Genomic DNA, 144,179 nt, shown 5'->3' with positions numbered 1-144,179 from the left:
ATTCTAAAACACTCACATTTACAGCCACTACATGGATTACATTATTATTTTACGTTACTAATTTTGTAACCATTTCAGGTCTGTAATCAGTAATTTTACAAATTATTTTTGGTCATGAAATGAAGCATATTTTACTGTGTCTCAGTGGCTGTTTGAACCTGATCCAATACCAGCTATTCTAGGAGCAACCTTGCATTTAAGTCTTGCAAGTAAGGATTAAAGCTACTTTATTTCAAATGGTGATTCTATATAGTCTAATCTTTCAAGTTAGAAGATGGAAACTGCTCCTTATGTGATCGATGATATGATGATTCAAGCTGAGAAAAGTACTAATGAATTGCTGCTTGAGAGATGGACATTTTACATTGAAGGTACTGTATGCTTCTCTGGACCTATGTGCCCAAGGAAAAGCACCTCACTGTGCAAACTCCTTTTATTTAAAATAAAATGTAATAACTAGGAAGCTAAAAATCTTTTAAATATGTCTATATGTAGCCCGTTTTGTGGGGATGTTATACATTTCAACATTACAATATTTCTCAGAATGCAAATGTTGAGAAAAGTTAAAGCAAAAAGACAATCTTTAACAAAACTTCAGACATTTATCTGAAAAAAAATCCAAGTTTTTTAATATATTGTTATGTTGTCATTGAAAAATAAATATTTTTATTGAAACCGAACAATCCGTGAAAATGGGGAAAAAAAATCTGTTTTATTACATTGTTTCCAATCACATATTTTATTCCTTAAAAAAAATGAAATTTAAATTTAGATTGTGACTATTCTTCAGTTTTGTAATGAGATGTTAACCCTTTAAGTGTAGCGTGTGCTCGCATGACGCACGTGAGTCGTAACGTGACGTTGACAGGAAGTCAATACTGCTTCCTGTTAGCTTGACAGCTAGCGGTACCCTTGGCCGACCCATGTGAATCAGCTCAACCGCGCTCCCTCATACCAGACGGGTAGTGAAGCACACAAAGTAGGAACACAGTCATTCTGTCGTTCCGACAGAAGGACTGTTGTACATAAAATCTAGCGTCCAGCTAAAATGTTCCGTCACCAGTGTCAGTTGTTGCTGCGGCGTTGTGTCGCAGTCACTACACGATCCAGGCCGAGAGACCGCGTGTGGTCGTGCCGGGGTCGGCTCCCTGAACAGCGGGCATGGGCATCAACGAGCCGGACAGTTTATCTGCAGAGGCCTCGTCAGCTTCAGTCAGCACCGAAAGCAAGCCAATACAGCTTCTGTACCAAGGTAGGTCAGGTGTGAGAAGAATTAGCTATTGATAACCGTGATGGATCTTTTACAAGATTTATCTGTGTAAGAGTTCAGCAAATACATTTGACGTAAGCTAGACAATGTCAAAGGTGTTTTGTGTGTGAAGAATCCCCTAAGATCCCTATGATCCAAAACTTTGTCCATACTAAAAACTAAAAAGGCCTTCGGTTTTTTTAAAATAAATATTTTAATGTGTTTGGCATTAAAAAGATGTCAGATAATTGTAATGGATAAACCATTAGCTGCTTGTAGTGGAGCGTGAGTATGAAGTAGTATGAATATAAAAGACTCAAAGACCTTTTTGCATTTATTTTGTTGAAGTATTCCTAATTGATGCAGTTATTATTCCACCAATGGAAATGTGAATGGATTACTACAAAGATTATCTTCAGTGCATGTTGTTTTCCAGGCAGGAGAAACAGATGTGATTGAAGATCCACCAGTGGTCAGTAATCCATCTGATTTGGAAGCAGATCATTCCAATCAGATCAGACCAGAACAGTGGGATCAGGAACTAGAGCAGTATGATCTGGAACCATATCATTACAATCACATCAGTCCAGATCTGGAACCAGAGCAGAAGGAGGTGCACATTGTGCAAGTGAAAGGTTTACCATGGTCATGTTCGGCGGAGGACCTCCTGCAATTTTTCTCAAGTGAGTTTTAAAATTTGGCAAAATTAATAATAATAAAAAACTGAATTATAAAAATGATGTTATTGTCATGTATTTGATAATCACAGATAATTGTAAAATTATTTGTTGTGGCTTAAGTTAATGTTTTTAAAGGAACAGTTTTAAAGTTTACTATTGCTATGTGGCTTTCTGTTAATGGTATATTTGATACTGAAGATCATTAACTGCTAAACATCCTGTCAACTTTATCTGTCAGTAACGTTTGCTGTCCCAATTGTACAGCAACAAAAAGATTTATTTTCTACTGTATTTTTCTTTCCTGTCAGGATGTAAGATCCGTGGCGGGATAAATGGAATCCATTTCATTCTTAACAATCAGGGAAGTCGCTCTGGACGGGCCTTTATCGAGATGAAGCGAAAGGACGACGTCATGAAGGCTCTGGAGATGGACAGACAGTACATTGGTACACGCTATGTCGAAGGTTTGTTTCTTTGTTTATCAGCTGTGGAAGGCTGAACTTCAGAAGCAAATCGATCTCTTTCCAAAAGACATTGTGGCATGTCAGAGCAGGAAAACCAATGGTGTGCATGAGAAAACCAGAGGCATCTGCATTTTATTTGGTTACTTCAGTTCAATGTTCTGCTTCTACATAATATAACACCATCGTAGCATACTGGACGGAGCCATTGTCAAAAATAGCGTCCAGAACTTGCATGCTGACAGTGAGTTCTGTCATCAGAAATAACCAGCATCATGGATTAATAAAATAAGAGGAAACACAACAGCAACTATACTCTGTCACCCTCCAGAGCAAAATGTCATTCATACATTCGCTACTAAATGCAGTCTAAATAAGGTGTTATCTCGCAAAGTTATGGTTTTGGTGTCAGTGTGTTTAAATGAATCCGTTTATACATGCTTGCAGTTTCCCAGGACAGATTTGTTCACATTAGTGCTACACACATTAACCTGTAATTATGCGTAACTTTCAAAATAACCTAATAAGATTTGAGTAAAATAAAATCTGAATTAAAGTGTAAGTCTTTCAAAGTGAAAGTGACAAAATAGAATATTGCATATATTTATTAATTTGGTAAGCAAAAAAATTCAGTTTACCACACATTTTGAGCAGATGTTTGACAGGGGAGCAACAGTGATGTGGACTGAATAGTTGGAGTGCTTTTTTCCAGGACTGGTTGACAATTCTAAATGTAAATCCTGGTTCTGTAAGGATTTCAAATGGGTAGAGAAGCCAAATGCAAATCCTTTGGGGAAAAAGTTTAACATCTCCACCAGCATGAAGCTGGATTAGGGGTACCCTACAGTACCTATGTTTACGATTCTGGTAAAATAATAGCATTTATTAGGATGTAATGATCATATTTATTAGTTGGATTTTAAAACATTTGATTTATTTAATACACATCAGATATTTGTACTTAGAAATACGGCCTTGAAAATCTACAGAGAAATCTTGATGTTTGAGTCAGAAAAGCAAAAATGTGTGTGTTTTTAATGTGTAGGAGCCTATGTGCTCAAGTTCGGTCTTGTGTTTGCAGTGTTTGAGGTGACAGAATGTGATGCTGAAGCCATCCTGAAGAACGTCCCCCAGACTGATTCTCATGACGGGGTCGTTCGCCTCAGAGGGCTCTCCTACAACAACACCGAGGACGACATCATCCACTTTTTTTCAGGTTAACTGCATTTTTTATCTTATTTGAGTATTAGTACTGTAGTTAGTAATGTTATTAAAATACCAATCTGTAAAAAAATTCTGAATGAAAAAATATTCCATAAATGTGGCAAATTAATGCCAATGTTGGGTTTGAAACCTATCTATGTTTAAGGTTGAGATAATTTCTACCCTTTATATGCTGGGGCTGTGAAATTTACGACATTGAATCGTATTCTGGAAGATCATGTAATTCCCTGTCAAGTAAGAAGCAGATCTGGTATATGTAGAAGTCTACTTTTCCTAAATTGAGATAAACCAACCTGAACAAGCTTTATTATATATATTTTTTTGAGTACCAAAGTGAAAACTCAGTGTGTGTGTGTGTTTCAGGTTTGAATATAGCAGAGAACGGGATCACCATCATCACAGATCACTTGGGAAGAAACTCTGGAGTGGGCTTTGTACAATTTTCCAGTCAAGAAGAAGCTGATGAAGCTCTGAAGAGACACAGAGGAGTCATCGGAAGCAGGTGGGAAGTCTGAAAACTAATCCTGAATCAAACATTTCTCTCTCTTCAGAGGAAATGGATAATGCACGCACACACACACACACACGCACACACACACACACACACACACACACACACCCGCACACGCGCACACATTTAAACACCAACAAACTCTTCCTTCAGTTGCTTACAATATGTTATTTCATTGCTCGTCACCTGTTGTGGATGTTTGCAGATACATTGAGGTTTTTCCAAGCAGAAAGGATGAGATTCTTTCTTGGAGGAGGGCGAAACATCCAGCACCTCATGTCAACAGGGCTCCACCTATCAACAGTTTCAGCCACTCACATACTGAACCCATAACTGGTAAGGGCATTTTTGGAACTTTAACTTCTTTTTTTTGGAGCCTCCCACAAAAAGAGCTACTTCTTTTTATATTGTTTTTAAACATGAATAAACAAAGAAAACAATAATTGATATGTCCAACAGCTGTAACGAAATGTAAACATGAATGAAAAAAATGAAAAATCATACATTGACTACACTGATGACGGTATAGAAGTAAATTATTTACTTCTCTGAAAACAAGTGTTCATTCCCGTGTCTGATCTCTGCTCCATCAGGATCCTTTCACAACGTAGCCCTGTCCCCTCATTGGATCCATATGAAAGGACTTCCATTCACGGTGTCGGGAGTCGACATTGTCTCGGTATAAAATAAAAATAAAAATACAGATGCTGCTGGTTACTTTGTGGATTTTTATAATGTGTTTCTTCTCTTGCAGTTTTTCTCTCCTCTAGTTTTGTCTAATATCATGTTTGAATGCAAGCGTAACGGCAAGTTGAACGGGCAGGGAAAGGTTTTCTTCAATAGCCACGAGGATGCCAAAGCTGCAATGTCCAGAGACAGACAGCTTATAGGTGAGGAGGTTTGAGAGCCTTTCAATATTTAATACAGCCCTAGATTTCTTACCGTTCACCTCACCTTGGCCCTTCTGATGTGGATGAGGGTGTGAGTTTTCTAGTTTCATGTCTTCTGTCCAACACTAATAGATCAATAATTGCTATCACAACTATCGGGGGATCCAGTGTTAAGCACTCATTTAATATAAGATGAGTGACAATTAGATACTGTGGAAACATGACAAAGTAAACTATTACAGTACATTTTTATAATAAATCCAGTTCTCCCAGTTTGGGATCATTAAAAGTATATCTAATATATAATCATAAAGCACTTTAAATGCCTGAGACCTAATGTTACAGATCCTTTCACACTTCTGTTATTGTGATGTTTCACAACAAAAAAATTTCAATTGTTGTTGCTTATTTTCCACTGTAAGAGTTTCACTTAATGTATGAACTTTCTTGTAATTTGCAGGAGGGAGGTATATTGAGTTATTCCTGAATTCTGTATCACCATCTGATGGAAGGTGAGAAATTCTAAATTAGATGGTGTTTGTCTTAGCATGGCAAGTATTTTTTACTTGAGGTTGTTTATTTGTAATAAATCTGCAAGATAGATGTGTACATTTCTTAAAATCAGTATAAGCAATTTGTACAAGTAATCCTACAAGCTCAGAATTCCCAGATTGGAATTAATGGTTTCTTCCCTGCTTTTCTTTTGGACTTATTTGGTTTCTGGCTTTCATTTGTAACACGTTACTGAGGTTTAATCTCCTTCTAATTTGTTGTGTGTTCCCCTGCAGGTGAAGACACATCCATTGCCAGACTTGTAGACAGGACCATTTATTTCCAGAATGACTCGTCTGTCAAACAGTAAATACTGTATTAATGTTATTGAAAAATGTCTTCATTGTCTTCTTTAAAAAAAAGAGTGTACTGTATTTCAGTTCAAGATTAGCATTGGCGACTTTTAACATTTAATTATTAATTTTAGTCCATCATTTATCAGAAAAGATAATGTCGTCTCACAATATGATCACAATTACTGTAGTCAAAGATGAGCATTTAAAAAGAATCAACATTTTAATGAAGCAGAAATAACAAAATGTATGTAACTGAATGTGTTGACATTATTCCTGAATCAGAAGCTTTAACTTGACATTTTTTTACATTACTGTATTGTGAAATAAACTTATCAGAATATAAGAAACCTTTGTTATAAAACAGATGGGATGGACACAGGTTTGTGAAGTCAGACACTGAAGTTGGATGAGAAGCCCCGATTCATCCCAAAGGTGTTCTATAGACTGGAGGTCAGGACTAGTGCAGTCATGTTGGAACGGGGAGGGGTAAACTCCAACCTACTGTACTCATCTTCACAAAATTGACAGCAAGAAATTGTCTAAAACTCACACTTACTATCCCATTCGGTGTGTTCCCAATTGCTTCCACTTTGTTGAAGTACTACCAACAGTTGACTGGGGAATATTTAGTAGTATTTTTATTTTTTATATAATAATCTCAGAGGTTGTTTCGAAGGTGTGATTTTTTTTTTTTGTGTGGTTGATTAGTGTTAAAATACCTGTCTGAGAAGACTGTCTTGACACTGAAATGTGGTTTACAGTGACAAATTCTTATATACAGTATACAAAGTATGCTTCAGTGCCGACACAAAATAATTCAGAGGAGTAAATTACATACTTTATTCTTCAGATGGATTTAAAGATTGTCTGAAGTTAAAGACCTGTGGCCGACAGAATGTTGGTGAAATAAAATCAAGGTTTAATAATCCAGTCACACACCAGTAACATTTAATAAAATGTTTATTGATCCAAGAAGCATTTTCATCCGTGTTGATTAGCTTCAATGCTACTAAATGTTTAGCTGTGTTTATAGTACTGTACTCCTAATTATTCTTCATGTAAATCATGAAACCATAAAACGTGTTGTATAGATGCGAAGGTATACCCACTTCAAACCAGCCAAGTATTTAAAAACACCAGACATTACAATACAGAAAAGTATCTGAGATATCCAGAGTTGGAACAAGGATCTGAGTGTTTGTAGAGTTTATAATTTAACTGCCGCCTTGATATATCAGCGTCTGGTGTGAAAACATAGTAAATGCCAACAAGAGAGAAGTAAATACACCCAGCATATTCAGCTAATCAAACTTAGAGAAATCCTCTTCCAGCTGGATTGTGAACATGGAGCTTTGACCAGTTACATCAGTATAATAGTCATTTGGTTTTTTGAGATGGTAACAACTCATTAAAGACGAGCCATACATTCTGCAGTTCCTCAAGTACACCTAACTAAGCATTACTGGTGCATATAAAGTATATTGAAGACATTTCAACAAGTTTTAGTGTGTAAGACTAGAAAGTATTTCCCAATCTACCATAAAATGTTTACCGTATTATACCGTATGGTATTTGGTCAAAAATGTGATGTTTGTCAGAAATGCCATGAATTGGATGTCACCGACAACCAAAATCTGAAATTTTATGCTTTGAGAGCCATTACAAAAACTTTCATTCTTCAAACGTTTAGATTAAAATTACAGAATCATAACAAAAAAATACATCCAGTTTTTGCATTTCCATCTTAAAAAACTGAGATCACAATATAGTCAGTTGAATTTTCAATAATCCACTCAGCGGACATCGTGGAAGCCGAATGTTTAACTTCTCGAGCTGATTCTAGTGTCATTTCCAGTTTTTTGTGTGTTTTTTTTACTAAAATGAACTTAGAAGCATAACACATAATTAAAGCCAGAAAAGAAGTTTTGGCAACACTGAAAGTCTGAATCCAATCAGTTCTCAATGGCACATTGTTTGTTTGGATCTTACTACTTAAAGCAAGTCAATTATTGCAACTTTAGAATTCACAAAGACTTAAAACGGCTCAAGCCATGAAGTCAAAAAGTGCCTTTTTGCAGTGCTGGTTGTACGAGCCGGTGTCCCTGGTTTTCTGACGTCTGATCAGTGTATTCCACTAAAACGTTAATTTGCTTCATGGGGGTGTTGAAGCGTATTGCTGCAGTAACAGAGAGAAGCAGGGAGTACACACAGTCTCTGGGAGGATGGACGAAGGTAAAGGCAACTCGTTGCGCACACAACTGTCACAGAAAACCCCAAGACAGTTCTTGCATTGTTTCTGCAGAAAAAACAAGCACAGAAAATCATCCTTAAATATTTCACACCAAGAGGCTGGCTTATCTGCTTACAAGATTAGAAAATGTTTTGTTCATTAAGTCTTAAGAAAAATAACTCAAATCAGGATTGTGGCCATTTTTTGCTGAACCCATGCTACAATAAAAAAATTTTTAATATAAGATTTAACTTTCTACTGGATAACTTTTTTTTAAAACAAATTTAAAGTAGTCATTAAACTAGTCAGCGTCTTCATTAACAAAAACCAAGATTATAATTCATCTGGAGCAGACAATGACTAATTCAAGCTTTCATTAACTTTTTGGTTAATTTACAGTGTGACATTTTACTTTGGACCAAAATATTTGCTGCCATGATGGATGATGAAGGGCTTAAATCCTGGGAGGAGAGGTGGTGTCTAATCTTCATTTGATAATGGAACACCATTTGTGTTTTTTGTAAAAACATCTCAAAGTAGAGACTGGAACACTCCCAACACCCTCTTCTAATTTTTAGTGGAATTATATTTTCTAAATGAGTCACAAGGAGCCGACTCAGCTCAGTTCAGAATAATATCCCATCCTCATACCTTCGTCTTCAGGAGAGAGTCGTTGTCCTCACACATTGAACAGATGGAAGGCTGACTGATCTCCACGTATGACTCAGACTGCAAAGACATTTTTTCACCATTAATTTTATGAATTATGTGATTTTTGACAATGGTTAATAAGTGTGTCTGCAATTACTTAATTTAACCCACCCAACCCTTAACCCTCATTTAATTTATAGAAATACTCAGATGGTTTTTTCCTAATGTGTTGGGCTTCATTTCTTAACCAAATCAAATAATAAAGTGACCTATGCTAACATGCAGCACGGTGGCGCAGTGGGTACCGCTGTCGCTGCACAACAAGGAGGTTCAGGTGTTGATGATGAATGAATGAGTGAATCTATTATAACATTATTAAACATTTTATGTTTGATCTTAGACCTCACCTGTTCGTCCTCACACTGCGACAGAGACCTTAGTGGGGGGAGACAAATAGACACACATTAAAGAACAACAATCCTGAAATGATTTCATCTGGACAAAAAGTTTGTGAAACTACTTACAGGCTGGAGCTCAGGCTGGTTTTGTCCTCCGCTCCTAGGGGTGAATGGTCATCTTCCCTTTTGTTTGATGGCGATGCTGAAAGACTCTGTTGATGAAATGTGTGCAGGTTATGTGAGGTCATAGGAGACGGCTGTGTTAAAAAAATAAATCTTTCATTGAACATGTTTGACGGCAGATTTACATTTGGCTTATTCTCTTGGTGTCGACCCGCCCTCTGAGGATCGCCCTGCTGTCTGTACGTTACGCTGAAATGATGCTCACTCCTCCTTGCTCGCTCCTTACGCAGCTCCAGCTCCAGATGAGACCTAAACGCAAGTTTAAAACATAATAACATAATAATAAACCTTCATGTGAATAAATATAATTTAAAGGCAAAGACATGCAAAATAAAAATCAACTTTTCCATCTTTAGAATATTCAAAACACACAAAAAAACAAGACAGTTTTTTTTTTTAAATTAATCAAACTGTTTCAAATAACAAAGACTTAGAATTATAATACCAGTGCATTTGATGATGCACTTTACATGTATATCTCTGGCTGAAATGTTTTGAAATACACTGGATCACTTCATCAAACAAAAACAGATGGAGGGTTGTTCCTTCAGTCGGGTTAAAGTAAATATAAAATAGAGTCTCTGTTTTCAGAATTATTATCAGTATTAGTGTAACTACAGCATTATGTTTCTGGGGACAAATGTCTCCAGTGGCTAAAGTTATAGCGTAATGAAGGTTCTTTTAATACTCTTGCAAAAAAGCCCCCAATCCGCTGCTTTCAGTATCACAGGAAAAAGGCAGAACGGAAGTGTTGCTCACTGATGCTTTCGTTTTAGAAGAAAAAAAAAAAAGATACATCCAGCGATATTTAGTACACCAAACAAAGTTTTTTTCTCATGAGATTCACATGATAATAATAAAGCTTTGAACACCACCCCCCCCCCAGAATATGTTTAAAGTATAAACTGTCTGAAGCATTGTGAACTAAAAAACAAAATCCAGGTTTCTACATCCCGACCTAAATGAAGGTGTTGTCGGTTTACCAGCCTTAACCATTCATTCACTCTTACCTGTGTTTCCTCAGCTGGGTCACCTCGTCCTGCAGACTCTCAATTTTGTCTCCAAAGTCCTGTTTGAAGAGCCGGTTGGCCTCCAAAGCCAGATCGCGCTCTCTCTCAGCTTGTTTGCATCTGGTTTGGGGAGGGTGTGTGTGTAAACTTACGGTACACAATGAAAACGTAATGAAAAACAGAAACAAGTTGGGAAAGGGATGCAAATGAGACTGAATAAAAAAACCCAAAACTGAATAAAAAACAAAACCCAAAAATAAGAGAAGGATCAGGTGTCTGAGGACAGGAGCTTGAGGAGGACAACAGGGAAACTTAAGCCAAAGACGATGAAGCAGGCTGTGTTTGTTTAATGTTTTATTAACCTAATGGTTACTACAGTTTACACCAATGTTATGTTCACATACAATTCAAAACTAAGAAGTTGGTTTTGCTCTTTCCTTGTTACTTTACCTTGCTCTCATTTAGCCTACACTAGATCTTAAATCACCAGATGACATCAGTCCCTCGCATTAATTCATATCCTATGTATTTTATTCTATCAGTCTCTGTTTGTGGAAAATGTTGAAGCGCCCATTCTGGTAGGAGTCAAATTCTTTGGAACAATATTTCAGCAAGTCCACGCCCTCCCAAACAACCTGGATGCTTTCATTAACCCTTCAGTCTATCAAACGTTAAGACTGTCCACAGAGACGCTTCTGATGTCTACTCATGTTAATTGCACCAGAAAGCATTAGTTGGCCATCAGTTAGAAATGTCCACCAAACAAAAGTAGAAATCTGATGTGGCAAATGTATCTGCCAGGAAACACAAGTATTATGGGCTGCTAAAACGACTGATTGAATCCACGCTACCCAAAGCCGATGCTGGAGAATCACCGCATGTGGTTGTGGGAAATTGGTTTTATTTTCAACAACAAAGGAGCATCGTACAGAAAAGATAACGTCCTAGTTTGATTATTTCTAGATTAGGCAGGGTTGAATGTGGTATTCAGGTTTATCAAAGATAGAAGCTACTCCTGCAGCTGCAGCAGCTTCCCTGCTGCTGAGTTCAGGTTTCTGGCTTGCTTCACCAAATGTTTCTCACTAATTAAATTATTAGAAAAATAAATGAAATGAAAAGAATACAGACAATGACGGTGGAGAGGGGAAAACAAGACAATGAAAGTTTTTTTATAGGTATATGATGTAGCAATAACTCCCGACTCCTGTGGTGACTGTGGAGAAGTGTCCTCACCTGGTCTCCATCTGTTTGACAGTTCCTGTCATCTGGTTTATCTTGTCCTCCAGGCGAGCGATGGCGTCACCCTTCTGTTTAGAGCTGGCATCAGCACTCTGAGGAGGAGCGGGAACTATTTTAGTCAACTGAAAGCAAAACTAACAGTTGTCTGTAAAAAAGTTAACCGGAGATTTGTCAACTTTTTCAGTTGTAAAATGAGTGCTGCTGGTGTTTCTTATTTTTCCCCATGGACTTAGATACCTGTAAGCTAGAGTCTGTATTTGATTTGAAAAAATAAGTCATAGTTGAAACAATTTGTTAATATAAATTACATTTTAGTAAATCTTTCACGTATAATTCACATCAGGTCCATGTCTGATATAGATCAGATTAACTGAAGGATGAACTTCGGCCACAGTTGTGATTAGGATAAAAATGACCAAAACACAGGCTAGAATGAACTTGAAATAAGAGGATTGCATTTTGAAGGTCTGTGTTGTAAAGCAGACACACCAGCCAGTGATAAGGTGGTCATCATGTTGCAGACATGAGGACTTGTCGGTGGGAGAAGAGACGCCTCCTTACCTGTGACTTGTGGCTGAGCTGTTGGTTGATGACACGAAGGTCTTCCAGCTGCTGTCGAAGTTCAACCAGGGCGTCCTGCTTCTCACAGATGTCTTTTTCCAGCATCTTCATGGACAGCTCCATCTCTTGCTTCATCCCGATCTGCACCTCCAGCTCCTTCTCCACATCCTGCTCATAGAAAAACTTTATCATGGGATGCAAACTTCAGAGGAGCGCTGACATTATATTAATGGACACGCACACCTATCAATATGGTATTTTTAAGCACTTATAAATAACGTCTATAAATAACTCCTAGAATTACGGTATTATTTAAAAGTAGAAGGAAAAAAAGAACATAAAACACACCAATCGAAGCAAAGTCTCCTCTTTGAGCTGCTTGCGAGTTTCACCCAGTGCCTGTCCGTCTAGTGCTGAGTCACTTCTTATTGCCTGGAGGAAAGAAAGAAGAAGAAAATGAAAGAAATTTTTATCTCCCATCCAAATGTATATTGTACATATTTTTCTGACTATATTCAGGTTCTACTGTTGAGAAATCTGCTAAAATGTATAAAATGTGGGCTTTATACAGGTATGTGTAGCTGCCTCTTTGGCCTCTGGTCTGTGAAAAAAGGGATTCTTATTTACAATGAGACTTCCTGCTAAAACGAAATTAAATAATTTAAAGATTAAGATCCCGGAAAATGTTTTGTCAGACTGTGGAAAAATACACACAAAACAAACAACAGAGTAACAGACTAAATAAGAGATGAACATACATATATGTACAGAGTGGGCTATACTGTAAAAGCTAAACCTTTTTCTATTAAACTCCCTGCACAGAGATTTTGGATTTACAGTCTTGGACAACATTTTGGAAGAAAAAGATATAGTTTATTTCTGTGTCAAAGAGAAAAAAACAACAACTGAGAATGCGTTCACCTTCCTGGATTCCAGCTGGTATGAGCTCTCCTCCTTCACTCTCTCAACATCTTCTTGTAAAGTGATGATCCTGTTGTTTGCCACAGCAAGCTGTGGAGGGCAAGAGTGGAAAAAGGGAGGCCAAGGACATATTAGATTTAAGTGAGGCTCCATCTATGTAGCTGAGCTCTGAATGACCCTCACCTCTTCTGTTAGCTTTGTGTTGGACTTTTCCAGAGCATCTACTTTGGCCTGCAGGTTGTTTACTGATGCACTACCCACACAAACATGGCATTAGTTAGTTAACTCAACAAGGCGAGAAGACTGAACACAGTCACTCCAACGAACCTTAAATGTCTGTTGAGCTCCTCCACGTAATTCTTTTGATCGAGAATAGCTGTGATCTGACCGTCTCTGAAGGACCAGAGAAAAGGACACTCAAATTATTTTTGAAAGCCATGCTATAGTTCCATAAACTGACGCCATTGCAGTGACAAAATTCCTACTTGCTATAAAAATAAATGGCTATAAAATTGTCAGAAAGACTTTCATGCTATTTTCTAGTGTTGTAATTTTTATGGCATCCATGACAAATTTGAAGTCAAAATGATTTTTATCAGGTTTAACAGCAATTAAAAACATGATTATGCTAAATTTGAAGTAAAAACAAAACACAGTAATTTTGAGGAACTTAAGATTTAATATCTTTGGATTTTCTGATAAAATAATACACTGAATGAAAACACTTTATGAAACACTTTTGAAAATTAGCTTCTGGTGGTTTTTAAACCAAATTAATTAACTACCAAATTTATGAAAGAAAGGAAAAAGAATACATATTCCCACCTGCCGAAGAGCAACGCCACTGACTTTACTGAAGCTCCTGGATATAAACAAGGATCACTGAGGGTAAGGACAGGAAGAGATACTCACCCCTCTACACTCTTACTACTGTGTCCACCATCTTTGAGGTACATTGAAAAATCAATCACTCCAACCTGCAGAAGTAATCGAACAAGAAGCTAATCAAGTCAAGCCATTCTACAAACTCAATGTCAGACCAAGGAAAGTTGCAACAATAACACGACTACATGTTGCTTCTGGAAAATCCCCATTAAATGTGTACACTTCAATATTAATACAAGTTTATCAGTCTTGTACTACCACTACTGCAGACTTTCAACCTCTTGTTTTTGCTTGAATATTAGGTTTACTGATTTGATTTAAACTCAAACACTAGGCGATGACTCCACAATAGTTTCCTATTATAAAAAAGAAAAGCTCAAAATCCATTAAAACCCTTACTTGAATAATGCTGAATAAACTTGGGCATACCGCCTCCCTTACTTACAAAAACATCACAACTGTTTAAGAACATAAAAGTAAGAATTTTCCACATGTGAAGTAAAAGCAGAAGTACCTGTGAGTCGAGATCCTCTCCTTTCATGCACAGATTGGCATCAATCACGTTTAGCCCAACAAGCAGCCCAGCAATGACGGCGCCCTCTTCCTCCATCATCAACGCATTTGGCTCATAGAATTCACTGCAGAGGCCAGCCTGAGTTAGAGAAACTGACTTTCAATGTCACCGAGTCCCGACACTGTATGGCAGAAACTCACCTGAGCAGGTCCTTTCTGTTGATGATGGTCTTCATGTAGTCCGACAGTTTCTTCTGCATCAACGCCAGTCGTAACCAGGCACGACCTCTTCCTAGAGGAGTTCTGGAATTAAACAAGAGATGAGGTAAAAAAACCCACAAGTACAGTAACTTCAGGCGAAAGGAATCGCTCTTGCAATCCGATCAATTCATGGAAAGGCTTTGTGTACGGCTATGTAAAGCACACTGACGTAAAAAATTTCTGTTATTAGATTACATTTGATTAGATTTTACTGTCATTGCACATGTCACAGGTACAAAACAACAAAATCTGCATATTGCATCTAACCAGAAGTGATTAAATAAGTATAAATAGTATACACATTCTAATATACACAATGATGGGCTAAATTTGGTCTTTTTCAGGGATCAACAGATCAGACTCACTTTAGGCCCGGCAGGTCTTTTACACTGGCAGTGATCTCCCCTGCCTCAGGTGTCAGCTTCTCAACAAGCTCCAGCGCCCCCCAGAACGACTTGTTCTGCCCCAGGAAGGTCTTCTTGGCTGATTGAGAGAAGAAATATATTCATTTAAAGGAATATCGTTACTAAATGAGAGCCAACAGCAATACTTGTTAAATAAGTTGTTATTTTCTATTTTCATCCCTTTTTATTGATCTGTTAAATTACAAAAAATCCTCAAAATGAAAAATCTATTACTTAGATCTTATTATTCAGTGTCAGAAATGTACTAAAACTTTTATACAGCATAACATTTCCATTTTCAACCTGTACAGATTAACAATATCCTTCAAGATCCTGCAGTTTTGAATACACAACAGTGTGACGTAATCTTGGCATACTTTTCAGTCCATGTTTCAGACAGTGCTCCATCACAACAAAGAACTGCTGGAGAGGTGCATAATCAGAGTCAAGCGTGCGCCCGAGGTTGAGAGCAGACTCGATCAGTCCCTTGATGCTCAGTTTGGCCATGTTCATCAGGTTCAGCCTTTCAATCGCGATGGGATCTTTGGGATCTAAAACAGACAAACAAAAACACAGAAAAGAGTCCTCAGAGTCCTTGTAATGACACACGAACATTATGGTTTAACAGCAGGAATAATTCAAGCACTAAATTTACCTCAAAAGGAGGTTTGTTTTAACTTGAAAAAAATGAGACAAAAAAAACCTAAAATGAATTAAAATGATTTATTCTGCTAGAGAAACCTAAAACAGACCAAATGAAACACATTTTAACTATGAACTTATAACAAAGGAAAGCTTGGAAACTGAAAAGGTTACAATTAGGAATACATAGCTTTGTCTAATAAATTAAGCAATTAATAGTTGAAATGATGAATCAATACTTCTATGCCTGCTCCATCTTTTATGTTAGTAGTTAAGAGAGGCTGAGAGGGTTTTAGCAGATGGGTTTGAGAGGGTCATGCTCCTTGTTTACATTATTAATGCATCCTTGCATTTGTTTGTACTTCAGGTGAGTGAGAAAATAAAACAAGTGAAAACTAAAGAAAATTAACAAACAGGCTGTTTGCTCAACTGGTTAGAGCACGGTGCTAATAACACCAAGGTTGTAGGCTCAATCCTTGTATGGACCGGACTGACTTCTTAGGGCGGCTGTTGTTTATGTAGTAACCATGTCGTCCACTTATCACAGGGTAAGCAGTCTGTATTTTGAATCTCAAGACATTTAATCCAAACTTGCTCCCCACTGCGTCTCAGGAACAGGTCAGACACAGAGAAAAATATCCCCTCTATGAGATCAAATAACAAAAACAAAAAAAAAGATGGGGGATATAAGAGATGTACAGATTTAGAAGACACAGGGTGGATTGCACAAACATGACAGCTTCACATCTGAAGTATACGAGCACTGGTTAAAACAACATAGTACAGTATAAAGTACTGGCAATATCAGACCTAACACAATGGTATAGCCAGTAAAAAGATAGACGGGATCAGATGCATTATTTAAGTTAAATGTGATATAAAACCAGTATGATTTTTTTTTAAAAATTCTAATGTGGTTTCATTTAATTTCTGATTGTTTTGAATTTATTAAAACTTTCCATGATGACTAAAAGGTAAAGAAAACACATTAAGACAGTCAGATTCTAGCAAGGCAGCAACCAAGAACCCCCCATACTACACAAAAACTAAATGATAAAAACCAATGTGTGTATGTGTGTGTGCTAGAGAGAGAAAATGAAATTGCAAAATATGCTAGATTTGCGCAAAAACAAAGATCTTGCAAATAACTGAAAATAGCAGTATAAATGTATTCAAATAATAAATGCTGCACAAAGTATGAAATATTGGATGTTACAAATGATTCTCCCATTGGCTGCGTCCCATTCCCTGGAAAAGCACAACCTGCCAATCCATGTGCTTTTTACTAGGAGAAAGTGTTTCATCAGATGAGGAAGACTTAAATTTTACAGGACAGCAAATATTTACTTTGAAAATCAAAACCGTAAAACTGAAGCACGCAGGGAAACACAAATCTCTTCTAAATAAATCACCAACTCATTTCCAGATATAAATATTCTGATTTCAGACACTTCCTGTTTCCCTGCAGCTCCATGAGAGTAACAAAATGTAAATCAACAGCAGAACTGTTTCCTCTGTGCCACAGTTATTTTTCCTTAAGATTATAAAAAAAGAAAACACATTATCTTGATAATTCTTGATAATCTGAATTTACTGGAAGCCATGCGATGCTCGAAAACAAAACAACTTCCTGATTGTTTTGTTGCCTGGGCCTGTCTTATTTCCAAGTTAAGCCACCCTTCTACGTGACTCTCACACGTCTCCTCTGATCATGACACGACTGAAATGAGACACACTACCACAATCCACTACATGTAATGCACAGTGTCTGTGGACTCTGTGCCTCACCACGCCCTAACAGAGATCAATTTGTGCCTACAAACCTGGATGCTGAGCTAATCTCTCACATTACCTTCATGTGCCGGCTCTGGGTCTGGGGTGAGGGAGATGTCGTTGAGTTCGCGAAGGCAAAGCCACTCGCCATCGACAGAAACACGAAAGTTGCAAAGATAAATGGTCTCCCGAGCTGCCTGGGTGATCTTGTCAGTGGTGGGTGTCGGTGTTTCGCTCTGAGGCGTCAGATCAGACATGATGACTCAGCTGATGTGAGGCCAAACCAACACCACCGATGGAAAGAGTACAGTAGCTTTTGTACCAGTAAAAGGTCCCCAAAAATTCACAGTTGGACAGAACAGGAAATCAGAGGACGACAAGAGCATCAGAACCAGAACCAGAAGGGCCCACAGCAGATTTCAGCAGGTGTTTGAAAGGGAGATGCTTTTCCTCCTCTCTATGTCTGCATCCTCCTCTCCTCCTTGTTACAATGCTATTCTGGAGAACGGCTACCCTGGCCCCTCCACCTACTCCTACTCAACCTTTATATCCTTCCTTTGTGCAGACCGGGGATTTAAAATTCAAGAGAGGACCCTCCTGAAAAAACACACAGATCGGCTTCGCCCCAGTTCCCTGATTGGACTGCCTGTGCACTGCAGTGAATGCACTGGGTGGGTGTTGACCAAGATGGCTGACAGCAGTGCCGAGTAAGGCAACACAGAGTCACGTGAGCAGATGGTGCATGCGTAAAAAAAGTGTGTGTGTGTGTGTGTGTGTGTGTGTGTGTGTGTGTGTGTGTTGGGGGAGTGAAGACTCAGGCAATGCTAATGATGAAGTAAAGGACTCATTAGTCTCTCAATCTCAAAACATCAGCAGCAGTGAGCAACAAAATATCCAGGATCTAGATTTTGATCATATAGTTTTATTTAGGTTCCAGCAGAATAATTAAGAAAATCAAGCAACCTTTGGAGCCATCAGTATAAGATTGTCTATAGTCTACCCGCTAGAAAAACCTCTTTGATAACTGACTAACAAAACCCTTTCCACATAACATGAAAATGACATGCAAATGGAAAACGTGTCTTTGAGATAATTGTTCCCTTTTCACGTTTTTTTTTAATAAGTCAACAGACAATACCAGACATTTCCCATTATCAGTCTGATAATTCAGACTGATAATGGGAAAACAATTGTGAAAACACATTCACTTCCCAAAGTCAAAGATAACACTGAAAATAGTTTGATCTGAACAATACCTCACACATAAATAGATTCGGTCAACGTGTGTGTCAGTGTGTGTGTGTGTGTGTGTGTGTGTGTGTGTGTGTGTGTGTGTGTGTGTGTGTGTGTGTGTGTGTGTGTGTGTGTGACATGAGTGATCGTAGGTTTATAGCCAGCAGCATTGTTGATCTCCTCATACCTCATCCTGTTCTCATGCTTTTCTTCTACTTATGTGATGAAACAATAAAATCACAGAGGAAACTTTCTACTTTCAGCGTAATTAGGCTAATTTTAATTTGCGTGTGAAACCATGGCAACAAAAGTTCAAGTTATGACGTTTAGAAGGGTTTGGTCTGTTTAGCAGCAATGTTAGCTCAGTGTTAGCTATTGTTAAACATCACGTGACCGGAAACACAACACTAACGAAGGGAGGTGCGCAACTAGTTGATATTAGTTATCTGTTCCATAATAAGCACATAAACTTGTAAGTTTCATGCTAAAGTGTTTTCGGCATTCTTACAAATAAAGTAGAAGTTGAACATTAACCTACGATCAAGGTCATGTTACATTTAATCATTTTGAGTCACTAACAAGCTAACAACAACTCACACTACAGGTAATTTATGAGTTGTTCAAGAAGCTGACTAGTTAACTTAGTGACCAGGAGTTCGTTAACACTTACTGCGGCGCTTTGACTCAATTCTTTCAATCCTGAAGTCATACTGTCGAAGAGAGGGAGTCGGCGACACAGGCTTCCCATATCTCAAGTTTGATGAGTTCAACGCCTCCTTAAAGTAAATCACCGAAGTGGGAGAAAGAGTCTCATCCGGACTGTCAACGTGTCCGTTTTCATCTGAAGAATTTTGTCTCTGGGAGCCTGAAAACCCAGCAGATGATGGTAGAGCTGTGGGTCCAGGAGGACTCGCCCGCTCCGCCATCCTCCAGATTAAACGGTGTTTTTTTCCATGTGACAAGCGGGAGGCTGTCAGTCAGCAGACAGCTAGCGACATGCGTCCAGCTACAGCAGCAGTGGAAACCCGAATCAAACCAAACGACAGACCAGCTAGTTTACTCCTAAATGTTTCCACTAATCACTTCGCTACTCGTCGTGCTCGCCACCGCCAAACGTTGTCCCGGAAATAGCTATACGTTAGCATTTTGGGTCATATTTTTAGCCAATTCCGCGAGAGTTTTTACGCCGTCAGCGGTTTCCCAGTCGGTACCCATGATAACCGGACTGTTCACGTGAACGGAGATGAGCGGTGGACCGAGGTAATTCCCATCATTCATTGCGGCAGCACTCCCGACTGGGAGGAACACGTCATCGCGTGACGCTTTCTTGCGATCCTGCAGGTAAACCGGAAGAATAAAGTTTGGGCTAAAAGATTCGGCTACGTGTGGAGGTTAGTGCAGTCAGAGGGTAGTTATCAAATCTAGGGATTTTGCAATTACACTACAAGAGCTGTGTGATGGACACTGCAAAACAAATGCATAAACACATAGATATAATAGAGATAGATACTGTAGTTTAACCTCCTCAGGTAATGAGTTCCACTCACTGGCGCTCCTCACTGACCAGGCCGACTACCTGAACGGGCTCCTGCGCAGAGGAGTGAAACAGCGACCTCTGACAGTGACACGCTCAGAGCTGTTTGTTTGGCTGATGAACTCTGCCAGAGGGTCTGGAGCCAAATCATGCAGTACTTTATAAGTCAGATTTAAATCTGCAAATATGTGAAGACTGTCCCAGTCTAAAAGGCTGTATTTTATTTATTTTTTAGAATTGCACAGTGATGACAGTGCCTAGGTTTTTTATCCATAACTTTAATTGCTTGTTTGTACGAAACTTTTAATGTTGTTTTTTTTTTTTTGCACTCTGACCAGCCTGGGACCAACTGCTTAGGTAATAGTTGAAGTGACTGAAATCATTGAATGCAAGTACTGTACACTTTTGCGGATACAGTTGACATTTCATTTTGAATTTCACAAAAATTTGTGAGATTTAATCTGATTTTTTACTCAATCTGTCAATAAGGGCTTTAAAGGAAAGCTGTGAATCTATTACTGTATTAACCCAAGATATTTATATTGGCTGATGTAGAGGTTGACGGTTAGAATGAAGAGACTTTAGACATGGATTCTATTTCAATCGACAATTCTTTGTTTTTGTGTATCAGCATCACTTCACATCATCGCATGCCGTACCTGTCACTTCCTCTCTCCCCACTTCTTCACTTCATCCCTTAGAACCCCTACAGGCAGGCTTCCCACAGTGACACCATGTGGTGCAAAAGAGTAGTGCATGCATTCAAATAATGTGCAGCCTAAACAGTATAAGAGGACATAACAGCTGACAATTTGTATTTTTTCTCCATTAACTTACATGTCAGGTTCAGGTGATTCTCTATTTTGGTGAAATACACGCCTACCGTTTTAGAAACGTTTAGCTGTAGACAGCACTCCTGCAACCAAGTTGTAACACAGGACATTGTTTTAATGAGTTTAGCAGCAACAGTGTCTTTGTAAGGACCATGAACAAAGAAAACCGTGTCGTCTGCATACATTAAGCATTCAGCGTTAGGACAAACAGTAGGCAAATGGGGCGGCAGTGGCTAAGCGGTAGAGCAGATGTCTCGTAGACGGATCGCCTCAGCCATCGGCGGATTGAGTCCCGCTCCTGCCATAATGTCACCAGGAGTGTGAGCTGACAGCCTCCCAGCTACTGCCGAGGCGCCTTTGAGCAAGGCGCCGTCCCCCCTACAAGCTGCTCAAACTGGGGCGCGTTCCGAAGCCGCTGCCCGTCACTCTGCCTCCCTGATGTGTGTAGTTTGATGTGATTGTACTAACTGCATGCTTACAGGCCCCCTTGTGTGCTGTGTTCAGGGGCCCTGTATACTTGTCAACTAACCAAGTGACTTTGTAACTTCCCCTTGCGGGGATCAATAAAATATACTTCTTCTTCTTCTTCTTCAAATCATTTATATAAAGACTAAGTAAAAGGGAGCCTAATATTAATCCCTGAGGGACTCCGGAGGTAAGCCCAAGAGAATCAGTTGTTAACTGATACAGATTGTGTTTGATCATGCAGATATGATTCAATCCAGCTCACAGCGTTGTGAGAGAAGTTGAATTTTAAGATCTTGGTAAGAAGGACAGATTTACTGCATCAAATACTTTCCTAAGGTCCAAAAATACTGCGCCTACAACTCCACCCTTGTTCAGAAAAGATTTTATTTGCTCAGTGAAGAGGCATGTAGCCATTTCAGTGGAAGGCTTGGATCTTAAACCAAACTGCATGGCATGGAGAGAAGGGGAGCAGATCTTTTAAGTGATAGAAATTCTGCCTTGCCACCCGTTTTTCTGCAATTTTGGAAATGGCCGGAAGAGTGCTTATTCGTCGTTAGTTATGCAGAGAAGTTGAGTCAACAGATATAAAGGTGAGGGTAACAACAGCAGTTTTCCAAACCTTTGGAAAGTGACCAGATAAAATTGAACAATTAACAAGAACCAATGCAGTCAGAGACAGCAACATCCCGCATACCCCTGAATTCAAAATTTTATTCTGACCTACTTGCATAGGTCAAAAATCAAAGCTAGTGTTCTGACCTACTTTCACAGATCAAAGCACGAGCTTTGATCTATGGTCTTAGTCACACTGGCCTTCTCCCCCGTCTTTCTATCTTATCCGGTTCCTGAGTGTCAAAAGTTAAAATTTAATCTTGACCTAGTTTTCTCAAGGTCAAGATCATCATCTCATTTTCATCCCCTTTGCTGCCTGAGTAATGTGCTTTTTGTTTCATCTGTCTATCTGCAACTGTCTGAAAGCCTCCGCATCCCTAATTGAACCCTGTCCATATTCTATCTATCTATCTATCTATCTATCTATCTATCTATCTATCTATCTATCTATCTATCTATCTATCTATCTATCTATCTATCTATCTATCTATCTATCTATCTATCTATCTATCTATCCATCCATCCATCCATCCATCCATCCATCCATCCATCCATCCATCCATCCATCCATCCATCCATCCATCCATCCATCCATCCATCCATCCATCCATCCATCCATCCATCCATCCATCCATCCATCCATCCATCCATCCATCCATCCATCCATCCATCCATCCATCCATCCATCCATCTATCTATCTATCTATCTATCTATCTGATGGACTAACGGATGCATGGACGAAAAGACTAACAGATGAACACATAAACGCTGATAATTATAACACATCACTTTTTTGAAGCGGGATGTAAATGATTGAAGCAGTAGGGCTGGCCAGAGCTGAGCCTAGATCTTTGAGCATGTTTGTGTCCATTCCAAAAACATCCTTTGCTTTTGATGGTTTGAGTGATTGAATTAAATTGATAACTTTGGTCTCAGTGATATTTGTAAGGGTAAAGGACTGCATTGCAGACAATTTAGGGTATTCCGTCCTTTGTTTTACAGTAAATTTATCAGAGATTTCTGACACAGATTCAGTGAAGTAGTTGTTAAAAGCATCAGCTATCATTTGAGGTTCAGGATGTCAGGATGTTTCAATTTAATTGAATTTGCATTAGATTTTTTTTGTTTGTTTGTGTGGGAATCATGCTGTAGTCTTTTAATATAATTCCAGGGTATTTTAGAATTTCCCTTTGCAATATTCAAAGCAATAATGAAAAAGTCAGCTTTAGATTTTCTTATTTCTTTCACTACCCTATTTCTCAGTGAAATGAATTGGTGTCTGTTATGTCTTCATTTAACTGACAACTTCAAAGAGTGATCTCATTCTTTCATCAATTCCAGAATAAAGGCCAAGGAACGCCATTCTTTCTAGCGTTTAGTTTAAATTTTGGGCACAGTGGTTAAATGTATTTTATGTTTAAGATATAAATGTAGTCACAAGAGGACACAAGCCAGTGTCTTATTGTGCCGGTCCAAAGCCCAGATAAATACAGAGGGTTGCGTCAGGAAGGGCAACTGGCATGAAACCTTTGCTAAATCAAACATGTGAATCGAACCTATGACTTTCATACCGGATCGGTTGAGGCCCAGGTTAACAACGACCGCCATCAGCGCTGTACAGGGTGCCGGTGGAAATTGGACTACCATTCGTCGAAGAAAGAGAGGAGGAAAGTGTGATCGTAGGAAGAGAGAGAAGAGGAACGCCAAGAGTATAGGATTGAGAGTAGGGTCGTTGAATGTTGGAACTATGAAAGGAAAAGGTAGAGAGTTGGTTGATATGATGCAGAGGAGGAAAGTAGACATACTGTGTGTCCAGGAGACCAGGTGGAAAGGTAGCAAGACTAGAAGTTTAGGAGCAGGGTTCAAGTTGTTCTATCATGGTGTAGATAGGAAGAGAAATGGAGTAGGAGTTATCTTGAAGGAGGAGTTTGTTAGGAATGTCCTGGAGGTAAAAAGAGTGTCAGATAGAGTGATGAGTCTGAAGCTAGAAATAGAAGGTGTGATGCTCAACGTTGTTAGTGGGTAGGCTCCACAGGTAGGATGTGAGCTGGAGGAGAAGGAAAAATTCTGGTTGGACTTTGATTAACTAATGCAGAGCATACCGAGAAGTGAGAGAGTTGTCATTGGAGCAGACTTCAATGGACATGTTGATGCAGGAAACAGGGGTGATGAGGAGGTGGATGTGCAGGTTTGGTAACCAGGAGAGGTACGCAGAAGGACAGATGGTGGTTGACTTTGCAAAAAGGATGGAGACGGCTATAGTGAATACTGTCTTCCAGAAGAGGCAGGAACATATAGTGACCTATAAGAGTGGTGGTAGGAGCCCACAGGTAGACTACATCTTGTGTAGACCGTGTAATCTGAAGGAGATCAGTGACTGCAAAGTAGTGGTAGGCGAGAGTGTAGCCAAACAGCATAGGATGGTGGTGTGTAGGATGACTCTGGTGGTGAGGAAGATGAAGAGGGCAAAGGCAGAGCAGAAGACGAAATGGTGGAAGCTGAAAAAGGAAGAGTGTTGCATGACTTTTAGGAAGGTGTTAAGACAAGCCTTGGGTGTCAGGAGGTGCTTCCAGATGATTGGACAACTACAGCTAATGTGATCAGGGAGACAAGTAGGAGAGTACTTGGTGTGTCATCTGGAAGGAAAGGATAATGAGACTTGGTGGTGGAATGAGGAGGTACAGGAGTGTATACAGAGAAAGAGGTTAGCTAAGAAGAAGTGGGACACTGAGAGGACTGAGGAGAGTAGACAGGAGTACAGGGAGATGCAGCGTAAGGTGAAGGTAGAGGTAGCAAAGGCCAAACTAGGGGCTTATGATGACTTGTATGCTAGGCTGGACAGTAAGGAGGGAGAGCCTCATCTATACAGGTTGGCAAGACGGACAGACAGAGATGGGAAGGATGTGCAGCAGGTTAGGGTGATTAAGGATAGGGATGGAAGTCTTTTGACAGGTGCCAGTAGTGTGATGGGAAGATGGAAAGAGTACTTTGAAGAGTTCATGAATGTGGAAAATGAGAGAGAACAAAGACAAGAAGAGGTGACTGCGGTGGACCAGGAAGTAGCAAAGATTAGTCAGGATGAAGTGAGGAGGGCATTGAAGAGGATGAAGAGTGGAAAGGCAGTCAGTCCTGATGATATACCTGTAGAAGTTTTGAAGTGTCTAGGAGAGGTGGCAGTAGAGTTTCTGGCTGGGTTAGGGTTACAGGATAGGATCTTAAATAGTGATAAAATGCCTGAGGAATGGACAAGTGTGCTGGTGTCCATTTTTAAGAATAAGGGAGATGTGCAGAGTTGTGGGAACTTCAGATGAATAAATCTGATGAGCCATACAATGAAGTTATGGGAAAGAGTAGTGGAAGCTAGATTAAGGGCAGATGTGAGCATTTGTGAGCAGCAGTATGGTTTCATGCCAAAAAAGAGTACTACAGATGCAGTATTTGCTTTGAGGATGTTGATAGAGAAGTACAGACAAGGCTAAACGGAGCTGCATTGTGTTTTCGTAGATCTGGAGAAAGCTTATGACAGGGTGCCCAGAGAGGAACTGTGGTATTGTATGAGGAAGTCTGGAGTGGCAGAAAAGTATGTTAAAATGGTGCAGGACATGTATGAGGACTGTAAGACAGTGGTGAGGTGTTCTGTAGGTGTGACAGAGGAGTTCAAGGTGGAGGTGGGACTGCATCAGGGATCAGCTCTGAGCCCCTTCTTGTTCGCTATGGTGATGGACAGGCTGACAGACGAGGTTAGACAGGAATCTCCATGGACTATGATGTTTGCAGATGACATTGTGATCTGCAGTGAGAGCAGGGAACAGGTGGAGTAGAAGCTAGAGAGGTGGAGGTTTGTCCTGGAAAGGAGAGGAATGAAGGTTAGCCGCAGTAAGACAGAGTACATGTGTGTGAATGAGAGGGACCCAAGTGGAAGAGTGAGGTTACAGGGAGAAGAGATCAAGAAGGTGGAGGATTTTAAGTACTTAGGCTCAACAGTCCAGAGCAATGGAGAGTGTGGAAAAGAGGTGAAGAAATGTGTACAGGCAGGATGGAACAGGTGGAGGAAAGTGTCAGGTGTGATGTGTGATAGAAGAGTTTCAGCTAAAATGAGAGGAAAGTTGTACAAAACTGTGGTGAGACCAGCGATGTTGTTTGGTCTAGAGACAGTGTCACTGAGGAAAAGACAGGAGACAGAGCTGGAGGTAGCAGAGATGAAGATGCTGAGGTTCTCTCTGGGAGTGACCAGGAAGGATAGGATCAGGAATGAGTACATCAGAGGGACAGCACAAGTTAGAGGTTTTGGAGATCAAGTCAGAAAGGCAAGACTGAGATGGTTTGGACATATCCGAAGGAGAGATAGTGAACATATTGATAGAAGGATGCCGAGTTTTGAACTGCCAGGCAGGAGGCCTAGGGGAAGGCCAAAGAGGAGGTTTATGGATGTAGTGAAAGAGGACACGAAGGTAGTTGGTGTGAGAGAAGAGGATGCAGAAGACAGGGTTAGATGGAGACAATTGATTCGCTGTGGCGACCCCTGAAGGGAAAAGCCGAAAGGAAAAGAAGATATAACACTTGTTAAATTACACATTTTTAAAGCATTTAATTGGTACCAATTTTGTTATTGAGGTATGAATGAGTTTTAAATATTGGCCCATAAAACAGGGTTAATATTGTATCTCATATGTTCTCCAAGAGTGAGAGTACTACTGCACATGTAATACCCCAAATGGACAGAGGGAGGAGATGGAGGTACAGAATTTTAGAATAACAGAGCAGGCGTTATTCTAAAGTTACTCTGACTAATAGATATTTTTCTGACCTTTTTCTTGAGAAGCTGCCCCTGTCAAGTCTGACATTTATAAATCCAGTCTGAACTTAGATACATTTTTAAATCTAAACTTTTAATATGCATTTCCAAGTTTTTGAATGTCATAGTTAATTTAGACTCACAAAAGGACCCTGTCACACGGTCGAAAACTTAGTAAAGTAAGAGAACCTGCCCTTTTATAAAATCAGACTGACATTAGACAAAACTTTTCATTTAGGCCCAGTGAATGAGAGCCACAGAATACCATTATTGAGAAATTTCTACAAATTTCTAGGGGAGGGATGCCCCTGATCAGACAGGAACAAGCTCTTCTGATCTTTGTCCTGTGTTCTTTAGTCATAGATTAATAATGACATGCAGTCCGCAACACTGAAGTTATTCGGTTCATAGATCACAAGGAATGCCACCAGCTAGAGATACATGATGCCTCCTCCACAAGACACCCCATCACCATGACACAACCAGCTCTCAAGTTTAACTGCATATTTAAGACTACAAATTAAGTCTTAAATATACAGTTATACTTGAAATTATTCATGCCCCTTCAGTTATTCACTTAAATTAAACCAGAAAGTTTTTCTTGATAGTTCCAAAGTATCTTAATTATCCTGATTCATTGGCAACAACACTTTGAATCATCTCAACAGAGGAAAGACAAAAGCTCTCTGCAGCTGGTTTGTGAACATTCATGGCTAAGACAAAGAAGCTCACTGAGGACCTACGTTGGCACACTGTCACTCACAAATGATGAAGTGCAGTAAGGGTATATGTTTTCAAGTTTCAAGTAGAAATGTGAAAAATCTCAAAGGATGTGGTCCGAAGTCAAAAGTTATGCCTATGATGGCCAAGAGGGTACCGGTTTTCTGTTTTCTGGTCAAACAAAAATGTAATTGGAAAATGGAATCTTAACTACTCTGGTAAACCTGAATTTTCTACTAGCTGCACAATGAAGAAGGTCAGATTTTGAAAGAAATCTCCCAATTTTATGTCCTCAGAATTAATTGTCATAAACCATTTTTGTCAAGCACAGAGATCATTCATTCATTCATCTTCATGTACCGCCGCTGTATCCGCCGTGGCGGGTCATGGGGAGCTGGAGCCTATCCCAGCTGGCATAGGGTGTGAGGCGGGGGACACTCCCGGCACGACACCAGTGCACTGCGGAGCCACATACAAAGACATACAAACACGCAAACACACTCACTCCTACAGGCAATTTGGGACTGGCCAATCAACCTGAAGTGCATGCTTTTGGAGGTGGGAGGAAGCCGGAGAGAACCCACGAGGACATGTGGAGAGGGCTCGGACTCTGCACAGAGCAGGACTCGAACCCGGACCCGCCTTGTTGTGAGGCAACAGCGCTAACCACTGCGCCACCGTGCCGCCCGCACAGAGATCAATTAAAAAAAAATATCTGTGGTCTATAAAATATTTTCAGACTGCGGATTAATATCTAATACCTGCAACAGTGTATTCCTATTGACCTGAGTTGTACTTTAAGTTCAGTGCCAGGAAACAAATGTAGCATACTAACATGCCAGACTAAGTGGGTAACATGGCAAATACCACACCTCCTCAGCTGTAGTGTGTTATTGTGAGCATGTTAACATCTTGACACAAGTATTTAAGTAAGTGCTTCCTCACAAAATAAACACTTTTGTCTGCAGTCATTGGTTGTCACAGCAAGAAGTCCTGAAGAGGCTTGTTTGTTTCTCCTCTCTGGCCTCTGCCACATAACTTGAGAAATTCATATCTATAGAACATCCAATAACTTTAAAGTATGCCATTCTTTCCTCTCTTTCCTCTCACTACTTGTAAACAAGTCACATTCATAACCGGTAGCCCCCCCCCCCACCTATTTTTCTTGCACAGCTAGGTCAAGACCCTGCACTTTTTGATATTCATAGAATACTTCACTTGTATATTCTCAGGTGACTTTTGTCCTATTCTGCTTTGTTTTACATGGAGTATTGCATTTTGGATTAATTTTAAGTCCCATTGATGCTCATTTTCCCACAAATTTCTGGACTGTTTTTACAAAAGTTGCTGTTCGTGATCACTAATGTAATGATATTTACTACAGGTATTTGTTTCCGAACCAATCATAAAGTTATATATTAGAAGACATCATAGACAAAGTGCAGCACAGTAAAGGTCTAAAGAAACCTTCTAAATAATATATGATGTGATATGATATACGATGATGTAGATTTTTTTAAAAATTTGCTATTAATATGGATGATAGTGATTAGACCTTATCAAACTTAAGCTTTATGCTTGTTTATCTTAACAAAGACTAAAGACATCATTGAGATGCACACACACATACACATACAGTACATGTACAGTCCATATGCATACACATATACTGTACATAGACATTTATATGTGGTATTTATATATGTATGTTTGTATGTGTATATGTATATGTATATGTACATGGTTGAAGCAGAGGAGAAAAGTGTGTTCGTAGGAAGAGAAGAGGAACGCCAAGAGTATAGGACTGAGAGTAGGGACGTTGAATGTTGGCATTATGACAGGAAAAGGTAGAGACTTGGTTGACATGATGCAGAGGCAGAAAATAAACATACTGTGTGTCCAAGAGACCAGGTGGGAAGGTAGCAAGGTTAGAAGTTTAGGAGCAGGGTTCAAGTTGCTCTATCATTGTGTGGATAGGAAGAGAAATGGAGTAGGAGTTATCTTGAAGGAGGAGTTTGTTAGGAATGTCCTGGAGGTAAAAAGAGTGTCAGATAGAGTGATGAGTCTGAAGCTAGAAATCAAATGTTGTTAGCGGGTATGCTCCACAGGTAGGATGTGAGCTAGAGGAGAAGGACAAATTCTGAATGGACTTTGATGAAGTGATGCAGAGCATACCTAGAAGGGAGAGAGTTATCATTGGAGCAGACTTCAATGGGCATGTTGATGCAGGAAACAGGTGATGAGAAGGTTATGGGCAGGTTTGGTATCCAGGAGAGGAATGCAGAAGGACAGATGGTGGCTGACTTTGGAAAAAATAATGGAAACAGTTATAGTGAATACTTTCTTCCAGAAGAAGCAGGAACATAGGGTGACCTATAAGAGTTTAGGTAGGAGCCCACAGGTAGACTGCATCTTGTGTAGATGGTGTAATCTTGAAGATCAGTGGCTTCAAAGTAGTGGTAGGCGAGAGTGTAGCCAAACAGCATAGGATGGTGGTGTGTAGGATGACTCTGGTGGTGAGGAAGATGAAGAAGGCAAAGGCAGAGCAGTGGGAGAAATGGTGGAAGCTGAAAAAGGAAGAGTGTTGCATGACTTTTAGGAAGGTGTTAAGACAGGCTCTGGGTGGTCAGTAGGTGCTTCCAGATGTCTGGACAACTACAGCTAATGTGATCAGGGAGGAGAGAAGAAAAGGAGAGTACTTGGTGTGTCATCTTGAGGGAAAGAAGATAAGGAGACTTGGTGGTGGAATGAGGAGGTACGGGAGTGTATACAGAGAAAGAGGTTAGCTAAGAAGAAGTGGGACACTGACAGGACTGAGGAGAGTGGACAGGAGTACAGGGAGATGCAGCGTAAGGTGAAAATAGAGGGAGCAAAGGCCAAACAAGGGGCTTATGATAACTTATACGCTAGATTGGACAGTAAGGAGGGAGATCCTCATCTATACAGGTTGACAAGACAGAGAGACAGAGATGGGAAGGACGTACAGCAGATGAGGGTGATTAAGGATAGGGATGGAAGTCTTTTGACAGGTGCCAGTAGTGTGATGGGAAGATGGAAAGAGTACTTTGAAGAGTTGATGAATGTGGAAAATGAGAGAGAACAAAGACAAGAAGAGGTGACTGCGGTGGACCAGGAAGTAGCAAAGATTAGTCAGGATGAAGTGAGGAGGGCATTGAAGAGGATGAAGAGTGGAAAGGCAGTCAGTTCTGATGATATAACTGTAGAAGTTTTGAAGTGTCTAGGAGAGGTGGCAATATAGTTTCTGGCTGGGTTGTTCAACAGGATCTTAAATAGTGAGAAAATGCCTGAGGAATGGAGGAGAGGTGTGCTGGTGTCCATTTTTAAGAATAAGGGAGATGTGCAGAGTTGTGGCAACTACAGAGGAATAAAGCTGATGAGCCATACAATGAAGTAATGGGAGAGAGTAGTGGAAGCTAGACTAAGGGCAGAAGTGAGCATTTGTGAGCAGCAGTATGGTTTCATGCCAAAAAAGAGTACTACAGATGCAGTATTTGCTTTGAGGATGTTAATAGAGGAGTACAGAGAAGGCCAAACGGAGCTGCATTGTGTTTTTGCAGATCTGGAGAAAGCTCATGACAGGGTGCCCACAGAGGAACTGTGGTATTGCATGAGGAAGTGGCAGAGAAGTATGTTAGAGCGGTGCAGGACATGTATGAGGACTGTAAGACAGTTGTGAGGTGTGCTGTAGGTGTGACAGAGGAGTTCAAGGTAGAGGTGGGACTGCATCAGGCATCAGCTCTGAGCCCCTTCTTGTTCGCTATGGTGATGGACAGGCTGACAGACGAGGTTAGACAGGAATCTCCATGGACTATGATGTTTGCAGATGACATTGTGATCTGCAGTGAGAGCAGGGAACAGGTGGAGTAGAAGCTAGAGAGGTGGAGGTTTGTCTTGGAAAGGAGAAGAATGAAGGTTAGCTGCAGTAAGACCGAGTACATGTGTGTGAATGAGAGGGACCCAAGTGGATGATTGAGGTTACAGGGAGAAGAGATCAAGAAGGTGGAGGATTTTAAGTACTTAGGGTCAACAGTCCAGAGCAATGGAGAGTGTGGAAAAGAGGTGAAGAAGCGTGTGCAGGCAGGATGGAACGGGTGGAGAAAAGTGTCAGGTGTGATGTGTGATAGAAGAGTTTCAGCTAAAATGAGAGGAAAGGTGTACAAAACTGTGGTGAGACCAGCGATGTTGTTTGGTCTAGAGACAGTGTCACTGAGGAAAAGACAGGAGACAGAGCTGGAGGTAGCAGAGATGAAGATGCTGAGGTTCTCTTTGGGAGTGACCAGGAAGGATAGGATGAGGAATGAGTACATCAGAGGGACAGCACATGTTTTGGAGATAAAGTCAGAGAAGCCAGACTGAGATGGTTTGGACATGTCCAGAGGAGAGATAGTGAATATATTGGTAGAAGAATGCTGAATTTTGAACTTCAAGGCAGGAGGCCTAGAGGAAGACCAAAGAGGAGGTTTATGGATGTAGTGAAAGAGGACATGAAGGTAGTTGGTGTGAGAGAAGAGTGTGCAGAAGACAGGGTTAGATGGAGGCAATTGAGTCGCTGTGGCGACCCCTGAAGGGAAAAGCCGAAAGGAAAAGAAGATATGTATATGTATGTACTGTATATGTATATGCATATGTATGTGCATATGTACAGTAAATGCTGTACCATGACAGCATATGTAATGTGCCACACCGTGACAGTAGTCATGGTGTGGCACCATGACTACTGTCTGTGCTGTACGTGGGTCCTACCTCCGACCCGTTACACATACATATACGAATACATATACATACAGTCACAATACATAAACATACACATATACATACTGTACATGTATATATATCTTTTTCACCTTGTTTTGTTGATTGATTGTTTCAATTTCTTTATTTCTTTACATTGTTAGGGAAAGTCTTCTGTGTAAGCTTAAGGCTTATTATTACTACTTATTATTATTATTATTATTATTATTATTATTTGTGTTTTTTTTGTTTCTATGTATGTTCAAAGGAATACCTATACATAAATAAAAACAAGAAATAAAATAACCAAAATATATCAGATGACTATTGCCTCATGGAAAATACCAAGCAGATATCAAATACCATTCGCAAAAAACCTTTTAAATGAAATCTAAAAAAAAAAGTGTAAATTTATATGCAAGTATAAGTCTAAATTTGTTTGAATACTTATATAGAAAATGCAATATTAAAATGAATGTTAACAAAGAAGTATTGTGAAGGGTACATAACATTTTTATAGTTTGCACATGAGTCAGTAGTCATGGTGTGAAGAATTTCACCGGAAAGACGAGGTCGAGCTACATTTCCCAGAACAATTTCACTTCAAAGGTGTAAGCTGGCACAAAATAAAATCCACTGGTAAGACTACGAGGGGTCAAAAGTGCATCAAATCCAAATGGTCCCATCCAACAGGGAGTATAAAGGGGTGATATAAATACCTTTCAAATCAATTCCTATTAAAAAAAAACCGCTTTAGGTACTTCTCAGCCTTCGAAAATAAATTTGAAGCAAAACCAAAGGACTGCAAACTAAATGAGTATTCCCCCCATGAAAATAAAAAAAAAACATGAAAGAAAATAAAAACTGCTGACATGCTTTTATGGTCAAATTGGAACATCAGCAGATGTTTGGCTTTATACACCAATGTATGAGGGACAATCCCTTTCATGCTAACTTGCCTCAGATATGTCCTATGATGTTAACCTTAAAAATATTTTGTGTTATGGATGAAAACACTGTTTTGAGAAAATGTCAACTTGTGGAAAATTGAAAGACAAAAACAGAAGACAGCAATCTTTTTCTTTTGGCAGTAGCATACCAAAGTTAAAGCATATTGAACATGACATTTTTCCATAGTAAGCCATTTTTTCATTTTGTGTTTGCTTTTTTGTTACTAACCTAAATAATTTTCTCCTATGAAGTTTAATTTGTCCAGCAGATTTTTGTTCATGAAGGGTACATATCTAGTAACAGTGTAATTATGCTACAGAAAACTGCACAGCATAAACGGCTTATATGCCACAAAAAAACAACAACAAAAAACCCCAAACAGACCCAGCTGCAACACTGAAAGAAGGCAAAATAATAATGAGAAATAAACATATATTTTGCACCACATCATAAAATGAAGCTTTGTAATCTTTTGCATATTCAGTAGAAAAATCCAAATAATTAATGTATTTATTAATTTTCTTCCATTTATTTGGAAGCTGGACCCTTCACAAAACCACAAAACCAGACTTCCTCCGCCTCCTTGCTGTGCCTACAAATTGATAATGGTAACGGAACAGGAATCTTGGTCTCAACAGGATCAAGTCTGACTTATTGCTGACAATGCAAGTCAAGGTCTTGCTCTAGTCATATATGAGGTGGAAGGCCAATAACAATGAGCTAAATACCCCATATTTGCTGAGCAGTCCTCACAGAGCATTACAAGGAACACATTTTCATGTCTTTTCCAAGTTCACAAAGGACATGCAGACTGGTTGAGTCCCCCTCAGGAAAACCACAACCCCAGCATACCCTGAGCCACTGCCCTCCTGCCCCGCAATGTTGTGAAGGCATGTCAACCAGGACAGCCAGCATCCAGAGCCGTAAGGTACTTAAGGCAACTCTCGTGAACCCCTAAGGCCTGGACAGAGAGGAACTTCTCATCTACTTCAGTGACCTCAGCCCCTGAGATGGACAAGTCCCTCTCCAAGTCCCCCATCGCTGTATGCTTCCACTTCCAATCTAGGTGAGGTAAACTTTTGTAAACTGTTGTCCTCTTCGTTGTTTCTCATAAAGTATCATGAACCGCTGTCAGTCTGCCCTGTTACCTACCAGAAATTAGCATTGGGAAACCCTACCCATGACAAAATGCCCCAACAACGTAGTGCCTATAGGATCATCATGGAACAAAAGCCTTTCCACCATGACAAGGTGGTGATGCATTGAGGCGTTCGCCATGAGGTTCTTCATTCCCACACTTAACTTCATCATTTTTTCTTTGACAAAGACAATTAATATACTGTAGTCAATATTTATTTATTTATCTATAAATAAGGATCATTATGAATAAGCACACATTTCTTAAAATATTAAAATTCATTGTACTTAGATTGTTTTTTGAAACATCAATGTCATAAAGTAATAAATGAAGGCTTCTTCTTAGTTGTTCTGCTGGATCTCTGTGAAATGCCCTCTGCAGTGATTCCCCACCAGTTAAATGTATAAATATATTTTAAATAACTCTTTTGCTATGCAGGGGTTCTGATATTTATTTTTAAAAACAAGTCATCATTTTAGATGATGCTGACAATTACTCTTAAGCTGCAAAGTCAGCAGAAGTCATGTCCTGGCCCTATTTTGGCAATAACCCATAAATTTTTATTATTGTTATAGTTATAGCAATAGTAATAGATCTATCTGTCTGCAAATGTTACTTGATGCATTTAACATTGAAGTCAAGTAATGCTGAAACTCAATTTTTATAAGTTGAATATTATATTCCAGTTACCGTCTGTTATTCATTGTAAGTTTGAGCAACATGACACAAGACCTGTGTTTGACCTGAATGTAATAGAGCAAATAAGTTTCATGTCTAGACACTGAAAAATGCGATGTTGATTTTGACTGTGCCAAAGATAACGTTTCCTTCTTTTGAAGATTTGAACAACAGGGTCATCAGTTCTTCTGAACTCAGGTAAAACATGTAAATGGGTGATATGAATGAAACTCTATAATTATATACAGTGCTACAACAACCTGTACATTATTATGAGCAAATGCACACAAAAATGTTAGCCAATACAATATATTAGAAATACATTATTTAAGATGTAAAAGCATTATTTGTGTATGGCATCACTGAGCAGTATGACACCAAAAAAAAAATCAAATATCATTAGAGTTAAACCCCCTTATAAACTCTTTAGTTCTTTTTAACTACACAATGTTCTAATTGTGCAATGTAAATGTGGCTATTCACTGTCAGAAAAGCAAAAGGTGTTTTGGCCCCCATATTCTGGATTTTTTCATCCTTGGTGTTATGATTTTACAGCTCAGCATTGAGTTCAACAAACAAATAAACCATTCTATTCCAAATGTTTGTTTGTCCTCAGAATTGACATTTTTATGACATTTTCCTTGAGGTACTTGAGGTACTCAAGGCATATATATATATATATATATATATTTATATTGCATGTGTGTGTGTCTGTGTCTGTGTCTGTGTCTGTGTCTGTGTGCGTGTGGGTACAGGCCCATAACATACACACATGGGGCCTGTAGGTATGCAAGCGATGGCACATACCCCAGCCATCCACAAAGCTTTGTGGATGGCTGGGGTATGTGCAAGGCTATACAGATGTGTGTGATTGTTGAGACGATTGTTCTGCCTTCTCCTGAGGTAAAACTGCCACAGCTTCTTATGTCTTATGTCTCTAGTACTTAAAATATGCCTAAACCCTCAAACCCCTTTATCTTTTCAGGTATCTTTGTCAGAAGTGACCTTTAAGGCTTTCTAATGCAGGAGGTACGCTGTATGTTTAAGGAGCTTAGAGAGTTAGCATGGTTATGTAGCATGCAACACTTGCCAGGATGTGGTGGTGTGATGGATGTGAAACATTGTTCAAGTAATTTCTGTAGGTAAAGGATAATTAAAAAGCCTGCCAATGTAATAAGTGATATACAGTAGACAGGATTTCCTTGTGTTACTGTGACTATACATTAGTATTGAATGACAAGGTAATGAACCTGAAACCTGCATGGAATCAACTTTATAAAACAAGTTACAATGTGAACATAACTGAAGGACAGATTATATTAATTTGTTTATGTATATAGAAATTCCAAATTTCTGTAGCTATGCCATGTTGTGTCTGTGTTTCTAAGGTGTTTTAAAAAAAAAAAAAAAATCTTACTATATTTGTGTTAAAATATCTGTCAAAGCTTTAGATAAATTGTGCGACCCTTGAAGGGAAAAGCCGAAAGGAGAAGAAGTTTGATACCTTTTTAAAAATGCTGTAGAGAATGCTGTTGTCTTCTCTTCCTTTAACTTACAGTCATTATTTTACTACCATTAATGAAGAGTTACTAGTAAATCTATTTCATATATTCTTTTTTGGGATGTTGATTTAAAAAAATAATACTAAATATATAAATAAAAAAGTTTTTTCTTAAATACAAAGGCCAAACCAGTTCTTCTTTAAATTAAATGGTTTGTGATATTGGAGCTCTAAGGTCACAAAGCTCAAGACACGTCTTCCTAAGGAGTCCCTGTGAAGGTTTTGTCTATGTGAAGGAGACAGATGTTGTGTACGGTGTAGTAGTTGGCAGCAGCTGCAGTGTGATTATGATAACAATAATTCCTTGGGGAAGGAATTTTTTTATTAGCAGGATTTGTCTGTTTATTGTCTGATTTTTCCAAATGCTTTTGATTTTTGTCGAGGTGGGGTGTGGCCCAAAAAGCAACCTGAAGGTGGAGATCTTGATCATCTCAGGTAGACACAAAATTACTTCAAAGGATATCTTGCCATTTTATGATAGGGGCATTTACAATATTGTGGTACTTCATTTCATGCATAAAGCTTATTCTTGCTTGGACAAAATGTTATTTAAGCTTTCATAATTGTGCACTTATGCTAACAAGGCAGTGCGTGCACTTGACATAATCCAGGTTTTCTCTGCAATATATTTCCTCTCTCTTACCACATATGTTACCAATTTATTGGTTTTATAAAAACCAAGAAAAAACGGTAACGTGGAAAACAACAATTCACCAAGTCACATGTCTCTGACAAGATGGAAACCCTGACCTGAGTGATTTAGTGTATCTCTACATTTTCCCTAACCCTGCTTATGGTCTCATGTCACAAACATTTTATGAGGAATGCCTGGAATATGAATACATTACAAGTTTTCATTTTGAAGCTTTTGAAGAAACGCAACCCATGGGGTCATGCCTGACCCCACATGTGTATCTATGTTATGGCATTGGCGACATAGTTGCAGTGAATATATCTGCAATTTGTATTAATGGACAATCAATTAACTGAAGTATTAATAACATAAATTGTGTAATCATAATTTTCCAAATAACAAAGTTCATAAATGATAAACTAAAGCGGAGCATGTTTAATGGTTCTAACCTTTAACCAAAACTATTGCTCTGAAATGGCTTGTCTCAAGCAAAACATTCATTCACTTAAACTGTCAAAGGTGAGATGAGATTATAGTTGTAAGGTTTATTTGTTTCATGTTCCACGGAAGTAGACAGTTAACCTTTCCTAGCAATGCCTGTCCACTTGTGTCTTGTGTTTATTTGTGTGCAGAAAAGATTAGCCCAACCTTTTCGTTTTCTTTTTCTGAATATCAGGTCCTCACATGTAAAAAAAAACATGGTAATTGTCATTATTGTTTAACTTAACAAGTTAATGATTGAAGCCAAGTTTTAAACTGCTATGCATGGATAATCTGAAAACTGTGACCTGGAGCTGAGGAACTGTAGTTTTCTAGCCTTTGCAGGAAAAATTAGGGTTTCATTTCGACTATTGGAAGCTTGAATCCTTCATTTGGAAAATATCTACTCAGCATGTGACGATTGCTGCCCCTGTCAAAAAAAAAAGAAAAAAAAGGCTACTGAGAAATGTGTAATTTATGTCAGCAGCTGTTGTGTCCTCCAGTAGATGACGCTGTAGATTCAAAATTCATAATTCACAACTCCAGAAAAGTACAAACCCAAGTAACTCGTATGCAAAGAAATTGTATATCATCACACTGCATTAATCACATTTGCTTATTCAGGTAAATTGCAGGAATAATTTATGGTTAAAGTTTGACGTGGAATGCACATGAAAATTTCACAAATAACTTTTTTTGTCAAATGAATCAAGAACGAGCAGGAGAAACTAAACAAGCGTCAGTATATTTTCAGGAATGTAAAGTATCTGTAATTTCTTTTTCTTTTGACCACTGACGATAGGCGTAGACTTACTGTATGAATTCACCTATATTTCTGTTGTATGTGTGGATACCATGCGTGAGTTTTTGACTAATCTAAAGCACCAAAACGTTTATTGTGGAAGTTTGTGGCTTCATGATTCTCTGGGTGTTGGAGCATCGACTTTACCAAGCATTGCTCTATGATGACTTTGTGCCAGCGGGGGTGAAATGATGAAGAGGAGCGATGGTGATGCGGCAGTGGAGGAGTTTGACCTCCCACCGGAGGAGTGGCGTTGACAGAAGGATGGCCCTCATGATAGAGGCGGCAGCATGTGGAGTGAAACCGACGCGCAATGTCATGTACAAACTGACCCGAGCAGTGGAAGTAGACTTCGTTTCATTCATGTCACTGCTGGAGTGACAACAACAGCCCAACACGCAGATCCGAGTATCAAGACCACAGCGGTAGGCTCTTTACTTTTGTTTCCACACTGAAGTTATTGACGGCTGAGAGTCGTTCTTCTACACTTGAACATAAATCGCCTTCATGCCGCATCTCCTACAGCCGCTAACCTGTGCCTTCAAGAGTTTGGTGACTTTATATCATTTAAATGTATTTTGAGCAATGCTAGATTCGCATTCTATGGTTTAATTGCATTTAAAAAAAAATCCCACCGTTAAAGTTCGACTTGTGCGTAAATACGCACCAGGAGTGTGGGTTGAGGTCAGTAAGTTTCTTGGACATTTGTAATGGGTTTTCAAACTGCTTTATTTAGTCTTTTGCAGCCAAGCACCAGCGATATTGTGTGCTGAATGTCCTAGTTACAATGATTAAAATCACACTTAAATCACTGAGGTGAATAAGTTTAAATCTTCCACAGGTAGCTCATAATACGTCTGAAAACTGTGCTTTATAATATTCTACAGTTTTGTTATTATATTGATCTAGCTTGAGACACCTCCAGGCTTTTATTTTAGTGTTGAAAGGAAGTGATTGTTTACAGAGAGGAGAGAGATGACCTCCCCAATGTGTTTCTTTGTCAGGTCAAACATCGGCAGCCACTCCGGTGATCCGCTCTGCTCAAAGCATTCAGTAAGGAGATTTATCACACGCAAGCTGACGAGATGAGCGCCAACAAGAAGTAAGTGACTTCAACAGTGCGTTACAGAGGTTTTCACCCCTTGCAGAGCTACTTAACCTTAGATAAATGGAATGAAACATCTATTTGTGGAGGAGCCCATGAACAACCACCAGTGGTCATAAGAAGGTGAAAAATGATTGTAGAGCAGGTGCATTTCAGGACAAAATGGTTTGTGTGCATTCAGTCTGGGAAATATTACATTTATGAGACCTTCAAAACACTAGATACTGCATGGGTTTCAGCAGACAGTGGTGTTATCTAGCCAAAATTTTTAAGTTTATCTGACTTGATTGGGAGTTGCTTGAGCTCTGTTCGGGAAGACTATTGTTAACAAACCCCATTATATTACAGTAATGTTTAATTATAAAGACATTAACAGTCATGTAATTGCTGTGAAGTGAGCCAACTCCTGATGGAAACAAATTCACCTCGGGGGCAATTTTGTGATGGGAACCACAACACTTTTTTCCTGCTCTAACGAGATCACAAACTGTTTATAAAAATGACCTTAACTATATAAATTTTAGTGGAAAACAGGCTACTTATGATTGAATATAAATCATTTGTTTAAAAACAGTAACGCTAATCAAAATGTTGCATCTGTTGATGGTTACTTAAACTTTTAACAGAAGTTTGTTTTTAATTAGTAATCTGGATGCTGTGTACGAGAGGAATGATATTTCACAAAGCAGGTGCTTGGTATAAATGTTTGAACCTGGAGTAGCACTATTAATGCTGCCAGAGCGGCACCGAGCTTCAAAAACAAGAGTTATTAAGTATGACTCCATCATCACTGCTGAGTAGCAAATTCCAGGACATTACAATCCGAGCTGAATTCAGTTTTTTGTTTCATTGTGTGACCCCATTCATTTCCATCATTCATGGAAACTTATTTGTGGTTTTTGTGACATTTGCAGTGTTTCAAAGATTTGAATTTCAACATCATGTACAGTGAAGTCTACTATCATATGAAAGCAGAGTGGCTGTCATTTCACAAGAACTACATCCTTTTTATTGCATGCAGACACTCTTTGGAGCTTCAGGAAAATTGAAACGGACAATGTTTTGCCTTCATTGCATGAGGGATTTGACTTTGCTTAACTAGAGGACAGGATAGTAAATACAGTACAGTATATGGATTGAGATCTCATGCAGTGACTGCAGCAGATTCCTCATGCCATAACACAGTCTGAATGCCTTCTGGCTGTCTGAAGTCTCCTTGATATGGACATGCACTAGACAGTTGCATCAGCTCAGGTGGAGAACACACTCTCTCTGAACAGATAGTGTGTAGGTTATGCAGATTACTGTAGGGCCTACAAGGACAGAGAGACTGATAGGTTATCTGTGAGGTGACAGATAACAGCTAATATACAATGATGAGTGCAAAGTAACAGCTTCTCTGGTTTCTATTGCCTGAAGAGCTTATAATAAGGTTATTTGAATGAGTAGATATTGTTCATTAAGATGTGGATATTTTAAAATAATGAACATAAAATTTCACAAATATTCATATTCTATATAACTTTGCATTCCTCTGTCCATTTTTTAGTAAATGGTCAAGAGTAATAACATTAAATTATTTATTACAGTGCTATATTTATTATATTATTTAATAAAAATATTTGCTTTCGCAATCAAACTTAATTTTAGTCATGCACAGGTCATAAGCGCATATCACTTTAGTTAGTGTCACTTGATCTTAGTGGAGGGAAGCAGAGGTGCATTTGGAACATAAAAGTAAAAGTAACTCTCCATGGACACTTCAGTTTTAATTGAATAATTCAGTCAGTCATTTTCTTAACCCGCTTAATCCGCTTACGCAGCTATATTTATATTTTCTTTTATAATTTGTGGTACATTAAATTCCTGAATGATTCATTTAGTAAAATATGACCCATTGCTAGAACCTGCATCAATGCAGGATATCATTTTGCATAAGTTTGTTGCTCCTTTTGCTTAACATACTTTGACTGTGTTAAAGATAATACATGTGTTGCTTTTAAGATGTGGCAAAAACAATCAATTCAATCAAATATTTCATTTTGAAGTTTCAAATTCAAATTCAACACTGTGAGTAGATATATGCATTTAGTGTCACATCCATCTGGTGGTCAGCTCGGGCTGCTGGGAGTTTTGGCTGTCATGCCCATGATTGTTCTATAGGTGGCAATGTAGGAAGTAGGAAGGCTGGCATCAGCAGGAACACTGGTTGAAGTCCAGAGATTAAACCAGCCTCTAACTGTGGCTGAATTGTGAGCTGAACAGAGCAGACAGAGATACTCATCAAAGATAAAGCTTGATGATTGAATTTCTTGCTTGAATGATTTAAGTAATCAATTAGTCCGTTGTACACATCATATCTCACTCTTACAAAATAAATACTCCAGAATCCGATAAAAGTAGCATGTTGTTTTTTTGACCTTCAAGAAAGAACATGCTCAAGTCCAGCTTTGGAGAAAACATTATACAGAGTCACAGCAGTAAAGGATTAGAACACACTAGTAGGTCAATGGTTGGGTTTGTCGGTCTTGCACTGAACTGGTGACCTGTCCAAGAGAGACCCTGCCTCTCAACCCAGTCAGGTGAAGTAGGCTTGAACCCTCCCCCTTGACCTAAAGGGATAAGCCTTTATAGAAGTTGGTACGGGAACCATTAGTATGTCTTTTAATTTGGAAAACATTTTTTTTAGTATACGTCCACATTAGGTTATGCGTGTACTAACCCTTCTCTGAAAAATAACACATGCATGTTGTATGAAGGTTATGCAACATCATGCAGTAGGCAGGGAATGTCTTCTGTTGCTGGACTGGAGGCTGAATCCTGCTCGGCTGGAGAGCAATTGTTCTGGTCCTGACCTTTGACCTCATAGACTGCTGCGTCCAGGCTATCTGGACACCATGTTGTCCACTCCACTTTGACCTACAAAGGAATTATTGGAAAGCTCTGCTGACAGTATTATATCATTAGAATATTAAATGTATATCTAATCTACATTGGTCACAGTAACAAGATTAAATAATAACCCAAACAAAAGCACACTGTTATTATAGTTTGAGTTCATAAACAATATTTCAATCAGTTATGTAAAACTAAGCACTTCTAACTCTCTCCCTTCCTTCCTCTATTACCTTACCTTACCTTCCTTTCTGATATTAAAATAATGCTAATTATCCTAAAGGGATCTATTAAATAATATTGTGATTGTTTCACATTAACCAAAGTGATATATTCTTTAAATGAATCTATCAATGCATCTGTGAATGAAAATCAAGTTTTGTGTGTGGACATGGAGGGGTTCTATATTTACTGTGTAGTCATTAGATTAAAACTCTTTCACTGCTAATCCTGAAGTTTCCGACAAATAAAGATTCAATTTGAAATTTTAAAACTTGTGTGAAGAACTGTTGTGATTTATTATTTGCTGCCACCTAACACACAAGTAGCTGAATGGAGCACATACTGTACTGTCCTCATCACAAGTGCGTACAAGAGAAGTATTCTGCCAGTGATCCAGTCGGAACACTATGATTTTTTACATTATCTGGACAGCAGAATAAGGTGAGGTTGAACGTCTGTGGATTCGTCTTGGAGAGAGGGGAGGCTCAGGCGTGGCAGCCTGTCATGGGCTTGTGAATGTCTTGTCACTTAAGTAAAGCCAACGTAATCCTGTAAGGGCGGATGAGTAGACAGACATGTGATGCCCCACTTGTTTCTTACTGACCAGATGGACAGGCTTTGTAGTGGCTATGGCACTGATGAAACATGGACTGATACGTCTTTCAAACATTATTTACCCCATAATAAAACTCAATGTCATGATCTCATGTCCAACAAGTGAGGCAAAAGTAGAGTTCAATTCAAATTTAGATGGGTTCAAATCTCATTTGTTTTCCACGCATGAGCAGCGCCACTGTGACCATCAGACTCAATTAGCAGAGACTTCCTGTCCTCTCCCTTACCCTCCTCTGCCAGATTAAATCCATTACATCTCACCTATCGACGGCACGCTTTGCTCGCCTCAAGGACGGTACACTTTCTCACAGCTGAGGTGGTTTACATACTGAGAACTTATCTTTTAAGGTGTTATCTGAAAACTCCAGGGTGACAGTTTGTCTGTCAATGAGTATTTGATGGGTGGAGATGAGCGCCACAAGCAGTAATAGACTGAGCCCCAGTCCAAACCTACTGCAGGTGAACGAGCCAAGGCGATATGGCTCCACGTTATCACTGGAAGAAAAGTGTGAGCAGTCTTTCTTCCTTTTTTACTACTACAGGATGGAGGACGAGGCGGTGCTTGACCGGGGGGCGTCCTTACTTAAACACATGTGTGACGAGGAGGAGGTGGAGGGTAAGTGTGTCAGTTTCTGTACACTTATGTTTGTCTTTTTAAAAACAAAAAAGATGCCTTGTTTCAAGAGGTTTTATTTTATTTTTGAATACTTTCTGAATTTGTCAGCATTTTGAGACTCAATTTTCTAGAAACTTCCTTAAGTATCTTAAAACAATCAAAAATCAATTTTTTAGGACTTTTTTTTATTACAAATTTGAGATATTTCCTAAAGAGCTCAAAGTTTCTGAATAAGTCCCATCATAAGCAAGGCCACTCCTTTAGAGAAAGAGGAAAGGCATGATTAAGCTTTCTACAGACCACCAGTTTTCACAGTACACTATGAAGTGAGCTGGCATCAGAAAGATGTAGAACTTAAACCATGTGAAACTGTTTCTCACTAATCCTTCAACGACCTCCACAAAAATAAACAGACTGCAAAGAATACTTTTTAGCCTGTCAATGCTAAAATACATAAAACTGATAATACCTTACATCTTATTTTTATTGGCATGTTTTATCAGGGAATATCAAGTAATTGCACTGAAAACATTTGGTCAGCAGAGTGAATTTAAATGAGATTTGTTTGACATATGGTATTATATAGCACCCATCATCACGGGTTTCTTGGCACTGTTCCTCCAGATTAAATAGCCTGGCATGAAGCTAATACTATCCAAGAAGCTCATGTTTTGTTTTGGCTGTTTGGGTGGAAGTGCTCAAAATGGTTTAAGCACCCATCTTTGTGTGATTATGATTTCAAGTCTTTTTTGTTGGTTGGAAAACCAAGGGGGACTGCTACACAAATGATTGTGTAGTTCCATAATTGTTGCTTAAAAAAAGGAAAAAGGCCTTACTAGTTTTAGCAAATTTTAGCTTCTTCACTAAAGCTAATGCATTTATCACATGCAAAAGATTTTTGATTAATTTTTGAGTTCATTTATTTTTATAGGTATTGAACCATGACAGATAACCACTGGTTTCCGTTAATTTCTGTAGTAAATACACATTACATAAGTTACACAAGTTTTTTTTAAACTTGCATGATCTGTACGTGAAAATGCTGAGCAGACTTACAATTTTAATCTACAATTTTAAACTTAGTTGCAGACATAAGTGAAAGAAGAGCAAACAGGAATTTACACAGCAGTGTCCCTCCATGATGTTAACATTTTGTCAGGTGCCCCTCAGCTTGAACCCAGAGGGGCATATTTCTAACTTCCTGTGTTTTAGCGGCATCTCAGCTGTATCTGCATGTGTTCTCTATGCCTGCTGACTTTTTGGCGTATGCTCCGAGCTCTGTCTTCTCTCTTCTGCTGACCCAGAGAAATAAAGTTTTATTCAAAGACCAACTAATAAAAGAACACACAGAAGAGGTAGCTGTCACTTTGTAACATTAGAGGTCTGCAAAGGGAGCTTTGATCTAATGGGCCATTCATCTTGATCTGACACTAATGAATCTGTGGTGCCACTCAAGAACTTCATCTTGAATCAGTGTCAGGGATTTAATGCTCAAGATAGATGATTGATTTATTCAAAGAAAAACTCACATCAGATGTGTTTAAGTGACTTGATTTGTCTTCACATTTCACTGTAAAATTCAAAGTTTCACGATGTTGCCCGTTACATCTTAGTATAGATTTGTATTTTTTTTTAACAAATCAAAACTATTTTCTAAGTCTTGCGAACATGAATCCAACAGTATATAATGAAAACATTTTTGAAGTAGAATGTTGTCACTGTTGCTGTGGTAAAACCAGCATGCCCTTACCACTGAAATGGGTTAATTATTTTTAGTCTGGTACATTGTAATTTATTTTTGCTCCACATGGTCAGCACCTACCCAAACATTTGTTTGCTACACATGGCCCAACCTGAATCAGCTGTGAATCACAATTGTTTTCAGGTTACAATTTTTATATAAGCTTAGTTATATGTACAGTTCACTCAGTTTATAAAAGACACACAAAGCATCTGATTAAAACCTTTATTTAAAGTCAAATCAAGCAAATGCTGTGATACTTACCTTCTGTCCTGGCATAAATTGTCTAAAACATCCACACCTGGTTTTCATGGTCATTTTATAGGGAGGTGAAAACGACCAGAGCATACCACTGTGAAAGGGGTGTTTGAGTTTGGTTAAAAAGTATAAATCGATGTTACCAACACTGTGGTTGCTGCATCTCAGTAGACGGTTCACCATGAGTACGTGAGTTATGTCATGTGTTTTGAAATGTATTTTTTATGTTCATCATTGTCACCATAATTATGGTTGGGTTTGTGTTTGGTTCCCTGGAGAGGACAGTTGGTCCTGACCAGCAGTATAAAGACTCTGACCAAAAGCATGGTGGGGGAAATTTTGTCTAAACTAGCTCAAGGTGGAGGATGTGCTGCTGACAGTACATGGTCTTTTTGTTGTTGCAAGTAGAAAAATAAAAGAAAGGAGTTTTACTTTTACCTTCAATTTTTTGATTGGCTCATTTCTGTACACCTGGCCCCCATCAAACGAACTCAATTACAGTTGCATGGCATGTTGCCATCCTCCTTACTGCTCTGGTCAAGTGCCACTGGCATGGTTGCTGGGGAAACTGGCCATGGTGTTACTTCTCCCCAGAAATCTAGAGAACTACACAAACCTTCCAGCAGAAGCAAAGTTTTTATTACATTCAGTGTGTGGCTACAGGCAGCTCCAAAAGAAGTGCTTCTTCCACACAAAAAAGAGGAAGTTGTCACATAGAACTGCTCCGGCTGTGTACAAATCTTCTATTCCAGCTCCCTTGACTATTTTTTTCCCCTCTCTTCCATCACTCTAGTCTCATTCTCTCGCTTCCTCTCTAATTGTTGTTCTGCCTGTGCAAATGTCTTCATTTTCTGCTTTATTGCTCATCAATTAGCCTTAAATAGTGGTTTTTTTTTGTCCATCTGTCCTTGCCATTATTACTGACCTTGAAGGTAAAATTAATACCAATAAATAATTTTTGAAGCACCAGTCCAACACTTGGTCATAGCTTCTGCTTAAATTGGAAATGCAGAAAAATTATAATGCATGTAACATCATCCCACTTCTTCTTTTCCTTTCGGCTTTTCCCTTCAGGGGTCGCCACAGCGAATCAATTTCCTCCATCTAGCCCTGTCCTTTGAATCCTCTTCTCTCACACCAACTACCTTCATGTCTTCCCTCATTACATCCATAAACCTCCTCTTTGGTCTTCCTCTAGGCCTCCTGCCTGGCAGTTCAAAACTCAGCATCCTTCTACCAATATATTCACTATCTCTCCTCTGGACATGTTCAAACCATCTCAGTCTGGCCTCTCTGACTTTATCTCCAAAACCTCTAACATGTGCTGTCCCTCTGATGTACTCATTCCTGATCCTATCTTTCCTGGTCACTCCCAGAGAGAACCTCAGCATCTTCATCTCTGCTACCTCCAGCTCTGCCTCCTGTCTTTTCTTCAGTGACACTGTCTCTAGACCAAACAACATCGCTGGTCTCACCACAGTTTTGTACACCTTTCCTTTCATTTTAGCTGAAACTCTTCTATCACACATCACACCTGACACTTTTCTCCACCCGTTCCATTCTCCCTGAACACGCTTCTTCACCCCTTTTCCACACTCTCCATTGCTCTGGACTGTTGACCCTAAGTACTTAAAATCCTCCACCTTCTTGATCTCTTCTCCCTGTAACCTCACTCTTCCACTTGGGTCCCTCTCATTCACACACATGTACTCTGTCTTACTGCGGCTAATCTTCATTCCTCTCCTTTCCAGGACAAACCTCCACCTCTCTAGCTTCTCCTCCACCTGTTCCCTGCTCTCACTACAGATCACAATGTCATCTGCAAACATCATAGTCCATGGAGATTCCTGTCTAACCTCGTCTGTCAGCCTGTCCATCACCATAGGGAACAAGAAGTGGCTCAGAGCTGATCCCTGATGCAGTCCCACCTCCACCTTGAACTCCTCTGTCACACCTACAGCACACCTCACCACTGTCTTACAGTCCTCATAAGCTTTCTCCATATCTACAAAAACACAATGCAGCTCCCTCTGGCCTTCTCTATCAACATCCTCAAAGCAAATACTGCATCTGTAGTACTCTTTTTTGGCATGAAACCATACTGCTGCTCACAAATGCTCACTTCTGACCTAAGTCTAGCTTCCACTACTCTCTCCCTTAACTTCATTATATGGCTCATCAGCTTTATTCCTCTGTAGTTGCCACAAATCTGCACATCTCCCTTGTTCTTAAAAATGGGCACCAGCACACTTCTCCTCCATTCCTCAGGCATCTTCTCACTATCTAAGATCCTGTTGAACAACCCAGTCAGAAACTCTACTGCCACCTCTCCTAGACACTTCCATACCTCTACAGGTATATCATCAGGGCCGACTGCCTTTCCACTCTTCATCCTCTTCAATGCCCTCCTCACTTCATCCTGACTAATCTTTGCTACATCCTGGTCCACAACAGTCACCTCTTCTAGTCTTTGTTCTCTCTCATTTTCCACGTTCATCAACTCTTCAAAGTACTCTTTCCATCTTCCCATCACACTACTGGCACCTGTCAATGGACTTCCATCCCTATCCTTAATCACCCTAACCTGCTGCACGTCCTTCCCATCTCTGTCTCTCTGTCTTGCCAACCGGTATAGATCAGTCTCTCCCTCCTTACTGTCCAACCTAGCATACAAGTCATCATAAGCTTCTTGTTTGGCCTTTGCTACCTCTACCTTCACCTTACGTTGCATCTCCCTGTACTCCTATTTACTCTCCTCAGTTCTCTCAGTGTCCAACTTCTTCTTAGCTAACCTCTTTCTCTGTATACACTCCTGTACCTCCTCATTCCACCACCAAGTCTCCTTATCTACTTTCCTTCCAGATGACACACCAAGTACTCTCTTACCTGTCTCCCTGATCACATTAGCCGTAGTTGTCCAGTCATCTGGAAGGACCTCCTGACCACCCAGAGCCTGTCTTAACTCCCTCCTGAAAGTCATGCAACACTCTTCCTTTTTCAGCTTCCACCATTTCGTCTTCTGCTCTGCCTTTGCCCTCTTGATCTTCCTCACCACCAGAGTCATCCTACACACCACCATCCTATGCTGTTTGGCTACACTCTCACCTACCACTACTTTGCAGTCACTGATCTCTTTCAGGTTACACCGTCTACACAAGATGTAGTCTACCTGTGTGCTCCTACCGCCACTCTTATAGGTCACTCTATGTTCCTGCCTCTTCTGGAAGAAAGTATTCACTACAGCCATTTCGATCCTTTTTGCAAAGTCAACTACCATCTGTCCTTCTGCGTTCCTCTCCTGGATACCAAACCTGCCCATCACATCCTCATCACCTCTGTTTCCTGCACCAACATGTCCATTGAAGTCTGCTCCAATGACAACTCTCTCACTTCTAGGCATGCTCTGCATCACTTCATCAAAGTCCGACCAGAATTTCTCCTTCTCCTCCAGCTCACATCCTACCTGTGGAGCATACCCGCTAACAACATTGAATATTACACCTTCTATTTCTAGCTTCAGACTCATCACTCTATCCGACACTCTTTTTACCTCCAGGACATTCCTAACAAACTCCTCCTTCAAGATAACTCCTACTCCATTTCTCTTCCCATCTATACCATGGTAGAACAACTTGAACCCTGCTCCTAAACTTCTAGACTTGCTACCTTTCCACCTGGTCTCCTGGACACACAGTATGTCTGCCTTCCTCCTCTGCATCATATCAACCAACTCTCTACCTTTTCCTGTCATAGTTCCAACATTCAACGTCCCTACTCTTAGTCCTATACTCTTGGTGTTCCTCTTCTCTTTCTTCGAGTGAACACACTTTCCTTCTCTCCTTCTTCGACCAACAGTAATCCAATTTCCACCGGCGCCCTGTAGGTCAACAGCGCCGATGGCGGTCGTTGTTAACCCGGGCCTCGACCGATCCGGTATGGAAGTCATAGGTTTGATTCGCATCTTTGATTTGGCAAACGTTTTACGCCGGATGCCCTTCCTGACGCAACCCTCTGTATTTATCCGGGCTTGGGACCGGCACAATAAGACACTGGCTTGTGTCCTCTTGCGGCTACATTTATGTAACATCATCCCACTATACAGGATAATTTATTTTAGATATCTCTACTAAATTAAAGGGACAGTAAAGTTCATTTTAAGTGACATATATGTTATTCATCATTATGAAAACTAGAAGAAAAAATAAATTTTATATGTGTAGCATCATCCGATTGGTCAAAAAAGCTTAAAATCTGCGCCGCAGCAGCTTCCGCATTCAGTGGTCACGTGGGGGTCATACGTCACTAGGTCCAAACACAGCTTAGCAGCCAAAATATCATGGTTACCTGCGCGGTGAACGGTTGCGTCAACAGAACAGCAAATAGACGCAACTTTCAAATAAATTCACTGTGGAATTAATTCCACACAGTCCAATATTAATAAATGGCGGTTAGCTCAATGCTAACATAATATAGACAATTCATTAACGGGCTAGTGCGTTAGCATTTTTAGCGTGATACCTCCCCAGAAGGTATTCTAGAGAACGACAAGTTCTTGTCTTAGCGTCTTTTTGCTGTACTGTTGACACAACCGTTCACCGCGCAGGTAACCATGATACTTTTGGAGTTAATCGCGTCTAGAGCTGCATTGTTTCTTATGGCTGCTAAACTGTGTTTGGCCCTAGTGACGTATGACCCCCACGTGACCACCGAATGCGGAAGCTGCTGCGGCGCAGATTTTAAGCTTTTTTGACCAAACGGATGCTGCTACACATATAAAATGTATTTTTTCTTCTATTTTTCATAATTATGAATAACGTATATGTCACTTAAAATTAACTTTACTGTCCCTTTAAGTTTTCACTGCAGACTTACTAAAATTGTACAAATTTTTCCCCACCTTGGTTCATTCAGACCAATTGTGTGTTTGTTGGGGTAAACATTACCTTGACTGACACCTCTCTCCCTTCAGCTCTATAGTTAGCGTGCACAACTTTGCTTTTATCTAACTTCCATGGAGATTTTTTTTTTAAATTGAAATTTGCCATTCAATGCATGTCTCTGCAGTCATTATGTTACTGCTCTAAATGTGTGTGCAACTTTGCAATTAGAATAATTTGCATTAATTAGACATGAATGCTTATAGTTTCCGGATTCACTATGAGCATTAACACAGACAGCCCCAATATTTACTTTAAACCACAGCCCCAGTGCTGGGGACAAAGGAGGAACCCAAAATAACTGTAAACCACTGAAAACATCAACACCATGCCTACACCATTGTGCTATAATTCACTTCAATGAAAAGCCATTTAAAATTGTCCTTTTGTAAGGAACTCCTGACAACCATTAACTTCAGAAGCAGGCACATAATATGAATGAATGAACACAAATAAATATTGAACCACATGTACACACACAAACCTAGCAACCTGCATCAATATGACCCTCTACGTCAGTCCTTGAGACTAAGAGTGTTAGAGGCCTCTTTTTTCTGCAGTACTGAATCTCCTATAAGCAGAGGGTTCATGGGTGGTTGCACTGTTGGCACAGAGAGGAGTGACGTTGATGTACCAGTTGGAAAAATGGAATCCTATTGTTGAATGGCAATTTTGTTAGTAATCTCAAAATTGCTCTAAAGCAGATTAGGTCATCTTTCACTGTAACACCACTAAACTCAGGAATGAGTACATCAGAGGGACAGCACATGTTAGAGGTTTTGGAGATAAAGTCAGAGAGGCCAGACTGAGATGGTTTGGACATGTCCAGAGGAGAGATAGTGAATATATTGGTAGAAGGATGCTGAGTTTTGGATTGCCAGGCTGGAGGCCTAGAGGAAGACCAAAGAGGAGGTTTATGGATGTAGTGAAAGAGGACATGAAGGTAGTTGGTGTGAGAGAAGAGGATGCAGAAGACAGGGTTAGATGGAGACAACTGATTCATTGTGGCGACCCCTGAAGGGAAAAGCCGAAAGGAAAAAAGAAGAATTTCACAATAACACCACAAAACTCAAGCTCTAGCCAAATGATGCGCTGTGATAGGACAGCCAGTGTTGCTTTTTTCTGCTATAATCTCCTTAACTCATATCAACTGGAGTTTCTTCTGTCACAAGTATTTTACAAAGACAAAAATTCAATGACAAAAGTTGACAAAGAATTAGAATTCAAATCTTTCCTCGAATTACTTCTTTGAGACACTCAGTGTGAGTTTGGTTTGCTGAACTAGCAGTGTTATTGAATTTAGATGAACCTAAAAAGAGAAGGCATTGTGGTATGAAGGAATAATCAGTGCTCTTGTGCCTCAAGAGATATCATTGTTGCTTGTGTTGAATCACAACCATTTCTCGGTTGGGTCACGAGCAGTGCTTGGCGCAACGTTACCCCATTTGTTCAAAAATGTGATGCTTGACACGAGGACCTTTGATGGTTACTCTGAGAGCTTCCTATAGTTTTTATTTCTTTAAGAGAAAATAATAAAAGTTTGGTCCCAAAAAATGTGGCTGAACTTTGGAATTTCAATTGAACATCTTGGAGATTTGCCACTTAAAAATGTATTGATCATACTGACCAGAGGGGCCATTTCAAACTATTGTTGTTGGGAAGAAAAACTCTACATTGGCATATAAAATTTTAAATATACAGAATTATAGAAATAACATGAATGTTTGGCCAAAAAAATACTTTTAAATAAAGAACATTTACTTACAGACTGTACAGAGGTACCACGTGATTACTTACACAGCAGGAACACCGGTGTGATCCTGTAGGTCATTCCTCGTGGACCATTTATAGAATTGAGAAACCTTGCCTGTGTTTCAACAGGAGAGACCAAGGTCTCAATCTACTATCACAGAAAGAGTTTCTGATGAGAAAGAAATGAAAACAAAAGTATTCACATGCAGAATATTCAAGAATATCACACAATCTTCCAGAACTGGTGCCAACAGTTACCCCCTGACAAGGACAAGACGAGTTATAGATGTTTTTTAAGTAAAGCCAGACTTCACACTTACTCTGCATCTTGTGAAATATCCATGCCATATGGTTGGGTTTTCACATCAGTGCTCAGATTTAACTTATAAGGCATTAACAGAACTAACATTCATTTATATCTTTCTTCTTATTCTCCTTTCTGCTTTTCCCTTCAGGGGTCGTTACAGCGAATCATTTGCCTCCATCTAACCCTGTCTTCTGCATCCTCTTCTCTCACACCAACTACCTTCATGTCCTCTTTCACTACATCCATAAACCTCCTCTTTGGTCTTCCTCTAGGCCTCCTGCCTGACAGTTCAAAACTCAGCATCCTTCTACCAATATATTCACTATCTCTCCTCTGGACATGTCCAAACCATCTCAGTCTGGCCTCTCTGACTTTATCTCCAAAACCTCTAACATGTGCTGTCCCTCTGATGTACTCATTCCTGATCCTATCCTTCCTGGTCACTCCCAGAGAGAACCTCAGCATCTTCATCTCTGCAACCTCCAGCTCTGTCTCCTGTCTTTTCCTCAGTGACACTGTCTCTAGACCAAACAACATCGCTGGTCTCACCAGAGTTTTGTACACCTTTCCTTTCGTTTTAGCTGAAACTCTTCTATCACACATCACACCTGTCACTTTTCTCCACCCGTTCCATTCTCCCTGAACACGCTTCTTCACCCCTTTTCCACACTCTCCATTGCTCTGGACTGTTGACCCTAAGTACTTAAAATCCTGAACCTTCTTGATCTCTTCTCCCTGTAACCTCACTCTTCCACTTGGGTCCCTCTCATTCACACACATGTACTCTGTCTTACTGCGGCTAACCTTCATTCCTCTCCTTTCCAGGACAAAGCTCCACCTCTCTAGCTTCTCCTCCACCTGTTTCCTGCTCTCACTACAGATCACAATGTCATCTACAAACATCATAGTCCATGGAGATTCCTGTCTAACCTCGTCTATCAGTCTGTCCATCACCATTGCGAACAAGAAGGGGCTCAGAGCCAATCCCTGATGCTGCATTTTAATCTGCAACAGTTTAGCACGGCTTCAAATTTACACTTGCACTGTTGGCACAACATCTCTGTCCAAAAGAATGGCATGTTATCACCAAACAGTCCAGTCCACTTGCCCTCATTGTCCTCAGACAACCCACCTACGTGTAAAAGTGTACGTCTTTTGGTATTGTGCCATCTTGCTGAGCAAGATCACTCAAGCGTTTTTACTCTTGTGTCCTACTTTTTTATGTTAAAATATTTATTCTGACAGAGCACTGCAACCCCTAGCTAAGCCCTACTAAGCTATGGTATCTTGAGGATCTGAAAATATTTGTTTTTTGACTCAAAGAACAGACGGAATATTTCATACTGATTTTGCCATTGTTCAGCAATGTCATAATTACACATTTTGATGCCAGCTGCAAATTTCAGGTGTATAAAATATATTCGTATCATTCTGAAACTGGAGGATGCTTTTGTAGCTGCATGCCTAATCAGCTTTTGTCCTTTTGTACAGGTCACCATACCATTTACATTGGTGTGCATGTGCCCAAGAGCTATCGGCGCAGGAGGCGTCACCGTCGGAGAACCGGCCACAAGGACAGAAAGGAAAGATTGACAGAGAACGCTTTTGACAAGCCCGACACAGAAAGCAACGATGAGGCCAGCAACAGCATCCTGAAACCTCTAAGTAAGTTCTGATTGAGTCCATGTCAAGGCATGTTAGTGCCCATGTCTGTCTATGCTGGAGGCTGCTCTTTTTTTCAGAAAAAAGAGCTTGTAACTCCTGATGACCCCACAGAAGTTGCTGAGTCCAGTCAGTGGCCAGAAATAGCCATGCATGTCCCGTTGCGTGACAGGTCACTCCTGACATAGCAGAGTGAATTTTCCTTTGAATTAATGGCTACTCAGATATAATCGTACCAGTCCTGACATGTCTGTTGAGTGCAGCGATGAAGTGCATGCCATCCGGAGCTTTTGTCCCCGCTTGCAGACATAAGTATGCATATCGTTCTTTGTGTGTGTGCAGTTGTGTGAACATCTTCAACATCTTCATGTGTTAGGGCTGGCAGCTTTTTGTTGGCTGGAGTGTAAAACATCAGTCAAAATCAACATCAGTGGAAAGTCCTATTTACGTAAATAAAGCCTCTATTGATGATAATCATAAATAATGTTTCAAATTATGGGGGATTTTAAAAATGATGATTCACATCTTCATTAGAATTTATTAACATCTAATTCTAGCTGCAGATGAGACAGCATGAGAAGAGACAATCACATATGGTTGAACTGTTAATATTTCATATTTAAGAACAGAGAATGGTTACCAGACAAAAAAAGGTGAAGAACCACATATGTAATTTCTCTTGACAACAGGGATAGGGGGTTATTATCTGCTTACATGAGCTCCTGGTGTAACATGGTTGCATCTGAATTGGGGTTAAAATGTCCTTGTTAACTGTCAGATGTCCTAATGAGACAGGCCACTCTCATTTTTTGTGGGTGATGTCATTTTGCACATGCCTGCTTTCACACAAAGGGACGGGAGGACCACTGTACACCAGAACTGGATTTATACCGATTACTTGAAAAGGTGGATGACAATAAGCCCATATGGTTGTTGCCCTTCATGATGATACTACACATTTATGACCCAGTGATCATTATGAGGTGTGAGCATTGCATCCAGAGTGATGTTGGTGTGTCACGTTGTTTCGGTTTAAAGGGTTTTAGAGGCTTGAAGGCACAGTAATTTTTTTTGCAGTTGTTTTCTGTCTTATTGTATTCCTCTGTTCTGTCCTGCAACCCTGAGGTAGGCATCAGCTCTCGGATTTCTATAAGCTTTACTGCTGCAAAACAAAAAAAAATATTGAAGTAAATAAGGCAAATTTAGGTGTTTTCAGCACAACCTTTTTGATCATAGAAATGTTGTGTTTTACTCGGAAAATCGATTCTGTCTTTGTTATCGGTCTTGAAAGCTGCATTCTAAACCAACGTCTTCAGTTATTTGGAGGGGATGCGGTTTACTCAGGGAGGTAATGATTCATGATCGTGGGGCCATGAGAACTGCATTTTGGTGGGGATACATTTTCCTCACCTGCTGTGATTAAATAAGACTGCAGTTACTCTTCAGCCTTGTTGGTTCATTTGTTCACTCTTGATTGAACTGCTGCCTGTATTTGGAGCTGATAGGCTCAGAGCTTCGGCAAGGCCTGTTTCAATTTTTACAGTGTACCTGATGGCACTTATTTTATTTAATAAAAATTATTTTGCACAGTAGTTCAGATTTCTTACATTTATTCAAAATCAGTGATGTGACACAGGAACGTTACATGACCATTAGTATTTCTGATGGTAATGTAACAAACAAACAAAAAACCACCACTCATGCTTGAGTGAATAATCAAATTATTTTGAATTTTGAATCTTTTAATTTTTTTTTAATGAGCATATGTATTAATGTGAACATCACAGATAGTTTAGAGATTAAGCCTAGTAATGCAGTACATTTGCGTCAAAGGGGAAAATAACTTGGTGGAGACAGGTTAGCATGAAGAAATGTGAAACCCTCGACTCCGTGTTTGTTTATAGCAACATTGGCAATTTTCCTTTCATGGAAAATGTGACTAAATTGGCAAGAGATTGTGAGCATTGACGTGTTGTTAACAGTCAACACTGCGTAATTCTGCTGGTTCATGTGGGTGAAATAGCATATATCTGTTGATGTTTGGTAAAGGTCCGTCATGGAATTAATGAAGCACACATTGAAATGGTATGGCACAAATAAAAAGCAGACAGTAAAGTGGATTTTGTTATGGAATGGGTGAATAACTTTCTTTATTGTGTGTAAACACAATTATGTACAGTATATATCCTGTTTAATGTCAATAGCTATGCACACACATGTATGTTATGTTGATAATTGTCTCTTTCAAAAAACACGCTTAAAGTTAACAAAGCTTACCTTTCAGCATGCAGAGTGCAGAGAATAAAAGACACAACATATGTCATTCTAAGAATCACATCATTAGCAACAGAGAATCTTTTTGCATTTCATGAAAAGTATGAGCAAATTCCCCAGAAGAAAAAAATCAGTCACTCAGGAAGGCGAGCCCTCCTGCAGAGCGCTGCAACAGATGGTGTCTTTAGATGAGACACATTCTCCAAAGCAAGAAGCTAAATTAAACCACATATAAATGGCAAGTATTTCAATACAAAACACTTTTGTTAATCAAACTGTATTGATTTTGGACTGAAAGTTGAATATAGTAGACTAGAGTTCAAGAGAATAGAGTTGATGTCATGTTCACTGATGCACTGCAGTGACAATTCTTTTACATGATGTTACGGCAGTGGTGAAGACAGCATTCCAACATCTCACATAGATGTTAATTTAGGTTGGCATCTAGAAACTGTGAAGGCCAGAACATGTATGACTATATCTGTATGACATGTATTTCCATGTCTGGTTAAACTTACTGACCTCAATGGGTTAAACTACTGCCTGTAGCTATAAGGGAAAGTTGATGGCTGAGCGTACTGACCTTCCCCTATTATGAATGTCATAGTGGCAAATACACTGCCATTACATACATTTTGATTTTTAATTTACAGTTTTATTACACTGTTTTGCATCTGTTTTAAAAAAAAAAAACTCAGTTATTTGTGTAATCTAGAGAATCTCTGTCTTAGAGCAATAACTTGATAGTTCGATCTCAGCTTTTCAGTCACGCAAAAACTGACAAGCATGCAGTATGCCTAATATCCTCCTGTTATTCACTGATATTTGCCCTCTGGGAAACATGGCCACCACCAAGGGAAGGTCCTTGTTGTCTGGTTTGAAATCCTCTTGTTTGGTCAGATGGACGCTGCAGGGATTGAAAATACATCCTCGTGGCTAAATGCGTGTCCACTGCAAAGCTATTTGACCCCTGATCATTTTGATGAGAATGTTTTTCTCATCGTTCTCATCATTTGGTCCAGGTATTTTATAAAAATGGATTATAAAGATTACTTCAAAACTGTGTTCTTATAAAAATGGGTTTAACTTTCTAAAGCAATAACAGGGTCAGACTGCGGTGATGTATTCTTTTTTTTTTTTTAAATGTGTCCAACTGAACGTTTTTGCGTCATTGGAAGGATTTCTGCATATCTCAGAATGAAAAGTAAATTCCCTAGATTTAATTAGGCTTTCAAACATGATTAGTGAAATATAAAAGCCAATGTAGAAATCTGGTCATCTTTCTTTATGGTGCCTGAAAGGTTGACATTCAGGAGACGCGACACGGGTGTGGTGTGGACCCAAAAGCAGTACAGCAGAGGAAAAGTCCGAATTCAAATTTTTACACCAAAGCAGAATCCTACACCAGATATTCAGGAGATCAGACAGACAAATCAGACAAGGAACGAGCAGGCAGAATGCAGAAAACAAACAAACAAAAATACTACACCGTAATTCAAGAACACGAATGCCAAAGAGCAGTAAGAGTCACTAACAATACATAGGTAGATAGATAGGGAAATTTAAATGTTACAGTAGCATTTAATTATAAGAACAGACAGAAACAGGGAAAATATACATTGAAGAAAATGAAGACAATAAGGAAAGGGAATCTGGCATCGGAGGGTTTAGCAGAGCATATGTAGGATGGAGACTAATTGAGTGATGGGCTGCAGGCGGCTGCAGCGACACAGGTGACGGGAATGAACTGAGTACGTGGGAGAGAAATTGGAAAACTGAGGACAGGAAGGAAAGCTGGAAGTGGAGCTGTGACAAGATACTTATATCACTTGGCAGTAGTGATAAGTTGCACCATATCCAACTCTTAGATTGATAATACACTACATTACTCATGAACATAGTCCTTGATGTTCTCCTCTTGATGGCAGACATTTTCCTTGACAGTAACAAGAGATGAAGTATTAAAGAAATGTCTTTGCTTTCCGACTTGGGCTCATTTGCCTCGCCAGAAGAATCTGGTTGATGTAAGAAATCCATACATTCTTCAACGTCTCTGTCACGTAACACAAGTGATGTAAGACTTTGTAAAACCCCTTGCGTTGATAGCTCAGTGCAGAAACTTTGTAAGAAACATGGGTTGTGATATACTGTAGGTCTGTCATCAGTGCATTAGACTCTTGCAGGTTTTCTTCAGTGTCGTGGAAAAAACTACAATCGAAAGGGACCATGGAAATTCATAAAAATTATTCACATGATTAGTGAATTGACACTTCCAAGGTCAACATTTACCTTTCAAACCCTTGTTTTTGCGTGAATGTTCATACATCTTCTAGCTTTGTTTAAATCTTAAACTAAGAAAGTAAGTATATTTTTGAAGATATTTATGATTGTCTGTCTTTGTGTGTGGCTCCACGGTGCACTGGCGTCGTGCCCCGAGTGTCCCCCACCTCACACCCTATGCCAGCTGGGATAGGCTTCAGCTCCCCATGACCCGCTACAGCAGATACAGGGGCAGAAAATGGATGGATGGATTTATATGATTTTTATAGTAGGAATCATAATTTTCTGCTTCTTGTGCTTTTGGTCTTGTAAGTTACATTTGTGTGATTAAGACCTATGAACCAATATTTTACAACTTTTGGCTCTTTAACTGTGTTTGCACATCTCTGTTAAAGCATCTTACCATTCTTTTGATACCCAATACTCTCTTTAATTAACATAATCATACATAATAATAGGTTATCTGCTCAAATAACCACCAGTCGATAAAAACAACTTTGCAGGTCTCATGAGTGAAAACAAGTCCTTCCCGAGAGCAACTGGTTCTAAAGACAAATAACAAATGTTGATTTAAATCAGTCTCCAGACAGAAAAAGCAGAAATTCCCTAATTATAATCTACGAGCCCATTTTAATTGAATTTGGATCTCAAATACAAATGCCTTTCTCTGGTTCCCACTTTAGTCCCTGCACCCCTGTAATTCACAAATTTTTTCCTAAGAAGAATCAGAATCAAATTAAGCATCAGAAAGCTGTGCTATTGATCGTATTGATTGTGAAGTTTATTACAGTGGAGTTGTTTCCTCATTATTGTTTTGTTTAGGCTTGTTCCTACAGCAGTCCTCCTATCTGATATGATCCATGGTTAACCTTGGCTTATGATATCTAAGCATTGTTTAGTATATTGTTTATATTATATTAGTTCGTATTACATAACTGACATGTCTGCCATTGGAGAACCCCTATCTACACGTACAACTACTTGTGTTATGTTTTACCTTGTCAAAGGTAAGCAACGCATAGGTAACAGGAGAACACACGGTACATTGCTAAAATGTGTTTTTATAAAAATTGAAGCTAATGACTCGTGACTTTTTGGAAATGTGGGACGTGGCAGACAATATATGGTTGTGTTTGTCAGTATGTATGCAGTCGTCGTTTCATGTGAGGCTTTGTCCTCCCAGCTGGTATTTGTTAAATTCTCACTAGAACCTGTCCACTTAAGCCACCACAACAGTACAGCAGGACTGGATGTGCTTGGTATAAATACTTAGCTTTCAATGAATCAACCTCTGGGCGTTACTCTTCTTTCAGTCCAATCCCTGTTCTGCTGCCTGTGCGCTCGCTGCCCTGCATACTGAATGTCAGGCATAAAAAAGCATTTCCTGTACTCCTAATGATACTCCCCTTGCTCTGAATGAGGCGACAGAGAGATGCATTATCGATGCATGTACAGTCACAAACAATGAACATGCTATTAGATCCCATGTAGCCATTTACCATGCTGGGTTTTTCAGAAAGGTCAGAGGAGAGAGAAGGTATTTGAGTAGGATGCATGTCAAGAGCGGGACTAAACAGGCCTTTTAGTGGCAGCCACACTAAGCTCTCTGCTGGGCAGTAGGCATTCTTCCTCAGCCGCTATCCCATGAGCCTCTGCTGTTTGGACAAAGTCTTCTTTGTATGCCCATGGCTCTTGGCTACAGCACACAGAGCTTTGAAATTGCGTTTGAACGATGGGATTTTCATTTCTATCCTTCCTTTTCATGCTCTCTCTCACCCCTCTTTGCTTTCAGGTTGAACTGAGCCTCACCCCCTAACCTCTCTCACTCACCCTCCCACCTTTCTCTTCTCTTAGCAACTTCTCAAGTAGGACAGTTTACATTAACTTCTTACCAGCCTGGGTACCTTAATAACACAGATCAACATCATCAATTTGTCATAAACAAATGGAAAAAAATTCTATTACAATCTTAATTGAAAAGTCTGGAAGGAGAATCAGAATTGATTTTTCACTTCAATGTAAAGATGTATTTTTACTTTAAATTGTACACGAAATGCATTTCTTTACAGGAGTTTTTTGAAAGAAAATCTTTTACTGGTGTCTTTCCCTTCTCAATCAGTTCTTTACCATAAAATATTGCAAATAACAAATGTAAATTATTAATTTGTAATAGTATATAATTTAAATGTCTGTAGTAAAGTACAAACAAATAAAATAGGGTTGCTCAGGATGTGTCTACCTTGATTTCATAGGGATGAAATAGTAGTTTAGTATTTCTGATTTGTTGTATTCCAGTTGTATTATTACAGCAGTACAGAGTTGCCAGGTCTAATTTTTCAAACTTGAGGATTTGACATGGCCTTCCATTGCACGATATTGTTTGCACGTACCATATAGGTATTTATAGCTTATTTTAAATGTTTACTATAATTACAGTAAATGACTGTGTATAAGGCGTCAGCTAAATATGTGAAACGCATGTGGAAATTATTCTAAGGTGTTATTAAACAGGTTGTGGTCACCAAACCTTGTTACACCTTCAGGAAGTGAGTGTGTGTGTGCGGGTGCCAGCAGTTTATCCTCCACCCACTTATCTTAAGGTCTCTTGTCTGGCTCATACCTACTATTTTAGTTATTGTGCTGCTGACAACACGGTTGTGAGACACAGTCCTTCACCACTATGCATATTTTCCACCTGCTATAGACCAAATCAATCAATCAATCAATCAATCATGTCAGTCAATCAGTCCGTCAATAGGCTGTAAATGGAACAATGGTAACTTGTAAAAATAGACACGCTGATCCTTTTAAATTCTTATTAGATCTCTGAAGCGATGTGTTGCATGTTGCACCAGAATAACTATGAAAAATAAGTGTGATCTTCTCAATGACCTTCCCTATAAATTCTGATTATAATAATAATAATAATAATTAATTTGAATTATTTAAATAAAAGATAAATTAGTTTTGTACATATGGAAATGGTAACATTTAAGCTGCAAAGGAAAGAAAGCTCAGTCCAATAGTCTCGTCCAGGATTATCGTCCTTTGTCTGTGACTCAGAGCTTTAATGAATTTGTCACCTAAGAACAGGAGAGAACGTCCAACACAGTATAATCTTCCCTCTCACAGACAGTCACAGAAAAGTGTCGTCAATGATCAGAGGGCTGACCTTCAGTATCAACCCTTTGTGTACAAGAGTCTGTATTGTTTTACTGAACATACCTCAAAAGTTAATAATTCCATAGCAATAGTTTCTTTTTGCGGATCAAATTTTTGACTTAGATAACTTCTCTGTGCTTTACCATAAAACAGTTAAACATCAAAACTTGAACAAGACAAATTATTGTGACAGTCAGAACTAAGGAAACAGTATTTAACATTTCCTGCAGTATTTTGTTCACTAAATGTCTCAATACTGAACTGTTCTTTTTTTGTCATGTTGCATCTATTGTGATTGCAATCGTCTCGTCTTCAAAAAGACGGATGGTTGGATGGATGGATGGAATTTTGCTGACTCCACTGTGTTTTTGCCCAATTTAAATTAGACCTAAGACTAGTTCTAATTCTAGTGTTTATTGAGTAGAGTTCAAGGCATGTTAATAATAAATTGGGCAATATCAGTTGTTGTTGTTTTTTTTTTACATCGAATTAGTTGCTAAACACTTGCTAAACCGACACATGTAGCTTCCATGTTACTCAACCAGGGGATGTAAGCCATGCTAACTTGGTAATGTGTGACTTGGTTCTATACTGTCATTATTAAAGCTTAATCAAACAAGGCTTAAATTTTTCATGTTGGAACCTGATTTATTAAATAATGAATCTAAAACAAGCTTGCAGCTGGTTATGATTTAAACATTTATATTAAACTTAGATTTTTGAATAACTGTTGCAACCTCATCCAGGGTCTTCAGATGGACATGAGCCTTTGTGACTGTAATGTGAATGTATACTGAGCATTACATGCATTCATGCTTTTCCAGGAACAGGCTGGCACGCTAATGATGATCCACATCCTGCTGTTGTGTACTGATGACAACAATCTTTGGATACTGTTTTCAGGGCGTATGAACATGCTTGCGTGAGAGGGTGATGATTGTGTGTGTGTTGTCGTTAGCATTTAAATATTGTTTTCACTTGTTAGAGCAAGCTTTTCCATGTTTGAAAAGCATGAAAAAGTATTGGTTCTTTTTAAATTCTGTTTGTGTTACTCTCTAAATATTCAAATGAGAGGACTGGAGAAGGAAAGCTGAGCCTCTCCTAAAGAATAAGCAAGTTTGTGGACCATTTCCTAATTGTTAGTGAGGGGCTCCAGGGCAGCTTGCCAAGGCTGGAGGGCCAATGGTGAAGTTCTGTTTGAACAGAGGGGGCAGAGACAGAGAAGGGGCTAGCTGTGGGGAGACTGTCAGTGAGGGGACCCCCAAACCCCATCATCCCCCCCACCCCCAACCTGCTTTACAAACTGGAGGAGCAGGCTGCTCAGAGTGACTGTCACTTCCACCAGAGATTTTAATGAGGATCTAGCTGTGGTTTTTAGGGTCTGAGGGGCGAACCCGGGTCCAGTTCAAGTGGACATCACCGAGTTTTTAAATATGTCCAACAACAACAATAATCAAGAAGAGAAAGAGGAGAAGGAGGATGACACAGAGAGGAAAGAAGGGGAGGTGATGGTGAAAATTCCACCACCTCCACCTCCTCCTGAGACCAGCTGGAAGAGTCCAGCTGAGGAGCCCGAGTTGGTGTCCAAATGTTTGCCCAACGGGCATCACTGTCAGCCTATGAACCGGAGCATCTTTCCTTTCTCCACAGTTTCACCAGCAGCCGAGAGGATCCGCTTCATCCTCGGGGAAGAGGATGATGGCCCAGCACCTCCGCAACTTTTCACAGAGTTGGATGAGCTTCTGTCGGTGGATGGACAGGAGATGGAGTGGAACGAGACGGCCAGGTAAGGACCATTGCTACGAAAAGTCTCTTTGTTTTGACAGGGCAAACGTTTTTTAGTTGAAATATTTTAAGTAGTTTACGTTTTAGATTTCTACCAGCAAATAATATATACTGTATATACTATAGATTTTTTAAAATTCCCATTGTAATCTAAAATCCAGTTAAAGTTATTCCAACATTAAGATTTTGGAACAGCCTAAGTAGTGAGCTCCAAGGATTTTAAGTGTTTCACCTCTGTGACCCTGTGAGGGATGGGATGGCGTTTAGATGGGATGGTTGTTTATGTATCATTAGCACTAGATGAGTCAAACTCTCTCAAAGGGAGGCTGGATTCTTTGGCTGGTGTTTAAGCCTCCAAATGACTTCGCTGCCATCTTAAACTCACAAGTGGTACTGAAGATTGAAGTTAAATCTTTACTCACTTTTGGTTGAAGGAAGGCCAGGAGAACTCTGCAGGAGAACTGAGTTGTCGTAGTGGTTCAGTATTCTTTACAAGTACTTTTTCTTTAACCCAAGAAGGCTTTTAAAGTCTAAGATCTGTTTTTAAGTGAATTCCAGAGAAACTCAGTCCTCTGCAGCATTGATGCAAATAATTTTTTCCAGCTTCTGCAGAGGACAGTGAGGATTGCCTGTCCTGAGTCATTATGTAATAATGACACGGTAGCTTGTCTGTCATTAGGAAGTACTGCAGACTCATTAGGGGGCATAAGTATCCCTGAGTTACATTTTAGACTAAATTATCAGAATAATTAGCATTGACACTGTGGGAGGTCATTCCAACCATTACAGTAAAACCACTTCATGAATTAATTATTTTATGTACATGGGATTTTTTGTGAGGTCCAAAGAGGTGCAAGATTGAAAATATTTTCTTGATATACAATATTGAAATCTAATCACTTCTTTTGCTGCTTCAGTGACATAAATTAACATGATGTGATGGTGAATGGTGTCTGTGAAAAATTTGTGTTTTTTTTCACATATTACCAGATCATTACAATTAAAGTAGCACAAAAAATTAATTAAGAAGTTAATTTAAAGAATAGAGGGATCAAGAAGGTAAAGAGAGAACTGAATTTCAAATACTTAAAAATTTTACTTACAAATTCACATCCTTCTTAAACACTCGATGTGTTGTTCTGCAAAATAATGCAGGGATTAAGACATTAGGACTCCAGTGCCTTGCCGAGTGCTTTCAGGGAACTGTGAACCAATAAAAGTTCTGGTGAGTTCTGGGCAGTGCTGGCAGTCTGCCACCTGCAGCTTTGACATCCAACCTGTCCAAATCCGTACCAGTTTAGTCCCCATCTCCATGACACTGACGAGTGGGAGGAATGGTGATTTGAAGAAATCATGAAAAAAAAATCATTGAACTAAATTGCTAATACTGCTTCTACTTCTCCATTTTTGTTTTCATGTCTCAGCTTGATAGAATTTCTATTTGCACAAATTTCTACTTGAATTCAAGGATGACCTTATTAGATTTTTGTGCTCAAAGCTCCAAGTCAGTTTTGCCTCACAAAAGTCAAATCCTATACAGAATTCCCAGTTTGTTCCACTCCTTTTTTTTCTGTGATCTTCTCTACAGGTGGATCAAGTTTGAGGAGAAAGTAGAGAAAGGAGGTGAACGGTGGAGTAAACCCCATGTAGCCACGCTATCATTGCACAGCCTTTTTGAGCTGCGGACATGCATAGAGAAAGGCACCATCATGCTGGATATGGAAGCCTCGACTCTGCCTCAGGTTGCTGGTAGGTTGGCTGCAGGTCACCAGTCAACCATGTGAACAACACAAATTTGATCCCCTTTGTGTTCATGCTGTGTTTCTAAGATCCTAGATGTAGTTTCTCTTTCTTACATGCTATGAAAGTGCATCTCATCTCTTGTGTAAGGTTAATATTTTTCAATTTTAATTTTTATTACTAAATAAGACCACATTTGAAAGACCATAGACATATTTAGAAATCCTCTTTTATGAGTTTTTAGCTCTTTGAAGAGACGAAGTAGACCGAAGTCTAAATATGCAAGATCAGCCCTGCTTCATGCAACATCTGACTTTATATAACATAGCATTGATATCTGGTTGACAGTTAAATTCATTTAATATGGAGATGTTTTATTAGGGCAGTCTGCTTGGCAGTGTGTTTTAGCAGTGAAACAGTCAGTCAGAAACATGTTTGTAGGTTAGGGTGTGATGAAGTTCATCACCATCTGCTATCTATGGAGGATCTGCTTTGTTATGTAAATGATATTCAGAGCTGGTCTGTAGGTTTGTGTACAGGTTAAATATTGATGCACACAGGACTCTTCATTACCCGATTTTGTCTCAAGAGCAGCAAAACGCTGCTGCTCCCAAAAGTCCAGCCTTTTTTCTTTTCTTTAATTTATATTAGAACACTGAGGGATTGGATAGTTTTGGAACAGTCTCACAATACTTCCTAATTTGATGATATTCAGTTCTCATCTTTTGTCCCTGCTTGAAGTAACAGGACAAAGACTGAAGACTTAGGGTGATTAATGTGAAGTAATTGACTGCGCTGCATTGAGTTTACAGACCGAGCAGAGCTGGGGCTCTTGCTTTGAGGTCAACTGACTTGACTGATGGACCATTAACAGCACCATCCCAAGAGAAACTCCCTGAGGCTGCCAACATGCTGATCTTCTTGTTAAAAATAGGCCAGACTTTTTGATTAAGCTGTTTCATGATCCCACTAAGAAATTCATACTGAAGCTTTTTAGTCTGGGAGGCATTGATTGAGTTCTTTCAACTATGAAGAGATTTGGTGCTTTACTGTTTATCTGTAGTGAAGTTATTAGCCAGTTGGCTAAAAAGCTATATCAAAGAAAAATATCCACCCAAATGAAAATATGATTTGAAGAATGGCAAAATCACTAATAATTCGTTTTGCAACAAGCTAAAGTTTAATGAAATTGCCTTTTTGTTTTCGTGTTTTTTATTAAGTCTTTTTTTGCTTGAGATTATGATTCATGTAACAAGAAAAAATCTACAAAAAAAAAATTAGGATGTTGTTCATTTTGAATATAAAGTATAAATATCTTCTCTGGGTAAACAGAAAAATAGTGACATCATTTTTGACCCTATTCGATCCCTAACCCTTTCTCCGCATCCACAGACCTGATCACTGACAACCAGATAGAGATTGGCCAGCTTAAAGCAGACTTGAAGGACAAAGTGATACACACACTCCTCCGGAAACATCGTCACCAGACCAAGAAGTCCAACCTGCGCTCTCTGGCCGACATTGGGAAGACGGTCTCCAGTGCAAGTAGGCTGTTTTCCAACCAGGAAACCGGTAATACTGATGACAGTTTGGTGCAGTCTTCATTTTTTTAAATGATGAAGTTAGAATGATGCACAAAAAACTAAATTAGTTCTTACAGACTGACATATATGCAGCATTATTTTAGATATGTATCATCTTAAATTAGGACCTTTAGGTAGACAGTGACTTTTTTTAGTTTTAATAAAGGTGCTCCCTTCACTTCCAAATTTCGCACCACCTTCTGTAACATTTTTTCATTGGAAGCATTAGTAAACAGTGGCCCTAATATTAAAATATTTTTGTGTCCCTCCATTACTGCATGCTCAATGTACTTACACAAAACTACTTTACTAACTCACAAATGCATGAGTCTTAATAGATCTTGAGCGCACTGTGTCTGATCTTTAGCAGTTATGTTTTACACTGACAAATTCAATCGGTGCATGAATTTATGACAGTGGTGAGAAAAGTCCAGGGCCACAAGAAATTATAAAACTTTATCCACACCTTTGATGTGATACGACTAATGGTGAACTAGAGAGGTTACCATTTAAAGCTGCTAAAATTAAAAGAATTTGCTGATATATGAATCAACCTTTACATGATTGTGACACATTTAATTTTAATATTGTATTTACATCATAACAGCTCTTCACACATAACGGGCTGTCACTCTAGTTTCCTAAATTTTTATGCAAAAAATAGACTAATGGCGTCGAATACCTAAATTTGATGCCTAAATGTCTAAATGTTCTGAAATTATTAATGTAGATTTATAATTTCATTAAGACATACAATACAAGCCTATATTGCCCGTATGTCTTAATGGAAAGCCGCAAACAAAATCCTTTTTCTAATGAATTTTACAACAGAATTTCCTCAGGCAGCTGCATAGCGCTGCAAGTAAAATAGGATAATTATTCTATCTCTTTCAAACATTAGCAGCGTGACAGCCCTAATTACACATTGTTGTCTTATTGACCTTACAAATGTGTATCGTTGCTTTGATTGTAACACAACTAGATACCTCAGTGTTAACAATGTAATTAACCGTTCAGAGCCATGGGTCGTTGGAAAGTGAAGGCATTCATTATCTGCTGTTAGATTTATGAAAGGGGTTTATGACTCCATGAAAAGAAAAGCTCCCTTTATTTATGATCTATTTTGCTGCGTATGAAAAGCAACTCATCACTTATCGTGATCACAGCACTGTGATAAAGAGCTTCACTAATAATCATTAATTCATTATAGGTTTGCAAGGATAAAGTGCACAACAAAACACAATTTGACACCTTGTGTTCCTGTCCAGTGACCCATGATGCACTGATTTAGTGATACCACTCATCTTGCTTGATTGTTTGCATGGCTTTTAAACAAAGTTATAAAAATGATTGCAGATGTTTTTTTAACAACCACTTGATTTTCTTCTACTAAAAATATCTTGCTATTGCTGACTGGACGTTTCTTCCAACTCTTTTGCCATCTCTCCTCCATCTCTCTCTTTTCTTTTTGCTTCGTTGGATTGGGTTTGATAACCTGCTGCTGCTACTAAAAGCTCGCAGTCCTCTTGAGAACTCTGTGACTTGCCTGTCGGGTCACATATCGATGGAGGACTTGCAGTCTCAAACGAGTACCAGCATGGACTGGCTTAGTAAGTTGACTTGGCCCAGTTTACATTTACACCGCAGCCGAATGGTCAGTTCCGCTCTGTTTTTGTATAAGTTGTCATTGGCTTAACAATAAGCAGCCATGAAAACTGGATTTCTGTTGTTAGTTGTTACAGTATATAATTCAGTCTCATACTTTGTGCGACAGAGCAAATCCATGTGGCTGTGAAAATACAGCATATTTTTGTTGTTTGTGCAGATTCACTATGAACAAACAACACAGCTGCAGTTTGAACGAAACTCTGACCAACTATACTTAGATTTACACCCAGTGAACACTAGAAATATATTTATGTGAGCCAAATTAAATTTAGCTGTGTATTTTCTTCATCATTTACACTGGCTGCATCATACTGACAAACATGTTATTACCCACAATGCTCAGGGGGCAGATGAATGAAAGGCTACAGTGGCATCAGAAGTTACACTTATGGACCTCTCTGGACAGCGACTCTTATTGCTTAGAGTTTCTGGGCTTGAAGTAAGGTCACTTTGTGCTGTCAGATCTCTCACGCTGTTGATGACAAGTGAAAACCGAGAGTCAGCATATCATGAATCAGTTTACTGCAGACGAGGAAAGCACTTAGTGGAATGTTGATGTGAAAGATGAAGTAAGATGGAGAAGATGAGCAGATATCCTTGACAAGTGTCAGAATTAATGTCCAAGATGCTTTTTTCGTCAACATGAAGGCTTTATATTGGTTTTATATCTTACATAAAAGTTGTATTATTACCAAATTCTAATTATTACATTGTTGACAATGTCTCAGCTAGAACATTAATAGTGTTGACAACATTTTTCAGCAGATTTTATGTAGATCAGGTTTTTGTCCTTTTCAGTTGAGCTGTTATAAGTTGCTTAGAAATCAACTAAATAGTGACATAATTAGGAATTGATCATTTGTTCTGCTCCAGCTAAGTGATGAAGGTTAATGATGAAACAATCTGCTTATGTTTCTCTCCATGGTTTGCATGAAGATTGATATTACTTCTTTATTTCGGTGTTGCATTTGGAGCAAACTTACTGGGCCACTGTCTTTTCTTGGGTTCTGCACTTCTTTCTTTATATTCGGTTCTTAGATCCTGCTGAAGTTGAAGCTGGTCTAACTTTTCTGGATTGATGCATTTTTAACAGATAGCCCCACCACAACTCATCGAAACATAAACTCCAGCAGCCTGGTTGACATTTCAGACAAACCGGAAAAAGACCAGGTGAGTCAGCCTGGTAATTGAAATCTCCTTTTGCTGTTCATTTTATTGTGGAATGATTTTCCTCTAGTGTTTCAGCTGAGGTGATCTGTCTATCAAACCATGTATGCATTAATAAAACATTTTTTTTCTTGGAATATTAATGTGAAGGGTTTCTGTTTGTGTATTTTTTTATTTTTTTAGTATTGAACATACGTATAGCATGAAACCTACAGTAAGCCATTTCATCAAGTGCACTTCCTGTTATCTCTGGGACACCGTTACAAAGTTAATTAAAATGCAAGCATGACTTGAGCCAGTCTGTGACAGGTCAGTGCTTCAGAACAGAGGTGGCTGAAAGTTTTTCATAGTTCAATGCAGCATTTGCTCTGAATGTGCAGCAGCAATGAATGTACAGCTATACTGGACTCCTGTTTTTGTATATATGTCAGAGCATTTTAGTTTTTGAAGTTCTTCTTCTGGGATCACGGCTCACTGATTCTTGTGAATAGACTTATTCACGATTGATTTCTTCCTCATTTTCTGATCTAGGTAAATTAGCAGGAAATCACATTTTACAAATCACTTTATTTTGCTGACACTAACATTGCAATGACGTGTTGTAGCGAATACTTCAACATGTTTTTAACAGCGGAATAGTTAAGTAAACACATGTTACAGAGCCATTTGTTCATTTAGTGTCATCTCAGACCAGGCGTCTCCTGGAGATGAGAATTGGGTCGGACTGATCCAGTAAGATTTCCTGTGGGACGGATACAGTAAGAAAGAGACAACCGGACAGGAAGAACTAGTCCTAACTGAGGCTTTTCCACGCCCACTCAGCCTATAAATATCAGTCATAAGGTTCCTCAGTGATCATTCTTACTCTGGCCACATGCAAAATGTCATGGTGGTGGAAGTACAGTATGTTAGAGACGATCATTTAAAGCTGTCTGTCAAAGACCGTAATGAGATTAGCTGCATTGTACAAACATATCTTTTGAAGACATGAGCCACTGCTAGACTGTTGTCACACTACATAGATTGGAAACATGTTTAAACCAGACTGCAGTAGTTGTTCAGTTCATTCATATGAGAAATCAAAGCATGGGATAGCCCAGAGTTTAGCATTGGATTTAGTCCTGTCATTGCCCTTGTTCTGGAACGCACTGGGTTAGGATGTGAGCTGGTCCAGAGATGCTTCACACTAACTATAATAATGGCTTTACTGAATAAACAAGGAGTTTATTGATTAATGTGCATTTTTTTGAAGGGCAATTGTCTGAAAAAACTCCAATCTGAATCCACACAAACAAGTCAAAGTTACAAATCCCTTCTGTAGGGTAAAAGTATGTGTTTTTGTGAAAGGTAGAAGTTTAATGGTTGTAGAATTGCAGAGTAACATGAAAATATTGCAAAATAATAGGAAATTATTGTACATATGGCATTTTGACACGTTTAATTTGGAGATTGGAGAATAGAATCACAGCAGATTTGCTGTTCTGCGTAGATCCAATGTCCTCTAACCCACAGAACAACATAAACAAGATTTCCTTGGATTGATTTTCACTAAAGAAATAGTCCCGGTGAAAACTGTTTAAATTATATTGGATTGTAGCAAATCTCTCAGACACATGCTCAAACTTGGGCAAATAAAATTTCCCTGACCACATATCCCAGCAGTCATTGCAGCTGTATAGAAATAATAAAGAAGAAACAATATCTCAATTTGTGCTTGGTGCAAACGGAACAGGAACAGATTCAGGTGAGTGTGGTACACGAGGGCAGTTTGGTGCGGATTGACAGATTCAACCTCTTGATTCAATCATTTACAGACAAACCTTTTGCTAGCATGGCTCAACAGACTCTGATTTGATCTGTTTATATTTTCCCGGGGGAAGGTCACTGGTTTATGGGATTCAAGTCCTCAGGGGTTGATGGCAGCAGCCTCCATATTTAAATTTTTTTTATTTCTGTATTAATTTAGCTTTGTTCCATCCTATTGTATACACAAAATCTAATTCAACATGGTGAAATTGATCTCGTACTGTACATCAGACCTACTGTATGTGTTGTGTTCCTTACTAGCAGCCAGACAGTGTTGTATTCTAATCCAATTTAAATCTTCACACCGATTACGTTGGAGCCACATTTCTTATCAGCCAATACTCTTACTCATTCTGCTCTCAGAGCATTCTGTAGAAAGTTGTTATCATCATGTTCAGAGTATTGAAAGCACAGTAAAAGAGCAATACAAACAACACTGGTGATGAAATTAAACTGCAGGTTAAACTCATTGATTAACTCGTTTTTTTCTTACTGATACTTTCCCATTTGTACAAAATAAGTACTTTTATTATGGGGTGATAATAAAACAGTGAAAATTACTTACAGCTTTCCTGAAGTCAGAGAACAACAACAAAAGGTTTACTGGAGTAAGGATTCTGGCTGTTAGTCATCATCAAGTCTTTAATCTTGTTAGTTACTTCATTAGCTTGAATGTGTTTACCCCAGTTGGTTTTTTTCTTTAACTGTTGTTTTGTTTGTGTTTATTATAATTACCGTTAGATTGATGTAGTGAAATTCATTCCAAAAAAACTCAAAACTGAACCGAGTACAAAATGTCCATATGTGCAGACAGATTGTTTGTGGATGATTGTTTCGAATGCAAATAGTTCATGGTCATTTGGTTTTCTGTGAAGACTGTTTCTTTACTTTAGAGGTAACCGTTTAAACTTCATGATTCTCAAACAGTCTTGTGTAATGGAGGATGAGAGCCCTAGCAGGAAACCTCTTTTCTGGTTTTGTGGTTTGGCTAATTAATCAACTCAGAAAACTGAGCTGTGGAAGCTGAAATCTTTGAAGGATCATTAAAACCACCATTAGTGTGAACCCTTTGTGACATCCAGACTTGTGAAGACCCATGACCCCCACTCTGTTAAAGTGTAACGCATTAGTTTGCTGTTATCTGTTTTATATCTTGATATTTATGATTCATTGTCTTTGAAGTTTTAGTTATTAATAATGCCTGTTCACAAACATCAACTTTGTATCATAGTAATCTAATAAAGCAGATATGACTGTGGCATGAAAAGAGGATTGTAATATATTAAATTTATATGTTTATAGCTCCTGGATCAAACAAAAGCCATCTTCAGATAAAATATCCCTCGACCCCAGCAAAAACAATCACAACAAAACAGAAGATGACCGATGTGCAGAACAACCTTGAAATCACATTTACAAGAATAATTTTTAGAAAATCGTGTGTGTGTGGGTGGTGAAGTTGTGGAACTCGACAGGTGTCTGAGCTTCATCTTCATACATCTCAACCTGGCCGTGACAGATAAACATACAACCTTATTTAGACAGCATGGGAGCCGCCCGGTTTGGTATCTAAGTAGAATGAGATTGTCCTGTTTGAAATACGTTGTGCATTGTGTTGGGTAGCTGCTGGTGTGAACATAACATTTAATGTCCTACTCTATTCTTCTCTGTTGTGCACTTAAGCTGAGGAACAAGTTCATGAAGAAGTTGCCAAGAGATGCCGAAGCCTCCAACGTGCTGGTGGGGGAGGTGGACTTCCTGGATGCACCTTTTGTGGCGTTTGTTCGTCTGCAGCAAGCTGCGATGCTGGGAGCCTTGACAGAGGTTCCTCTTCCCACGAGGTAGAAGATGTTCATGATCATCAGGCAGTGCAGTGATGCAAATTTGCCTCACACATTGACATTCTACACATTTTAGGTTGTATAGCAGTGCCAGGAATCTGGGGGAAAGCACATATTATTGTAAAAATATAAAATACAAATAAATATTTAAATAAAAAATATAAAGAGTGGGTTTTAACATTGCTGAATATTGTCAGATTTGTGTCCATTATTGCGCACCCTAAATTTTAAAGTGATCCTGTATGACATAAGTTAAAGACTTAGATTTTTGTTCCCAACTTGTTTTATTCCATGGTGCCATAAAGTTTCAAGAGTGACCCTGAACTGCTGTGTAGTTGTAACCAAAGAGCCATAAAGCAGTTTTATATTCTGTAGTTGCTGGTGGGTGTTTCAGGCCTGATTAATTGAGAAATGATGTACCATGTAATGTTAGCCAGAATGATAACAGCTCACTGACTTTGAGGTAAATATATCCACACTTTAGAAAGCTGTGGATATTTCAGGTGGTTTCTTATGCAATAATGTACACTGTAAAACTGGAGGAGTTAATTTCAAAGCAACAGTAATGTGTCATTCACTTAAATATTTAATTGAAAAATATTAAGGTCAACAGTGTCAACTTTTTTATTTTTACTGATAGAGAGAAAGAGAGAGAGAGAGAGAGAGAGTCAAAGGTAATTTATTAGCATGTGCAGTCCGGTGTGGAACCATATAAAAATTCCGATTTACAGTTTTAAAAACATTTAAATGTTTGTCTGAGTATCATAGTAGTGTTACAGTGTTTATAATTTTAATATACATTTTTTCCCTATTTTTAGGGTTTATCTGTTAAGGAATTGCGGTGAACTTAATTTGATTTTCTTCCATTCACAGATTTTTGTTTGTCTTGCTTGGACCCAAAGGCAAAGCCAAGTCGTACCGTGAGATTGGTAGAGCGATCGCCACACTGATGTCAGATGAGGTTGGGCTGCCATGAACACTCATTGTCTGACATCAAATCATTTTCCAGTCACGATGTTCAAATACTGAATGCACAATATGTCAGGAAGGCCTTTCCACATACAGTAATACTGATATAATATTATAAACCTTCATAGTTAGATATTTTATGATGCTTTGACCAATAACTATATATATTAATCTATATTATAGTTGTGTTCCATTGGATCAGTTCTTAAAAGTTTTGCCAGCCTTTCCCCTGTTTGTTCTATTCCTTTCTATTAAGATCAAGTCCATTATTTGCTGCTTTAGTAAGCATGTTAATCTGTAATATAAAGACCCTTCTGTATTGAATAGGAATTGGATTATTGATTATTGAAAGAAAGCTTTGTTGAAGTTGTTTTTACTTGCTAGGGTTAACAAATTTTTAGTTTTACCAATACTGTGAAATTGGCACTACTACTACTTCTACTACTACTCCTCCTACTACTACTACTACTACTACTACTACCACTACTACTACTACTACTACTACTACTACTACTACTACTACTACTACTACTACTACTACTACTACTACTACTACTACTACTACTACTAATAATAATAATTAGGACACTAATATTGTGATTTTGATGTCTGTGATTTTAATGCCAGATGTTAATTCTCAGATCTGAGGTTGCAGTGACACATGCCTTCTCTTTGCCTGTCTGTCCAGGTGTTTCATGACATTGCATATAAGGCCAGGGACAGACAGGACCTGCTAGCTGGTATTGATGAGTTCCTGGATGAGGTAATCGTGCTTCCTCCCGGAGAGTGGGATCCAGCTATCAGGATAGAGCCTCCCAAAACTCTCCCCTCCTCTGACAAAAGGTCTGTGGAAGTCCACCGTTCTATTAAAATGACAAGATACTTTACCCTGCTTGCCTCCAGTGAGGCACTCACTGGTGTGTGAATGTGTGTGATTGTTCTGGTGGTGGTCGGAGGGGCTGTAGGCGTAGACTGGCAGCCACGCTTCCGTCAGTCTGCCCCAGGGCAGCTGTGGCTACGTACGTAGTTTACCATCACCGAGTACGAATGAGTAGTGAATGAATAATGGATCCAATGTAAAGCGTCTTTGAGTGTCCAGAAAAGCGCTATATAAATCAAATCCATTTATATTATTATTAAGCCCTGTTGATTGTTGAGAGAAATATCAACTGCTATGTCACTAAAGTGCACATTCAGAAATCTAATTTGTATCTCCAAACTGTCCATCTCTGTCAGGACAGTCTGTATGATGAAATACAGTAGTACCTGTAGTAGTACCATTCCAGCCTTATAAAAAAGCCCCAAAGCCCCCTCTAAATTACTGAAAAGAAACAACATATTTTTATCAACCAATAGACATGCATACTTTACCTGTGCATAATGAATTACAGTCAACCCTCGGTTTTTGAACGTAATCCGTTCCAGAAGGCTGTTTGAAAAGCGAGTTGTTCGAAATCCAAAGCTATTTTTGCCATTATAATTAATGTAAATAATTTTAATCCGTTCCAAGTCTAAAAAGTTTTTTTTTACAATTTTACACCATAAACTGCACTGTATACTGTTTACCATAAATAAAAAGGGGTAGAAATAGACGCTGTGTTTTATTTTAATAAAAGATATCCTATTGAACTTTGAACACGAATGCGCTACGGAGGAAGCATCCTGGGCATTCGAGTTCGCTCGGCTTCCGAGTGAGTCGCGTTCAGGTACGCTCGGCTTCTTTCGGTTTGGAATTTTAGTCGAGTTCAGAGACGTAAAATTCTAGGATTTTCTGGTCGAAAACCGATTTGGTCGAGAACAGAAGCGTTCGAAAAACCGAGGTTTGACTGTATTTATAACTTATGTAAACAGTAATAAAGTATGAAAAGAAACACAAAAGTCACACAAGCTAAGTCTTTACTCTGTAAACAATAATGAGATCCCATCTCAGTTGATGATGTATCCATCCATCATATCTCTGATTTTTTGTCATGTGATGAACAAAAACGCGAACAGAGCGATGGTTCGTATGTCAAAAAAACTCGAGCAGCCCATATCTCAGGGTACTATTGTAATTTGATTTTCATACATTGTCCTACTGTTAAACCCATTTACTCCTACACTCACTCAAGGTAAATGCAAAGAAATACATCAATTTAGTTCACACAGATTCTGCTCATAAATCAGTCACTTAGTATTCAAACTCCCACTGAAAAGGACTGTAAAATGTGCAATTGAAACAACTCAACAAAGGAAACACTAAAAAATTAAAGCAAAAAACAACTTTGTACAGCGAGAAAAGCTTTAAAGCTATTTTGCACTCAATATAAAAAAAACAACTTGTCTTAAATTCTGTGTTTAGCACTCTCTGTGTGTCAGAAATAAATGTCATTTGCAAAGTGAGGCTTTCACAGATGTACTTCACACTGGTCGGTGATGAAAAGCAGCAGTTGTTTTATTTAAATCTGTAACAGGAACATTTCAACCACTATGTCAGGACCAATCATTCAGACGAGGCCTGAGAACATCCTGATGAGTGATGAATTAAAGTAATTCAACTTTCAAGGCTGCTTATTTGCTAAAAAACGAAACGAATAACATTTTGTATTTTAGGAAAAACATGTATGCTGGAGGGGACTTTCAGATGAATGGAGATATGCCTCATGATGGAGGTCAAGGAGGAGGGGGACACTCTGTAGGGGAGGAGCTGACGAAGACTGGAAAGTAAGAAAAATGCTTGGATTTTCGTGTACGAGCAGAAAATGATTTTTTTTACATCTGATTACAAAAGGCAAAGTTTGTTCTCAGCATAGTCACAAAGAAGCTGTCATGTTTTATCAACTAAAACGTATCATGCATTTTGACAGTTTCCTGTAGTGTTTAGCTTTAGTCTTCCTTCTAATTCATGTAAATTCACGTTCATGAGTTGATTTATCTGTGCTCGTACCATAACGTACCGATTTTTGTTTCTGTTTTCAGGTTTTGCGGCGGTCTCATACTGGACATCAAAAGAAAAGCGCCTTTCTTTCTCAGTGACTTCACAGATGCATTAAACATTCAGGCCTTGTCAGCCATCTTGTTTATTTACTTGGGAACTGTGACAAATGCCATCACCTTTGGTGGTCTGCTGGGCGACGCTACAGAAAACATGCAGGTCAGACTGATTTGAACTTTTCCAATGTTTGACAAGCGTTTTATCATTTTCCTTCCTGAATTATTCTATGTCGGTTCCCGTTCGTGTGTGCAGGGTGTTCTGGAGAGTTTTCTAGGCACAGCAATCGCCGGTGGGGTTTTTTGTCTGCTGGGCGGTCAGCCTCTCATCATCCTCAGCAGCACAGGTCCTGTCCTGGTGTTTGAACGGTTGCTCTTCAACTTCAGCAAGTATGATCTTCACTCTCCAAAGCCCTGTTTAAAAATCTCTGATGTTTTTAAGCTTGTGATTAAGGCTAGAATTTGGAAACAGTATTTCATTATCATGTAAAATATGACTGTCAGCTGTTTCTATCTAAAATATAATCAAACCTTTATCTTTCTTTCTCTAGTTGCATAGTAATATCAGTGTGACATCAGCACAGGATATTAAACTATTCTTGATTCCATGTTCTGTTTTCAGAGATCATGAATTTGACTACCTGGAGTTCCGTCTGTGGATCGGATTGTGGTCGGCGTTCTTATGTCTGGTTCTTGTGGCCACTGACGCCAGCTTCCTGGTTCAGTACTTCACCCGGTTCACAGAGGAAGGCTTCTCCTGTCTCATCAGCTTCATCTTCATCTATGATGCCTTCAAGAAGATGATCAAATTATCTCACCACTATCCCATCAATTCTGATTATAAAATGGATTATGTCACGCAATATGACTGCCTCTGCATGGCCCCTGCTGTTCTAGGTGAGCTGTTTCTTTAACTCTTAGGTGTTTACCCATGATGCCATTGGTGATGGTTGACCCATAGATATACTTTTCAAGATATTATTGAACATGTAGTTCTATTTATTTAATGTCAAACACATAAACTATAGCCCATGCTGCTCCATACAGAGTCCAAAGCTAATCAAGGGAAGGGGAAACAACAAGTTCTGACTTTGTTGAGTCAGCAGCTGACACATCATTAAACAGGCTGTATACCAGCAGTAATTGGTCCTTTGGCTCCTGGACAGGAACGGACTTAGAGACACAACTCTCCAGCCCTAGCTGGTCCCAAGCTGGAGTAGAACTGGCACGCTGTAGTTGGCGGGTTGACCATTAAACCATAGAGCTGTTCCCAGAAGGCATTGGGTTTTTTTTTACATTGTTTTTATTTTAAGGGTCAGACCTTTGAGAGGACTCACCCCCTTGTGACATGAGTCCAAAGTCGTTAACTGTGTTTAACACCCCCAGTTTAATCACTAATAATAATAATAATAATAATAATAATAATAATAATAATAATAATAATAATAATAATAATAATAATAATAATAATAAACAATTGAAAATTAATACAGCAGCACTGGATATTTTTGTTTGCTACAATAATGGCTTTATTAATTACTGGAATTAGACATGAGTTTTAATTCACACAATTTTTAAGAAACACTTCAGGTAGCTCCACAGTGTTAGCAGGAATATTTTAATATGATGCACCTATGTCAGAGAGGACCCTAAGTCAGTTAATCATGACCAGGACTTTGCATAGTAGGAGATCAGGTTATAATCAAAGAAATATGAGAAGAAAGGCATTAACATTATTTTAAGTTCTCCTCTTTGTAGAGTACGGTTGCCTCCATTGGACAATATACATTGTTGAGATGAAAGTTGTTGTTTTTTTGCAGAGAACAGTACGGACATCATTGGTGATCCTCTAGAAGGGACTTCAAGCTGGTACTGGAACATCACTGATCTGGTAAGTTTACATTATTTAATAATATTTCATGTGTAGTAGTTTTCATTTGATATTAATATACCTTGAGTGCAAATAGTTTTTTTTATTGAATTAAATCTATGCTGGGTGGAGTTATGCCACAGTGGGTAGTGCTGCTGCCCCATCACTAGAAAATTCTTGGTTAAAATCCACCATCAAAAACATATAGTACATAGATGACTCTGTGACACGGAGCTGAGCATGAGCATGAGTGCAAATGGTTATTTGTATTTCTCTATGGGTGATTTGTCCGGCTCCTGCCCGGGTCACGTGGGATAGAACCCCACAACCTTACACAGTATAAGTAATTATAGAAGATGAATGCTGTCTAAACATTATGTCTGCAATACTGTAGGGTATGCTTTATTCACTGTTTAACTTTAAGCAGTGTTAACACTGAAAGCCTTTGGTCTGAAAACATGAAGAAGACAAATCACAAACGCACGACAAGGGAGAGAAGTGAAAATGGAAACTGTCTGTTGAAACAATCTTGCTCTTTTCCCACCACTGAAAGTCTCGCACAGTTATCAGTCAGCTTATTTCCTCCTCTAAAGTATAAAAGCTAAACATGTGTAAAGCCTTCATTGTTATTACTGTTTTATTATTGCCCATTAGGTCACCTTGTGTGATTAACTGCTTCAAAAGTCATGACACCCTTGTTTCTCCGTGCAGCCAATGAACGCTACGTGGTCATCGCTCTCAAAGACCGAGTGCTTAAAGTACAAAGGAGAGCTGGTGGGGAAGGCCTGTGACTACATTCCAGACATCACCCTCATGTCCTTGATCCTGTTCTTTGGGACGTACACCTGCTCCATGTTTCTGAAGAAGTTCAAAGCCAGCCCGTTTTTCCCCACCACTGTGAGCTGCCTTCAGCCGCGCTCAGATAATTTAATGAAACAATTCATCTGTGAAAGAAATTAATTAGATGTCCAAATGCTTGAACAGCAGATTACACAGCAGTGTTTGTGATGACTTTCCCCCAGGTGAGGAAACTAGTCAGTGACTTTGCCATCATCTTGACGATCCTCATCTTCTGTGGAGTCGATGTATTTGTTGGAGTCGAAACACCGAAACTCATCGTGCCAAGTGAATTCAAGGTGTGCATTTTGATTTAATGTATTGTGTCTTAAAGTATAAAAAACTAGTAGACTTTTGTGAAATGGTTTCAATCTGAAAATACAGAGAAATTTAAAAAAACAAACTCAGCGTCTGTTTGAAGGCGGCAGATTGAAGCAGTAGTTCGGGTGACGGAATGCCGATTAACTGCAGGTAGAGATTCATGTTCTAGAGGTGGAGAGCTGGACTCTCATAACACGTTTCTGAATTTTTTTAAAATCTCCATCAGTTTCTGTGTTGATTAGCCCAGATGCCACAATATCTGACATGTTGAATTGTCTGCCCCCCCATATACAGCCAACAAGTCCTAAGAGGGGCTGGTTTGTGCCCCCTTTTGGAGGAAACCCGTGGTGGGTTTACCTGGCGTCGTTTCTTCCTGCCCTTCTGGTCACCATATTGATCTTCATGGACCAACAGATTACTGCTGTCATCGTCAACAGGAAGGAGCACAAGCTGAAGGTTAGTCTGGGATGAGCCTGTCATTAGCCAACTATTTATTTTCTCCTCCTTTTATATATCTGTATGTTAATATTTTCCAACATACTAACTAGCAGTTCTTAAAATACATTTGGCCCTACTAGAATGAGACGTTCAGTCAGACCTCTCTACAGGACTGACAGAACTGTGGTCTCACTATATCTCTATTTGACTGTAACGTCAATAACAAAATGTTAAATGTTGTGTGAGAATGATCAGGCAGGAGATAAATGTACATGTGTCAGTGATGTAGATGAGCATTTGGAGTCATTTGTGTTGATTTTTGGTGCTGCATATGTTACACGACCTCAATTTTGTGCCATATTAAACCTGAGAAATGCTTGAATCTGCATTTTAATTTTAATTTAAATTTTTAAAATTCCAGATGTCTTCATTGTAATAAGAGGTCATGTTTTTCTTCCGGTTGTCTTACCTGATTAATGTGAAGTGAAGAGTTTCATGTTTTTCCCACAACAAACCGTCGTTTGTACGGGTCGCTGGCTCCCTTCACACTGTAGCTAAATATTGTTGTCATTCTTCTCACATTTGTGAGAAATGTTTCATGGCAGTGAAGGAACACAGCTGACTTCAAAAAGCAGCTACCTGAGATGTTCAGACTGTCACAGCTGAAATGTAGCAATGATTTCTTTGATTTCCAATGCGTTACGTGTTTATTTAAGGATTAACTGCATAATCTCTTAGATTACTTTACATGAATAACAAGTAATGTCATGGTCAGACCAGGTATTAGATTTTTCTTCAGGTGTTACAGTATATGTGTGTACTCTTTCTGCCTGATGTTACACATGCACGACCTTTGACCTTATTGCTGTTGTCTGTTGCAGAAAGGGGCAGGTTACCATCTGGATCTCTTCTGGGTGTCTGTTCTCATGGTGATCTGTTCCTTTATGGGTCTACCGTGGTACGTAGCTGCTACCGTCATCTCTATCGCTCACATCGACAGTTTGAAGATGGAAACAGAAACGTCGGCTCCGGGAGAGCAGCCCAAGTTCCTGGGTGTGAGGTGAGACAGTGTGTTGGGGTCCACCGGGATCTGATTCAAAATACACACAAAAGCATATATATGACACGGTGACTGCATGTTATGATTCTTTGGAGAATACCCATACTCAAAACGTTTGTGCTATGGAGTCATATTCATGACAAATGGATGCTGGTGCAGTAGCGCCACCTGTAGGTGAGAAGTCAACACATCCGAGAGAATTGATCTGAAATATTTTGCGCACCCATCTGTTTGTTTGAGCACTCTTGCTAAAGCACTCCTTCTTCATGTCTATTTAGCTTGCCTGGTTCACGCTTCATCATTCCAACACGTTTTCACAAAAGTTAGTTAAAATATTTCGGAAAGCATTCCACAACAAAAAGAAAATAAATCTGTAACAGTAGAGCAGTTCTGAGCCTCTGCCCTACATGAGGCCTGCACTAAAAATTAATAGCTTCTTCTTTGGTACAGGTTTTTAAAAACCCCTCTACTTAATTCTTTTTTATTGTCAGTGTTGACCCAGATACTTCATAACACTGTGAATTGCAATTTTCTCATCTCCTTAGAGATTTCTCTCTTTTCTTTTAATTTTTTTTTTCATTATTTTGAGATCTTTTAGAGGCTCTCGATTGTCCGATTGTAACATGAACCAACAAATCCTAAAATATATACACCAGCCACAGCTTTCCATGAGTTCACTTTGTGAATTTTCCACAAGTGATATCCAAATCAGAGTCTTCTACTAAAGAGATGCTGATAACTTTATTTTCCTTCTTTTTTCAGGGAGCAGAGGGTTACTGGTGTGTGTGTGTTCCTCCTGACAGGACTGTCTGTATTTATGTCTCCTATTTTAAAGGTAAATGGTGACAGACTGCTTTATGATTTTTCCTTATATCCATATAGAAAGAGAAATACGGAATCATCCCTGTTATAATGCTGTGTGTCTTTATCGTGTTGGTTTTTTTTTGTGTCAGCTAATCAGAATAATAAAGTCATAAATCACATTACAGTGCTAGTTCATAGGTTCATAAGATATATTAAAATTACAGTTGTACATATTTGTATTATTTATATCATTACTAAAATAGTAAGCATTTCAGAAAAATAAAGCATCTTTTAGATACGGTTTTAAAATACATGCGTTTACTTTGGGTATTTAATTTGATTCCTGTTTCTTTTACATAGTTCATCCCCATGCCTGTGCTGTATGGAGTTTTCCTATACATGGGAGTGGCTTCTCTCAATGGAGTGCAGGTAAATGTTGAGATTTTTAGATGTTATCACAAAATACATTTGTGGATGTTAAAAGACCTGACACACTCCATTTTTGTTACAATTTTGTTTTGTTTTTTTGTCTTCATTACAAGGGACCTGTGAATATCCATTGGTGTGCTGATACATTTATGCATTCATTGTATCCTGTTGTGTGTTTGTAATGTCTGTAGTTTATGGACCGAATCAAGCTGCTTCTGATGCCAGCAAAGCATCAGCCAGACCTGATTTATCTGCGACACGTTCCCCTCAGGAAGGTGCACCTCTTCACCTTTATCCAAGTTCTTTGCTTGGCTATGCTCTGGATCCTCAAGTCCACTGTGGCTGCTATTGTATTCCCTGTTATGGTAAGAGGGATTTATATTGAGATTTCTTTCATGCAACTAAAATATGACTGAGTAAGTACAGGAAGACTTTCTAGCTTTCATCACCAGAAAGCATTTAAAGGTTTTGGTCATTCTTCTAATATCCTCATTTTAGTGAGTTTTACAGCATTGATGATTTTAGTTAATGTATTTATAGTCTCTTTGCTGAAGCATCTGCACAATATATTATTTGAAAATGTGGTTGCAAAGTAAAGGAAACTTTAAAAACCCCAAAATAATGTAATTAATTGTATGTATAGATGATGCTAATCATCTGTTTAAAAAATTCATGAAGAGTCCATTCCTATCCTATTATCCTTCTGTTTTTAGATCCTCGCACTGGTAGCTGTCAGAAAAGCAATGGACTACATGTTCTCCCAGCATGACCTGAGCTTCCTGGATGATGTCATCCCAGAGAAAGACAAGAAGAAGAAAGAAGATGAGAAGAAGAAAAAGAAAAACCGAGGCAGCATTGACAGCGATGCTGAAGACGTAAGAATTTCACTGTTTTCATTTTACCTAATTGCAAGAAGCTTTTTTCATCTGAAACAAGAAAATTGCATATTTTTTAGTTTCTTTACTTTTGTAAAACTTTTTTTTTTTTTTACATTTCATTTGCATAAATTGATGATTCACGTGTGTTCAGTCAGGTAAATCAATTGTGGAGTTTTTTATGGATTTGTTTCAGACCAACTACTTAACCCAATATACTTAACCCGAAGTAATTAAGTTGATGATGATGACAGTGTTGATGTTTTTCCACTTTCTGTAATAGAGAATTGTTTATAGTTGCTGAGTTAAGTATATAGTAAATTAAATCACACTTGCAGCGTGGCTTGATTGGGATATAATATTCAACAGATGCACAGCTTCAGATGAGTCGACTTGTTTATCTGGTAATACATTTTAATAAAGGCATCATATATTCAGACAGATGTATTTTTTTCATATGATTGAGGGATGTGTGAAGTATACCTCACAAAATGCTCACTATTTTGTGCTTAACTTTTTAGGAACCACGAACTGTTGTCACCACTTCCTTTTTTGAAGTCATTGGATGATATTTTTCAGTTTCCTTTAACGAAGGGGTTAACTAGTGAAGGCTGACAGTGATGATGGCCCAGTGGTCCTGTCTCAGGATGTGTCTCCTCTCTCCAACAGTCTGACTATCCTTACAATGAGAATGTTCCCAGCATTAAAATCCCCATGGACATGATGGAGCAGGAGCCCTTCTTAGGTGATAAGGCTTCTGACAGTGAGTAAACCCCCAAACTCCCAGCTGAACCAGAGGACAACTGCTTTTCCGTCTCCATTCTGTCCGGTTCTCCTGCTCCACAAATCAGATGTTTTTTTGATGTCCCTAAGAGTGGATGTTGGGTTGTCTGTTTGGTTTGTCACTGTATGACTTTCTTTGTTTCTCTCTTTAGATGCATGACATTAACTTTCTTTCTTCTCCTTTTGTAGTGTCACCTTGGATTACGATGTCTTGAACTAATAATGACTGTCTTTTCCCTTCTGACCTCTTTTTAATCACCCAACAATTTTCTTTCTTTGGTGAACAATTCCAAGTGACTTGCATCAAATGTTCAGAGCTGCTTTCATTGATTGTCTTTAAATGTGTAAACTTTGTTATGTACCGTATGATGCTCATAAGTTTTTTAAAAACACACATTTTGTTTTTTTACCTTCATGTAAGGACTATGTTAGTCCTTTGTTTTATTATGCTTTCATAATCTAGCTTTTTATGAAGCTTTTCAATTTCAGTATTCTTGTACTAAATTTAAATAATTATGATAAGAAAAAACCAGTACTTTAAAATGAGGACGTAATTGATACTGCAACAAGACAAGGATCAGTTCATCAAACCCTTGCAGCAGTTACAATTTCTAAGACAATTAACTAAAGAGCAAACAGCACGTGTTGAACATGACGTTCTTTCTCTCACAGCAGATAAATCCCCATCATTCCTTGAGCGACACACATCGTGCTGAGCAGCTTCGCTACTACCAGGCCAATTGCTTGTCCAGGTGAGATATCATGTTTTTATGTGTGACGGAGTGAAGTAATACAAATAGTATGTAGTTCAGAATCAAATGTCCACAGGCTCAAAAATCTACTTATGAAATAAAATGGTAGCAGGGGAACAAAGATAAACATAACTGGAACTGATTTTTGCTCCAGTTCTTTCATAACTGCAGCACCAAAGGTCAAAAGGTCAGCCTAATGTCCAACATATCCGGCTGCTAGAGTTTAATGGTAGTCTTGGCTAACAATACCTGCGTACATATTTTTTGAAAGGCTATTATATGAAGTATTTGCCCACAGAAATCTCCTCCCTCATGCACTGCTCCTCTTTGGCTTTATGGCTGCAATGAAGATTTTTTTGGCCACTTGGGGAGAGTACTAGCTCTAGACAGAAGCCGATACGCCATCACACACAGGCCTGATACAGTGGTACCTCTACTTATGAAATTAATTGGTTCCGGAAGAAATTTCGTAAGTAGAAAATTATGTAAGTAGAGACGCCTTTTCCATGCAAATGCCCTAATCCGTTCCAAACCCAAAAAAATTCCGACATAAATGTTTTATAAAGCAAAAAAATGCATCAAAACATGTAACAAATACATGTTACGATGACATTATTACACAATAAATGAGAGTTGTGCATAACGTAAAAAACCTTCAAATCCTTCAACTCCTTAAACTTCCTGTTGTTTTAATATCGTGGCGATTGTAGATTTTTGGCCATATTCTTTGGCGAGATCAACCAAACGCATCCCTTTCTCATGCTTTTCTATGATCTCTTGCTTTGTTTGTACGGACAAAAAAACTCTTTTCTTCGTCTTTTCTTTTCCTCTTTTCTCCGTCACTTTCTCGGGGTCCATAGCGAATACGTACTCAAAAAGTTATTATATTTGCGCAAAACTATCAGACTACCTCACGGGTCGAGTGCCGAATGCCGAAGACACTCCATAAGCACTGTTCGAGCTCCACACAGAGGTGGAGTGGCATCCCTCTTAGCCAATGGGATGCCAGGAAGATAGGTAATAGCCAATGGGAGAACAGCTATGAGAATGTTGCGTTCAGGAACCTGTGGGAGATTCGAGTATCAGCCGATACTGTGTTTTTACATTACGTTAGTCTAAATTTCTTTCGTAAGTAGAGGTAATATTTTCCTGCTGAGAAATTTCGTAAGTAGAAAATTTCGTAAGCAGAGACATTCGCAAGAAGAGGTATCACTGTACACTTAAAAATGGGTTCTTACATCACACCCACTTGTAAGGACACCCCTTCATTTAGGTCTACTTGTGAAGGTAATCAGTGCCTTCATACTTTCGGATGAGAACTACCTGCAGAATTTTAAAGTAGTAATTACAAATATGTACAGTATGAATGACAAGTGATTGCTTAAAATACAAGGACTAACTCTATGTAACATTGTAAATTTTTTTGAACAATTGTAGAATGACCATAAAAGCTTCTTTTTGGTTTTCTTTAAAAAATTGTAAAATGTTCTAAATGTTCTGAATGTGATTGAAGTTTTTTTTGCAAAAAATCTTCTTCTTCTTCTGAAGCACTTTAGTGCTTTCATCTAATGTAAAATTGTAAAATGTTTGAAAGTGATTAAAGTGTTTTTGCAAAAATAAAAAATACAAATCTTTCTTTCTTTCTTTTTAATATTCATGATTCAGTTTTCCACAGCGCACTGTAACACACACACACACACACACACACACACACACACACACACACACACACACACACACACACACCGTCACGTCCTAGAGAAAGATGTGAGGGTAGGTACTTAAATGTATGATTCAACTGATCCACTGAGCTTCAACTCAACTAATGACACTATTTCTTTTATTGTGTAAGAGCTGTCTCAAAGAAAGGTTATTTATATCTAAATCCTCACTTCAGTGATTGTACTATAGATGTGTCACTCTAACAAGCCTCCAGCTATAATGCGCCTGTGGAAAAAGTGCATTTTTCTAAAGGTAGAGACATGATTATTTACTCTCACTTATATCTTGTCTGCTTAGTAACTAGCTGTGTGTCTATATGTACTTTAGGATAGGTAATCTGTATACACCTATTCATTCATCTAACTTGGTTTTCTTTTCTCCATATATCCAGTCTTTTGCATGAGCAAATTTTACCCTGGTAACACATATTGCTTTTCAGACAGTCTCCAAGTCAGAACTTCTTACAAAAGACTGCACATTTGAAAGAACCATGGTTTGGGGGCAATGTTGATGATGTGTTTTACTTTTGTTGCAGTCCTGAGATGAGTCCACTGAAGTCTGTGCCTCAAATTAGAATAGACATGGACCCGGATGATGATCATTACTACTGGAAGAGCAGAGGATCTGAAACGTCTCTGTAAAGCACCAAACGGATGGCAGGTGAATCCTGCAGCACCAGCAAATTTCTTTATCATTTTTAAGACCATTTAAACAATTTCAAGTCTGTTCTGAAGTAGGAAGGTGATGTAGAAAAAAGAGGGAAAAGCAGTCGTAACACCCCAATGGATTTCTAAGGAAACCACTTCTTGATGAATTATCTTGTGTGGTTTATTTCCCACAGTTTCACAGGAAACATTTTCTGACTAAAAGTTAAATATAATTTCTTGCTACTCTTCTCTATGCAACTCATCCTACATAACACTGATCAATAGTATCAATGCTGCAGTTAGTTTTTGCCATGCATGGAACACCCACCCTGTTATTTTTGTACACACGTATGCACGCACGCATGCACGCACGTACACATCTATCTATCTATCTATCTATCTATCTATCTATCTATCTATCTATCTATCTATCTATCTATCTATCTATCTATCTATCTATCTATCTATCTATCTATCTATCTATCTATCTATCTATCTATCATATACAGTATATATAAAACCTTGTCTAATTTTTTTTATATATAAAAATAAATTTAATTCCTCCAATAACATTTTCCTGTAGCAGGAAAATTATGTTTTATTATAGCGCTACCTCTTGTTTTAGATCAATGTCTTTATATGAGCGAATGCAACGTGTTGATTTGGGGTTTTGATGATTTCTCTGTTTTCTTGTAGAATGGAAATGATTCAAGAGATTCACTATATTAAATAATGTGTGAAGGAAATGTATGGAAGTAGGAATTTAATTTAATTAACAGTTAATTAATGCATATTTGTATGTGCAGATGATTTAAATTTTTTTATGATCACCTTTTGATGCAGTTTTGATTGCTTCCTCTTGTCTTTTTAATTTTCTTGATCTTTTATGTGTTCACTTGAGAGATTTTCTTACTTGTTTGAATTAAATCATACATTACTTTGACTTTTTTTAAAATATGATTTGGTTGTGTATATATTGGTAACATTTTTTTTTCTTCATTTTTGATTCTTTGGGGGTAGAAAACAGTCCACTAACACATTGTCATTCGATTTTCCACCAGGAGTGCAAATCATGTTATTATTTTTCTTTACAAACTACCGTACCTAAGTGGCTTATGACAGACTGACTAAACCACTAACTGTACGACAAAGGTGACATAAATTAAGTCCATGTGAGATTGGTGCAGTAAGACAACTTCAGTTCAGGACAGGTTTATTTCTGTTTGTTTTAGATGCTGTCGGGACTATCTGAAATTAAGATTTTATATACATTCAGTGAGTTATTTTCTTTTTATGAGCTGACAGTGCTGTATGTACATTGAGGGAGTTAGTGGTTGCTCATTCAGGTCCGGGCACAACGACTTTGTAGGACCATCAAACTGAAGGGAGTGTTTGGAAAAAGTGGACTGAATACCTGTCAAAAGTGCTTAATATGAAGCATCTGCAGGGAGAGTAAATTCACGTAGACAAAAACCTAATAATAATAATAATAATAATAATAAACACAAGTTTGTTTCATCAAAAAATTTCCAGCCTATTTAATTATATCAAAGAAGTGCAAACCTTTTCAAAGTTTTGGTGGAAACAAGTATTCATTTTCCTGACATCACCTCTGCATCAGTTTTTTTTCAGGTCCACTTCACAATCAATTGAATGTGCAGGGGTTCCAGTGTTTTGCATATTCATGATTAAGAGGCATGAGTCAAAACACTTGCATTCTCTATTCTAGTCATCCCTCATGTTCATTAACAGGGTTGGGACTTAATGGGACATGTCCACAACTCTTTCATATTTTCATATTAAAAAAAGATTCCAACTTCAGTTACTGAACTCCAACTCCTGAACCTTGAACAAGAACACAAGAAAACATTCTTGCACGATATAATGAAGTTGTTCAGCAACCAGTAACTCCCTCTGACTGACAAGACGGATCCATAGAATCCAGAGTCAGTCTAACAAAATGGCAATGGTTTTGTGTTAAAATGAGACACATGTCTTTCAGTTTTCTTTTTCATAACATTGCTCTTTCTATTGACACAGAAAAAAGGAACCTTCAGGTGTGACGTCACTTTAAATGGACATTATTACCTACAATACTTCGAGGACTGTCATTATTTTTATCTTGAATAAAATATCGTTATTTTGGCAAATTAAAACATGCTATTTTTTAGACTTAGCGGGAAAGTTATCTTAAGCTGTTATCTCTCGTCACCGACTCCTTTTTTTATTTGATTTTGTTGTAAATGGGCCACCTTTCTCCTCTGCAAACCACATGCATACAGTTAAAGCACACTAAAACCAAAATGCAAAAAGTTGCACCATCGTAGTTGTTGGGTTTAAATTTCTTTTTGATGAACTAACAACAAAGTAAAAGTCATGTTTCCTCCATATCTGTGCTTGAGCTGTTAACAGCATCGGTTGGAAACAAGTACGACAATGTCTGAGATGTGTGTGTGTGTGGACCTGTGGCTGTGTGGAGTGTGTCACACTGTGTAAGCATGTTGAGAAAAATCTGAAACATGAAATGGAACGCCTGATATTTTAATTATGCAGAATACTGATTTTTTAATTTTTTTTGGATTAACTGTCTGTGACTTCATAGAACAAGAATGGAGATGGATTATTTTAGAACTTATATTTTTCAAATGAAATGTATATTGTAAAAAATAAACAGAATGTTCAAACAATGAGGGTGTGCTTTAAGGTCGTAGAAACAAAGAGCTCTGAGTAAAGATGAGGCAATCCAAGGATAAAAGTTATTGTATAAACTGGCAATTTGAATAAATGTTTTTGGATGGTTTGACAAGCGATATGTAGTCATTAACTAGTGAATAAGGAAAAACGAAATGACCAAAATGAGACCAAATGATTTAATGATCATGAAAATGTTGGTTGCTTGTATTGTTTCAAGCACAACATCTACATTAAAACAACGTGGTATATTACATCACATGATCATTAAGTATTTGTTCTGTCCATTGATGTGACAAAGCACAATATAGCTTACCCATAAGGGCATGGTGGCACTGGGGGCAGTGCTGTTGCATCTCAGCAAGAAGTTTTAATTCCTTTCTGTGCAGACTTTGTATGTTCTCCGTGTGTCTGCGTGGGTTCTCTCCAGGTTCTCTGGCTTTGTCCAACCTCCCAAAATAATGTATGTAGCTAAGGTGAAGTGGTCATACCAAATTGTGAATGTGAGCATACAGGATTGATTATTTTGTCTTTTGTGTGACCCCATGAGCTGGCATCTCATCTGAGGTGCAGTTCACGTCTCACTGTTCCTGTTAAGAGAGTTTAAGGCTACTGTCATGATCAATGGGACATTAACCAATTGATCAGGACATTTTTTCAGATATTTTTGAAACCCAGAAGTTTTTTTCCTTCAGGTAAGCAAGCCCAATGTTTGTTTGTTTGTGCACGTTTACAGAAAAAAGTTTTGTTATATTTGTGACTGTAGTGTATTACTAATGCAAAAGTCAAGTAGGTATTCCCTTTAAAAGATTACAGTACCTGTAATTGCAGTTTTTAATTTGCTGTGACTGCATGCTAAGGTTCTTTATAATCCAGGAAAATTACTTAGAGTTGTTACTCAGTGTGACTCTTGAGCTGGGAAAGGGCGTCTTTGTAATTCTTCAAAAAACATGACCTCACACTAAGCCTATTCAAGTGGAAATTGCAGATAAAACTCCACTCCACTCCACTTTTTTTAAAAAAAAAAAAGCCTTTTCAAGTGGAAATTGCAGATAAAACTCCACTTGTGTTCACTTAAGTGGAAGCAAAAAACAAGAATGACCTTATCAGAAGAAAGGTAAATCAAAGAGGAGGTGGTAGATTAGTGTGTATTCACTTCTTCACTTTGGAAGCATTTCAGCTATATTTGACACACAGGGATCATCACGAAATGACTTCAAAGCTTGATTTTCTTGAAAAACATGATCAACATTCATGTTGATGCAAAAGTGAACTCTTGTTTGGTTCCTCAGGATCTGCCTAAAGTGAGACACTGCATGGGTTCTTGTATTTAGGTCTTTGTGGGGTCCACTTGGACTTAGAAACAGGTGACAAAGTATGGTTTTTCTAGTCACCTCACACGTCAGGGTTAGATGTTGGTTACAGACTTTATTTTGATTTAGTTTAAAGTTACAGTATAAAAAACTTTGTTACTTCAATGTAAATGTAAAAATTCAAAACATTCCAAATTTTAGGGTTTTGGGAGTAGAAAATTATCTTAAAGTTGAGGGGATTGTTTGGTGGGCTAGGCACCAAGTCATCTGTAATCGATCTACAGTATGTCCTGAGAATAGATCGATTACAGGCAAGAATACCTGTGGGTCTTCGTTAATTCTCGGCTACTAGTCAAAAAATGGATACCAAACACTAACTAAAATAACAAACCCAACAGAGAAGCATCAACTTTGCTGTTATAATTATAAAGTGTGTAGGTGTTAACCGTATCATTAAAGTGTTCTGCCTACACTCAAACAGAATAGGTGATTCATTACAGCATTTGCTCACCATGAAGCAAGATTGGTTATGTACATATATGTATCTTCTTTTCCTTTTGGCTTTTCCCTTCAGGGGTCGCCACAGTGAATCAGTTGCCTCCATCTAGTCCTGTATTCTGCATCCTCTTCCCTCACACCAACTACCTTCATGTTATGTATATGCAGTATAAATGATGTACTGTATATACACTGTATATATATACGATATGTGTGTTTGTGTGTGTGTGTGTGTGTGTGTGTGTGTGTGTGTGTGTGTGTGTGTGTGTGTGTGTGTGTGTGTGTGTGTGTGCATGTGTATAAAGTAAAGTAAAGTAAAGAGGATAATTGTTTTTGTTGTATATACAGTGGTACCTCTACTTACGAAATTAATTGGTTCCGGAAGAAATTACGTAAGTAGAAAATTACGTAAGTAGAAAATTACGTAAGTAGAGACGCGTTTTCCATGCAAATGTCCTAATCCGTTCCAAACCCAAAAAAATTCCGACATAAACGTTTTATAAAGCATGAAAATGCATCAACACATGTAACAAATACATGTTGCGATTAGATTATTACACAATAAATAAGATTTGTGCATAACGTAAAAAACAAAGAATAGAGTAAAGAATAATAATGACGGTCATTTACCTTTTAACAGCTGTCCCCATTGTTTTTTGCCCTCTTTGGTTCATGCGCTCTTATCTCACCATGCTGAACAACAGAGTGAATTCCAGTCCTCCTTTTGAACTTCTCCAACTACCCACGTGATGCCTTAAACTCCTTAAACTTCCTTTTGTTTTAATAACGTGGTGATTGTAGATGCATTACGGCCATATTCTTTGGTGAGATCAACCAAACGCATCCCTTTCTCATGCTTTTCTATGATCTCTTGCTTTGTTTGTATGGACAAAAAAACTCTTTTCTTCGTCTTTTCTTTTCCTCTTTTCTCCGTCACTTTCTTGGGGCCAATAGCGAATACGTACTCAAAAAGTTATTATATTTGCGCAAAACTATCAGACTACCTCACGGGTCGAGTGCGGAATGCCGAGACACTCCATAAGCACCGTTCTAGGTCCACACAGAGGTGGAGTGGCATCCCTCTTAGCCAATGGGATGCCAGGAAGATACGTAATAGGTAATAGCCAGTGGCAGAGCAGCTATGAGAATGTTGCGTTCAGGAAACTGTGGGAGATTCGAGTATCAGCCGATACTATGTTTTTATTCGAGTATCAGCCGATACTGTGTTTTTACATTACGTAAGTCGAAATTTCTTTCGTAAGTAGAGGTAATATTTTGCCGCTGAGAAATTTCGTAAGTAAAAGATTTCGTAAGTAGAGACATTCGTAAGTAGAGGTATCACTGTACTGTAGTTTTTCTGTGGCGGTAATACTCATGTCAACCACCAGAGGCTGAGTTGCAGTATCATATACGTACAATACTGTATTCCCCATGACCATTTTTACCTTAGGATGGACACACAGAAGAGAAAACAGACTACATCAGATCCCCAGAAGGTTTTTTTCCAGCTTACTAAAGAATGAAATTCTCATCATCATAATTAGAAAAAAAAGGCCCCAATCCAGGATCAGTTTTGAATGGTACGTCTAACAGTTAACTCCATGTGTTGAATGACTGATGGCCTGACTGACTATAACATCAAGACATTATTTCACAAAAAAAAAGAAAGATTGATTCCACTTTTACTGTGCTGACAAAATAAAATCAGTCGACAATAACTAAATAGCTTTAAATGATAACTCTGCATTAAGGGGCCTGACATCAAAGAGAACGCAGTTCATAATTTATTAAGTTCCTGCAGATGTGCCCAGCTTCCATTATACCACTAAAAGACGGCAGAACACTTCACCTCATTTCTTTTTACAATACAACTTTGTTTGCAGACAAAAAGTTGGTAACTTTATACATATAACTTTGTGTGTAAATGAGGAGTGTTATTAATTTTTATATAATATATATTTCTGGCTCATTGAAAAGCAAATGCCTGTGATCGTCTGGTCAAATAAAACGGAGCACAACCCCAAAACCTTTCTCAAGTATTGTTTCGTAACGACCTCTTGGAGTGTGGCTGACACATTACACTAAAATTGTAAGGCAATAACATTTCAGTCCTTAGAAAATGAATGTTCTCTCAGGTTAGAGCTGTAACATGATGAAACATTCGCTCTTTCAATTGCATTATGATTAAGCTTTCATTTCTGTGTTCCATCTATCATCAATATCCATTCCAATATCATTTTACTTATATAACCGCTTTTCTTGGATAGACTCTAATATGTTTTTCTACCATTGGCAACAATTTCAACACAGTTTGAGGAAAGTTTGTCTGAAGAATATGATGTGTTCATCATCCTTTGCAGAGAGAGTTATTGAAATTGTTGCTGCTTGGACATGTCTCACCGTTCAAGAGAAATCTACTCTATTTCGCTCAAGTCCAATGGTCTTTTGTGCTAAAATATCAGTCAATTTTCTTTACAGATTGAATTAATATTAAAGTGACTTATCTACACTCTTGACGTCGATCATGTATTTTGACCAATTTCTTAAACAAAGGAACAATAACCCCTTTCACTCTGTTGCACAGCAGATATAGTAATGTACTCATATTTCTTTTACTCTAATTTATGGGTGGCATTGAATAATCAATACAAGCTTTTCCCTGAAATTTACTGCAGTTAAACTATGAGATAAAGCCCATTTGTCATTTCAGTGTTGTGCCTGTATTCTTCATTTCATTTACTCAAAACACCTCTGAAGCTTTGGATTAACATTTCTGAGCTCAAAGGAAAAATGTAAAATTTGTTACTTTTATTATATTACTAAGTTTGGCAGGTATAACTATTGTTTAGAGTAAAATTTTATACAGCATTTTTATTGAGCTTATTACTGCCTCAAAACAACCTTACTGTTCAGCAGTTGATCAATCTCACTCACAATGCATAAGCAGTGTTGTGCAGTTTACTGAAATATGTGTAACTTTTTCAAAACGTCTGATCTTAAAATATGGATTTATGTAACTTTTCCTTCATGTGACACTTTATACAAATCAAATGAATCTTCAGTCTGATTGATTGGGAGGATAAAAGATAGAATACCTCTGAATAAACCCATTAATGGCACTGAAGCTCGGTAATGCTTTTGAGCTGTTTACATTTATTCATCTTTGTAGAAACAGAGTCAGCCTCAGCTTTTACACAAACAAAAAACAATGTCTGCCACAGGACGTGTACTGCTTGTAACAACAGCAGCTATCTTCAGAAATAGTACCACATGCCCTTTACTAGAAAACTTGGCAGGTGGGTGAAGTCTGGTGGGGGACCGCTTCAAAACCACTGATGTCTCGGTCTATGTCTGCAAAAAGTGCAACAGTATCCCGTTGAGAAATGCTCAAATGTCATCAAATACCTTGCAAACCTAAACTGACCCCATCTTGGACTTCTACTGGGACAAAATACCTCTCCAAGGATGCGTGACTTCTCCCAGTCTGGAGGACCAGCAGCTCCACTCGGAGCCCTTCCTGAATGATTAAAAGCTTGTATCTGTGATCTTTTTCAGTCATTACAGGAATGTGATCAAGCAGTACCATCACTGTAATGTGATATTTTATCCCAAAAGTTTTGTGATAGAAGTACAACGTTGTATTTAACACGGTGATCAACGTTAATTACGTTGCAACACAACAAAATAATCACCTTTTAGTCAGTGATGGGGATGTGTCACTCAGGAGGCAAGTAAGACTATTCTGGACTGTAGCTGTATGGCAACACAAATATCAGCAACACCTCCCTGCATCTGCAGTTTGTTTTTCATTGATTACTGATGTTTGGTTTTAGGAAATCTTACTTTGATCCCTGAACGAACCCAGAGGAGGCCAGTGACCCGATGCATGTCTTCTGCTTTGCCATGCATCTTGATCTCTTGTAGAAAGCAAGGGAGTGTCATTTAATACTTTTCCTTTTTTATTTTTCTCCTCTCTCCTTACCCTTGATGCCTTCCTCTCCCCTGACCTTCAGCTGACCCAGCCTAGCCTAGCAACACAACCCGTCAGTTTAATGTTAACAATTTTATTGTCATCACTGCAGAAAATAAATATTAATTAGATATTTTTTAAATGTGTATCTTCATATTTTTGTATTGCTGCAATACCCATGTCAACCAAAGGCTGAAGTGTTCTATTGTGAGAGTGTTCGTGTTTGTGTAAGTATAAAGAAAATGTGCACTTACTGATTTGGCTATTTTTGTTAAGGATCATTTGTACAGGCAAAGATGATTTTATTTATTTCCTGTCAGAAGTCAGATGAGGTCATTGGGAATATATTGACATGTCCTCATTAACTGTATAATTATAAATTTTGCTTGATGTTGAAATTGAGGGTCTCTTTAAGAGAAGGTAAGAATTTAAGAGTGCAACAAAATATTATCAGTATAGGGGATAATTAATTGTCGGTTTGTTGAGTCAATTTAATTAGTTAAAAATGTAGCAAGGGGCTCTGTGAAAGTGACAAAACTTGTGGTCACAAGAACAGTGTTATCACAATAGTCCATTTAATAATAATAAACAGTAATAGTAGTATGCATAGGTTGTCAGTTATCCAGGTCATGGTTATTCAAAGCTGTTTACATCAATCAGCTGGACTTTAAGAAGGTTTCTTCAAAACGTTTTGCCTCTCATCAAGAGGCTTCTTCTTCAGTTCACTGAAATAAAAAAGCCTCTTGGATGAGAGCCGAAACATTTTCAAGAAACTTTCTTGAAAACCAGTGGATTGATTTAAACAGCTTTGGAGTAATAGTAGTACTAGTAAATAATAGTGATGACTTGTAATCAATATGGATAATTTTTCATGATACCCTGCGTCCTAAGTATTGAGTGTAATCATCTGAGGACCTTAATTTAGAATTAGTTTTAACATGTTCAAAAGTACGGGTGATAGCATTTTCACTAAAGACATTCTACAAACTTGATTTGCTTTTGAATGTGCAAAAAAACAAACCCTTTGCAAGGGATCAATGTGTTGTTTGAAATGTGTTTGTCATAGTGAGAAGCTACAGGTTTTATGAAAGTTACAATCATCATTTACAATGTACTTTCTGCTAAATTGATACACCCACACGAATGCAGGAACTAGGAAATCTGGTTTTGAAAGAGCTTTTCTCTTAGGTGAAGGGTACTTTGCAAATTTGACAGTCTTTCATATAAATCAACTTTTAGTGTAATTAGTTGTGTCCCTCTGCTGTTTTTTGTTGTATAATTTCATGCATTGTGTTCTGGCGTAGGTGTTCTCTGTTACTACTAATAATAAAAGGTAAATGGAATAGTGAGATAGAATATTTTGAGCCTTTCTTTTTGTTAATCACACCACTGCTTTTGGAATTTTCATAACTTATCAAGTGTAATTGCCCAAATGTCTTGTACAACTGAAAAGACTTTGCAGCAGGTTACCTATGCTCCTTGTCCTGGATATATTTACTACAGCTGCCTCATTGCTGAGGAAAAAACAAATGTTTATGGGCAATTAAATGGTTGCTTTGAGGCTGAATGCATCTAATCAGAGAATGGATGCTTGAACTAGCTTTTGATGCAAATCAGCAGTCCTTCCCAAAATAAATATATTATGACTCTATGACTATTTGAATGACAGCACCTCCATTTTTATGTGTTGCTCTGAATAATGACTGTTGGCTCTTTCTTTGCTGAAAGAACCAACTGAACAGAACAGTTGTATTCAAATGAAGTGTGAAATTATTTTATGTTGTTGACTCAGACTTCAATTTAGCTGCAGGGAAATTTCCTGTTAAATATTACTTACATTGCACAGGCCAAGAGATGTAACTTTGATTTCATATTCATATTCATATTTATTCATAGAAGATAACATAGAAGATAACAAAAGTCAACATTCTTTTATCTTAGCAGGATATGGACACATTGCTCTGCTTTCAGCAGGTGCGACAGCTTTGGGACCAGTATGCCTTCATAATATGGTGCAGGAAAGATGGAATAAGCATGGACATGTAATACATTTGTAAGGAAATATACTCCTATCTGTTGGATGTCACTCTAACCTCTGGACCCACAGCCTCAGTGGACCATAAAAAAATACAATGAATAATGTGTAGATGCGTCCAAGCCTCTTGATTCATTAATCATTCATATAACATATTGGACTTGCCAAAGTTCATTCAGGGAGATTTACTACAGGAAATCAATGACTGATGTAGTGGCCTTTAAAAATAAATTAGAGCTCCATTAAAGCTACATTTCATTCATGCTGTGAGCATTAATCGATGACATCAAGGCACCTGGGTCTGAAATTTCATCATCAAAACAAAGTTACAGGAGTTTTCATTTAAAAATAAATTTAATGAGGAGAGGTCATCTTCCGTTGCCTTTGATATCGGGTGATTTTTACAGACTTTGATTAAATCTAGTGCTTGTTAACAGTAGAACGTAACAGTCAAGTTCATTCACACATTCCTGTTATGTCGGTGTGAAAAGAGATGTACTCCCTGCATGTGAATTTTGACTGTGGCGATGTATCTAATCAGAAAATGTGACAGGCATTTACTGAAGACTTTCCTCCAGAGTCTCACTTCATAATGGATGCAATTAGAAAAAAATTATGGTTACTAAATTTCAGTGGCGGGCCGTGCGTTTCATACCTAGGCCTTCAGTAGTGCTCCATCTGAATCAATTGAACCCTCAATAACTATTTTTTGGCCACAAAACCTTTACTGCAGCTACAGCTGCGATACACATAAAAAGCACCAATAATTACCTCATAAAATTGCAATATTATTTAGGAACATAACCACATTTTGCTCACCAAAAATCCTTTTTATTTGTACACAAAATCCATCCTCCTTTCTTTCCTCAAGAAGAGTTCAATTACTCTGTCGTACAGATTATTCATGCGTTTCAGTTCCATCAAGAAGTCCTTTTCTATCACCATTAAAGCTAATGCTGAGTCAAGCCTGACCTGTTATGTGGCATAAGCTTTTATTCGATTTTGGGCTGAAAATGTCCGTTTGACAGAAGCAGTGGACACGGGGATGGTCACCGCCAAACACACAAACATGTACTGCCGCCCCATGCTCACATTCATGCCCCGTCCACACGATGATGGATTTTTTTTGAAAATGTAACTTTTTAAAAACGCATCGAAAACCATTCGCGTCCACACGACAGCGTTTTCAAAAAAATCTCCGTCCACACGTAAACACAGCAGTGCGTTTTCGAAGACGGCTATAAGCATGCCAAACCATGTGGTGGCAGTATTGACTCAAATTTTATCCAATAGGAATCCTCCATGTTTTGTTGTCACAACACACGGGCCCATAAATATGACGTCACAGAGGTTTTCATCGCAGGCAAGACGTCAGCGTTTTTAAAAAGTTGCGGATACACCGTACACACGACAACGCAGACCCAGCGTTTTAAAAAAAATCCACCTAGGCCAGCGTTTTTTAAAAGTTGCGTTTTCGTTCCGGATTTCTGCGTTGTCGTGTGGATGGAAGGCGTAACACAACAAAAAAGTTGCGTTTTCAAAAAGTTCCGGCATCGTGTTGGACGGGGCCTCAGATTTTTCTGAAAGTGGCAGTACACAAATCCTTTCCCCAGTTGTGACAGGCTCGCTAGCTTCGGAGTTGCCAGAACTTTCTTCAGGATGTCCAGCTTTTCTTGAAATGTCCGTCTTAAAAATGGCTTCGAAAGTAAATCTGCAACCAAATCCATTTCTTCTCCTCGGTTGACAAAACTGCTATTAAATCAACACAACGATATACAGTATTTGCTTGTGCAGCTCGCTACAGATGCAGTTTTCTAGCTCTGGCTAGTGCACGCTCTCACTATCCAACCACAGGGTGTGAAAATGTGAAGGATAGAGCAATGTGTATTATGTTCAGTAGCAGGTTGTTTGGTTGCCTGGTGTGTATTGTTTTCTACATAGTGACATCTTTACAGTTCTATGTTGGAATGTATCTTATGTTTAAAATAATTGTTGTTAGCTGCAACAGGCTGAATACAGTAATTCTGTTTCTTGATGCTGACAGTGTACCTGGAGCAGCAGTAATACCGGAGGGCTCCAGCAGGGGGAGCATAGGCTCGTAGAGCTACACTAAGGGACACTGTTCTTTCTCCCCTCAGTTAATACACTTCCGACATGAGAAAGTTTGTGTCCGTCTATGCTTAAGTTAATTACTCCCTTTTCAATTATGAGCTCCCTTCTATTCACATTTTATCCTGGTGTTTATGTTGGATGGATGTGTAAACCTGTCCAGGAAAATGTTTGTATTGCGGTATGTCTGTGTGTTATGAGAAAATTAAGTTGGTTGCATAACGACCAGTGAGCTAGCTTGCTGACCATATGTAATGCATTGTTGTTTGTGGAGTGGTGATTTTGTATGCCATTCTTTCTCCCCTCAGTTAATACACTTCCGACATGAGAAAGTTTGTGTCTGTGTATGCTTAAGTTAATTACTCCCTTTTCAGGGCTTTTACAAAAACGCTGACGTTGCATACGCTTTCTAGAAGGCGTTGGGGGCACCAACTTTAATCTGATTGGTTAAAGCAACAGCTGTACAGACACTTATTACATGCTGCACACACTCTGAACTGGATTGTGAAGGCGTCCAGGTACATTTCTGACCTGGCAACAAGTAATTGCTGAATTCAGATTGGTTAAATGCTTAGAAAACACACGGAAGCAGCGCAACCAGGTGAAAAGCAATGAAGCTGACAGACAACTTGGAATTATTTAATAAGTATTCATGGACAAAATATAATTAACATCAGTCTGTGATTCAGATATTTTTTGGCCTTGCAGGCCCTGATGGCCCACCACTGCTAAATTTACCTTTACTAAATGTGCTAGCCATTGATTTATGTGGTGGGAGACACTTCTTGTGTGCCAAGCCTTGGCCAATCAGTGGTCAGTAATGTTTCACATGATCTTTTAGTACTTGCTTGTGGTACTTGAAGTGGTACCAAAATACTAGGGCCAGGTACTGCTGCCAGATACTAGGAGTCTTTAACCGAATAGAAATGACGAAAAGGAAGGGTGAGTGCAGCTGATACTAGGGATTGGAATCTGGTGACAGACTTAAGGAGAACATTGAATGTATGAATTATGTTATTTTAGAATTTTTCTCAATGATCACAACCTTTCGCACATCATTACACACTTTTTAAAAATAACCCTTCATTGCTATGCCTTATTCTTATCCTTATTGTACTAGGTTCCTCTGGTTTGTTAATTTCATTTATTAGCGTTGTTTTATTTTTGAACTTGCATTTATTCTTTATGCATTATATTGTTAGTGTCACTGTGACTGCTATCAAAGCGATTACGTGTCACATTAAAACTCTCAACCTGAGAATTAACACATCCCCACCAACTGGAAAATAGCCAGTAATACTATCTTAGCACTCTCCATTTTCTCTGGGTTAGCTTTTGATTGTTTATTTGTGTACTGAGGCTCATAAAAGCTAACTATAATGAATGAGTGCGCATTGAACACCACTGATACTGAACGACCACAGTGGAGTGTCAGCTGTGTTGTGGATCCTTCGTGCGCGGCTGCCTTCACACCATTAAGTCTAATGTTCTTCCGCCAAGTATATTAAGTCTGGTTCACTGCACCCCAAAAAACCCAGCATTTAGCTTCTCTTTAATCTGTTTGAAGGAGGCCTGTAGCGAACCACACCACCTCACTGTGTCAGAGTCTTTAATGAACCTTGTAGATTAGCAGATTTTAGTTTTTCTGAAAAACTGAAATCACTGTGATGCACTTCATCTTTAAATCTGTCTTTCAAAAACATTTTATATATTATCTGAGTAAAATCATGTAGTGTATTATACAGAAATATTAAGGTGAAAGATGCAGAACATTTTGGTTGCTACAATACAAAGGAAACATTTACAGACTGTGAACTATTCCCTCAAATGTCTGGAAAACATTTATCCAATGCGTTGAAATAAAATAATTCCATGGTGCACATTACAGAGCGCATGCAGTTACGTAACTTTGATCCACTGTGTGGCTTCCATAATTGTGCAATAAAACCATTGCACCTTTCAAATTTCAGAAATTATGAAAAAGAGAGAGAGTACAATTACAATTAATGGTAACTTAGGTTACTACGTTTATTTTCATATAGACCTACACTGCTGGAGACTCAGCATCCAGACTCACTGAGTTCCTCTCTCCTCCCCCTTCTCTCCAACCATCTCTGTTACTCCTCCTCTTCTCCGATCTCACTCTCCAAGTCTCCAATCACACCCTACTAACTAAACTTCTTCCCTGGAGTCTCTGTGCTCTATGTCCTCCCAGGTTTTTCTCAGGTTCACCCCTCATCCGCCCATCTGCTATGGACCTGCTCTTCCCATCCCACCAGTACCACCCCTAACCTAATTATCAGCTGGGGTCCGGCTTCCTTTTTCCTCCGCGCCACCATACTGTTCCACTCCTCATCCACTCATCCGCTGTGGACCATCTGCTGTGGACCTACACCTCCCAAACAACAGTATCACCCCTCACCTAACCATCGACTGGGGTCCTGCTGCCTCTCTTCCTTGGTGTCATCTTACTGTTCCACCCCTCATCCGCCCAGCCGCCGTGGACCTTCCTCTGTGGACTTGCACCTCCGAGCCCACCAGTATCACCCCCATCTCTCCATGTGCTGTGGACCTCCTCCTCCAAGCCCACCAGTACCACCCCTCAACTATCAATCAGCTTCCTGCTTCCTCTCTTCCTCCGTGCCGCCATACAGTCATCCACGCAGCTGTAATTGTGCCTTGACTTTAGCAACCTTAACCATATTGATACTGTCTCTATCTGGCCTATCTGTCACTCTGTCTCTCTCTCTCTCTGATGCTGTTCTTATCTTCCTTTGATTTCTTGTCCACCCAACCGGTCGAGGCGGATGGCCGCCCAAAAGAGTCTGGGTCCTGCCCGGAGTTTCTTCCTCATCGAGAGAGTTTTTCCCCGCCACTGTCGCTTATGCTTGCTCTGGAGGGTTCAGTTGGGTTTCTCTGTCTGTTAAAGCGCTTTGAAATGTCTGCTGCCATGATTAAGCGCTATATAAGTAAAACTTGATTGATTGATTGATACTTTAAACCTGAGTTGGCTTTAGGAAGTAGGAAAGCTTAAACATAGTATGTTTAAGCTTTGATATGTCATCCATTATTGCTTGAGGAACAGACAATTTCTCTGCCTGTTTGTGTCTGTAACATTTTATTATTTGATAGAAAGCACCACAGTACAGAGCTATAAGTGACTCAATGAATGGTTCATCAATCAAAAAACCTGTCATCACTTCAACTCTCATGGGTGCTGCTAAGGTAGAAATCAATTAATTTTGAAAGATATACTGCACTTTCAAAGAGTTTTCTTATTTTCCATGTTCACCCCATTCATGAAAGATCACAAAAAAGCATCCAGAATAGTCTGTTGTGTGTGTGTGTGTGTGTGTGTGTGTGTGTGTGTGTGTGTGTGTGTGTGTGTGTGTGTGTGTGTGTGTGTGTGTGAGTGTGAGTGTGAGTGTGAGTGTGTGTGTGTGTGTGTGTGTGTGTGTGTGTGTGTGTGTGTGTGTGTGTGTGTGTGTGTGTGTGTGTGTGTGTTTGTGCTCAATGAGCAAATGAGCAGCTTTCTCAAGGGCGCCTTGGCAATGTTCAGGAGGTGAGCTGACATCTCCCACTGTCAACTCACACTCCGAGGTGGCTGGGTGGGAGCGAGAATCAAACCGTCAATCCTGCAATCATTGGACGACCTGCTTACCAACTGAGCCACTGCTGCCCCTTGAATACTTAAAGCATTACAACGTGACAACACTCGAAGCAAGATATGTATTACTGCTTATGAGTAATCATTAATCATAGTCTTTAAATCAATGAAGCTGTCGGCAGTAATAAAGTTCACTCAACAACACTGAAACTCCTTCACATCAGAATCAGCTTGTCTGTGTGAGAAGATTCATCCTAGAATTCCTTAATGACCCAAAGGAACACAATTTATCCTGACAGCTCACTTTATGATATTGTATGCTATATCTAGTTTTCATACAGAAAGTCTTGTATTTTTTGGAAGCTAGAGCTGAACAGACAGTGAATCCGCATTTCCTACGTCAGGGTAGTCTCAGATGTCTAAAGGGAACCAGAAGTTTGGATTAGTTGGATTTAGTTAGGTACACAAATAGATTTGGCTATTAACTCTTAGACCCCTGACCTATTTTGGTCGTTTTTTGGTACCTTTGATATTTGTCTCTATATACCACATTAAACATTATTTAACATACCCATGCTTGGTATGTTTATCTTCAGCACAACTTCAGCTATATGAAGATATATTGTAGTTATTATTTCCCTATAACTTATTATTTTGACATATTGGGGCAAAATAGACACAGTCAAATTCTTCTTGCCGACAGCTTCATTTTGTGATCTTTTGTGAATGTAGCCACAAGAGGACACAAGCCAGTGTAGTATAACTGTGGTGGAAAGTTTTTAATACAATAAAATAATACAATAATATAACAAAATAATATCATTTAATAGAACCAAAGATCTGGAGTGTCGTGTGTGTCATATTATTCAGCGCTTGTGAAGGTGGCCCCAGGATGTCTCGAGGTCATGAAGACGCTGCATGAAAATAATTCCTGTTAGACCATATTTGTTAATGCTTGCATGACTGTGGGTATCCTTGGAAGAAGTTAGACACTGACAGAGGCAGCTAGCCAGATCATTTCATATGCTATACCTGAAATTAGAATGTATGTTTCTGCACAGGGTCATCCAAAGAATGTCTGCAGCAGATCCTCACAGGGTTCGCGTGACTAATTATATTATGTCATCAAATAGTTTTGTGAAACTGTCGACTTGATATTTTTGGTAACGTCTGGAGGTCATGACGTACCAACTGAGAGCCCACAAAGAACTGGTTGAAAGCAGATGGGCCGAGGTTAATACCTCCCCCTAGTCACACCTTTAGGGTATAAAAAGATATGTGATCCATTTTTTAGGTTGCAGAGGAGGAAGGTAGACATACTGTGTGTCCAGGAGACCAGGTGGAAAGGCAGTAAGACTAGAAGTTTAGGAACGGGGTTCAAGTTGTTCTATCATGGTGTAGATAGGAAAAGAAATGGTGTAGGAGTTATCTTGAAGGAGGAGTTTGTTAGGAATGTCCTGGAGCTAAAAAGAGTGTCAGATAGAGTGATGAGTCTGAAGCTAGAAATCGAAGGTGTGACGTTCAATGTTGTTAGTAGGTATGCTCCACAAGTAGGATGTGAGCTGGAGGAGAAGGAGAAATTCTGGTTGGGTTTTGATGAAGTGATGCAGAGCATACCTAGAAGTGAGAGAGTTGTCATTGGTGCAGACTTCAATGGACATGTTGGTGCAGGAAACAGAGGTGATGAGGAGGTGATGGGCAGGTTTGGTATCCAGGAGAGGAACGCAGAAGGTCAGATGGTAGTTGACTTTGCAAAAAGGATGGAAATGACTATAGTGAATACTTTCTTCCAGAAGAGGCAGGAACATTGGGTGACCTATAAGAGTGGTGGTAGGAGCACACAGGTAGACTACATCTTGTGTAGACAGTGTAGGGCAGCAGGTTAGGGTGATTAAGGACAGGGATGGAAGTCTATTGACAGGTGCCAGTAGTGTCATGGGAAGATGGAAAGAGTACAGCATATTCTGCACTATAAGGCACACTGGACTATAAGGCGCACCCTCAATAATTGGTTTGTTTTATAATTTATTTCATATATAAGGCGCACTGGATTATAAGGCGCACACAATAAAAAATAAATAAAATTTATTTGACAAACTGCAGCAGCTGTAGTTGCGCAATCCGTCCACTAGATAGAGCCGCGCTGCTCAGTCAATAAGCCATTCTGAGCCGTATCAGCAAAACCTGATCACTTGATTACTTTGCCATCTTGGAAAGAAGTGAACATGCATATTAAAAAACCTGACATTAAAAACTGGTTACCGTATTTTCCGCACTATAAGGCGCACCTAAAAGCCTAAAATTTTCTCATAAACCCGTAGTGCGCCTTATAATCCGGCGTCTTATATATGGATTAATATTCATATTAATATTGGTTAAAAACATGATCACTGAAAAAATCCGGCAGTCTGGCCGCCAGTCATGCCGCACTCCGCCACCAGAGGAGCACCTTCACAAGGCACTCGGGCCTACGCCCCCTAACAATGGTAGTCAAGGGGCGTCACCGAAGTCCCGGCTCTAACTGAGCTGCTCTCAGACGGTAGAGCAGACATTGTGCTGTCATCTGGAATCTAGTGACGGTCCATTCTATTAGTCTGTGGAAACACACGGAGAAACTGGCATAAAGGTGAACGAAAGACCCTCAAAGCTGATCTTCCAGCCTTTTCTGAAATTTCAAGACCAGTCACTGCTAGACAAAGTTGTGCTGCAATTGATTTACAAATGTAGTTGATAGCTCTGGACGGGCGGCGGAAGGGTGCATTCAGGGTTTTGTATTCTGTCTGCAGCGACGTGCTTTGAGATTCATGGCGGTGAGACACCGACGTTAAAGTCAGTTCTAGGAGTAAAACAGCGTCACATTTGCCAGTAAATTAGCAGCCTGACATTAAAAACTAGTCAAAAAATTGTTTAGACACACAGCAGCAAATAGCTGCACCTCACCTCAGACTGGACTACCGATCGATCGAAACAATATTCAATCAATAAATGAAGACAAACGTCGGAGCTTAAATATCTTCTTCGAACTTCAGATCAGGAAATAATCCATTCTGTTCACACTGCCTGCACTCGTAATGAATTTAATGTGAGGTTTGTTAATATGCGTGTTGACTTCTTTCTAAGATGGCAAAGTGATCAAGTGATCAGGTTTCCTTGATGAGGCTTGGAATGGCTTATTGACATAACAATAGGGGCCATTCAAAGCTAGTCTGGAAGTCATGAATGCAATCATGACTGTCTGAGCAGCACGGCTCTATCTAGTGGACGGATTGCGCAACTACAGCCACTGCAGTTTATCAAATAAATTTTATTCATTTTTTATTGTATGCGCCTTATAATCCGGTGCGCCTTATATATGAAATAAATTATAAAACAAACAAATTATTGAGGGTTCACCTTATAGTCCAGTGCGCCTTGTAGCATGGAAAATACTGTAAATTCATTAATAGTGCAGTCAGTGCGAACAGAGCGGATTATTTCCTGATCTTAAGTTCGAAGCAGATATTTAAGCGCCAACATTCGTCTTCGTTTATTAATTAAATATTGTTTCGATCGATCAGTAGTCCAGTCGGAGGTGAGGTGCAGTTATTTGCTGCTGTGTGTCTAAACAATTTTTTAACTGGTTTTTAATGTCAGGCTGCTAATTTACTGGCAAATATGACGCTGTTTTACTCCTAGAACTGACTTTAACATCGGTGTCTCACCGCCGTGAATCTCACAGCACGTTGCAGCCAGACAGAATACACAAACCTGAATTTGCCCCTCCGCCGCCCGCCCAGAGCTATCAACTACATTTGTAAATCAATTGCAGCACATCAGACACCTTTGTCTAGCAGTGACTCTGCTCTTGAAATTTCAGAAAAGGCTGGAAGTTCAGCTTAGAGGGTCTTTCATTCACCTTTATGCCAGTTTCTCCGTGTGTTTCCACAGACTAATAGAATGGACCATCACTATTTTCCAGATGACAGCACAATAACATTTTTTAGACCAATTAAGTTTAAAGTGGGTTATTTCTGATGCCAAATAGTTAGGAAATACTGAGATCAGTCAATCAGTCAAACTTTATTATGGGGTGCCCATTAATTCCCCAGAGGGGAACTGTGGTATTGTATGAGGAAGTCTGGAGTGGCAGAGAAGTATGTTAGAGCAGTGCAGGAAATGTATGAGGACTGTAAGACAGTGGTGAGGTGTGTTGTAGGTGTGACAGAGGAGTTCAAGGTGGCGGTGGGACTGCATCAGGGATCAGCTCTGAGCCCCTTCTTGTTTGCTATGGTGATGGACAGGCTGACAGATGAGGTTAGACAGGAATCTCCATGGATTATGATGTTTGCAGATGACATTGTGATCTGTAGTGAGAGCAGGGAACAGGCAGAGGAGAAGCTAGAGAGGTGGAGGTTTGTCCTGGAAAGGAGAGGAATGAAGGTTAGCCAAAGTAAGACAGAATACATGTGTGTGAATGAGAGGGACCCAAGTGGAAGAGTGAGGTTACAGGGAGAAGAGATCAGGAAGGTGGAGGATTTTAAGTACTCAGGGTCAATAGAGTGTGGAAAAGAGGTGAAGAAGCGTGTACAGGCAGGATGGAACGGGTGGAGGAAAGTGTCAGGTGTGATGTGTGATAGAAGAGTTTCAGCTAAAATGAAAGGAAAGGTGTACAAAACTGTGGTGAGACCAGCGATGTTGTTTGGTCTAGAGACAGTGTCACTGAGAAAAAGACAGGAGACAGAGCTGGAGGTAGCAGAGATGACGATGCTGAGGTTCTCTCTGGGAGTGACCAGGAAAGATAGGATCAGGAATGAGTACATCAGAGGGACAGCACATGTTAGAGGTTTTGGAGATAAAGTCAGAGAGGCCAGACTGAGATGGTTTGGACATGTCCAGAGGAGAGATAGTGAATATATATTGGTAGAAGGTTGCTGAGTTTTGAACTGCCAGGCAGGAGGCCTAGAGGAAGACCAAAGAGGAGGTTTATGGATGTAATGAGGAAGGACATGAAGGTAGTTGTAGTGAGAGAAGAGGATGCAGAAGACAGGGTTAGATGGAGGCAATTGATTCGCTGTGGCGACCCCTGAAGGGAAAAGCCGAAAGGAAAAGAAGAAGTCAAATTCTTCTTGCTATCACCAGACCCATCATGACTTTGGGGCTCCTGAGGTGTCTGATCATAGCTGAGATCACCAGCATTCTCCTTGGGTTTCAAATCCTGTTTGGGAGGCATGTCACCATCATCGATCTCCAACTTATTCTGTCTGTTCAAAGGATTTCTCAAGATTTCAAGCACGCTGCAGAGCAGCAATGGTGACGCAAGAAAGAAACAAATACAAAAGCATGACTTCTGTGACATCTTCTTTAAACTCCCCTGATACTCATTTCCTGCTTTTCCTGTCTCTTCTAACACTCCACTCTAACACAAAGAAACATTATGTCTCTTTCAAAGATGACAAAGACAAAGCACATTTTCAAGCAGACAATCCCCAAGAAAAGAAGTGATGAACCAAAACATTAAAAAATGCATCTTTACTGCACCAGCACTTACAATCCAGGTTCATAATCTATGGGTTTAAGCAACGCTAGGACAAGTAGTTGTTCTTATTTGTTTTGTAACCTTACACATATGCACTGAAATAAATGGCTGAGTTAACATGTAGTATTTTTAAACTGTATATTCACTTTTCACGCATGTAATGTACAAAGATTAGAGAAAATGAGTTGGATCAGACAGAATCCAACTCATTTATTCATTACTGCATGTTAAAGGCTGACAGTTAGCTTTAACTATTGAGGTAACAGCTTGTGTACTTATTGTTGAAATCTGCAGGTGGAATGAGTTAAACGAGCTAAGGTCAGTATCCTTTCTTAGGTACAGGGATGATGCAGTAGGTTTTCCACAAAGACTGGACCCTCCTCAGTCACAGACTGAGGTTGAATACCTGATGAAGAGTGCCTCCCAGTTGAGCAGCTGAGGTGTTGGGGAGACCTGTTCTAGTTCAGCTGTCTCTCTAAGAGAACGCCTCCTGAGCGCTGACGTCACCTGGTCAGCAGTAAAGGTTGTGTCAGTGGAGGTAGCAGTAGGGAGTTCTGGTGGATTTAATGAAGTAGGGGATTCAGCGAGTGAAATGGGTGAAATGGGTCCTTTATGTGCAGCAACTTCTGGAGTGAGGTCAGGAGAGATAGAAGAGGTAGTTGGGGAGAAGAGGCATGCGGTACGTAGGGCCGGAGGAGATCAGGGGTGAGGAGCATGGAGTGTAGGGGGAGCTGATCCAATTGAAAAAGATGTTCAGTTCAGCTGCTCGCTCCATGTTCCCTTCGCCAAGTTTTCTCCTCCTTGACCTCAGGCAGAATCTTACTGCCTTTTTGAGCCATCCTCTCATCTCTTCCTTGTTCCCATTGTGACCTGCTGCCCTCCACCTTCAGCAGTGGAGAACATGTTCTGCTTACAGTCTGAGCCAATGCAGCTAGAGCCAATGGCAATCTTTTGGACGTGTCTCTGGACACCCATTTAGGAATTGGTTGAGAACCCATGTTTGATCCTGTACATGATATTTATGGTTATACACTATTTTTTTGGTTTTTTTCAACTGGTGGAAGATGTCATTTTTTTAAAGTGGAAAGTCTAACTTGATCCCACACCATAATGAACAACATTTGTTTTTATTACATCCCGCTTCAAAGCGATGATGTATTGTAATGGTCAGTGTTCGTATGATCGTCCGTTCGTTCGTCTGTTAGTATGTCCACCAAATATCTTTGCAACCGTTGCAGATAGAAAGATGAAACAAAAAGCATATTACTTGGGCAACAAAGGGGATGAAAATGAAATAATGAACTTGAGAAAACTAAGCCAAGGTCAAATTCCAACTTTTGCACACTCAGGAACCAGATAAGAAGGAAAGACGAGGGAGAAGGCCAGTGTGAGTAAGACCATAGACAAAAGGTAGTACTTTGATCTACCTATGCACTTGCTTTGATCTATGGTCTTACTCACACTGGCCTTCTCCATATACACTAGTTTAAGCACTAGTCAGGTACTACTTTCAGGGTATTCTTACCAACCCTGAAAGTAGTTCAGGGTAAGTCGCGGGATGTTGCAGTCTCTGACTACCTTTTGATAAATTGTAGTTGCAATAAGCAATAAACACACACACATCAAGCTTTTCCTTGATATATGTGTTTGTTTAAGCCGCTCAGCATATCCCCAGTCTTTCTTGTTTATTCTCGGAGAATCATTTGACAAACAGAACATTACTATAAAGCAGCAGTTCCCAAACTTTTCAGTCCACACACCCACTTCTACCTCCCAACTTAGCTGATGCTCCCCCAATGCCCGAAACATAATAAAGAAAGAAAAGGTGTAGTCTTTATAGCCATATAGGTATCGAGTTTAATAATATAGGCTCCTGTTAACACAGAACAGATGGTGCAATAATGGGCCTAATGATCTCTCACTTTAGAAACGGTGGGGAGAATAATAGTAACAATTTAAAAATGACAATAATAATATTTTAAGTCAAAATGGTCGCCGAGCGAGCCGACAACAGATGAGTGATGAACAGCAGTTATTACTATGTAACAAATAGGCCTATTTAACAAACTGTAACATTTATTAAATGGTAACAAATATGCTACTCCGCCACAAAGAATCAAAATAACATAGGCCCAAGTTCAACATCATATTTTCTCTTTCGAGTACGAGTCTCATTGTGTTCTTTACCCCCTTCTCCCAATGAAGTGTCCGTATGAGTTTTCTGTGTTCTGTGCTCCTCATTTTAAGTTTCCCCTGTCTCGTCATCATCACTCCCTTTTTCCTGCTTGATTTCTTCAGCCTGGTAGACTGCACAGCTCTCAGTTACGGCCAATGTATCCTGTCCTCTTTCATTTCTCCCAGATTTAATACCGGACAGACTGCCCGTTTTCAATCAGTTATGCATTTCGGCATATTATTGTTGTTGCTATCACAACAAGCTAGCACGTAGCTAGGAGAAAGCCAAGTGCATTTTGTTTTTTTGTTTTTTTTTATTTAAAATTTTCCCAAAACGTTTAAGTGAAAATCACAAATGATTTACGTGAATGAATTTAAATATTTAAACTGTTAATCCTCCATTAAAAAGTGTTTAAATTATTTATGTAATTATTTATGTATTTCAAGGTGCTCAGCTGCCATTACACTCACGCACCCCCTAGCGGCAGCTCGCACACCACACTTGACACAATTGACCACAATATTCTTCTGGCACGTCTGGACCAAACAATTGGTATTAAGGGATCAGCACTGATGTGGTTTAAGTCCTATTTAACTGACCGTTCCCAGTTTGTTCACGTTAATAACAACTCCTCTCAGTCAACTACAGTTAGTTATGGAGTTCTTCAAGGCTCGGTTCTTGGTCCAATACTGTTTATCTTGTACATGCTTCCTCTGGGTAATTTGATAAGGAAACACTCCATCAACTTCCATTGTTATGCCGATGATACGCAATTATATCTCTCGATTAAACCTGACGAAGTCAGCCAGTTATGCAAATTACAGGCGTGTATCAAAGGGATTAAAGATTGGATGACGAATAACTTTTTGCATTTCAATTCTGATAAAACTGAGGTTGTTGTGCTCGGCCCAAAAACTGTTAGGGATGTAGTGCCCAGTGATGTAATAACCTTGGATGGCATCACGTTTGAGGCCAAAACCACTGCGAGGAACATAGGTGTCATCTTTGATCAGGATCTCTCGTTTAACACACACATTAAGCAGGTTTCTAGAACGGCCTTTTTCCATCTCCGAAACATTGCTAAAATCAGGCATATTTTAAAACAGAGTGATGCAGAGAAATTAATCCACGCTTTCATCACTTCCAGACTAGATTACTGTAACGCACTTTTTCAGGCTGCCCCAAAAAGTCGCTGAAGACTCTTCAACTAATGCAGAATGCTGTCGCCCGTGTTCTGACCAGGACCAGTGCCAGGGACCATATTTCTCCTGTGCTGGCTTCTCTGCACTGGCTTCCTGTGAAAGCTAGGATAGATTTTAAAATACTCCTCCTCACTTACAAAGCCCTTCGTGGCCAGGCACCGACCTACCTGAAGGAACTTTTAGTTCCTTATAATCCATCTAGAGCATTACACTCTCAGCATACTGGCCTACTGGTGGTTCCTAGTATTTATAAAAGTAGGACGGGGGCTAGAGCCTTTTGCTATCAAGCCCCTCTATTGTGGAACCACCTCCCTACCTCAGTTCAGGGGGCAGACACCCTCTCACTATTTAAGACTAGACTTAAAACTTTTCTTTTTCATAAAGTTTACAATTAATGGCAACTTAGGTTACTACGTTTATATTCATATAGACCTACACTGCTGGAGACTCAACATCCAGACTCACTGAGTTCCTATCTCCTCTCTCTTCTCTCCAACCATCTCTGTTACTCCTCCTCCTCTCTGATCTCACTCTTCAAGTCTCCAATCACACCCTACTAACTAAACTTCTTCCCTGGAGTCTCTGTGCTCTATGTTCTCCCAGGTTTTTCTCAGGTTCACCCCTCATCCGCCCATCTGCTATGGACCTGCTCTTCTCATCCCACCAGTACCACCCCTAACCTAATTATCGGCTGGGGTCCTTTTTCCTCCGCGCCACCATACTGTTCCACCCCTCATCCGCCAATCCGCTGTGGACCATCTGCTGTGGACCTGCACCTCCCATCCACCATTATCACCCCCCACCTATCCATCGACTGGGGTCCTGCTGCCTCTCTTCCTTGGTGTCATCTTACTTTTCCACCCCTCATCCGCCCAGCCACCGTGGACCTTCCTCTGTGGACCTGCACCTCCGAGCCCACCAGTATCACCCCCATATCTCCATGTGCTGTGCACCTTATCCTCCAAGCCCACCAGTACCACCCCTCAACTATCCATCGGCTGGGGTCCTGCTTCCTTTCTTCCTCCGTGCCGCCATACAGTCATCCACACAGCTGTAATTGTGCCTTGACTTTAGCAACCTTAACCATATTGATACTGTCTCTATCTGGCCTATCTGTCACTCTCTCTCTGTCTCTCTCTCTCTGATGCTGTTCTTATCTTCCTTTGATTTCTTTTCCACCCAACCGGTCGAGGCGGATGGCCGCCCAAAAGAGTCTGGGTCCTGCCCGGAGTTTCTTCCTCATGGAGGGAGTTTTTCCCCGCCACTGTCGCTTATGCTTGCTCTGGAGGGTTCAGTTGGGTTTCTCTGTCTGTTAAAGCGCTTTGAAATGTCTGCTGTCATGATTAAGCGCTATATAAAAAAACAAAAAAACAACAAAAAAAAACAACTTTGGGAATCCCTGTAAAAGCACTCAGAGAGTTCAGAACTGCCTTTGGTAATAAAACCTGAATGAATAGATACAGATACAAAATAGCTGAAGCTCACGCTGACTTCACCCTCCCAACTAGTTTCTCAGCCTGACTTGCTCTGTTACTTATTTTTCACCTTAAAGTAAGCTGATGGCTGGATTTATTATGTCACACAGCGGTTTCTGGAGCAGCCCAGGAGTTGGTGCATTCACTTCTCCATCAGGCAGGAGAATCTGAATATACTCCTGTAGCATGTGAGACACCAGTATTCTTAAATATCGCTGTGTGTCGGTGTTATTGCCTCCTGACTACAACTCTCAGCAAAAAAAAGTGTGTGTTTGTAGTGTGTTTCCAAAAGGTCAAACTGTTGCTTACGTAACAGTAAATGTTCCCCTCATTGACAACCTGTCTATTCCTGCAGAAGAAGCATGTTGTTCTGCTCACAGAGTTGGCCTACCTGAGAGATTTGATTTTTGCAAAAACACTTTAATCACATTCAAACATTTTACAATTTTACATTAGATGAAAGCACCAAAGTGCTTCAGAAGAATAAGATTTTTTGCAAAAAAACTTCAATCACATTCAGAACATTTAGAACATTTTACAATTTTTCATTAGATGAAACTTCAAAAACACTAAACACTCAAAAACACTTAACACCAATAAACAAAAGGAAATACAATATAAAAATTAGTGCATTATAACAGGAAGTTTGCAAAAGTGAGGTGGTCATCAACTAAAGTGCATAGGACAATTTTGTAACACCAGATGTTCCTGGCAAAAAACAGTAGCTGCTTCTTGAACAGTATTGTTTTCAATTCTCCTCTTCCTGGTCACATAAATTGTGAGTTTTGCCTCTGCAGAGATAAAATTTAAAAGCTGCCACTTTCTCTGATTCGATTTATTGTACCCAGCACTGACCTGAGAGAGAAAAAGCAGCGTTTGCAGGAGGAGAGCCTGACAGCCAGTGAGCAGCTGCAATAAGTTCAGCAAGCTTGTCAACAACCTCGACAAGAACAACAGTATCCACACTCCTTAACACACTAAGCTGAATCAAAGAGGGGGTGACCTCAGCAGCTGCAGAGAAAGAAGAGCTTGAGATTCTTGCAACAGATGGAGGGATGCCAAAAAAGAAGACTCTTGCCGTGCCCATGATTCCTTCCGTACACAGGGGCGGCCAAGGATGTCCAAGGAACTGTCTTAATCTGTAGAGGGCTAGACAAATGTTTTTTTTTAAACTAAAGTCAAAATGTCTTATACATCTATCTTATCTGTAATTATACTAGATAGATGGCTGGATGGATGGATGGATGGATGGAAGGATGGGTAGGTAGACAGGAACCGTACTTTATCTCGAAGGAAATTACATTTATCATCTTCTAATAGACACACACTTTCCACCTTTACTTTGCCAGAGCAGTGATAACAAAGGGAGAGCCTGACTGACTGTAGAGAACACTGGATCACCACTGTTCCTGCGAATCAGCCAAAAACTGAGACTCAATACAGATGGCATCTCTCAAAATTCACTAGTTCTAAGGAGGGTCTACAGATTTGGTATAGATATATGTATCTACTGTATATTGTGCTGATATGTTGTGCTATAGAGATGTGCTTGTGTATGTTTGTGTTTCTATATACGTATGTATGCATGTAGGTATTTATATGTATATGTAGGGTGCATTTAACAAGGGGATGTTTTTTGTTAATTATGAAAAAATAAGCAATTAACAGGCCTAATTCTAATTATTTAGGTTAATGGTACACCGTATAAGCCTGAATTCCGAACAGTCGAACATTGTTTATCAAATTTAAAACGACATGAAATTTATGTGCCCTCCACAATGTTGAAGATGTTCTAATTTGGCTTCAGGACTGATCACACCAACATAGCAAGAGGATTTAGCCTAATGCAAATGGTCTGTCAAAATAACTCAGCAAATATCAGACTATTTGCTTTTTTTTAATCCACATCTCTGAACTTCTGCGCAGAGAACAAATCCACAATGTATTTATGTGCATGGGGATGTTCACGAACCTCAAGACTGCCAACAATTAGGGTCAGGATAAATGTTATTGCAATGTAGACTATACAGTAGACATCTTTTCCTTTCGGCTTTTCGCTTCAGGGGTCGCCACAGCGAATCAGTTGCCTCCATCCAAACCTGTCTTTTGCATCCTGTTCTCTCACACCAACTGCCTTCATGTCCTCTTTCAACGTAGACTATAGAGTACCTGTAAGGAAACTGTCACAACCTACCAAAATTAGGCAATTTCTATTGAGCGGATGCTACACAGATTAAAAAAAAAAATTTAACTGTGACATTTATATCAAATGACAAGTATAGAGAAATAATATTACAAATAAAAGGGCCTTTCCCTGAAAGAGCAAATTAGAACCGGAATGATTTCAAAGAACTTAAGTCTCTTTCAATCATTATATATATATATATAGCACTTAATCATGGCAACAGATATTTCAAAACACTTGAACAGACAGAAAAACCCAACTGAACCCACCAGAGCAATAATAAGCGACAGAGTTTCTTACTCTTGTTGAGCAAGAAACTCTAGGCAGGACCCAGACTCTTGGGCAGCGGTCCGCCTTAACTGGTTGGGTGGAAAAGACATAAAATGAAGATTATGACAGACAGACAGAGAGACACACAGAGAGACAGAAAGAGAGAGACCGAGACAGAGAGAGAGACCCAGAGACCGAGAGAGAGACCCAGAGACCGAGAGAGAGACCCAGAGACCGAGAGAGAGACCCAGAGAGAGACAGATTTTGTTTTTAATTTTGCAAAAACACTTTAATCACATAAACGTTTTACAATTTTACATTAGATGAAAGCACTCAAGTGCTTCAAAAACACCAAAAACCAATAAATGAAAGGGAATGCAATTCAAAAATTAGTGCATTATATCAGGAAGTTAGCAAAAGTGAGTTGATCATCAACTAAAGTGCATAGGACAATTTTGTGACACCAGATGTTCCTAAAATTATTCAGGTCTTTTGTCATTTTATAGAAACCACATTCTAGTTTTAAGAGACATCTGATGTTACAACAAAAAAAACAAAAAAAAAAAGCTGCTTCTTGAACAGTATTGTTTTCAATTCTCCTCTTCCTGGTCACATAAATTGAGAGTTTTGCCTCTCCAGAGATAAAATTTAACAGCTGCCACTTTCTTTGATTTGATTTATTATACCCAGCACCGTAAATGAATTTCCTGATACTAAAATTTTCACCGAACAGATTAAAAACAGTCGTTAGAAGAGTGAAGAGCACTGCAAGTCTCCCACACTCACTGAAAGCATGAAAGTGTAACAGGTCAGAGTTAGGACCCAAGTACAGCACAGACTGAGACCAGATCAGGAATAGTCCAACAATTTATTCTGAGCTTCGCACGGAATGGCAGGAATATTCCAGAAAAACATTTTCAGCAAACAGGAATCCCAGCTGACAGGTAGCAGACAAGGAATGAGCAGGCAGAGCAGACAAGGACAGAAGGCTGGTCAGATTACCGGGTCAGAGACGAGGAAGACGGGTCGAAGACAGGCAGGGTCAAAACTGAGGAAGCAGTCCGGAGATAAACACGATAGAGCTTTGCATGATACGAAGACAGTCTGGCAGAGACTGAGAGGAATGGGAGGGTATATGTACTGAACAGGCAGGTGATAATCAGGTGAGGAAACAGAGGTGAAGGTAGTTGCACTGATGAGGTGGGAGTGGCAGGCAGGTAGAGCTGGGCAGATGAGAGGAAAACCAGGAGCGGATTGTGACAGGCCGACAGAACGAACCACACACAATTGGACCCAGCGACACCGACTTTCTTGCTGCCCTGACCAGCAGCAAGTCCTGGAATCCGGAACAGTCTGCCCCTGGTCCTGACCCTGGGCTTGGACTCCATTTGGTTCGGGGGCACGACCCCGACCCTCCTTGGGAACGTTTTTGAGGAGGGGGGGACTGTCACGGTTGGGCGTGGCAGTTCTGGTGTGTGGCAGGGAGAGGCCAGGCTGGTGGGTGGAGCTACGGCTCCACATGTGAGACTCATCCACACCCTGTTCTGATCGTTCACACCTGAACATCTTTGGTGTTATTGTGATGAGGCTTTTTAAGCCAGGTTTTTGTCACAATCTGTTGCTGGCTCATTTCTCAAGTTTGATTCCTGTTAGTCTGTCCTGATTTTGTGATTTGTTCTGTCTGGAGAATTTTTTGTGTTTGTCATTAAATCATGGATGGAAGATTCACTTTTGGTGTCCTGCATTTGGGTCCATATTCCACCACCCGTGACAGACAAATTGTCTCAGAAAGGGGACAGAAGGGACACTAGCTGGACACAGCAGAGTTGAAAACAGAGATAAAAGCATTGGAACTGATGGCACCATGTAAAATTCTCCACTGGAGGTCAGCTGTTTTTTTCTTGAGGGGAGGTTTGTATAGAAGTCTCCACTGTGGGTCAGGTCCATTTCCCGTCATCCTGTTGGCCCATAGTGGGCCAACAGTTCTCCAAACAGGGGACTGATGTGGACCTCAGGGAAAGGATCTTTGCTGTCTGGCACAGTCCCTGTACTATAGTCCAGGAGGAGGCTTCTCTCCTTCCCGGAGAGTCTTTGCCTCCACAGTTAGGGCACCCTCTGAGCCACCCTGGTGGACTTGATGTTCAGCAGGGAGCTCACAGCCTGGGCATCTGCCAACGCTGGCCCGGTGTTGTCCACCAGCTGCTGGAGAGTCATGGTCCTGGTTCTGTAAAGCGCTGCAGACAGCCCAGGTGTGGCTCCACTGCAGACATCCAGCCTGGCTCCGTGCACTTCAGTAACCAGAACAGAGAGTCAGAGCTTTTCCTGGGCTGCGTATAAATAGGGCCCATGACTTAAAAACACCATGATAAAACGGAGGCAAACCATTTAACTTTAGAAACTTAGGGTCCATTTAAAAAAGTGCAGCATCCAGGTCCAAGTGGCTCACACGTTTGAATATGCAGCTGGCCACCTCTCTCCACGTCAGATCCGCTGGTCTGGTCAGAAACCGCTGCATGAACTGTAATCTGAGCGTGGCTGTTCTGCTAGCCAGGTGGATGAGGCCCTGTCCCCCCTCCTCTCTTGATAAAAACAACACTCCTTGAGGCACCCAATGCAGCCCATCCCAGAAAAAGTTAACAAGTTTGGTCTGGATTTGGGCTAGAAACCCTGATTGGGGTCCATACAGGCCAAGCGGTGCCACAGCTGCGAGGCCACTAGGTTGTTGATCACTAAAACTCGACCTCTGTACGACATTCTGGGGAGCAACCATTTCCATTTTTTAAGTTTCCCTTCTATTTTTTCAATGACGCCCGCCCAGTTCTTCCTGGTTGTTGTCTCATTTCCCAGGTACACAATGAGATATTTGAGACCATCAGTCTTCCAACACAAGTTTTGAGGAAGAACCGGGAGGTTGCCATGCCACTCACCAACAGCAAGGGCTTCACTTTTGATCCATTTTACTTTTGAAGCAGTTAAAACATTGAATGAATTTGTCAAACCCATCCAACATCCCTTTGGTTTTTGATAAGAACAACAACATCATCAGCATAGGCAGATAAAAGAATGCTCACTCTAACACCAGATAAAATCAAACCGTAGATGCTTTTGCGGATTTTACAGAGGAGGGGTTCCAGAGAGAGTGCGTAGAGCATCCCAGACAGAGCACAGCCCTGCCGGATGCCCCGATGCACCCTGAAGGGGGCACACAAACTGCCGTTAAACTTCAGTACACTCTCAACGTCATTGTACAACACCTGGATCTTGGCAATAAACTCGGTGCTGAACAAAAACCTCTCCATAGTTTCCCACACTCACTGAAAGCATGAAAGACTGTTTCAGAGAGAGAGAGACAGAGAGAGAGAGAGACAGAGAGAGACAGAGACAGAGAGAGACAGAGAGACAGACAGAGACCGAGATTTTTTGATTTTTGCAAAAACTTTTTTAATCACATGCAAACATTTTACAATTTCACATTATATGAAAGCACTAAAGTGCTTTTATCAGCACTGCAGGTGTTCTCCTACCTCCAGACAGTAATGGGTAACATCTCTCAATCTGGTCCAGATCTATAGTTATCTCCAGGTCCCTCAGTTGAGAACTCACTTGTTGCTCCAAAGATTCAATGTAAGCGCTTTGCTTCGCTTTGCCCCTGGCCACAGCATGAGCATTATTCCTTGGCTTGATTTTGATTCCAGTTATAATCACATCATTTATACGAATGCTTTGTTACAAATCATCCATTCTTTTTTGTCCCTGTTCTAAGACAACAATTCTACTGTCCTTTTCATCCATGTCTGTCTGCATTTTCTTCATTTCATCCTTCATTTCTTCCATGGCGTCTGGCACCAGTTTTGGCTTTTCTTCCAACTTTTTATCTAAGTCAGTGTTTAACTTATCAAAGTCACTCCTTAGCCAATCAAAGTCGCTCTTTAACTCACTCTTTAACTCTTTCATAGAAGAGACCACCTGGTCTAGAGTATCCTTCATATTTTTGTTCCCATCCTCCTCTGATTTTCCTCTTCCTCTCGTCTTTTTGCAGAGAATCAGTGAGAGTCAGTATGGGTATGGTATGGGTCTTTATGGTTATACTTACACAATTACACAATTACAGCTGCATGGATGACTGACTGGTAGCACAGAGGAAGAAAGGTAGCAGGACACCAGATGATGGTTAGGTGAGGGGTGATTCTGGTGGGATGGGAGGAGCAGGCCCACAGAGGATGGGCGGATGAGGAGTGAACCTGAGAAAACTTGTGAGGACATAGAACACAGAGATTCCAGAGAGAAGAAGGGGGAGAAAGGAGCTCACTGAGTCTTGATATTGAGTCTCCAGCAGTGTAGGTCTTTAAAAAAAAAGAACTTAGCAACCTAAGCTGTCTTGATTGTAATTTTTTTTAAAAAGAAATGTTTTAAGTCTTGTCTTAAATAATGAGAGGTTGCCTGCCTCCCGAACTGAGGAAGTGAAGTGGTTCCACGATAGAGGGGCTTGATAGCTAAAGACTCTAGCCCCTTTCCTACTTTGTAGATTCTGGGAACCACCAGTAGTCCAGTATGTTGAGAGTGTAATGCTCTAGATCGCATATGTCAAACTCAAGGCCCACGGTGAGATCTGGCCCATGGTGAATTAATTATGGCCTGCCGGATGATTTTTAATTAATATTAGAACTGGCCCGCAGGCCACGTTGGCTCGCTGGTGTTTTGCACGCACCAAAACTACATTCCCCCACAATGCAACGGTAGTGGAAGTCACTACAGCGGAGCAAGCGGGCTTTGGGTTTCAATGTTTATCAGTAAGGTGGCACAGTTGTGCAGTGGGTAGCGCTGTCGCCGCACAGCAAGACGATTTCGGGTTTTTCTCCTGCTCCATGCGGAGTTTGCATGTTCTCCCCGTGTCTGCGAGAGTTCTTTCTGTTTTCTCCGGCTTCCTCCCACCCCAAAAACATGCACTTCAGGTTAACTGACGGTCCCAAATTGACCGTAGGAATGAGTGTGCGCATGGTTGTCTGTGTCTTTGTGTGGCTCCGCCGTGCACTAGCCCAGAATTTCCCCTGGCCTCACGCCCTAAGCCAGCTGGGATAGGCTCCAGCTTACCATGACCCGTGACAGTGGATGAATAGATGTTTATCACCAGTCAGAGCGGTGGTTGAATTTAGACACCATCAAGACACCATCAAGGTCACAATCAATGAACATTCTGATGTTGAATTCATCCTTCAAAGAGAGTCTAACTCAAACACTATAAAGATCATGGTAAATGAACATTCGAAGCTCTTCTCCAGAGGTTTGTTGCTGCTTCTGTTGGAGAGCACAGCGCTGTATCCTCACCAATTTGTAAACTGCTGTACTTCTTCAGTAAACCCGTTTTGGAGTACAGTTTGTCTCATTATTGAAGATACACCTCTCAACTAAGCTAGATAACTGAAGAGGGTTTTGTTCAGAGCAAAACCCTAATTGATGCAACTCCTCTACTTCTGCCTGAGAGTCGAGGGATCTGATAATTTAGGTGACTAGGAGTAGGAAAAAATACTCATCCTCACTTAGCCAGGTTTCTGTTAAACAGAATAAATCTATATGATAATCTGATAATATCATTGATTAAAAAAACTTTTGAAGACAGAGATCTAATATTCAGGAGACCACATTTTATTTTCTTGTACTCTGGAGCTGTTGGAGTCTTGGTTTTGATTTTTATTAACTCTTGATGTTGAGCTGCATTCTAGGAGTGCAGAGACCTGTTTAAGATCTGCATCCTGGTCTCAACTCTAGGTCAGGGTTTTGGGGTTGGAAATAAATGTGGTCAAAATGTTGTACAGGAAAGCAGCATCATTCTACATGGGATGTATGCCGTCTCTCCTAATGAGACCGGGTTTTCCCCAAAAAGTCCGCCAATTACCTACAAACTGTATGTCATTAGCTGGACACCACCTAGACAGCCAGTGGTTGAGTGAAAATATGCGGCTAAGCATATCATCAATGGTCAGATTGGGAAGGGGACCAGAGAACACTATGGAGTCCAACATTGATTTAGCGAAGCTGCACACTGACAGGATGTTAATTTTAGTGACTTTCAATTGACGTAAGCGGGTGTCATTACCGCCAATATGAATTACAATTTTACTATATTTACGCTTATTATAAGCCAGCAGTTTTAGAAATAACTCGATGTTGCCTGCTCTTGGTCCCGGCGTACATTTGACTATGGTCGCTGGTGTTGTTAGTTTAACATGCCGCACCACAGAGCTGCCAATTACCAGTTTCTTTCTCAGACGGTGTGTCACTGATCGGGAATAGCTGTTCGATACATTAAGTGGTTGCGAGGAATGGTGGTGAACCCGAGGCTTTCACCTGCAACAATGTTTACTTTGAAAAGTCACCCACTGCTCCTGCTCGGGGGCTGCTGGAGGACGGCTAACCTGAGCTAGTGTGTCCGCTCCGGCTAAAGCTACCTGGCTAGGTGCACAGCTATATTTTCGGTCATGGAGCAGACTAGTGCATCCAATTGGCTAAGCCTTGCTTCCATCAGAGACAAAACACTACATTTCGTGCAGAAGTGGGGCAAAAACTAAACATCAGAAAGACTGAGCAGCATAGAGAGGGAGAGGGAGGAGAGGGAAGGAAGCGTAGCCATGCTTAGCAGCTAAGCTAAGCTAGCTCTGAACTAAGGCAATTACCCTAATAATAAACAACTTGTTTAGTTTAGCCGAAATACATGATAGCTTTTGCCATCAAGTTTTAAGATGGAAAGAAACAACTAGCTTCCTATAAATTTCTAAAATAACACAAGATATTAGTTTTTTTCAGTCGCTAACAAGCGTTTGTCCAAACAGCAGTCACATTTTCAAAACTTAACACAGACTCACACCTAGAAAGCACAATTGACCAAATGTTTAATTTTCTTCTCAAAAACACATTTTGTTAAATAAACACTAACTCTTCATTTCAAAATAGAATACATCTTTTTCTGTACACACACTTTACCAAAACATACGACTCAAAATGAAATTATTACGTCAAACAGTAATGCTTGTTTTCACTTCATAAGGTACATGCAGTCAATCAGAGTACACCACGTTTCAAAATACTGGGTATCGTTGACATTTGAAAAATTACATAGACTTTTATGCTTCAGTTTTAATGGTATTTGCCTGCAAAATGTACACAAAATTTCTTGTTTGGGAACTTTGTGTCCACATGCAATTTTCACATTCAAAAGCATTCCAGTAAAGAGCAAATCAGTATTTTTCCTTTACAGTTTACAGTAAGAAGTACAGAAAAATACTGCTTACAAAATGATAGAACAAAAAAAGCTTACAGTGAACAAAATAGCCATGAAACCCACAACAGCATTATGAACAAAACAAACCTCAACAGCAAAAAGCCCGGAAAAAAGTGCGTGTGTCTGTGTGTGTGTGTGTGTGTGTGGGGGGGGGGCTTACGTTAAAAAACACAAAATTACTGTCTCTAATCTCTACGATCTCTGATATCATCCAAGGCGATGCACCTGGGATAGAACCTCTTGGTATGCGGGATCCAGCCTTGACAATGATCTGTGTGTCAATGGGGGGGCAGTGACTCAGTGGTAGAGCGGGTTGTCCAATGTTCCAAGATTGGTGGTTCGATTCCCCCCTCCCACCCAAAAATACCCGGAGTGTGAGCTGACAGTGGGAGGTGTCAGCTCACCTCTGGAGCACTGCCGTCGTGCCCTTGAGCAAGGCGCCGTCACCTTTACAAGTTGCTCATTTGGGCGCACCATAAAGGAGCTGCCTGTCACTCTACCCCCCCCCCCCCCCCGCATGCGTACAGGACACCTGTGTGTGTGACTGGGTGTTCAGGGCCTGTTCACACTAATAACTAATTTTCCTTTCAGGATTAATTGAGTAAATAAAAAACAACAACAATCAATTGTTTGTTTATCAGCTGTGATATATTGTTTTTGAGCTGATATCGTTGCAGAAGCAGAGGTTTTTATACCGTTTCTAAGGTTTGGATTATTGTTGTTGCTATTGTGGGATGTTGTGTGTTAACATTCGTAAATAATAAAAAAACAATCCATAATTTTGTTGGGAGGTATAGCTTGTCTGTTAAGAAAATGAAAGCATTGTGGTTATATGTTCACTGACTGCATATTGAGTAAAAACAACATGAAATATTGTGAATGGTATGGCCACAAAAGACTGATGCTGTGCTAATTGTGTTTAGAGTTTTGAAAATGTGACTGCTGTTTGGACAAACGCTTGTTAGCGACTGAAAAAAACTGTAACAGCGACCCAAGACACCGCAGTAAAACAAACACAACAAGAAATGACGGAAATGCTTACCGCAACAGGAGGAGGAGTGTCTCAATAATCAGGAACCATGATGTCTTGACTTACCTGGTTTAATCGATCAATGCCTTTGAATATTCATCATCCAGTAGAAGTGAGTGTTGATTAATTGAATTAAGATTTATTTAATTTCATCTTTCTATATTCTGTGTTATTGTACTTTGTGTATATACTGTTACACAATACAAATGTTGTATCGTAAGACTTACTTTTTATTACTGCTTTTTAACCATATGGGGGAGTGTGGTGGGGTTTTTATTTCTCTTAAGGACAGGAAACAGTGTATAAAATACAAGATATTTATTTTGTCAATTCAAATCAAAGTTGAGTAGCAATACAGTAATATCATCACTAGGTTGAGTATGATTCAGATAACATCATCGATGATATTGACAGACAGACAGGTTCAACAAACAGACAAGTTCAACAAATACTTATCTAAGCATGATGACAGCTCTGGAGACGATGAAAAAGTCCTCCGGTGTGTTGTTGCAGAACATTCTGGGTACAGGTAAAACTTTACAGACAAGAGCTGCAGCGGAGTTCCACGTACAAAATATGAAAAGGATCACACATCATTTATACCCTAAAGGTGTGACTAGGGGGGGGGGGTATTAACCTCGGCCCATCTACTTTCAACCAGTTCTTTACAGGCTTTCAGTTGGTACGTCATGACCTCCAGACGTTACCAAAAATATCAAGTCGACAGTTTCACAAAACTATTTGATGACATAATATAATCAGTCATGCGAACCCTGTGAGGATCTGCTGCAGACATTCTCTGAATGACCCTGTGCAGAAACATACATTCTAATTTCAAGTACAGTGTATGAAATGATCTGGCTAGCTGCTTCTGTCAGTGTCGAACTTCTTCCAAGGATACCGACAGTCATGCAAGCAAATTTCCAAATATGGTCTAACAGGAATTATTTCCATGCAGCGTCTTCATGACCTCGAGACATCCTGGGGCCACCTTCACGAGCGCTGAATAATTTGACACACACAACACTCCAGATCTTTGGTTCAATGAGATGATATTATTTTATTATATTATTTTATTGTATTATTTTATTGTATTTAAAACTTTCCACCACAGGAGCCTGTAACTTAAGAGTGTCATTGCCAGCAATTGGTTGTGATTTTTGCGCCCATGATAATAAAGTGTTGATTGACTGATTGATTGGTTTATTGATTTTTTGTGATTGATTGACTGATTCTTCCAACCACAAGACAACCATCATCAAAACCAGAATGTTGACTAGAATATATATATAATATCTGGGAACAGGCAGGTTGTGACAGAGCCTTCTTTCATGTAGTCTATAGTCTACATTGCTGGCACTAACTTTCAACCTGACCCGAATTGTCGGTAATCTTGATGAATGTTCCCATGCACACAAATATGTTATATGCTCCTTCCCTGCTCAGACTTTTTGAGAAGTAGATAAAGGAGGAGGAAACAGTGCAGAAGACACGGCAACAGGAAAGCCGAAGTGACCACACAAAGTCCATGATCAGAGCGAACTCTTCACTTAGTCTGATATTTGCTTTTTTTTGACATGACAAGTGAAGTCTTAATCTATGGGGTGTACTTTTTACAAACTGTTAGCATTAAGTAAATGACTCAATGCTCCTTCATACAATATTATCAGAAATATGCACTCAATGAACCACAGCTCCTGTAGAACATTCATTTATTTCTTAAAACCACAGGATGACAGGCAGCATTTACGATAGGATGATATGAATACAGAAGACTTTTCAGCAACTGAATATTGTTTTTGGCTGAAGGTTCAGACCTTGGCACAAAACGCCATGGACGATGTACTGTAACCCAAAAGTAATGAATGAGCAGCTTTTCTTCTGCTGCTGAATGTTTGAAAAACACAGAAGGCAAACAATGACTTTCAGAGAAGAAAGCAAAAAAGATTGTCCAAAATCACGATGGTGATAACATACAATATTCTGGTTGCAGATTTGTGCTGAATTAAATATTAGCACCCTGATACTACCCATTCTAGGTTATTCTATGGGACAAATTCAGTATACCCAGGTATTTTAATATACTGGTGCTAATCATCTGAAAACCAATATGGTATATCTATTGTACATATGTAAAATAGGAAAACACACAGTTTCAGACACAGTGTTAATGTCGCCCTGGAGATATAACTAATAAATGAAATAAAAATACTCACTGCCAGAAAATTACCATGACAGAACTCCTATGATTCACAGTTCTTAAAAGAGAACATTTACATTGAGCAAAAAAAGATTCACTCAACAGATGCTGCTCTGATCAAATATGATCTGGAGACAAATACCATTAAACACAGCAGCAGCTTACAATCAATATTATGGTTTTATTGTTGCTTTAGACAATATTATAAATTCTGTTTATATTCTATTCATCCAAAGAGAGCTTGACCTAAATGAGTGCGTCATTCCAATTAAACATGAATGTAAGTTAATTGACCTGTTACCATGACTGCAGCAAGTACTCGACTGAACAGCAGTGGTAATAACGGTTAATGGTTGAGATTTCAAACATCTAACTACTGGTTCTTCACAATACAACATCAGTTTTAGTGACTAAATGAGTTTAAGCACCTGCAAAGTCTTTAATACAGTCTTGTTTTCCTTTGGTCACATTGCAAGTAATAAAATGTCTGACAGAGGAAACCATCTTTTCTTTAAATCCCATTTTCAATATGATGCAAAACATCTTATCAAACAATGATACCCTAATGGAATGTCTTTCATTGTACATCAGTTAATATTTGATATCTTTGCACAAATGCTTTTTCGTTACGTCAGTGTTCAGTTGATAAAGTAAAGCAAAACTACCACTGTAAGGCAGGATTCAGGCCGACCTGAGACCTGTGTGAAAAACCCCATCCTGTAGCACATTTAGACAGAGTTTTGGAACACCCTGGGTTCCTGTACCAAAAACCTTGAGAAAAGAACACAAGGTTGTCCAGGAACCAGACCAGACTCAAATTTTGATTCAATACCAGTACATGTCTACATCCACTGTTTCCAGAGCTGTAGATTCCTGTTGTCAAAAATACAAGACACGGTAGAGTGTGTGGCATCTGTTTAGGGTTAAATTAACCTGTTTCCTGTATGTAAGCATCTCTAAAAAAACATCACATTCACATTGATGCGGTTTCAGTACATGGCTGTTTAACCTTTAGAAATACGAGAGTATTTACAAAAACAATTTATGTCAGTTTATTGACTTTATGAGCAAATGTATAATATCAGAGTCTATGCATGTAAACGGTATGAGGGCAAATTAGGATTGGGGCTTGAAGAAAATTTTGTTTTGTTTGCAGGCCCTCACTTTCTTCCAGAGGCACAGTAATGCTTAACCTTTTAAACCTGTAGTTATGAAATTCATTAAATTCCTTTCACACTAGATGATGGACTACAAAAATAAGCCTTACCCTGCTATTGCCACCAAGCAGGGGCTTTAACAAGCCTTTCTCAACAATTAGGACCTCGGCTATAAATTTTGCAGCTTTCAGGAAACAGGTAATAGATAATGTGATGAATAGCCCTTCACAATTAAAGTGGACACCAATTAATTCCTCATTTCAATTAACACCAACTATTGTGTTTTTGCAGTCAGCTCTCTTGTCCCTAAAATAACTTGTTGAAATACATACAGTATTTTATTATAATTATTATTTAAGCACATATATGCACACACAAAAATCCCTGGTTTCACAAAATGGCCACAGTCCTGTTAACACAATAGCTTTTCACATTCCATTGAACTCCTTGAGCCATATCACTGTTCAACTGACAACATGTACAGTATGTGTGATAAGGAATGTCAACAACATAGCATTAATAAATCTATAGTCACCCAAACCATGATGTCTAGGAGGGTCACTTGACAAAGGAAATCAGACATACACATTATGTTCAAATTTAAAATGCAAATTGGGTTAAATACCATATAAACTTTTAAATTTGACTTTACATACAAAATATTCATAAAAGTGCTGTACAATTTAGACACCATCCCATACAGTAAGCTCACAATACAAAAGTCAGACATGATAGTAATCAAGAATATCTACATGCAAACCACACAGAGGTACCAAAGTCTCTAGAAATTTACAGTAATCACATTAACACAGGCACAAAATGTACAACATCAATAGATTCAATCCTGTACTGCCACACTGAAGGTGCTGGATGTGTCACAGATGACTTGAATGCCATCATGAACCTTACTGTGCCTTAAACTCTGTGCCTTATGTTTCCGACTTTTATTTTCGAGCAATAAATCAATGCATAAATCCAAGAGTTATAAATCAGAAAAAAGAAAAACAGTTCTGATATTTTTATGACACTTATACAGTAACCTCAATATTGTATGACTGAATGACTGAAGTGGCCAGGGTATAAAAAGGTTTAGCTACTGAAATCACCTGAGGTCAGATAATCAGTTTGGGGTTTGGATTAAAAATAAATAAATAAATAAATAAATAAATAGATAGACAAAATTAGGCCTACATTGATATGTTTTATGTGTAAGCAAATATTTTTAAAGACAACCGACAAGTTTTGGATATGGAAAGGTAGACCTACTTTCTTTTTTCCAACATCTGGTGCCGTCATAAAGTAACATTACCTTGTGGTAACTTTCTTTCCCAATTAGATCTTGAAATGACATTTCCAAAATTTCCCTATTAGACTTGGAAATGACATTTCCAGTTGAATTTGAATTCAACTTTCAACTCGGACCTTCAAGCTTGATTTCCTATTTCAAAAGGGTGTGCTTACAGAGATCAATCAAATGGTTTTTGTAATAATTTCTTTGTAAATTAAATTAACATATTCTTTGAAGAATCCAGTAGGGGTTAAATACAATTTGCAGACTGAATTGCTCCACATAGTCCACACAAAGGAGCAGGAGGGGAGCTTTCTGTGTATTTAAGTATGTGTGTGTGTGTTTGTGTGTGTGTGTATCAAATACATTAATGACTAATATGACTCACTAGTGTGTCTCTTTCACACCCTTCCATCTTTGCGCATCACGCCTTTGCAAGAATAGTTTGCTAAATCATTTGTACATAAGACTGTTTACTTTCAATTCACTTGGTAATTACTCTTAACCATACATTTCAGAACCTGATGCCCTGTGCGGTCACTTAATCTTCTCTGAAATGTAATGGAACCAAAGCGAACCGTCTGCACATATATGCACACACAAAAATCCCTGGTTTCACAAAATGGCCACAGTCCTGTTAACACAATAGCTTTTCACATTCCATTGAACTCCTTGAGCCATATCACTGTTCAACTGTCCTCTGCTTCGGAAGAGGACAGACTCCACTTCTGATGATTTTGTTACGTCCAGGTAAAATAATATTGTGTGTGTCATGGCTAAACATAACACATGGTATGATAGTATTTCACAGACCATCTGTAAAAACTGCTAACAAGCAAAGAAATTGCCATTCCACTAGTCAGCGTATCTCAAACATTCATTCTTCCCTTGAACTTAAACAATTTTCAGCTTCAACTTTCGTATTTTTGTATATGACACCATTTCCTTCTGATGCACTGTGCCAAAACTTATTGAAAGCAAATTCCTAGTGTGTGTGTGCTTGGTTAGTCTGAATTCACATTCATTTTGTTTAAAGTGCTGCTCTTCATATTACCTAGGATCAGTGCTCTGATAGACAGTAAATGCATTCCCTGTAATGCAGCACAGTTTCTCAGGCTCATAAAAACCTGGGCATCAAAGTACTTAATCATAGGAAAATATCACATCTACAATGTCATGGCACAAAAACAGATAACCTAAGCAGTATATACAAGCCTTTTTCAATTATTTTTTAATGTCTGTTTGCCTGTGGGTGGTTTTTTTAAAAATAGCTTTTATACTGTATGTTGTAATTAAAACGTTCAAAATACATGAGCCCATTAAAACACCCCAAAAAGAAACACCACCAGCAGACCTTTAAAGTAGGTTTGAGAAAAGCCCTTCTGAACAAGGGTTTTTTTTTGTACTCCACCCTTAAAAAAACATTGTTCATAGTACTTCCTTTCCAAAGACAGAGTTACTTCACTTGTCGGCCAGGTTTTAAACTCAGTGATACCCATATACGTACATACAAAAGACAACCTAGTTTTGGAGCCAACGTAAGCCCTTTTTTCCCCATTAACTGCTTTTCCTAGACAGGAAAAAATAAAATAACAACAAAACATGTTATTTAATATTTACATGGCACATTCATTGACAGGCACATGAGATAACCATGAATGAATAGTAGAAAATTTATCATCATTTCAACTATTTGTGCATGTTTAAACACCAGATTTCACAATAAAAGCCTTGATAAAAAGTAAATGTGTTTGTTATTTTACACACAATATAATCCAGTCAAACAGATAATAACAAAATCAATAACAATGACAACAATAACAATAAAACAGTTTGTTGGGTGCTGTAAACACAATTTATGTTTATCATCCGATAAAGAAAGTCTAAATTTAATTGGTAAGGTGAAGTATTGTTACTAAAGAAACTTATCCTTTAAATTATTTTCTCGCATGTTGCAGCTTTACATCATGACACTAAACACAGCCTGAAAAATACAAGTAGACAAACTTAAACTACTTCAAGTCACCACATCCACAGATCCTGCCATTATATTCGGTACAGTAACAGCCTGACTCTATCAACATAATCAGTCTTAAGAATCTGCATGTGTGCAGGTTTGGATTGCTATGCATATTTCATCATATTTAAATTTACTTTGGAATACTGTATAGTAGATCTCATCATCTCTGCTCCTCTATCCATTATTTGTCTCCCTTCATGGTTCCCGTCATCAATAAAATATAGGTTATTCTTCCTTGAATAATACTGTCAAATTACCTAAACGTAGCTAAAAAAAATACATTTTATACATTAAACTAAAATAATGACAAACAATAAGTTAGGGATTTAGACATTTGACGTGTAGAATTTAAATCACAAATATAGAATGATATTGATTAAGAAGAGTACATTAAGAATTATGGAGCTTACTAAGACAAAAAAAGTCTGGAGCTACTAAAACGCAAGATATTTACAGTATGTGGTGCTGATCTTCCATCGTCATAGTACTCAAACATTAAATGAGATATATTTTTCAGAATGTTTCTTTCAGTGGAAGGAGACATTTCATCTGCTATGCAAAAAAGTGGACAAAAGACAAGCACAGAGCGAGAAATAAAAGCTGTCCAGTGAACAGGGGGCTGAAAGAGGAAATAATGATCTTTGTTACCCCTTCTGTCTTCCTCTTATATTTACCCTCCTAATTATAATAAAATTAATGTTTAAAATTAAATAACGATCGCAAATTTGAGAAAAGTACAATCCATCCATCCATGAATTTTCTGTCATGGGGAGCTGGAGCCTATCCCAGCTGGCATAAGGCGTGAGGCGGGGGACACTCTGAGCATGACGCCAGTGCGCCGTGGAGCCACACACAAAGACAGACAACCTGTCATTGTTAACTTGACTCAAACATTTTCCTGAGCTGACAATTGAAATACCATATTCATGAAACTTTCTTTGATCCTTTACTTTCCTTTCTCAAGGTAGCATGACGCCACATGGCAGACAGCTGACAGAAGCATTGAAAGAAAGAGCTGCTGCCAAGCAACACACCGTCCTACCTGGACCCGTTGAAATTTTTCATGGCGTGACTCCGGTTTAAACCCACCTTACACAAATGTTCTACTGGAAAACCTCCATGGCAGCTTTTTAGAAATACTGCATCTAGCAGATGCTGACATTCTGTGAATGCTTGCTAAAGGCCAACACCTCTATTCCTGGGGAGCAACATATTGTAGCACATATTGTACAATACCACAATACAGATGGAAAACCACAGGTGTTTGTCCACTTCTCCAGGCTGTAATTCAGAATAGAGACATAAGACGCTTTTAAAGATGATGGCTTTTAAAGACACTCTATGATAAAACCAAGTTACATGACAGATATCCAGTAGATGTTGGAGGCTGTTGACTCTTGAGGTATTGTGATTTATAAATCACAATACCTTTAGAACAAATTCTAAATAGTGGTTCATTGTGTTAATCTAAAAGAATGTCAAATTCCTTAGTTTGTAAAATCTCTTCTGCAAACATTACAGCACCTTTATACATTTATACATGCATGGTGTATATACAGTCCTGTCATGAGCAGGGCAGTAGCCTCTTATCAATGCAACATCAACCAGTAATAACTATGGTTTCATCTTCTGTTGAGAGCTGTTGAGTCCCAACAGGAGCAATGTGCCACATGCATTAAAGGTGATAGTTTTGCTTTTTATTTGCCAGATGAGTCTTGTAAAAGTTAATTTCAGACACATAATTTTTCCAGAAGTAAATGTTGTGAGGTAGAATGCTGCATCATATCCTTTGCAGTACTGTAAAATGATACATCCTTCTTTATTTGTCACGATTTTCATTTCCCCCCCCCTTTCCTGCACCAGCTTTTTTTTAAAATTATACTGACAAATTTCACATAAACATCAGTTTCTAAAATCTGTTCAGGTGAGTCTTGTGCTTTTCTTATGCTCAACAGAGGACTTATTTTTAAAACATATGGACAGTTTTCTTGAAATGTTAACACATTTCCTCATCACAGAGAAGAATGTCTTTAAATAGACACCGCTGTCACTCCCCCACTGCTGCAAGATGCTTTCTCCAGGTCCTCCATGACTAAGTCCTGTTCAGTCACATGGTTGTGTCGCCGAGAAGTGCTCTTATCAAAGCTGTTGAGAGAAATAGGCTCCAGAGAAGTTTGTGCATTATTAGCTGGGAGCACAGAATTTGCCTGCAGCCTGTGCGAGTAAGTCTTCCTCCTCTGTCCGTCCTCTGTGCAAAGGCTAAACTTGAACACAGTTTGAAATCCTCTGCGGAAATTCTCATTGAAGAAACCATAGATGATGGGGTTGACACTGCTGTTGAAGAAGGCTAGCCAGTGGGCAAAGGGATAAATGTAAATGTTGATGATCCTGTACTGCTGCTCAGTCAGGCTGGCATAGTCGCTCAACATCATGAGGGTCCAAAGAGGCAACCAGGAAATGATGAAAAGAAAAGCAACTATTAAAAGCATTTTAATTACCCGTTGCTTTTTCTTTGACACACTGTGACGATTTTCATGGCCTGGTTTTCCCGCTGTTGGGACTGCTGTTTTAAAAAGCGTAATGCCAATCCGAGCGTACATGATCACGATGAGGGAAAGGGGAGCAAGGTAGATATTAGCAAACAGGACAGTGGTGTAAATCTTCCTCATTTCCTGGCTTGGCCAGTTCTCTCTGCACCAATAAAATGAACTTGTTTTATTGTCATAGCCCAATAACACCCGGATACTTTGCTCCTTGGTCACTTGCAGCATCACCCCCGAGGGGCACATGATAGATATGGCCAGAACCCAGATAATGACTATTATCAGCGAAGCTGTAGATAGGGTCAGCTTTTGCTTGAATGGGTAGACAATGCATCTGAACCTGTAAATGGATTAACAAAGACTGAATGAAAAACATTCATATAGACATTTAATCCACATTTGTTAGAATTACAACTACATCATCATTAATGTCCATGTCGAACCCTGCAGTCCTGTTGACATTTTGACAGCAGAGACACAGCAAATTTTTTGTTTCTGATGATGATGATGATGAATAGCAAAGGGAAGAAGAACAAGTATACTTTATTTATCCGCAAGGGAAATTACATAGTCACTCAGGTTAGTATAGTATACAGGCCCCCTGAACACAACACACAAGGGGGCCTGTAAGCATGCAGTTAGTACATACAGCTACACATCAAACTACACACATCAGGAGGCAGAGTGACGGGCAGCGGCTTCTGGAACGCGCCCCAAATTGATCAGCTTGTAGGGGGGGACGGCGCCTTGCTCAAGGGCGCCTCGCTCAAGGGCGCCTTTTATTATTGAAACTGTGCAGTGAACATTGTGTGTCTCTGCTTTTTGCTCGTATTTTTCATTCCACTGTTGAAGCATACAAAAATGCCTTCGAGATTGCGCTCTGTGCATAAGTATGGTGTTGACACTTCAACATTAGTCACATTTATTAATGCATGGCTCATTCTGTACAACTCATACATAGTATATACAGCTAATGGACTTTGAAAATGAATAATGGTTATGCTTGCTGGGACGCATAACCTGTGTCCCTAAATCATTCATATTTTGCTACATTATTATTAATGTAGTTCTTTCCCAAATTGAAGAAGGGTGGAGGTGTTTTGTCAGGGTGCAATTTGTGTGTTTGTGTGTGTGTGTGTGTGTGTGTGTGTGTGTGTGTGTGTGTGTGTGTGTGTGTGTGTGTGTGTGTGTGTGTGGCTGTGTGTGTGTGTGGCTGTGTGTGTGTCTGTGTGGCTGTGTGTGTGTGTGTGTGTGTGTGTGTGTTTCACATCTCTACCTCTGCTGAATGAATTTTATCCTCAGGGGTGTAGAGGCTAAGCCTAGCTTTAAGCCACTGAGGTTTTCCGCTGTACTAATGTGAACGATGCGCTGATGCACTTCCTTATAACCAAAAGTCTGACATGACACCTTATCCTGGATCACTGTTCTCTGTTTTCCTTCCAAGTTTCACTGTTAACTCGACCAACAGTTAGCATCAAATAGTAAAACCTTGAGGTTTCAGCGTTCAAAAAAACTACTGATGCTTCCGGGCAAAAACCTAACCCATCCAACTTTGGTTCTTACTTATTCCTGACCACCAGTTATCCCCAGAAGACCTAATACATCATTTAGTTCCTAGTGGGTGGCAAACCCATCAATGATTTAAAAATAATATGAAATAACAGGAAGGTTGTGATAGAGTTTTATTACAAGTAGTCTATAGTCTACATTACTGGCTCTAACTTTCAACTTGACCCAAATTGTGTCAATCTTGATGTTCACTAATGTCCCCATGCACATAAATACATTGTGCATTCGTTCCCTTCTAAGAAGTTCACAGAGATGTGAATAAAAGGTGAAACGCTGCAGATGACGTGGCAAAAAGAAAGCCAAAAGACCACTTGAAGTCAAACATCAGAGCAAACTCTTCACTTAGTCTGATATTTAGTGGTAACGGTTATTTTGATACATACATGTGAAGTCTTTATCTATGGGGTGTTAATGTTACGTTTTACAGACCATTTGCATTTGGCTAAATCTTCTTGCTATGTTTGCATGATCGGTCCTTATCCATTGACCTGAAACCTAATGGGGACATCTTCAACATCGCTGCCAGCACAGAAAATTAAATGTTTCATGTTTTCTTAAATTTATATCAAATTCAGTTCAAATGTTTGGAATTTAGGCTCATAGGGCATACCATTAACCCAAAAAAGAATTAAAGATGTTTACTGCTTATGTTTCATAATTAAAAAAATAAAATATTCCTGTTTTTTTTAACAAATTGCACCCTGTTTATCAGTTTATCTTGAAACCTTTAACTTTGTTTCAGAAAAGCTTGCGATATTGTACTTAATACTGATAAATACCAAATGCAAAGTTCTGTGAATAATTTTGGGCCTATGTTCCATTGAATCAAGTATAATTATACGATTTTATGCTCAAAATGTAATATTTTTCAGTTTCATGTATGCTACACCACAAAAACTAGGTTGGCAGGTTGCTGCTTCAGCCTCTGTGTGGAATGAAGAAAACAAACAAATCACCAGATTCTGCTATTTGATTACTTTCCTACACAATGAAGTTGTGTAGTTTAAAATTAAGAAGGATCAAAATACTGGCAGGAGTAGCTATTACTGTGAAGCAGCTGAAAAGGAAAGATACAAGCACCTAAATTAGGACCAGGGCTTTGAACCGGTTCATGGAACGAAAACGAAAACAGAAAACTTTATATTTTTTAATGTTACGGAACAGAATCGGAACAGAAAATAATTGTAAACCGGTTAATGCCGTTTTTTTTTTTTCGTTCTTGAAAAACCGTCTGGTGTCTGTCTGGTAATGATGCAGGCTTTTGGGAAACATCAGACGAAAGTCAAAGCAGATACGTTAGTCCAGACTTCCATAATCCACCACATATTGTGGGGGTGTAACTCGCTCGGCACTGCCTCCAGTCCTGGTAGATGTGTGTTCACTGTCTCATCCATCACTCCAGACACACTCAGCTTGCCTTTAAAGGCTCTGTTTACACCGATGTCTAGCGGGTGGAGTTCTTTCGTTAATCCTCCAGGATGATGACAAGCTCCGAATTCAGCCACTTGACGTGGTTTTTGACACAAGTGGTGGTGTGGGCGTGCATGGAGTCACAGATCAAGAGAGATGGTGAAGCGTGAAAAAAGCCCCCCGGTCCCTTTACGTGAACCGGAACAACCGGAACTGATAGCCAGGAGTTTACATTTTGCGTCGTAAGCGTGTCTCTTCGCTGACGTCATTGTCGGGGGTCTTCAGCCAAACAAATGTGGTTAACGGCATACCTGCGGTACAGTACCGGCATACACTGAACTGTATACCGGGTACCTACCGGAGGTGTGCCGGACGGAGCCTCGCGTCATGTTCTCTAATGTCGGTGGACAATGGCCGAGCTGGCGGATCGCTGACTAAAGTCACACAAAAACATTTTTACAGATTTTGAAACTGTGTACACATAAGACGCTTAATGTTAAAAGGCGTAGCGTTAATTTTTGAGAAACTTTAAGGCTTTTAAGCGCGTCTTATGGTGCTCAAAATACGGCACCTACATATTTATATTTGCAAGGAACGTTATTAACCGGTTCAGGAACTTTATTTTTTGTTCTATCCGGTTCAGGAACGTCAGTTTATGGGTGGAACACAACACCGTAAACGTTATAATTCCATTTCTGTTTGGAACAAACCGATTGGCAAAAAAATTCTGGTTCAAAGCCCTGGTTAGGACAGAGCGAAAACATTTCATTCATTCGAGCAGGACTCGAACCCAGACCCGCCGTGTTGTTAGGCAACAGCGCTACCCACTGTGCCACTACGCCAGTACATTTGTTACCATTTAATTAAAAGTATAGATTTGCACATTCGTGAGATGAGAGAAGAGTAATCAGCTGGAGGGGGTGCAGGGAAGTGGTTCTGTTAGGAGGTCTGTTGACTCCAACTTTCCTGAGAAAAAACTTTGTCACTGTCAGAATAACCACTGTTTAATGATTTAAAACCTGGTACATCGAAACATACTTCTTACAAGAATGGTATAATTGATAATAGTAACATTGATAATAGTAAACTAGATTGCAAACTAGTGTAGTCTTTGAATGAATGGAAATAATAACTTTAACAGCAGATAAAACAGCTCCTTTTTTCTCACCCATTGAAATCAAATTCTAATCATGCATTTGAAAGACGTATAAGGTGACTTTGACTGTTGGATGTCAGAGCATTTCAAACTCCATCTGTCCCTGACAGCCGTCTAGACACCCTCCAGTGACTACAAATTATGACAGAGTGATTTGGCTACATGTCTGGTGTCTGACGACAAGGCAATGTTAAAATATTTGAACAGCTCTAGCTTGAAGGGCTGTTGGAACCAACCACAATGTCCATCTATGTTTGGATTAAGTCCCATGGACCAACAACATTTCCCCTCTGTGAGATTCTGAGAGTGATTACAGTTTTTTCCTGTCACTAACAAGCGTTTGTCCAAACAGCAGTCACATTTTCAAAACTGTAAACATAATTAGCACAGCATCGGTCTTTTGTGGCCATATTATTCACACATTTCATGTTGTTTTCACTCAATATGCAGTCAGTGAACATATTTTCACAATGCTTTAATTTTCTTAACAGACAAGCTATACCTCCCAACAAAATTATGGATTGTTTTTTTAAAAAATTATTTACGAATGTTAACACAGAACATCCCACGATAGCAACAACAATAATCCAAACCTTAGATACAGTATAAAAACCTCTGCTTCTGCAATGATATCAGTTCAAAAACAATATATCGCAGCTGATAAACACTTGAATTAAAAAATAAATAAATACATTTTTTAATTTCATATACTCAGTTAATCCCCAAAGGGAAATTAGTGGCACACTCTCATTAGTCAAATCAAATCACATGCATATGTTAGTGTGTACAGGCCCTGAACACACACTCACACACACGCATGCAGGGGAGGTAGAGTGGCAGGAAGGCCCTTTACGGTGCACCCAAATGAGCAACTTCTAAGGGGGACGGCGCCTTGCTCAAGGGTGTCTCGGCAGTGCTCAGGAAGTGAGCTGACACCTCCCACTGTCAACTCACATACCGGGTATTTTTGGGTGGGAGTGGGACTCAGGCCGCCAATCTTGGAACATTGAGCGACCCGCTCTACCACTGAGTCACTGCCCCCCCATTGACACACAGCTGATCATTGCCAAGGGTGGATCCGGCAATGATCATAGTGGTTCTATCCCAGGTGCATCGCCTTGGATGATACCAGAGATCGTAGAGATTAGAGACAGTCATTTTGTGTTTTTTTACGTAAGCCCCCTGCTCCTTTTTTTGTGGGCTTTTTGCTGTTTTTGTTGTTGTTGTTGTTGTTGTTGTTGTTGTTCAGAACGCTCTTGACTATTTCATGGATATTTTGTTCACTGTAAGCTTTTTCTTTTCTGTTATATTGTAAACAGTATTTTTACTGTACCTCCTGTAATAAACTGTATAGGAAAAAAACTGATTTGCTCTTTACTGGAATTCTTTTGAATGTGAACATTGCATGTGGACATAAAGTTCTAAACAAGAAATTTTGTGTACATTTTGCGGGCAAATACCATTAAAACTGAAACTTACAGTAAAAGTCTATGCAATTTTTATAATGTCAACAATACCCAGTATTTTGAAACCTGGTGTACTTTGATTGAATGCATGTACCTTATGAAGTGAAAACAAGAATGACTGTTTGATATAATAATTTCATTTTGAGTCAAATATCCAGTGTTTTGGTAAAGTGGGTGTACAGAGAAATATGTATTCTATTTTGAAATGAAGAGTTAGTGTTTATTTAACAAAATGTGTTTTTGAGAAGAAAATTAACCACTTGGTCAATTGTGCTTTCTAGGTGTAAGTCTGTGTGAAGAGTTTAGAAAAAGTATTTAAAGTATGGGTAAGCCCTTGCTAGCGACTGAAAAAAACTGTAAGAGGAATTCGCATTAGCAATGGCTGAATTCAGTGTGACCATTTAAAAGGAGTGATATGAAAGCTCTGCAATCATGCCTAATTGTCTGTCTTCATTAGTGTCTGAATTGAAGGTAAATAGACTAAAAACAAGCGGCTTGATTTTGGTATTGATTGGCCTTTCAAGATGTCTCTACAATATCACATTGGACATATTTGTCATTTTGACCCAAATTTGTTTAAAAAATGTCAGTATTTTAATGGAAGTTATCAAATAAAGATTAAACATTCCTAGTTACAGTGACTTGAGCAGGGAGGTTTATCTTGTCACCAAGGCAGTGTATCCGTAAGCTTACTATGACTGACTGTGAATAGTTATAGCTAACAAAATTAAGATCATTAATTGATTACAAATATCTAAATGGATTAGTTCTAAGCCCTTCAGATTTATTCATGCAGAGGAGGTTTTTAAAACCTGACTGCTCACCCGCACGCACTTATTGACAACTGTGTTGATGCCGAAAGGGGGGGAAACATAATGGCAGAAGTCTGTTTGTTCAATTCACCAATAAGTCATGTGTGAAAGCACTCTGAAACCAACATTGTGGATGGGTAAGTTCTGTGTAAAGGACAAGCTGTTGGATTTCATAAAATGTTGCTATCTTGAGAAAGATTCCTAAACTGTTTCTTGACTGCATGTATATTTTTAATTAATGAAAAGAAATTAAATTATTGTTCATTTTTGAATGACATTTGAAGGACTTTTTAATTTCTGTAGTTTTCCATCAGATTCCTCATTTACAAAAGTTTGATTTACAGTTTTTTTCAGTCGCAAGCAAGCACTTACCCACACTTCAAATACTTTTTCTTAACTCTTAACACAGACTGACACCTAGAAAGCACAATTGACCAAATGGTTAATTTTCTTCTCAAAAACACATTTTGTTAAATAAACACTAACTCTTCATTTCAAAATAGAATACATCTTTTTCTGTACACACACTTTACCAAAACACTGGATATTCGACTCAGAATGAATTTACAGTGTCAAACAATAATTCTTGTTTTCACTTCATAAGGTACATGCAGTCAATCAAAGTACACCAGGTTTCAAAATACTGGGTATCGTTGACATTTGAAAAATTATATAGACTTTTATGCTTCAGTTTTAATGGTATTTGCATGCAAAATGTACACAAAATGTCTTGGTTGGGAACCTTATGTCCACATGCAATTTTCACATTCATTTCACATTACAGTTTATTACATGAGGTAGAGTAAAAATACTGTTTACAATATGATAGAAAAGAAAAATCTTACAGTGAACAAAATAGCCATGAAACACACAAGAGCATTCTGAACAAAAAAAGCCCAACAAAAAGCCCAGAAAAAAGCCCAGAAAAAAAAAAGGAGCGGGGGCTTATATAAAAAACCCCACAAAATTACTGTCTCTAATCTCTACGATCTCTGATATCATCCAAGGTGATGCACCTGGGATAGAACCTCTTGGTATGCGGGATCCAGCCTTGGCAGTGATCAGCTGTGTGTCAATGGGGGGGCAGTGACTCAGTGGTAGAGCGGGTCGTCCAATGTTCTAAGATTGGTGGTTCGATTCCCCCCTCCCACCCAAAAATACCCGGAGTGTGAGCTGACAGTGGGAGGTGTCAGCTCACCTCCAGAGCACTGCCGAGCAAGGCGCCGTCACCCTTACAAGTTGTTCATTTGGGCGCACAATAAAGGAGCTGCCTGTCACTCTACCCCCCCCCCCCGCATTCGTACAGGACCCCTGTGTGTGTGAGTGTGTGTTCAGGGCCTGTACACACTAATATATGCACGTATGAATTACTAACACTAGAGTGTGCCACTAATTTCCCTTTCAGGGTTAACTGGGTATATATATAAAAAAATAAATTGTTTATCAGCTGCGATATATTGTTTTTGAACTGATATCCTTGCAGAGTCAGAGGTTTTTATACTGTATCCAAGGTTTAGAATATTGTTGTTGCTACTTTGGGATGTTGTGTGTTAACATTCGTAAACAATAAAAAAACCAATCTATAATTTTGTTGGGAGGTATAGATTGTCTGTTAAGAAAATGAAAGCATTGTGGATATATGTTCACTGACTGCATATTGAGTGAAAACAACATGAAACGTGCGAATGGTATGGCCACAAAAGACCGATGCTGTGCTAATTGTGTTTAGAGTTTTGAAAGTGTGACTACTGTTTGGACAAACGCTTGTTAGCGACTGAAAAAAACTGTAAAGTGATAGATAAAAATACAGTAAGTTAATATAAAAAAAATGGAATCACATGAAATAATTATGCAGCCTTCTGGAGTGTTGGTGGTTTCTGGTTTTATCCCTCTTAGATAAACCTTTTTGAGGAGACTTACTGTCATGAAGAGGACACATTTTGTCATAGTATTTAGTGGTAACACTAAGATACAGAAACCTTACCTATCAACAGCAATGGCGACAAGAGTAAAGACGGATGCTGATACAGAGATTCCTTGAATCATGCCGCTCATTTTGCAGACCAAATTTCCAAAAGGCCATCCTACAGAGAGAGACAAGACGTAACAATTCAGAACACAATGCCTGTTCAAAGTCTGCTGCCTCAAACAGATTTGTGCCCACAAACACACAGGAGTGTAGGAGGATCTGAAGGGATTTGCCCTGATATCATTTTGAAGTGTTTTGAAGAAAAACAGTATTTCATATCACAGGATGTAATCATAGACAGTAGCAGGGAGGCTGACAGTGTTGTGACAGACTCAAAATAATCTCAGACTGTAGATATTGTGTTTTTCGTTGGTTTTTTTGTTTTGTTTTTCAGCAGTAGGGGAAGACATTCATTGAACCCCATAAGCCAATCACCTTCGATTTGCATGTGGGTTGAAAAAATAAGGATTATTGTGTGTTTTTAGATGTGGGCCATGTAAAGTGTAATTTGACACAGTATGATTTGTGCTATGCAGTGTCTAACACATGATGAATGTTGGCATTTACTGTGCATCATAGAAGATGAGTCATACCAGAGAATGTAGAACATCTAATTTG

General features: G+C 39.2%; 4 protein-coding genes across 11 annotated transcripts in view; 2 read left to right on the top strand and 2 right to left on the bottom strand.

Annotated features, from left to right (window-relative positions):
* The first annotated feature begins 877 nt into the window (after positions 1 to 877).
* grsf1 (G-rich RNA sequence binding factor 1) lies at positions 878 to 6,170 on the top strand. Its single transcript, XM_068310292.1, has 10 exons — positions 878 to 1,252; positions 1,686 to 1,932; positions 2,238 to 2,393; positions 3,472 to 3,606; positions 3,978 to 4,116; positions 4,331 to 4,461; positions 4,719 to 4,804; positions 4,880 to 5,015; positions 5,476 to 5,527; positions 5,804 to 6,170. The coding sequence occupies exons 1-10, from the start codon at positions 1,049 to 1,051 to the stop codon at positions 5,805 to 5,807; spliced, it is 1,290 nt and encodes a 429-aa protein (XP_068166393.1). The 5' UTR covers positions 878 to 1,048; the 3' UTR covers positions 5,808 to 6,170.
* A 651-nt stretch (positions 6,171 to 6,821) lies between these two features.
* On the bottom strand, positions 6,822 to 20,061 carry rufy3 (RUN and FYVE domain containing 3). 2 transcript variants are annotated; one of them, XM_068310291.1, is made up of 18 exons: positions 17,614 to 18,175; positions 15,497 to 15,670; positions 15,081 to 15,198; positions 14,656 to 14,757; positions 14,456 to 14,579; positions 13,969 to 14,033; positions 13,384 to 13,449; positions 13,240 to 13,309; positions 13,057 to 13,146; positions 12,484 to 12,567; positions 12,136 to 12,303; positions 11,569 to 11,666; positions 10,336 to 10,455; positions 9,451 to 9,574; positions 9,269 to 9,354; positions 9,152 to 9,179; positions 8,745 to 8,822; positions 6,822 to 8,159 (listed from the first exon to the last, which is right to left on the bottom strand). In XM_068310291.1, the coding sequence occupies exons 1-18, from the start codon at positions 17,789 to 17,791 to the stop codon at positions 8,016 to 8,018; spliced, it is 1,917 nt and encodes a 638-aa protein (XP_068166392.1). In that variant the 5' UTR covers positions 17,792 to 18,175; the 3' UTR covers positions 6,822 to 8,015. The 2 variants fall into 2 exon arrangements, with proteins under 2 accessions (XP_068166392.1, XP_068166391.1); XM_068310290.1 differs by lacking the exon at positions 17,614 to 18,175 and adding an exon at positions 19,438 to 20,061 and having other exon boundaries at positions 6,823 to 8,159.
* An 18,962-nt stretch (positions 20,062 to 39,023) lies between these two features.
* On the top strand, positions 39,024 to 91,459 carry slc4a4a (solute carrier family 4 member 4a). Of its 7 annotated transcripts, none has more exons than XM_068310053.1 (28): positions 39,024 to 39,151; positions 39,731 to 39,828; positions 44,106 to 44,179; positions 54,666 to 54,839; positions 64,203 to 64,338; positions 65,926 to 66,086; positions 67,470 to 67,649; positions 69,175 to 69,270; positions 70,422 to 70,498; positions 73,985 to 74,142; positions 75,016 to 75,103; positions 75,800 to 75,954; positions 77,704 to 77,814; positions 78,070 to 78,244; positions 78,338 to 78,471; positions 78,704 to 78,978; positions 79,902 to 79,972; positions 80,663 to 80,848; positions 80,974 to 81,087; positions 81,404 to 81,565; positions 82,429 to 82,607; positions 83,370 to 83,442; positions 83,772 to 83,840; positions 84,032 to 84,205; positions 84,554 to 84,715; positions 85,385 to 85,478; positions 86,174 to 86,250; positions 88,508 to 91,459. In XM_068310053.1, the coding sequence occupies exons 2-27, from the start codon at positions 39,812 to 39,814 to the stop codon at positions 86,212 to 86,214; spliced, it is 3,336 nt and encodes a 1,111-aa protein (XP_068166154.1). In that variant the 5' UTR covers positions 39,024 to 39,151; positions 39,731 to 39,811; the 3' UTR covers positions 86,215 to 86,250; positions 88,508 to 91,459. The 7 variants fall into 7 exon arrangements, with proteins under 7 accessions (XP_068166154.1, XP_068166153.1, XP_068166157.1 ...); XM_068310052.1 differs by having other exon boundaries at positions 86,171 to 86,250; positions 88,508 to 91,458; XM_068310056.1 differs by lacking the exon at positions 69,175 to 69,270 and having other exon boundaries at positions 67,470 to 67,622; positions 86,171 to 86,250; positions 88,508 to 91,458.
* Positions 91,460 to 134,666: 43,207 nt separating this feature from the next.
* The window catches only part of npffr2a (neuropeptide FF receptor 2a), a 13,040-nt gene continuing 3,527 nt past the window's right edge, over positions 134,667 to 144,179 (bottom strand). The window contains exons 2-3 of the mRNA XM_068311190.1: positions 143,577 to 143,676; positions 134,667 to 135,519 (exon numbers count right to left, since the gene is read on the bottom strand). Coding sequence (XP_068167291.1) covers positions 134,667 to 135,519; positions 143,577 to 143,676 — 953 coding nt within the window. The remainder of the gene's footprint in view (positions 135,520 to 143,576; positions 143,677 to 144,179) is intronic.

Source organism: Antennarius striatus, chromosome 3, assembly GCF_040054535.1.
Source record: "Antennarius striatus isolate MH-2024 chromosome 3, ASM4005453v1, whole genome shotgun sequence".
Lineage (NCBI taxonomy): Eukaryota > Metazoa > Chordata > Actinopteri > Lophiiformes > Antennariidae > Antennarius > Antennarius striatus.
Note: the sequence above shows the minus strand (reverse complement) of the source record. Positions and strands in the feature narration are given on the sequence as shown.

Bases quoted from the DNA above. Each gene is read 5' to 3' on its own strand.
- grsf1 (XM_068310292.1), top strand. From the start codon at position 1,049: ATGTTCCGTCACCAGTGTCAGTTGTTGCTGCGGCGTTGTGTCGCAGTC. The intron at 1,933-2,237 runs GTGAGTTTTAAA...CTTTCCTGTCAG, and splicing joins CCTCCTGCAATTTTTCTCAA to GATGTAAGATCCGTGGCGGG. The intron at 4,805-4,879 runs GTATAAAATAAA...CTTCTCTTGCAG, and splicing joins CGGGAGTCGACATTGTCTCG to TTTTTCTCTCCTCTAGTTTT.
- rufy3 (XM_068310290.1), bottom strand. From the start codon at position 19,693: ATGGCGGAGCGGGCGAGTCCTCCTGGACCCACAGCTCTACCATCATCT. The intron at 9,575-10,335 runs GTAAGAGTGAAT...ACTTGCGTTTAG, and splicing joins ACCCAGCTGAGGAAACACAG to GTCTCATCTGGAGCTGGAGC. The intron at 9,180-9,268 runs GTAAGTAGTTTC...CCCCCCACTAAG, and splicing joins ACCAGCCTGAGCTCCAGCCT to GTCTCTGTCGCAGTGTGAGG.
- slc4a4a (XM_068310051.1), top strand. The intron at 54,840-64,202 runs GTAAGTTCTGAT...CTTTCTCCACAG, and splicing joins CAGCATCCTGAAACCTCTAA to TTTCACCAGCAGCCGAGAGG. The intron at 66,087-67,469 runs GTAGGTTGGCTG...CCGCATCCACAG, and splicing joins GACTCTGCCTCAGGTTGCTG to ACCTGATCACTGACAACCAG.